A 144,179-nucleotide genomic window follows, 5' to 3' on the forward strand; every position below is an offset into this window, starting at 1 on the left:
CCTTAATTAATGCCTTTTGGGGCTTCGCCTCTCCGCGCCCCCATGATTAAATGCCGTCTAGGGCTTCGCCCCCACGTTCAGTTGCCTTTTAGGGCTTCGCCCCTCCACGTCCCCATGGTCAATTGCCGTCTAGGGCTTCGCCCCCATTATCAGTTGCCTTTTAGGGCTTCGCCCCTCCGCGCCCCCATTAATAAATGCCGTTTAGGGCTTCGCCCCCATGATCAGTTGCCGATCGAGGCCCCATGCAGCTAAGCTCCATAAGGCGGCGCCCCATAAGGCGGCGCCCCATAAGACAGCGCCCCATAAGGCTGCGCCCCATAAGGCGGCGCCCCATAAGGCGGCGCCCCATGAGGCTGCGCCCCCCTGCGCCCCCTTCGGGGCCCCATGGGGCTGCGCCCCCTTTGGGGCCCAACGAGGCTGCGCCCCCTTCGAAACCCCATGAGGCTGCGCCCCCTTTGGGGCCCCATAAGGCTATGCCCCATTAGGCTGCGCCCCCTTTGGGGCCCCATGGGGCTGCGCCCCCTTTGGGGCCTCATGGGGCTGCGCCCCCTTCGGGGCCCCATGCGGCTAAACTCCATAAGGCGGCGCCCCATAAGACTGCGCCCCATAAGACAGCGCCCCATAAGGCTGCGCCCCATAAGACTGCGCCCCATAAGGCTGCGGCCGATAAGGCTGTGCCCCATAAAGCTGCGCCCCCTTTTGAGCCCCATGGGGCTGCGCCCCATGAGGCTGCGCCCTCCGGGCCCCCTTCGGGGCCTCACGGGGCCGCGCCCCTTGTGGCGCCCCTGGCGGGGCCCCATGAAGCTACTCGCCTTGCGCCCCCGCGGGGGTGAATCCATTGAAACAAAAAAAACAAATCGGCGCCCATGGATCGAAAAAAAAAAAATCGAATCACGTGTTCGATGACGTCACCGATCTACGGACGACGACGACGACCAAGGATACATATTTACATACATACAAAGTCTCTTTCCAAATTATAGATTAGAAGATTAGAAAATTAGAATACTATTCAAAATAATCAAAATATTTCTTATACTGAATTTCAGTAATCGGCTTTTTTAACAGCGCCTCTGAAATGGTGTATGTTTTAAAACCCATTGCCTAAACGTAAAAGGCGGTGGGTTAAAGATTGGATGCTTCAGCGAAATCGATATTTACATTTGAATATTACTCAAGAAATGGTTTTCGGCGATGACTTGGACGATTTCAAGAACTATTTTAGAATGAGTGAAGATTCGTTCGAGACATTACTAAGCTTTAACTTCTAGATATGAAATTTCAAATCAATAGACTAAAAGATTTCTGAGAAAAACTTAAAAAAACCTCGATTCTCTAGAGTAGGGGTCCCTAACATTTTTGGGAAATGGGCCGGTTCAGAATTTTTAAATTTATGGAGGGCCGGACGAACAAAATCTTATTGGAATCCAACCCAAACAAATTTGCATTTTTTTTTATATACATACATAATTTAAAAAAAATAGTAAATTTTTTGTGCATATTTGTATTTACATAATGTAAACACGGATTTTATACCTACATGTTTATGTATGTATTTACCGTTCGGTGATTATTGGTCACAAAGCGCTTGCCCAAAAGTCACTAAAATCTCTACATATTATGGAGGATGAACGAATGAGACGACTGGCATGTTAATGCACGTGTTTATTATATGACAGCTGAAGACAGAGTGAGTAGCGGCTCTCCGAACCCAGCCGGGTTGGTCCCCACTCGCAGGAAGGCAACCAAACTCGACCATGTCGTATAAGCGAGCCGCCACATCACTCCCCCCCCAGCATCAGCGATACTAAAATTACAAAGAAACAAATTTTACAAAAGAAAAAAATTATTGTTACACAAAGAGAAAAAATTATTACGTGGGAGAAAAAAAAATATTACGTGGGTCATCCGCTGTGTACATAGGTGTACCGCCCTGAATGGTCGGTAGATTCGAGGGCGGTGACGTCGCGAGCAGGACGGTGGGTGGTCCGATGGTCGCGCCGATGCGATGCGATGCTGCGGCGGCGCCGCTCTTCCGAGGCTGATGTCGGTTGGTGGGGCGGCGGGGGCATCGATGTGGTTGATGATACTCCGAGCTGGACTGTGAGTCGTTGTGGCTCGTGGAGGTGTTGTAGCGCTACCGCCCGTCTCGGCGTGACGACGCTCGTGGGGACGGACGGGGCCTTGATGATGATGATGATGATGATGCTGAGGTGGTGTATGTCTTGTGGTGCTGGATGACCGTTCTATGTGTAGTGGATCGCGCATGACTCCACATCCAGCTGTCAAGATCGTCGTCTCATTCACTCCCCCATTTTTTTAAGCACCTGTCATCGACGTTGTGGCTGGACGTCGGTAGGTAGGTAGCCGTGTCTGCTCGTTTATTGTCACCCGCGGACCGCGGCGTGCTGTGTTGATGGCGATGGGGGCGCGGCGAGGCAGGGATGAGCGGCATGTTGAAATTGATCGAGGCTGCGTGACTCGATGTCGGGGGTCACCAGTATGGAGGATGAACGAATGAGACGACTGGCATGTTAATGCACGTGTTTATTATATGACAGCTGAAGACAGAGTGAGTAGCGGCTCTCCGAACCCAGCCGGGTTGGTCCCCACTCGCAGGAAGGCAACCAAACTCGACCATGTCGTATAAGCGAGCCGCCACAATATAATGGAACATCTGGCAGCTGGAAAGCCCAACATACTAACAAGATATCAAATATTCCGAAATTCAATAACCGATACTAAGTTTCAGTTCGATAGGACAAACGGTGTTTAAAAAATCCCCAAAATACACAGACTCACATTTTTTCTAGCATTTCTACACTCCCGAGTAGGGTTGCCAGATGATAATTTGATAAAGGAGGGCAGATGGGTCTAAAAAGGAGGACATTCAGAAATTAAACAAATTTTTTATTATATTTTAATCGTTATTAATTTTTAGCTGAGCTGTCAATTTTGGAAAGAAGTTCTTGGTTTTTTAACAAATAATTATAAAAATCTTCACATGTCATGTTTTTAAAGTTGTATTGAGTAAGAATTAAAGATTTAACTGTCTGCACACTTAGTCTATTCCTCTCTTTGCTCCATTGAGTATTAATCAGTGAAAAAACTCTTTCCACATTTGCGTTATGTGCGCTTATACAAAAATAAAACTCGCAGATCTTGAACAGTTCTGAGAAACATTCAATGTTTTTAACACTTTTGAAGTAGATTGTCCACTGCTCGTACAACTTCAAATCATAATATGCTTCATCTTCATCTGATTTTGATTTAAGAAATGAAATCAAGTTACAAAATTGATCGTGTAGCTTAACATCGTCAATCTCTACACCTCTGATGCTCAAGAACCCAATGCATGAAGCTAAATCATCATAAATAAGTCCCGACCGATGTTTAGCAAAAAGGAGGACATGTCCTCCTTTTGGATACCATCTGGCAACCCTACTCCCGAGGCACACCAGTTCGACCTGGTGATGCTGACGATACTTGGAGACGAGGTCCAATATTCGACCGGGTGTGAAGTGAGGAACCCTGATATCTCTTCGTCGAATTGAGATCAGTCACGTGTTGGGTTTGACATAACCTCAAACCCTAACGTGTTTGTTTGGGACGTGAAATTCCCAGCACCGCAATCCCGGTGCTGAAGTAACCTTCCAGGATTGGATGCACTAGTACTTAGTGACAATAGTTTTGTGATCATGCGAAAATTCGAACTCGAGATTTTGACTGATTCGAACTCCAAATCAATCACTAATCACGTTTTCATGATCTAGAAAAAATGTGAACTTTTTTCAAATTGAAAAAAAAATTGACACCTCCCCTTATAGGTGCCCTCTTTTTTTTACGAGCCTCTTTTCATTAAGTTTTTGAATTCAATTATCTCCTCAACCGCTAACTAAATCAGATTGAATTTTTTTTACATGTAATAGAAATTATAGATTTTATACCTTGAGGGCTGGACCCCAGCGCCTTGAATACAATGTCTAATACAAACGTATTAGACTTCTCCCTTCTTCAATTATGGTAATAGAGAAATAATTCTTTAATATGCTATGGATATCCACCATATGATTAATCAAAAATTCAATGGAAGTAGAAATTTTGTCTTGTGAAAATTTCCCCAGATTTGCGCTCAATTTGTATCGAGATTGCTCTCATAACCGGTATATATAAAACTGTATGTTTGTTAAATTATCGAATTTTATTTCGTGACCTTTTTATATTCCTCAAATACATAGATTAAGTCGTGGGTTGGTCACATCAGATTTTTTTGTATTCGGAATGTGTTTATTAAGGGAAAAAAGAATTTGAAAATGGGAGCATATGAAAAAGATTTTCTTTTATTATTATTGAGATATATAACATTATGTACAGTATAATGCATATTTTTGTAGATTCACGATAGCAATTTATAAATTAATAACTATGTTTGTATGTATTTATTTCATTTCATTTCATTAGTGTTTCCTATCCAATATTATGATTTTCGATTTTATATAAGGATTACATCATTTTCAACATTTGGCGAAGCTGCAAATGAATAAAGTTTGTTAACTCGATCATGAAAAACAATAACATACATTTATATAATATTATGCATAATATTTACATATATACATACCTACGGAAGCCTCATATTAAGGTATCAGTAATCATCTCCCCTGGAGACGATTTCTTTACACGTTGGCCTCAATATGATTGTATGCTCGTATTGAGCAGTGTAACATCCTTTTACATCGCACAATGGTGGATAAGCATTGACAATCTCTTTGTCGCACAGATCCTTGAGAGCCATTTGATATTTTGTGGCACCGGCACGATCCAACCAACGCTTGCAGAACGCCAAAGTGCCAAAGTTTTGGTTGATCAATTTCAATAGAGATTTTGATGACTGAAGCCTAAACAGTTAAACGATATAATAATTAACATGAAATTTTTGAACGAAACTATCGTTTTTAGGAGTGAATCACTACCTCAATGGAACATATTGCTTGTCAAAGTCTTTCATATAGTGACTGCAATCCATGTCATCGTGGACTTGACCCCTGCCGGTAGATCCAAAAGTCTCGATGGCATAAAACTCATCCTCCTCCATACGTGTAGTCTCTCCGCCCTTTACAATTGGTACGGTCTTTCCAGCGTGTATACCTGATGACATAATTCGATTGAAATTAATATTGGAACGGTTTATATTTAATAATGAGCATTTTAGTTACACTTACGATATGGACTGATGGAATGACCATTGAGATTTCGTATAGCTTTCACTTGGTATGTTTTGCCATCAAGTTCCACCTCGTACGATTCCATGACTTCTTGAACTGCTTCTCCGATGTCGCATAACCTGACATCAATGCCTGCACACTTGATGCCTGTATCGGTAGCTTCTTTTACAGCCTCCAAAAGCTTATCGTAACGTGGATTGAACGCAAGAGTGAATGCGCAATCGATTATGCGACCGTTGATGTGAGTTCCAAAGTCAATCTTCACAACATCATCATACTCCAAAACAGTAGGATCACCTAGAATGTGCATATTTTTTTTTACGACTACAAATTCTGGATTTGACAATACTTAAAAAACATGCTCACCTGCATTTGGTGTGTAGTGAGCAGCGCAGTGATTACGAGAGCAACCAGTTGGAAAAGCGAGACCTGCTGCTAATCCATTTTCACCAATTAACCTGCGAGCTGTGTTCTCCAATTCTTCACAGATTGAAATCATTGTCATGCCAGGTTTCACCCAATTTTTAATGTATTGCCTCGTCTAAGTATTGAATAAAAACAAAAATCAACCAACTTAACTACATACACTCATATTCATACAGATTGATGAGTTAACCTGTCTGTGAGCTTCAGCTGCATGTCTAACTTCGTTGTATATGTCGTTGTGTAAACGATCAATGGCACGTTTCTCTTCACTTGAGAAACGGTCACGTGCCGATCGTTCGTCAATTCCTTCAGCACGACCATGATCCATTATTTGACCAATGGGATAGACTCCTATTAGGAATATAACGATTTTTTTTACCATTATTAGAGAAATACTTTAGTATGGCATTAAAGAAAAGATTATTCACCATTTGGAAACTGCTCAGTTATTGACAACGCAGGTGGTCCATTAGGATCAACTTTTGTAACTGTCGCAGCGACAGCAGCTGCTGCTGCTTTGGCAGCTTTACTTTTGTGCTTCTTTTTCTTTTTCTTTCCATCACTGCTAGGTTCTGCGTTGTCATCATTATCTTCAGCTGCAGCACTCTCAACATTTTCCGCTACAACTGGTTTTTCAACAACAGCAATTGGTTTAGCTGTAAGATTATACATAAAATGTGTAATTATAAATGCATATATTAACGGAAACAACTTTGTGTATGTAATAATAACTAGGGGGTCCATTACTGGTAAATCGGTAAAAGGCTCGGTGATTTATTACTTTTACCAGTAAATTAACAAAACATATTCACTGCATTTTATTACACTCCTCTTTTATTTCGTCTTCTGGCAACACTGGTCTGACCCTGGCTACCATTACTTTAGTGCAGTAGTTCCATTTACGACTGAATGTGTTATTAGTAAAAGAACAGTTTCAGTTTATTAGAAATAAAGCCGAAGCTAGTTCGGAAAAGGAACCTTGGCAGAAGAAAGAAAAAGAAATTTAAGAGATTGTGATAAAAGAAATGACTTTTTTCTAATAAAAAATAAGAGGGAGATATATGTATAATAAAAAAGTCGTTTTAAAGTGATACGTAAAGGAGGTTTGTAAAAATGGCTTGATTATCTAATGATAATTCAATTCAACCAACAAGTGTTCGATCAGAAAGAGTTGCCTAAACATCCGAGTCATTTTGGACAAAAATTACATCATAACTATCAATACGATAGTCGGAATATATTGGTTTCTTCTTAAAAATATTTTTTTTTGGTCGTTTCGTAGGTGATCAGAGAAATGCACACAAGAATGCTGCACTCTCGAGACATCCAAACTATCAAAGGCGCTCAAGAAGAACTAAAGCAATAGAATTCCACAAAAAAGCATCAAAAGGTATTTATATATTATCGGAGGGAGCTGACCTTTTTTTGTGAAATTCTATTGCGAGAGTTCTTCTTGACTGCCTTTGAAAATTAGGATTTTTCAAGACTGCGCCACTATTGAGTGCATTTTTTCGGGAATCTTTTTGTTCAATATATCCTATGTATACAATAAATAACATTTCTTAGTGTTCAGGCATCTGGCAGGTAGCATAAATCCAGATGCCCATTGAAGACAGCAGAGGTAGGACGCATAGTATTGACCTGGTCTCGCTTTTGCAGTTGCATATAGCGCGTATGGATGCAAGGAGACCTTTATGCAGTTAACTAAAAGCGACCTTGTGTATATGGAACTTTTTTTTCCGCCGGACGTTGTATGCTCGGCATAAAAGATGGGTATTGGAAATGTGAGTGAAAACTATGACAGAGGTAGTCAATATAGTAGAGTGAAGAGACTGAAATGGCAATGGACGGGTCTCGTGGCGAGAAGAATGGATGAAAGAAGTACTCAAATACCACCCGAGAGAATGTAAAGTGTACGAGGAAGACCACAAAAGAGATAGGTGGATGAAAAGTGTGGAATGAGATGGATGAAATACGAATGAAAGCGAATTAGAGAGGCCTTCGTTCAGCATTGGTTGATGAATGGCTGTAAATGATTATCATGACATGCATGAAATTAATAAGATGTACACCAGTGTTCGTCAAGTGAGCTGTTTTTGGGCGTAGTTAATATTTTGGGTGTAAACCTTTTTTTCGACTAATAAAGGACGAATTAGAGTCAAGGAAATTGATATTTTTCTCGAATCTTTTGAAAGAAAATGACTGCAATGAATAGTTATGGTATTCGATTACCTGCTCCGCCCCTTCATTGAAACTATTTTTGTATGAAATTACCGTTAACTAAATACTTTTTTCTCTAAACAAGACAATATTTAGCTGCCAGCAGGGATGTTCATTTTATTTAAAAATAATACTCTCAAAGGAGCCTAATATTTAAAAACAGGAAATAGTGTTTATTACGGACAGACAGACTGATGTCCTTAAATATAAGTGCAAGCCTAAATACCAAAAAAGTGGGTATAAACCGCCCCAACAGATAAAAAGGAAACCACAGATCATATCTAAAATATTTAACACGAAAATATTTACATTGTTATTGATTTATTTTACTACAATACTTAATACTTGTTTAAGTATTGTAGTAAACTGCCAATAGGATAATCCTGGAAAAATGAACTAAGCCCAAAAACAGCTCACTTGGCGAACACTGATGGAACGGATTTGTCAAATATCGAGGCTCTCCTCAATCCGTCCTAAACACGAAAAAGTGACCAAGATAGAAACATTGTCTCAGAGCTGCATACATTGGGTATCGTAGGGTTGCCAGGCGTCCTGATAAATCGGGATTGTCACCGGTTTTAAGCTTCATGTCCCAGTCTCCTGAACGAATCTTTTGGGACGTCCAAAAGCCCCAGTTTTCAATTTATTTTACTATACATATGTACATACTTTTAAAGCTTTTTTGTCCGTTGTACATTTCTCATCCAAATTGGGATGGAAAAATGGGTATAAAGATTTATATCGCATGTACGAGTATATTTTCTCCATACCAGGGAATAATAGTAACGTGGAGAGAATATTCTCGTTAATGGAGATTCAATAGACTGGTGAAAGAAATAGACTTTCTATAGATGTAGTTGAAAGTGTTCTAGAGTGCATTGAAAACTATGATTTCAATTGTTGCCAAACGTATGATTATGTACTTAAATTAAAGTAGTCCTGCAGAAAGCCAAATCTAATGAAATTAATATATACAAATTAATGCTTAAAATTGTTTTTATTCATATTTCTATGATTTTTAATATAAATTGAAATGTAAGCAGAAACTATATGGCCCAAGCGAGCCAAAATCTCAGGGTGGAAAAAACCAAGTGGTTCGATATTGTTGATTTTTTCGGGTGGGGGTCTCAGTTTGACTTGTAAGAAATCTGGCAACCCTAGGTATTGTCGAGTCATTCTTAGTTAGTGAAAAATGAAGCTAATAAAGAGCCTTGTAAAAATAGCTGCGATTCAAACGTGAAATCGGAGTCGGAGTGATTTAATTTCTCCGAATTATAAATACCCAATTAGGCGGGCATGGCCGTGAAAGTGCGCGACCGCGAGCAACGTGACATAACCTGAAAATGAGAATTGCGCGTGCGTTATTAGCGGGAATCGCACCTGTGTGGGTGTGGGTGTGGGTCGCACCAGAGTCCGCTTTCGCTTCCGCTTCCGCTTTCGCTTCCGTTTCGGTCTCCGCCTCGCCGGCCTTCTTCTTCTTGCGACGTCGCTTCTTCTTGTCGGGGTTCGCGGCTTCGACCAGCTGCGGCGAATGCTCTGCCGCTGCCGCTCCCACTCCCTCGGCTTCCCTCTCGGCGGCGCCACACTCGCCCATCGCACCCGGCATGCTAATTGTTAATTGTTAATTGTTAATTGCTAATTGCTAATCGCTAATCGTCAACACCAGCGGCGACTGTTGAGCGTTGGGCGTTGAGTGTCGCCGGTCGCCGGTCGCCGGCCGCTAGTCGTCGCAGCCGTTCACCGGCGCACCGACAACGCAGGTGAACGCGCGCTCAGCAACACGACCCACTCTCCTCGGTAGCGCGCTCTGCAATATTTCGTGGCGTTTGTACGGTAATTGGACTATTCGTCACATTGGGGTGGTCACAAAGACAATTTTTGCCATGAAAATAAATCGCGAATACACAATATTTGGCACTCAAGTTCTCGTTACTATGATAGTTATCGTTAGTATGATGGACTTTTCGGCTGCCAGATGTTCCGTTGTAGAGATTTTAGTGACTTTGTGACGAGTAATTTGTGACCAGTAATCACCGAACCGTTTGTACATACCCCATTGGTTCGGTGATTACTAGTCAAATGTGAACCGGTCACAGGACACCCGGTCGCTCTAGATCGGTCACACGTGATCACCCGTCACACTAAAACTGGTCACACCCTAAAATTGGTCACGAGAAAACTGGTTGACCGATTTTAGGGTGTGACGGGTGATCACGTGTGACCGATCTAGAGAGACCGGTTGTCCTGTGACTGGTTTACATATGACCAGTAGTCCGTTTACCATCCCATTTGGTAATTGGATTATTAGTGGCGCCGTCCACACACACGATATCTACTATCGATATTTCCATATCCAGTTCCTAAATAGCAACCACGGGTTTGCTATTTAGAAAATCGCGAATACGAAATATTTGGCACTCGAGTTCTCGTTAGTATGACAGTTAAGGTGTGACCGCACTATGCGCCAACCGAACGATACGACCCGACACAACAGTGTGCGATAGTATTAAGTAAACCGCACTTGAACGACAGCGATGCGACACACTACGCAGTGAATTATGTAAATCATTCGTTCGGTTCCTCGGAGCAAGATGGACGAAACGGACGCTATTATAGTATTGTGGCGGCTCGCTTATACGACATGGTCGAGTTTGGTTGCCTTCCTGCGAGTGGGAACCAACTCGGCTGGGTTCGGAGAGCCACTACCACTCTGCCTTTAGCTGTCATATAATAAACACGTGCATTAACATGCCAGTCGTCTCATTCGTTCATCCTCCATAGTATCTTTGATATGCGAGGAAGAAGAACAGTCGAGAAAAACCAAAATATTATGGCTACATGCTATTTCAAAGTCACGATATGAAGAAGGAGAATACCATAAACTTTTGTGGGAATCTCGTCACATTCATCAAAACAGTTACTGCGACGCAGAATACATTCCCAAAACCAGACTTCGCACACCTGTAGCCATTATATTAAACTCAAGCAGAACGGTGCCAAAATCCTTCGAGAATGATCCACCCTTCACACTCGAGCGGAACGAAACCCAGACGAAACACACCTGCAGTCATTATATTAAACTCAGGCGGAACGGCGCCAAATCCAACTCAAGCGGAACGATGCCCAAATCCTTCGAGAATGATCCACCCTTCACACTCGAGCGGAACGAAACCCAGACGACACACACCTGCAGTCATTATATTAAACTCAGGCGGAACGGCGCCAAATCCAACTCAAGCGGAACGATGCCAAAATCCTTCGAGAATGATCCACCCTTCACACTCGAGCGGAACGAAACCCAGACGACACACACCTGCAGTCATTATATTAAACTCAAGCGGAACGCCCCTACCAGTCGAGTGGAACCAAAACGGTCGAAACACGCCGCCACCATTAAAATACATCGAGCGGAACGGCGCCAATCGTTCCAGAAAATTCTACCCCTCGACAAAAGAACATTCCTCGCTTACGCATCAACAAACCACCACCATGGGTCAGGCGATTCCAGAAACACTATAAAAGGAGGTACAACCCAAACAACGCCAGTCGACATCCAGCTCCTGACCAGCCACCACTTCACTACGCGGACTTGGAAGATCAACCAGCCGAACGAGCCAGCAACACACTGCCGTATCCCGAGACCTTCCGAACATAGCCGAATGCCGAGCCAGCGACACTCTACCATATCCAGCGACTTGCCGAACATAGCCGAACAACGAGCCAGCAACACACTGCCGTATCCAGAGACTTGCTGAACATAGCCGAATGCCGAGCCAGCGACACTCTACCGTATCCAGAGACTAGCCGAACATAGCCGAATGCCGAGCCAGCGACACTCTACCACATCCAGAGACCTCTGAACGACATACTTTTACCAACAATTAACCATACTTGTGTATACGTGTTACTACCAAATAAATACCATATTCAACATATAGCTGTATTAATACCGAACACAGACGAATCTGTCTACAATACATGGCGGACTGGTGGTGAAGAAGACCTTCACAACAAGACTAGTACCCACACTTTTGCCACGGCTTAAGTAAGCTTAATTTACTTTTGAACTTAATAATTGTCGCAAGGCATCCCGCACTCCGACGACACTGCGTCACATTACAAACGACACCTTGCGTCAAAGTTGGTCGCAAAGTCAACTTTTTCGCACGGTGTCGTTCTACGTCATGCGGCTGTCGCGTAGTGCGTTATGTTTCGTACAATTTCATACAAACAATATTTGGTCGCGTACTGTTGTGTCGGGTCGCATCGTTCGGTTGACGCATAGTGCGGTCAGACCATTATCGTTAGTATTGTATTCGTGGACCGGTGGTTTACGAGCGCTAATCATCTGATCTCTCGTTCACACCAAAAAGGCCCTCGGCGTATAGAGGGGTCGTATATGATGGTCGATAGGATTACGCGACTCACCGACCAATAGGATCTCGGGATTATATGTATGTGTATTGCACCCAATGAGTATAAATATTGGGCGCTCTCGAACTGGAAAGCATTCCGAGCTGGAGAGCCGAGGGGTGCGGACCTAATAAACCACTTCTATAGCACTACTGCGTCTTTCTCTCCGAATCTGGAAACCTCTCTTCACGTCCACGCAACAGTATGATGGACTTTTCGGCTGCCAGATGTTCCGTTATAGAAATTTTAGTGACTTTTGGACGAGCGCTTTGTGACCAATAATCACCGAACCATCCCATTTGTGGTAATTGGATTATTACGTACGTTGAGATCGCCCAAAACACAATTTTTGCCATGAAAACCGCGAATATGGAATATTTGGCACTCGCGTTCTTGTTAGTATAATGGACTTTTAGCCTGCCAGATGTTCCGTTATAGAGATTTCAGTGACTTTTGGGCGAGCGCTTTGTGGGCAATAATTACCGAACCATCATTTGTCTTTCTGCAAATTGGGGAATCATTCAGGTATTTTTAACACAGTCAATATTAGTGTGGCGGCTCGATATATGACATGGTCGAGTTCGGTCACCTTCGTGCGAGTTGGGACCAACTCGCCCGTGTTCAGAGTTGCTACCGCACTCCGTCTCTGGCTTCCACAATAAAAGCACGTGCATCAACACGCGCGAATACGTTGCCACCATTCCACTGAATACGTTGACGCAGACGTATCGCAACTGACGACCGCGACAGAACAGACGTCAACGCGACGTATGTGCATTCGTATGGGCAAAAACGATACGTCTGCTTCAACGTATTCGGTGGTAGAGCAACTTTAGACTGGTAGCCGCGGCTGCGCCGGGTAATAGTCGCTGTGTTGTATGGGTGGGTATACAATGTTTCACACGTCTGAAACGTGTGAAACATTGCATACTCATCTATACAACACTGAACTTAGTACCCGGCGCAGGCGCGGTGCCAGTCTAATCCATCCTTCCCGTGTAAAGGCGGGCTAACAGTATCGCCCGTATCATCTGGATGAGCTGGATACGGGTGATATTGACCACGCGCCATTAAAGACGAAATCAGATAGCGGTGAATGTGGCACGTGGTTTTTTTTAGATAGCTTTGTGGCGGCTCTACGACATGGTCGAGTTTCGGTTACCATCCTGCGAGTTAGGACAAACTCGGCCGCGTTCAAAAGTTGCTATACTACTTCTTCCTCGGCTGCCGGAATAAACACTTGTGTGCATTAACAAGCCACTTGTCTCTTTCGCCCTACCCCCATAGCTTTAAACATATAGAAAAAATGTGACGTTCATGGGACGCGTCCATGGGATAGTCCTTTCAAAACGAGACATTCGACCTATGTCGTTGAAATTGTATGGTAGTATTTATATATCTCGTTGAAATCGAATATGAGATACACCATTATCGATCACAGTCAAGCCAGGATACAATTTTACCGAAAATGGTCCAAACAGTCGTTTTGGTATAGATCACTCTCAAGCAAGGATAAATACTACTGTTCAGACCAATTGTCTGATGGTCGGCGTTCGTGGCCTTACGACCCATCAGGCGACTTTGTTTGTATTGGAAGCGGTGGTTTGCGCGCGTTTCCATCTGGCTATTCGTTTTCCGCTTCGGTCGAGTGAACATCTCGGTTCGCTCCCGACTTCGTTCCCACCACCGAGTCACCGGTCAGCTCGGCCTGATCGGCAGACGATACTGGGAGTTCAGCTTCAGTATACGTCCGGTGAGAAGTGAGGAACAGCCTGGTCTCTCTTCGTCGAAGTGAGACCAGCCACGTGTAGGGTTTGACATAACCTCAACCCTAGCGTGCGCGCTAATTTGTATACGTACTCTCCCCCCCCTTTCCCCCTGCTTGCTCTCTGTACATGTTAATATAAAATACAGTTGCGATACAAACAGAGTTACAATGTTTCATGGTTTATAATCTCCCGCCACTGTCCCGCATTACACTCATACATACGCACACTGTACGAGAGAGGGAGACAGAGAGCAGACCGGCCAGCAGCAGAGACCAGGACCACAGACGACGAAGGAACACACCGTGAGGAAAGCCGCCCACGCTTACCACGAGCTATACACACATCACGACATCAGGTGACATCTCGATTGAGAACCCCTGGCGTCCGTTCAACTACTATACAATTAAGGAGCATAAATACTATGATGCAACGACATAGGTTGAATGTGTCGTTTTAAAAGAACTATCATACCATATCCCATTCATGCGTCCCATGAATGCCACATTTTTTCTATATGTTTAAAACTATCTAAAATAAAACGTGCCACATTCACCGCTGTCTGATTTCGCTCTAAGGTCTATGGGGACTTATCTAGTTGTGAAGGTGTTCTTCACCACCCGTCCGCCATGTATTATAGACAGGTTCGTCTGTGTTTTAGTAGTTAATACTGCTATATGTATGGATAAAGTATTTATTTTGATATAACAATGTATACAAGTGTATAATTATTAGTTTATATAAGTATGTCGTTCAGATGTCTCTGGATATGGTAGAGTGTCGCTGGCTCGATATTCGGCTATGTTCAGCAAGTCTCTGGATACGGTAGAGTGTCGCTGGCTCGGCATTCGGCTATGTTCAGCAAGTCTCTGGATACGGCAGTGTGTTGCTGGCTCGTTCGTTGGTGTTCAGAAGGTCTCTGGATACGGTAGAGTGTTGCTGGCTCGGCGTTCGGCTATGTTCAGAAGGTCTCTGGATGCGGCAGTGTGTTGCTGGCTCGTTTGGCTGGTCCGCTGCTGTGTGTCGGCGCTTGTTGCTGTGGGTCGACTGAAGTTGTTTGGGGTGGACCTCCTTTTATATTGTTTTTGGGCATCACGTGACTCGTCGCAGATGGTGTTTATGCGTGTGCGAGGAATGTGTTTTTGTCGATTAGGGTGGACGTTTCTCGAACGTTTGGCGACGTTCCACTCGATTTAGTTTTTACTGGCTGCAGGTGTTCTTCGACTGGTGTCGTTCCGCTCGACTTGTAGGGGTGGAACTTGCTAGAATGTTTGGCACCGTTCCACTCGATTTAGTTTAATGGCTGCAGGTGTTCTTCGACTGGTGTCGTTCCGCTCGACTTGTAGGGGTGGAACTTGCTAGAATGTTTGGCACCGTTCCGCTCGATTTAGTTTAATGGCTGCAGGTGTTCTTCGACTTCGGGTGACGTCGATGGTTAAGCGTGGGAAATTTATTCTGCGTCGCAGTAAATGTCTTGATGATGGTGACGAGATTCCTACAGGTCTGACCGCACTATGCAACATTGCGTTGCTGCGACGCTACGCGGTCAAATATTGTTTGTCAAATTGTATGAGATAGAACGCACTACGAGTGGCGCGTCACCACGTACCAGAGTTGTCTTTTGTACTATGGGGGATGAACGAATGAGACGACTGGCATGTTGAATGCACGTGTTTTATTTATGACAGCTGAAGGCAGAGTGAGTAGCGGCTCTCCGAACCCAGCCGAGTTGGTCCCCACTCGCAGGAAGGCAACCAAACTCGACCATGTCGTATAAGCGAGCCGCCACAGTACCAACTTTGACGTGTCGTGTAGCGTTGCAGCAGTGCACTGTCGCCTAGTGCATTCGGACCTTTACAGCATTGTCCAATGGGCAGCGGTGGTTTATCATAGATTGAAAATAAGCGCGCGCTTGGGGGCTCCGAAAAGGGCCTTTGCTACTAAAATTTACAACTTAAAAATTACAGTAGAACCTCAATTATCCGGATTGTTAAAAACAAACATAAATCTTAAGATTTTACTGCTGAATGTGAATTGAAGTTGCCTTCAAATGTTAATTTTATCAGCTTCTACAAGAAAATAAATTTAAAAAACTGTTGCTAAATGGCAGCAGGAAGTTGGAATTCTTTAATATTCATCAAAATATAAAAACTTATCATCGTATGCATACCATCGTAGTTTTTTTTATCATCGATAGGGAAAACTATATTTCTTATGAACTTACATAGATTTAATAGAAGGTTGTATTTCAATTGGATTTTTGGTGTAGGCATCACAAGTAAAATTCGACTATGATGTAAGCACTGTCAATAGACCGTTAACCGTTTGGTGGTATGGGCTGTTCCTCTTCCCAGTGTGAAGTTCTGACTTTGCCTGTCTACTTTATCAAAGATATTGAGATTATTTCAGGTACATACTAAATATTAATGTTTATATTTGTAATGTGATGATTGTAATGACTGTTTGACGTTGGGCCAACTTCGTGACAAAAACTTTGTGCACAAAAATATGCGTTGGGGCTTTTGTAGTGACTCAGCCAATGTCAGGAGTTGGCTTTACATGTGGTTAAATAAATTCATGTTAGCGTGAAAGTCATTATGTATAAACGTATAGTATACACTGTTCTTATTAGCGAATTTAATTGACAACTGACTATAAGTTTTGCTGCAATCGAAAATGCGTTTGATATTAATTGAATTTTAATATTTTCCAGACAACTGTTTTCAATCATACTTGTTACTCTGAACAACTACAAACTCCAACGGAGAATATCGACCTGAATTGTTAAATCAATATTCAATGATTGATTTATGCAGTAAAACTTTTGTTATGTTGTATGTAATGGGAAGTAAACATACTAAATATAGAAGAATATGGATCGAACAACTTCAATTTAATAACCAACTATTTTAAAATGTAACTCTAATTAAAATTAATTAGTTCTATAATAAAAAAAATACGTTAAATACATTTTTTTTATTTGTTTGCGTATGATATTTAACCAGTTTTCAGTTTTTTTAAACATTTTTCATTAGGATTGGATATGTTGGAAGAGGGAAAAGGTAAAGTAAAAATGATTCTTATTTTAATATTTTAATTTCAACAAAATGCATAAAGAAAAATTGTTCCGTCGATGAATTCAATTAATTTTATAAATAAGTTTTTCTATGAAAGGTCTTCAATGAGCTTCAAAGTAAATGTTATATTTACAACACAAATATAAACAGTAAAAAAGAACACATGACACGCCCATAAACACGTGTAGTAAAAATATAAATAGATAGCTACTACGTACATATGTACAGAATATTTATATAAAAATTTAGGTATGTAGATAATACATGTGTTTTCATTCATACATAGTACAAATGATAAAACTTCACAAAAGTTCATCCAATAGTAAAAAAAATTACAATATCACATTGATGATATTAAAATTATCGATAATATTATTTAACAATATAAAAGAGGTTTGAGACATTTAAAAGTTGGGAAAATAGTAAGCACTTATGAGTATATAATAGGAAAGGGTCATTATTTTCATTCTGTTTTGAAATGAATTATTAAATTTAAAAATTGGATAAGTGATTATGAAATGAAATATTTTGGTCAAACATACAAATCAACCACACACACATACATACATACGTACAAGAGAGCCTTGTTAATTTGTCCTTAATTATTTGAGAACATAAAGTTGATTTAAGTGTAATAAAAAGGTTTATGATTTTAAAAAACAGTTTCACATACACTAATTTTTACTTTTAATTAAATTTCACAGTCATTTGGTTTATTAAAAGTACAGTTCGAAGTATTTTTGTTAAAATAAGTATCTAAATCACATATAAATACCATATCTAGCACTTGCAAAGAACTTTTTCCAGGTGTGCACATATGAAACGTCCTACAATTCGTTTTGTCAGGATAAAATTTATAATATTTTTTACCACTACACAAATGCTTCTCATTTAAATTCACTATATGTACGGTACTTAAGTTATACTTTTTTATTTCATGATGAACAGTGTTGCTTGTAGTAGACAATGAAAAACCGGCAGTGGTTGTTTCAATTTTCACAAAATCTAGTGTTGTTTTCGCTACATTATTTTCTGTTGTTAATTCTACCTTGTTGGAATAAATATTGTGTTTATCGACGTTTATATTCGCCCCACTTGGAATTTTTAATTTATTTGTTGTAAATGGCTCCAAAGAAACCGCAGAGGTGGTTTTTATTTCTGAAGATTCTGTAGATTGATTAAGCAATTCTTCCTCAGAACTGACTTCATGGTATACTAACGGTTCATAGTTATCATCTACGTAGTCTGGTGGAATCCAATGGCTGGGTTCACTTACAGTTTCAATAGATGAGCTTTTGTTGAAATTGTCATTAGGTAATTTTTCAATATTGCTAATTTTTTTTGGAGCCGGCTGGGTAACTGTTTTTAATAATGGAAGAGAAGTTTCTATATCAGTAGTTGGTTTTGTCATCGGTACTATTACTTCGGTTGATTTAGCTGCCACGTCATATTTGTAAACTTTTATTATTGTCTGTCTTTTTGGTCTTTTTGCAGCCTTTATTTTCCCTGTTTTGCTTCTTTTATTTCTTCCTTTTTTCAATTTTGGCACATCTAAGAAGAATGGGTCAAGCAAAACATCCGATTCTTTGTACTCATCATAATTTGTCGGAACTAGTGGCTTAACGTCATGGACGATATTACCCACTGAAAAGTTCAATTTCTTGCCATTGCTGTCACTCACAGAAGCACTGGCAGTTACGATGACTCTGGGTAAACTTTTCGTATAATTATTGTTTCTTGTAGCCCATGTGTTGTAGTATGGAGTTGGCGTTGTGACTTTTTCTTTCTCAAAGTTTGTTGATGTATCATTTGGTTCATATTTATTAGATTCTTGACTTCTTTTATGATCAAAATGATGAGACAAGTCGTGATGTATGAATGGATAATTTGGAGTTAGTTTATCAAACTCGTATTCATTTTCTAGTGATATTTCATGCCGTTCTGATGATTGGTAACTTTGAAAAGGTTTAGACATTTGATTAGTCGGTTTGACACTAAGTTGGGATTGGGTAGACTGTATTGGCTTGAATCCTTGTGGAGTTAAGGACGGTTTAGGAAAACTGAAATATAAGGGCTCTTTTTGTCGTTTTGGTGTTGAAAGTCCGGGATGACCTGTTGGAACTTGACTTTGCGTATTTGGTGGAATCAATGGGATTCTTTTTGGAGAGTTGAAAGATTGGTAGTTATTGAAATTGGACGACTTGTCCACATAAGACTTTGGTGTCGAACTTGATATGTATGATTTGTTAATGGGAGAGTTAACTTTTCTTGTGCCAGACGTTTTAGATATACCTCCACCGACATGTGTAGTAACAGTTACATGAGAATTTTGACCATCGTTTGAATATGACTGTTGCTGGAACGAAATTGCAGGAGTTTTATGGTTAAAATCTTGTTTATTATGATGATAAATAAAGTCTTCCGGGCTAAATATTTGTGAATTATCTTCTGTGTTGGTGGGTTTTGGATTATTGTTTACGTTACTTTGCGTGACATAGTTTACAAATTGATTATTTTTAGTGCCCAATGGTGGTGGTAGCGGTTTTTGAACTTGAGAATCATCATAATGTGTATGAACACCTTTGGATGAATCCTCTTTCATTTGATTTGATGTTTTATTTGGTTCGTCCACATGAAGGTTGTCATCTATTAGGTCGTATTCATCACCATCGTTCTCGTCTTCATGTAGTGAGTGATAGTCTTGAATCGTGGTCTGATAGAATGTTGGCTTTGATGTTGTGTAGTAAGTTTTGGTCGTCGTCGTTGTGGGACGTTTTGTGGTTGTGGTAGTTGTAGTGGTGGTAGTTGTGCTAGTTGTTGTTGTCTTTGGCGTTGTGGAGGTTTCTTCATAATTGTCATCTTCATAGTCATCTTCGCTACCATTTTCTACATCATCATCATCTGTGTTTAAAAGTTAAAATTACATCAATAAGATATTTAAATACTGATTGGATGTGTAATCAGACTTATTTTACCGTCAATTTCTGCCTTTATTAAGGGAGGTGCAGTGTTTCCATAAAGTTCTAAATTAAGACTATAGAAGTGTTCAGATTTGCTACAGTCGACTTCATCAACTCTCTCGCAAACTCTTGTTTCCTGATGAAATAAAAAAAAAATTAAAAAATAGTTGCATCTGAATGAGTAATTCTATTTTTATACATACTTGATCGAACACTGTGCCATTTAGGCATAGGAACTTAATATCCATAGGCTCTTCTAGTTGCCCTATGGTGCAAACATGGAACATTTGACAGTCCGTTTCCAGATCTGCATAATATCCGCCGATTACTTTTCCAGCACAGGAAAAGTTTGTCTCGGGAAGATTATCAAAGTCTAAGTACTGAAAAATGGTAGAATCATAAATATGAATATATTCTATTTTTTTCTATTATCGGGTCCTGTACCAAGCCTGGGCAGATTTTGACGATCGGGTGAATTTTCAATTTTAATAGAATCAAAAAGGTTACTTTATCTTCATTTCATATATATATATATATCTCGCATTACCGTGAATTAAATATTTGTGAATATTGCAGTGTAGTCAATGGTAACAAATAAAATATCGAAATAAACATTATTCAATGTGTACCAAAGGTCTATAAAAAGAAATAGTCAGTCATTGGTAAACCACGATCGACACATTGCCCATACTTTTTCTGGACAGTCCCATTCAATGCTATATATGTACAATACTAAAATAATAATACTTACCCCTGGTTCAGCAGCATAAGAGATACGAAATTCATTTTGAAAAATGAAAAGTAAAAGCCAGAGCCAGACTGAAATCAAGAAGAGACCACACATGTTATATAAATCCCATAAAACTTAAAGAAAATTTACAATTTTATTGTTCATTGTTCATAGATCGTGTTTGAAACAGATAATACAACAGGAAAGATGCGTATTGAATGTGAGTGCCATAACACACCACTAACACATATGTACAGTGAGGATACACCGAATAGGTCAAACAGCTTCACTTACTTTCGCTTCTGACATTTTGATTTCATGTTTGTTGTATCTATCGAGGTTGTGAACTTGTATGTAATTGCGGAATTATTTGATTCATTAAGTAAGAAATTTAACGCGATTTTCTCGCTGAACTTTAGAAAACATTTAACTTACGTCAGTTAATCAATCAGCACAGATAACAGATGATAATACATATATCCTGTACAGTATTGTATGTGTGTCTTCACAATAAGATTGTGTAACTATTACAGAATATAGTACGAATGGAATAGGGAAATTTTCACTTTCTCTGTAATGGGGCAGCGTTTGGTGCCAATTAAATTCATAAGCGAAAGGTTTTTAGATGACATTTTTGCCGTGATCATCTCTCTTTTGTGATGTATGGTGGTTGTGGAGTTATTGTATTGAGTGCTTTGGATTAACCGCCGTTTAAATTGGAGTCAGAACGAGGTCACGATCCGAACTCTGATCTCAGATTACGAAACTTTCTTTCTTGTGTAGGATCTTCGATCTAGGAAGTCGAGATTTAAATAGTACATGGTACCTATGTATGGGCCATTAGTACATTTTGTTTGTGCACAATGTGTCTGATCATACTTATATTAGTTTCTATTGGAAATATATTCTATAAAATTGGCACATACAGATGATATAAATATGTAGTATGATAAACATTTTAGTGTTCTAGCTAATGCTGAATTTGAATAAATATTGGCAGTGTGTAGTAATCAAATAACTATTGGGTATTTTTAAATACATACCTCATTGCATGTATATATGTACATATGAATGTACCCAATAGATTTTTTAAGTAATCAAGTTGATACAATTTATCTAAAAGGTAAGTAACAGACTTGTGGAGTATTTGGAGTAGAAAATTTTTAATAATAACTAACCTTGTAATGCTGACATTACACGAGGACCAAGCATTTTTACTTTTAATCCTACCCCTTTATGTCGCATCTGAAACAAGCAGAATTATAATTATTAGGTTATATTTAAAATGATAAAATTTGGAATATCAAAATTTCGGTTGATATTTATCTCTACATAAGATGTCTTTAAGAAGAACATATGTATGTATGTATGTATATGTTGGTTAACTTTTATTATTAACATATTTGAAACATTTCAAAATTTCTGCTGGTATTACAGTTTAAAAGTTGAATAACCGTGTATGGTGATTAGTTTATGAGGAATGCAATTGTGGGTGGATGGCAATCTTTCAACATGGCAATTGCATTTAATGCTTATGGAAGATTGTAAGTCATGCATTGGAATTTTGATTGTGTCTTGTTATCTCAAATTACAAGTTTTTTTGTACATATATACATACATAGAGTAGTAGTATCTTTTTATTTTTGAGTCGAATATTTGAATTATTTGATTAGAATAGTTTTCCAATAGAACTATTATAATCAAAGTTCAGTTATTCTATTAAAAAATTTATAAAACTAAATAAGACTCGACTAAATCAACTCTGTGAGTTGTAACTTTAAACACCCCTTTGAATTGAAATTAAATTAAACGTCTTATTCCAAAAACCAATCATCTTACTTTGAGCAAACAACTGTTATTTCAATAATCATATATATAATATCGCTATTCTGTGTGTCTGTGTATTAGATAATGCTTGCCGTACTATAATAGTCGTTTCGGTTCGACATACATATGTACATATGTATGTCATAGCTAAAATAATGGCAACAAAACGTACGAATAATAATAACAAAATAAAAAAAACTTCTATATATACTGTTTTCTACCAATGTTTCCTGTAGGCTAATAGACGGTGTTAAGTCTCTGATCATTTACCGCCATCTATTTAAAAATGACAGATTTTGAGACATCGACCGAACGACACCAAGATATAGAAAAATCGCGCGATTCAAAAAACACATACATATATGTATCTCCGAATCTCGAGCCAATCAACATTTTTTATTACCAGATTCGTGTTCTCTGGGCATAGATCTATGTATAAAAAAGTCATATCTCGTCTCTGAACCATTTTTCATGTCGAACAGTGTAATCGGTTTCTGGAATTAAACATTCACTCCATCGACATAACGATTTCATTTGTAATAATTTTTCATATTATGATCTTGTTTACATATATGAAAATATCTTAATTTTTTTTTTACGGGCATATTGTTTTTAAAATATTATAAAAATGGTGGTTGAGACCAGGACTGCGTCTACCATATGTACAAATGTGGAACGCACACAGGCGGCCGAAATATAAAGGCGGCCAAAAGCAATGAGAGTCAAAAAAATTATATTCCATAAAAAATATTGTACTTTTTAAAATGCATTTAGGTTGTCTTGTTTTATATTTGTGGATTGCTGAAACAAGTTACAACTGGTAACACACCCGAACTATAATTCGGGGTAATAACGGGATAGCAGGTATAAATTCGGTCCGTATACAGCTAGGTCTTTTATGTCCTATTATCTTTGCGACTGCCAGATGTATTTCTTCAAGGATGTTAAGTATTGGTTGGTCATCATTAAAGAGCGGACCCAGAGCGCGCTGTTCATTGTTCACATTATGTAAATGCATTGTTAAAGGTTTGCCGAACCTTTTTTACAAAGCATTTACAATAATGGAACAATAGACGGCGCGCTTCCGGTCCTACCTCTAGTCATCAGAACAAAGATGTGGAATTGGGGGGTCAAAATACTATATTTTCATGAATGAACTTGAAATCGTTCAGTCTCTCTTGTCGTCTGGTCCTGTTCATAACTAAAAATTTTGGTTTTGTGTGTTTTTCTGGTTAATTTTTATTGTGATTACAATTTTCAACACTATATTAATCACAGTGATCGATTCTGAGTTCGAATCAGTCAAAATATGCTACAAATATCATTGCAGTTGAGCACAAAATCTGCCACACAATACAGGCCTTTCATACCATTTCGTAGGAACGGCAAGCCGGCGTCAAAACGGTCAGAGAAAACAAATGGACTATGACTGTCATTGACTCATTGCTCATCCCACCATTGTTCATTATATAATGTTGTGTTATGTTTTTCTTTATTATTTTTGTAAAAATAATATTTTGAAAGAAATTTTGCCAGCACCGTAATCCCGGTATTCAGACTAGTTTCAGCACCGGGATTTACGGTACCAGAAGACACCGGGATCCCGGGATTGGAAGCCTTAGTACAAACTATTTGTAAAAAAACGAATCAATCTATCAAAGTGATGGTTTTTACTTTATTTGATTACATTAAAGGATGTATTTTATCTAATCTTAGAAATCTAGAAATGGATGCAAACCGAAAATTAAAAGAATGTAGCCAAACTCTCAAACCAAGAACGCCAAAATATTTTTTGCGTGAAATATCAGGAGAGTTTGCAAAATGCAATTGAAAGATTTTGAAATATGAAAATATGCAATTGAATATATATATATATATATATATATATATATATATATATATTTTTTTTTTTTTTGTTATACATTTGATTTTCCGGTGCTAGCACTGGGATCTCGGGATTGGGAATTCCTAGCACCGCAATACCGGTGCTGAAGTAATCTTTCGGGATTGGAAGCACTATTATATGTATATACACAGTGGCGGACTGGGACTGAAATCAGTGCATGCCAGCAGTCAAAGGGGGCCCACCCAGGGTTAAAAAAATTTGTCCCCCCCCTCCATATAACATTTTCTTCTTTCCATCATGCTAAAAAATAAATAAAATTAAAAAAAATGGGAATAAACAAATTTAGGTACAAGAAAAATGGCAAAAGCAAAATAGATCCATAAATTACATTGTATATTTCGTTTTAACCCTTGTCCTAGGTAAGAATGCAAAATTGAATATTTTTAAAAAAAATCTTTTTTATCATATATCAGAATAAAAATGGAAAATATTCTTTGCATACACCTTATTATAAAAAATAAACTTATTTTTGAAAAAATAATTATAAAAAAATATTATGTAAAAACCGAAAAAAGCGCCGCAGGCGAAAAATTTTTTCCAAAAATCTTCACATGGTCAACAAAAATCGAGCATCAAACTGTGTCACTAAAAAACTATCAATTAACTTAATTTCTACCGACTGTCTTTTCACTTTATCTATGTACGTAATAACAATAGATAAAGTTTTGCGATAATGCGAAAATTCGAACTCAGAATGAATTACTGATCACGTTTACATAATATAGAAAAATGTGTGCGGCTCTGTGTGTCTGAGTGTGTGTTTCTGTGTGTCTTTTTTTATTTTATATATGTATGTATATGTATATATAAAATTATTTTTATCTCAACCGGAAGTAGTACTTTTACCCTATAAGATCGAGGAATTTTTTTTTTCTCGGAAACTTTTCGACGTATTGAACTTACATTTCATATCTATAATTATAAACCTAATGCCAAGTTATATATAAAATTTCGGAAACACCCGTTAACCGAAAGTGACAGTTTACTCCTGTTGGAGTTTACCGGATTTTTCTTTCAATATTTTAATCGACCCTTTAAATATGTCTGCTCTTTACGATTTTATGTATAATTCCTTGTATCAATGTGATAAAATATAATAAAAAAAAAATCATTAAATTTAATTAACCAGAAATGGGATTTTTTCCTCTTAAAAAAGTCAAAATTTTTTTTTACCACATCCCCTGAACGTATCAAGCTAAAAATTTATATTTGTATTCTTTATGTACTAAATTTGATAAGGTTTTGGTCAGAAAGCAATTTTTTGGACCGAATTCGTTACATTAAATCCATCTCATTCGTTGTTTTGTGAGAGAATGGACGTCTGCAAATACATAAAATAAAAATACGAGAAATAAAATCATTTGTGATTGAACCGATTCAGTAAAATATTAATTTAAAATCTTTCTTGAAAATAAAAATATACGAACTTTCGGAAAAATAATCGTTACACATCTGTTTTTGAGACAAAATAAAGTAAAGGGGACCTTTCTAACGATTCACTCCTTAGGATGAACAATTTCTAAGAATTTTACCCAAGGCATACCACTTAAAAACGAAAATACACTTGCTTTGAAATAATAATTTTGTTTTTTTCAAAGCACATAGCAGCGATTATTTTATTAGTTACCCAAAAGTAACATATGTACATAAGAAATAAACGTAGCATTCATAGATCCATAGTATCTCATTAATCATTAAATTCATAATATTTTCTAAATTCACACTATTCCTTAATTTAGGGGGGCGAGTGCCCCCCTATGCCCCCCCCAAATTACATCCCTGAAAAAAATGCATAATATTTTCAATTAATGTTAATCGAAAATCGGGATTTTGGGGAGGGGGCCCCTATCCTATATTACTATATACATGGATGTGTCTAGATTAGGAATAGATTTTATATTCGGAAACTGTTTAAAATTGTGTATTAAATCTTACTATATCGTCGAAGTATAATTAAATGTTATTTTGAAAGTATGAAGTAAATTTAAATCGCTGGTTGATGATGAATCGTCCTATCAAAATTGTTGTAAGCAATTCAGTTTATATTATTCACGGAAATAATATATCGACGATATAGTAAGATTTAATACACAATTTTAAACAGTTTCCGAATATAAAATCTATACCTAATCTAGACACATCCATGTATATAGTAATATAGGATAGGGGAAATTTTATATGTATTTATATATATATATATATATATATATATATATATATATATATATATATATATATATATATATATATATATATATATATATATATATATATATATACATATGTAATTAATGTAAGTACATAAGTTCTAATGCCGCATATTTGTGGCACGCCGCGCATTCGAGTATTGGACGTACCATAATCGGTTCGATGTCCGGTCGAAATAGTTTTATTTGTGAGGGAAAACGTATCGCCAAATGAACCGTTTCTCCATATGGAAATGTGTCAGGATATATGTACACATATGTATACTACTTATAGTCGGCAAGCATATTATGCCACCGGTGAATTTAACGGTAATTCCATATCCGAGTCACGGTTCACTTGACTGTCTGCTAAGTGAATTATATTGACAGTCTCTTACATCACAATAATTCGTCATTGGCATGCTCGCATAAACAGGATCCAAGGTGCAATGCAATAAATAATAGAGCGTTCGAAAGTGTAAATTTAATGCAATGTGTATTTTTTTGTAAATTATATTATCATTTTGATGGTGTTCGATGAATGCTAGAGCATTGTGCAATTGTGAGTGTTGCATTTCTGTAATGTGTACTGTGCGATTAACATTTGTGTGATATTAGACGCGTGAAGTAACTAGCTGCTAATGAGTGTTTATACAATTTTTTTTAAGATGTAATTTAACGTTTTTATTTGTAAATCGTTATGATGAAGATCCAACAAATTTTGCAACATCAATTTAAGATTTAACAAGAGACTAAAATTTTTACTGAAGAACTACACACATACATACATATGCACATAAATCTATCTATTTTATCTTATGAAGGCTTCATTTATTTCACGATTCGTACTAGAAAAAGGGTTGTCTATCTCTTTCATCTTAATGTAACCTTGGCACATGGTAAAGATCTTTCAAATCTCTAACCCCGACCTACGAGTCGACGAATCGATTTAATTTTTCCATCTTTCGACTTTCCATCAAGTCACTTTGCAGTGCAGTGACCCAGACCCATCGTGCATTTATCGAGCCAGTTATACATATATTTATTTCACTACGTTTTACAGAGGTTGGTTTGCAATCTCAATATTTTTTATTTTATCTGAACGCACTTATGTACATTAGTTTTGTCGTGACCTATTAAATACCTACACATACTACTAAAATTACGAATACAGTTCGCTTTTTACAAGCTTTTTATTATTATTCAAACAACTTCTGTCTTCATGGATCAATTTCTGTAATATAATTAAAATTAGTAAATAGTAATATAAAAAAATAGAGATATAATTAAAATTCAAGACAGATTAAATATGAGAAAAGTGCTTACAATACTCAAGAACTCCACCAAAAAAATCTCAGTAGACTGCTTACCCGACACATTAGCATATACATATTTCAATGCAATTTCAGTGCTCCACATAGCATGAATACCAGACTCAAACCTAGCCTTACGGTTTCCTCTACATTCTAAATTATTTAAAAGAACAATGCATTCGAATTGAAATCGATACTGGATATTTGACCTAGAGTCAGATCAGTTTCGAAACGGAATCCATGACCTTACGAACTCCCATTTGCTTCAATGTAGAGGCGTTATTTTTTTTTTGAATTACACATTAGTTGAGGTAACACTTGTCTAGATAAGGACGTGGACGTGCCCAGGAGATGTGATTTATCCTCGTTATTGTGACTGGGGCAAACGCCCATGTGGCACAATCAGTCATGGCTCAAAACTGACGGCTCGACCTTGCCTGGATTAAATTCAACGGCAAAACAATGGAAAACGTTGTGGAGATTCGATTCGATCTAGCGTACTTATAAGTGGTATCTGTGTGTATATATATTTTTAATCGCCCATTGAATCGTATATTATGTCGGATGACTGGATGTTTCGTTCCGTTTTGGCGTGGGTCGGTGTGACGAAACCGACAATTCGGATAAGTGCCGGTTGTCAAGATCGTTATGTATGTGAGTGTAATAAGGTTGGTGGTGATGGAAAATCACGACTTTTTCAACAAACCCAAGATTCTTATTATTATTTAAATTGAAGCGTAGTTGGTATGCTCTACATATTGCAGAGATACATAGAAGAATTGGCGAAATCAAATTCATTTTGGACTGTTTATATCAGAAAGGATAGAGTAAAGAGATTGAAGACAATGAAGAAATTGAAATGGCAATGGATGGGCCACGTGGCTTGAAGAATGGACAAATTAAATTCTATAATGGTACCCGAGAGAATGCGAAAGGGTAAAAGAAAGACCGCAGGAAAGATGGGTAGACGAAATTAGGTAAATGTGTGGAGTGAGATGGATGAGAGTTGCGCAAAAAAGAAACGAGTGGAAGCGTGTTAGAGAAGCCTTCATCCAGCAGTGGATGGTGAGCGGCTGTAGATGATGGTGATGATATCAGAAAATTATGTCACACTACAGTGTAAACGTATACATGTATACATACGTAGGCATGTGTGTATGAATCTGACATGAAAATGCATCAGATAACACTTGAGAATGGTCAGATAAACTTTTTCCAGTATGGTTTATTACACAGAAGACTTTATAATAGATTTTTATGAAGGTTGTATCTGGAATTCCACTATTTAAGTCCTATTCAGAATATACATATACATATGAGGAGAGCTATTCTTCATCTTAAAGAAAAATAAAGCAAATGCTTGGTTAGTATACAAAAGGATACAATAAACCACGATATGACCTATTCTAAAGGATTAATCAAAGGATCTATTAATTTATCCAATTTTCTTTCATATATCGATTCAAAATATTTAAGTATGGTAATTAGTTGTACAATTAAGAGATGACTAACCAATTTATAGACATTTGGGTAAGTATGCAATATTAATTCAAGACACTCTCTTATTTTTGTTAGTCAACAGAATGACAGTTTTGGAGATGAAAATTAAAATCTTAGTCGTGTTTTTTTTAAAGCAAACCCAATGCGAGAAGTCATGAATAATTAATCGATATGCAAATATGGTTGCGAACGTAATGTCGGAAAATCTATTTCACTATTTCGTAAAAGTGAAAGTTTCACCACCGAATGTACAATAGTCATAATAAAAAATTTCGTCGATAACAAAGGACAGTGTTTGGCTTATAGTCAACCGTTTTGATATTAAAAATTCGATTTCAGCAATGTAAAATCATCTCTGCCAGGTACTTTCCATTTTTTCCTTCCTCTTTCTTCTCCTTCGGAACACACACACACACACACACACACATGAATATACGAGGTAAATTCATAAAAGGCAATATGTAAATTGGGATGTTGCATACGACCGATCGCGTGTGTGCAATAACTAACGAGTGCTAAAAACAGTACGATTTGCAATACTATCACTGAGCAATGCCAACAATGATAATTTCCTCTCCATTTGTTTTGCATGCTTTCACTGCAATATTACCTCACAGACAATGCTTGTTAAGAAGCCGATGAATAATAAATACGCATTTACGATCTTACTCGAGATGTTTTAATTTCAATTATTTTATTCCGGGTAGTCGAGAGGATTTAATCGGGGCAATTTGATTGGTTATGGTTTCTTTGTTCGCTTCATTTGCTTGAAGTACTTCTTCAAGGTTTAGAAGATTAAATATATTAAGTTATATAAAAGTATATAGTTTTATTAAAAACAATATACATAAGTAATAAAATTCACTATCGGTTTGAAACCGTACTTAATATTGAGAACATAGTTGGTACACGAAGAAGCAGCATTTTGAACATGTAGAAGGAGGCTTCCTACGGACATAATTTTTTCAAAAGCAGAATGAGACGAGGGGAAAATACGTGGAAAGCTCGTGTAAAACCTTTTACTGTGTGCCGAAATTGGTGCCTTAGTATGTATAGGGTTTTAGAAATTAAGTCAGAATTAGGTTGACTATCTGGTTGTCTTTAGGTTTTGTTAAATATTATTTATGTTTGTCATAGTATCTCGCGAAGCATACTATCAAATTTTTATCGTTAGATCTTGAAGACGACGTTAAAAAAACAAGAGAAATGGATATTTAAAAAAAATCGGCAGTGATTGTAACTTAGTAGCCTATTTTTGGACTTTTTGATTGTATGTATGAGTTTAAGGGAGTGACAAAAATTACGAATGAGGTACAAAAAGGAAAAAAAAAATCGAAGCCAAGAATACATTGTGAAGAGCGCAGCTCTGTTAAATTATTGTTCCATTTATGATAGCAATAAAATATAGATAAAGTAAAATAAAAGTTGCAGCATAATAAACTAATCCAAAGGTCACCAACAGCACAGTGCATTTCATAGGTCAAAAGTCATCATTACATTTTGATAGAAGACTGTATTTTTATATTACATTTTCAAAACATATTAAATTGTTAATGTATTAAAAGAAGAATAAAATAATTAATATTTATACATGAAGTTTTATATTTTAAATATATTACGTTACATTATTGTCGACATTAAATTTACACGAGAAATGTCTTCGACAGTAGATAATTTTTCACCTAGCATTTTCTGGCATGTAACGCTCACTTCAAGACTCAAACATTAATTATTCCCGACTTTTGCAACGGTCATACATTGAAACGTTTGCAGTTAACAGCTTTCACAGTTATTGTGTCTCTAAAGTTGGATTTACAGTGGACAAAACGAACACACTAACTCAGGTAGCCGATGGCAGTCACTAGCAATTGCAAAATTTTGTAATTGAGCTAATTGGTCTCTCTGTGTCTGTCTCTCTGAAAGAAACAACGGTCGGTTAGCAAACTGGTGTAATTTTGCGCATTTTACTACTATCGAACGGTTATTTCACAATCGGTTGTTACCGTGAAGTCGTGTCATTATATATGATTTATAATGGCGAAACTTTGAGATCGATCAGCGTGCAAGTCTTTTATATGCAAATCAATCGATCGTTACTCTTTATCTGGGCGCATAGTTTAATATAAAGTTTTAAAGTGTCCCAGTGATGCATTCAAGTACAAAATTGAGTGATGGCTGTTTGATCACATCGAATTCATAAGCTGTTATGCGGTTGCAAAATTTGATAATAGTTTTTTAAATGAAATTAATTAAAAGAACATAAAGAAAATGTTATGCAAAAAGAAACATCTGTATACGACTATGGTGCGATTGCGCAGTGTTCAAATGTGAAAAAATTATAATATATATAGCGTTTTATTTATTTATTAAATATATAGCGTTTTATTTATTTATTTGTTTCCGTGTGGAATATCTCATTGTTATAAGAGCAATAAGTTTTTAACACGGTTTATGTAATTTTATGTCTGTAATAACGTATGTATAAACGACATCTAAATGGAATGTCTTGCATAAATGTGGGCGTTTCATTTAATTAAAAATAAATACAAATATATGAATCTATAACGTATGAATTTTGTTTTTGAATGAATTTGGACGAATGAATGTTGTTTTTAAATCAAAAATGCCACTCTGCCAATATGGATGACGTATGGATGTGAAAATTGGACATTGAACACCAAGATGCTACTCAAAGTCCAATGCACTCAAATAAGTATGGAACGCCTTATGCTCGGCATAACGAAGAAAGACAGGAAGCGAAACACGTGGGTGAAAAGTATGACAAGGGTAGTGGACATAGTGGATAGAGTAGAGAGATTGAAATGGCAATGGGCGGGCCACGTGGCTAGAAGAATGGACGAAAGGTGGACAAAACAAGTGCTAGAATGGTACCCGAGAAAATGTAAAAGGGTAAAAGGAAGACCGCAGGGAAGATGGGTAGACGAAATTAGGAAAATGTGTGGTGTGAAATGGATGAGAGTTGCGCAAAACAGAGATGAGTGGAGGCGTGTTGGAGAGGCTTTCATCTAGCAGTGGATAGTGAGTACCTATAGAATATATGTAGATGACGATGATGATAACGCATTAATTTAATTTTAGACAACTATGTATTGTATGTGTACTAAACTAACTATGTATTGTACATATGTGTACATATCTGCATATGTGGTGTTATTTTTACAGACAATTTACACGAGTTTTCAATAGTTCTGACAAGAGATCCAAAATTGAATATATAAAGTCGATTACACCTATAAACAAAGTAAGGTGAATAAACAAAGTAACGTTCTATTTGATAGACTACAACGGAGAGTATGGACACAAACGTACTTGATGGGAAATGTAACGTTGCCAGTAAAAAAATACCGTGTGATGTAGTAATTTTAAAGTGAAAATAAATAATTTCCAGTGATAATACTTTTTTCATGTGCAATATACATATTTGTTTAATGTTGGAATAATTTATTTATTGTTGAAAATACTTAATTAAAGTTGAATAATTTGATTTTCGTGCGATATATAAGGTACATTATATTTATGATAGTGAATATCTTCGAAATTTAAGTTCAATTAATTAACACCCTAATAAATAATATTGTAGGTAAAATTGCATGTGCTTCAATATAAATTTTTACAACACAATCTTTCCCTATTAAAATCTTAACTCACCATTTGACCATTGCAGTCGCATCTGGTTATAATGCACGTCTATTAGATTAGTTCTTTATATTGAGTATTCGCTATAAGTAAATTAATTACGAAGCGGCTGTTAAGTAATTTGTTTGGAATCGCTAAAATAATTCTTTATACCGGAAATCTCGCTATTCGATTTATTCGTTATAGTGGAATTCAACTTTATATACATATGTAGAACCTACAAGTATGTATGTACATATATGTATATGTAAGCAGCTTCAGTCAATTGTCCATAACTCATGCTCATAATGCGACAAGAGTCAAAACAAGAAATCAATAGAGTCACTTAGCTGACACCGTAGACCTACAATAGTCAAACTGGAATATCCACATTAAATGACAATATTATATAATGGATAAATGGGCTATAATCCGATCGTAATAGCAGTTCAAAGTTGTCGTTGCTGTCGGTACTATGTCGCGTGTTTTGGCGCCAATAGTCCAGAATGATGGAAGACCGATATCAGCTCGTTATGCAAGACAATGGTTCTCACAATGGATGCCGTGTATACGTGTAAATTTCTTTCGACTGTCGGAATTAATATTTCGAACATATTATAATGATTATAATGGCGGGTGAAAGTGTATTTGTCGTGTCAAGGGGTTTTGTATTATAAAACGCCAATGAAATACCGTTTCCGGTGCGATAAAGACCCTGAGAAAATAAATTGGTACTTATTTTTGACAACGATTGAGATAGTTAGTTGTGGATTTAAGCGAAATTGAAAGCTGTATGTGATGGAGCCAAATCCGCTCTGGATGCAGTCAGTTTTTTGGCCCAGTTGTATTTGACTTTCCTCAGATAATGTTTTTCCAGGAAGTCAGTAGTTTTACCTGAGGTAGATGCCTAGTTGAAAACATTCTTATTTAATATTTTTAAAGAATAATTTCAGGGTTTTCCGTGCCTGACGCAGAAAAGTATCTACTAAAAGATATATAATTTTCGGAACCGTTAAAATTTTTTGTGGAATTTTTGTTTGCATAGTAAATATGTTTGTTATTTTATTTCAATCAAACATGTACATTCGCCACTACAGATCGCTCCAAAGTGACGAGTGTATTAATACAGATAAAATATGATCAATACAATCAATACAAGCATTTATACAATGCGAATTCATACAAACATCATCCACAGTGATATCTATGGAGACATTTTTGCAGAATTTTATCATACAAATTGGCGAACCTCAAGACGCTTAATAACTTGATATTTGCGAGAAAGATTGGAAAGGAGATGCCAATTTTACAGGAACCGTTTCAAAGAAAATCAGAAAAATTGTCACGATCGACCTGGAGTCACAAACCAAGCAGCTAATAGTGGGAATCCAACCGTGACCACTCTGCTCGAAAGCATAACATGCTAACCACTAGTCCACGCTGCTGGTGGAAAACTAATATCGCTTAGCTTGACAGTCGGAAGAAATACATACATATACGAAATTCCTATTAATCAGTTGAGATGTTCTGACCAGTAGGAACAGTGTATGTACTTATTGTACATATTTATAAGTTTGCATACGCTAAAGGTGCAAAACAAAGCTCCACCAGCCAACATTTTAGAGTTTGCTGAGTTTGAGTTTGAGTTTGTGATAAACTTTCTCACGTAATACTTTCGTCTCGATGTTGAACTGGATTAATACTAGGAAAATCTGAGGTTCGTTGAGTTACATTGATGCCATTACGCTGTCATCACTTTATATATATCAATTATATAGTAATGCAAAAAGCAAATTCTCACACAAATACATTCATATATGCATTTACATATGTATATATGTAGATAACGATCGGATTTTTGCACTACGTGAGCGAATGTCGATCTCGTGATCGGTGAAAATAAATAATTGTGGCTATTCGTGATGCGGGTATGTAAGCGCGTACCATTAAATTCGCCAAAATAGTCGGTTTGCACTCGCATTTTTCCCACAAATAAAAATAAATAAATATGTAATGAAACAAAAAACAGAAAACGTTTCAAAGTGATTCGTTTTGCGTTAAATGTAACGGCTCTCAAAGCGTCGTTATGCAACCGATTAAATTTCGCGTTTAACCGCGCAAAGGTTACCGATTTATGACCGCATTACATTGTTACAGTTAAAATGCAGTTTTCGGTTTAGTATGATTGGCGTTTCTCAATGCGTAATAATCGTGGATGAAATGTCGATTTTAAACGGCGCTGAATTAACGCGTTCAATTATACGTTTTTTTTTGCAGTTTAATTTTAGCGACGCTTGTGCAATTCCAAGTGTCATTAGTTTATTACCAGTGTTGTCGACGATAACGAAACAAACGCCTCCATAAATGGGGTATGATAAATCTCTGAAACAGGTTAAGCTTTCAGAAATATATAGAAACAAACTCGACTAGAATCATAAAAGAATTATAAATGTACAGATATAAAATAGGTACTCAAGAGGGATTTCAATACCGGTATACCGGTTTACCGGCAAATCGTCAAAATTTCGCCATCGGTAAATACCGGTAAATTACGGTTAGCTATTTTATTGCGAATTAAGTACATACATATACAGGCATATTATTGCATAATATTACATCAAAAATCGTTGCAAATGGCGTATTGTGAATTAGGTTGTCTGGAATTCGTTTTTTTTCCAGTATTAAACATGGAAATTTCAAATTGATAAATGTACTGGCAACACAGACTAACCAAATCGGAATAAATGCGATCAGACGGTTATTTCAATTATGATCGAAACTTTCAAATGGTCCAAAATTTAAATAAATAAATATGATTCGTTAAAAATTAAAAATAAAATTTATTTAATTTAATGCATTTATGTCATTATTCACTAGAGATTTATTTTTAATAATGAAATATTAACGTTTTGAGGAAAAGCAACCACATAAAGTTATCTAATCCTCGATTCTTTTTCATTTACTGGTAAATATCGATATACCGGTAGTAGGAGAAATAATTGACCGTTAACCGATTTATGAAATTTGACGGTAAATTGCAATCCCTAATCTCCAATCTATTTCTTACTGTTAAAAAAATGTTTTACTAGTGTTTAAATTTTTGTTGGAAATAGGGTAGCTGTTTTGTCATAAAATTTCGAAAGCCCCGTTGGTTTTCTGAAGATATGTACATGGGCCGGAGTGAGAAACGCGAATTTTCGATATTCATTGATGGACTTTTTGTTGTATCAAGGGAGCGTTAGATAAAAATAAAAAAATGAATTTAAACAATGTTCTTTGCCTCCAACTAATCGATTTATCTCGACGAAAATTTAAAAGTAGGTTTTTTTCATGTACATATGTACATATTTCTTATTTGAGAATGGTTTTAATTTTTTTGTATATAAAAAAAATAAACGCTTAATGTTCATTTGGATCGATTATGATAAATTTTGATTGATTATCGAGAAGTTAAAGAATCCGTTTGTGGGTGTTATTTTCAGAAAATCGTCATTTTTTAATGTTCCCGTGATTATTTTATAAAGAAATAAAAGCCACTGAGAGCTTGTATATATACCTTTTCGGTTCCGTGATAAAATAACACTTCAACGTTATATATACATACATACATACATATATACGGTGATGCACCCAAGAGTGCTGCACTCTCGGGACATCCAAACTTTCAAAGGTGCTCAAGAAGAACTAACGTAATAGAATTCCACAAAAAAGCGTCAGGGGATATTTGTATGTTATATGAGGGTGCTGTCACTTTTCTGTGGAATTCTATCGCGTGATTTCTTCTCGAGAGCCTTTGAAAGTTTGGATGTTGTGGATTTCTCGTGACTGCGCTACTTATCAAGTGCATTTGGGTTCATTCTTCCGGAAATCTACATATGTATGTATGTACGTTTCTTGATTTACGCGGAATTTTTTTTAGCATGGTTTCGATATAAAACGGCTTTGGGAATCCATTTCAAATATGTATTTATTTATTTATTTATTTATTTAATATACAAGTATACCACAGTGTCTTTACAGGTCACCCCAATATGATACTGTAGCCAGACAATACATAAAAGATCAAAAACATAAGAAAAAATAAAACAACAATAATAGAAAAACAAATAAAATAAAACATTAAAAAAATTGTACATAAAAATTAAAAATTGAAAAATTGAGAATTAAAAAAAAAATTGAAAAATCAAAAATTAAAAAAAAAATTAAAAATTACAAATTGAAAATAATAAACAAAAATCACATATATATAAATATATAAATATTTTAAATTGAATTAAAAGTAAATTAAAAAGCTTGCACATATGCGACAGTTCCATGCTTACATTCTTCAAAGTAACAGTGTTAAAGTCCCCTACAAATGAAATATTTTTACTCTTTAAAAAGTTAAATTCCTCTTGTAACTTATTAAAAAAAAAAAAAAAACTTCAGAGATCTTATCGTTTTGATTTGGAGGAAAATATACTACACAAATATAGATGGAACACCGCGGAAGATCAACTCGAACCCAAAGATGTTCACCAACTGATTGAAGACGGTGAATTTGTTGAGCAGACCGCACACGATCGGCACGAACAGCCAGTAAAACTTTTCTAAAAACTAAGTATCTATCATCGAATATCTCGAAGTCGCAAACAGATTCATTTAGCCAAGTCTCCGTAAGTGCAATGAAGTCATGATGCTGTGCCAGAACAGAAGAAAGGCAATCAACAGTTTTGGAATTAAGGCCCCTAACATTCTGGTACAGCATTGTCATCTTGCGAATCTTGCGAACCCTATTGGTTATAGGGTGCCGGGCTCAATTCATTTAAAGAATTTATGAAATTCTTTAAATGAAAAAGGGCCAGTTCAATTAGGAATGGCTATTTTATTTGGAATGTTAATAAGAATACAAAAATACATATATTTAAAATGTACGTACACACATATTTATGCACATATGCAGATACATACATATGTACATTGTACATACAAACGTTTGTAAATTTTCAGAATATGTTTGCAGGTTAGAAATTATTAATAAGTATTATCGGCAATTAAAATAGATACGTAGTATGTACGTATTTAGATTGCGTAAATATTGTTTTTAATACATACCTACATACACGTTGAGTGATGTCGAATAGAAAGGTATGGCGCAACTTACGAAACGTACGAATGCGAGACATTTGTCATAAAAATAAATGCAATCGACTTTAGCAATAAATCGGCCATTGTTCGTGTGATGGGAGATTTTTTGCGATAAGAGAAGATCACCTTTTCACTTTCACCGAGGGATTTTGGGCCATTTTATATTATTTTTCATTCGCATTATTTATATTTATTGTATACTTGTGCGATAGATACGCCTTTTCGCGCGCTTATGAATATTCAGATCTCTTGACGAAATTGCGTATTCAATTTCTCATGATCGCTCGGAGTTCGAGTATAAATTATGAAGGTAATTAAGAAAACGATTCGAATTTCGGCGTTTTGTTTTCGGGACGAGCGAAAAATTTCATCTCGAAAATAATGGTCCGTTTTCTTTTTATTAAGTGGTATTTTCCTTCATTTTTCTGCTTTGTTTTTTGTGCCTTTCTCTCGTTTTGATTTATTGACACATCTCAAGGCGATTGAAAGGGACTTTCAGATTATGCATATTTTTTTCGATCGAAACGAAATAGCATCGTCAAATTTTTTTGATATCAAAAGACGACCACACATTTCTTTGTTTTATGCTTATGAATGTTTTCACCTTTCACTATTGCGTTTAGTCAAATTGTTCGTTTGAGATACAATATGCGAGATAAGCACTAAACTACAATTGCTCCTGCGATTTTTCGAATGTTATATCGCTATTGCGACACTGAAGATATGGCCACAATAAGACAAAAATTCAATGTTGTAACGGGGGCGGTGTTAGATAACGATTTTGTCACATTTTATTTATATTTATATCTTTTTTTATCTTTAGAATGTCCGTAATGGACTCGAACAAAAAGTGGTCTTTGAATGATTGAGTTATTAAGGCTGTTTACTTTTGATGTCCCATATAGATCTGCATAATTAAAATGCATAGTTTCCAACGCTTTCAGGTATTAAGTTATAATATAAAATTGATTTGAATGCAATTATGCTATTATAAAATTGAGTCAGTAATTTGTATCATTAAAAGCTTTCGATTTTTAAAAATTATTGTTGAATATATGTACATATTTATGACCTGCAAGTAATCAATATGTGAGTTTGCTTTCTTCAATAAATTACTAAAACTAAACTGTCTAAAATAATATAAAGTTCTTATGTTGAATAATTATGAAATTAACTATAATTGTCGTTCATATGCTATTTTATGATACTATTGACTCAAAAATTGAGGCTAGATAAATTTGAACGTGACATTTTCAGACGAAATTTTATTTTTCGAGTTATTTTCTTAATAAAAGAGTTCTTTTCATTCGTAATTGGAAAAAGTTTCATCATAATTGAAAACGCTGAAAACAAAATGGTGAACTAGATTGTAATGAATAAGAAATACGTTGAACAAAATATGTTGAAAACTTAAAAATTGAACAATTTCATAATATTTTTCAATTTAAATATTTAATTTTGATTAAACAGCAATAATCGTCAAAATAAATTGTTCTGTTATATTATGTGTATTAAAAAATTGCAGACATTTTTTTATACAAGGAAATGAATTGTATTTGATTGATTGATGAGATGATATTATATGATAGTTATATTAATTAAAACAGATTTGAGTCCATTATTAATTAAGACAGTTTCCGTTTAAAAATGCTGAAACATAAATATTAAAATATCAAAAATCCTTGAACGAACACTTGAGCTTAGGTACAACGAATTCGTTCTGTCGGTAATTTTTCAAGGTGTTGCAATCAAGGTGAAGATGAGACGAATTTTAAATGTTACGCTTGAAATTATTCATTTTTATTATGGTTCTGATATTTAAGAATACGTTTCAATCATTCGAGTTGCGGATTTCGATTGAGAAAATAAAAAAAAATCGGTCATAATTATTTGTGACGAGAATCTCTCCAGTATAGAGACACGCTGGTATGGCGGATGTGTTACGAAATCTTCGAGAATATAATTAATTAATAATTTTGGCTATGGCCTGGGATGAATGTTCGCGGGAAATGTGTAACCTATACGAACACATTTCGCAATAGAACCGATCAGACCGACGAAAATATATCGTACAAGGCGAATGCGAACATAGAATCAAGAGAATGCTACTTCTAGCAGTGCTATCAAATGACTAAACCGATATGTTCACACTGACCCTTAAGTACATATTATTTAATATAATAAAAAAATCAATCACCATTATTAACACCGGGGAAATGTTGAAAAGATTGATCGCACAATGTTTCAAAACATTTTTCAATTTATAAAAGTCAAATTTGCATGCGTTGATCTATTCTCGCCATATAAGGATCTGATTGACATTTCCTTTGCGTTTGATATGAAATAACTAGTTTTCAAAAGTATAAATTAATAAAACGTTAATTATGAAATTACCGAACCCGAATTTTGGGAACCACTTTATATGTATGATAAATTACACGTCGTCACGTTAATATTTTATGGGGTTATTTATTACATTTACGCACTCTTACATACACACGATGAATTACATGTCGAAATGTATATTATCTAATTTTATTACAATAATTATTATATGTACATATGACGAGTCTATTTTTCAATAGCGTATTATTACGATGATTGCGTTTATTTGTTTATTGCACCTACATATACATACATATGTATACATATGCTTATTAAATAAATATATGTTGTATAATATAAGAATCAATCGTCAAATTTTGTAATGAAATAACATGTTATTTTCTTGGTTATTATGTATTTGACATCATTATATTTGAGTTATAATAATAAAGTATTGCAATTTGGATTAATTAAAATCAGGAAGTTTTGACTAATGAGATTACTCAAAAAAAATGATAGCATGCTATTATCAAAAATATATTAACCGAATTGGTCATTAACTTAAGAATGTCAGTTAATTCAATGATTTCTGGTATGAGCACTTCTACAAAAAATTTTAATGCAAACACTTTTTAAAGTAATTATAAATACTTGTATGTGGTTATAATTTACCCATCCTGTCATACAGTAATATATAATTTCAGCAATGAAAAGATTATAGACTGTTTAAGTTATTATTTCTGGAATTGGCATTTTATATTTGACTTCATTTTTCTTAGTATTGTATACATATGTATATAAATATTTGTACATATATGAATTGGTGATCCAATATAATGACCTTATTATTATACAAATGCCGATATGCATATACATACATAAATATATAATATTTTTTTTTAAATATACATTGAATTGCGAAAAACGAATCAGTGAACTTAATTATGCAAAGGATTAGATTTAGACGAAGTTGTAGGTTTGAAATTAATTCGTATTAAATTTTGATAAAAAGTCATATACATATTATTGAGTTGAGTTATTTTATTTTATTTTAATCGAACATGAATACTCGCATTTACGGATCGCTTCAAAGTGAACTAATACAGAATGATACAGATACAATACATTTATACAATGCGAATTCATACAAAAATCATCCACAATGACATGTATGGAGTAATTTTTTCAGCATTTCATTATACAAATTGGCGAACATCAAGAAGCTGTATAACTTGATATTTACAAGAAAGATTGGAAAGAAGATACCAATTTTACAGAAATCGTTTTAATGAAAATTAGAAAAATTGGCAAACTCTGATAGGAAACGATCGACCTGGAGTCACAAACCATGGTCTGGCTAGCAACTACTAGTGGGAATCGAACCGTGACCACTCAAAGCATAATATGCTTACCAGTAGTGAACGGATTAGCTCTCATTATATTAACATTTTCGAGTTATTGAATGTTTATAATCTAAACTGTAGTTTAAATATGATAGAATTACCAAAATTTGACTATTATTCTTACACACATCCAAATGTGTACGTAAGAAATAATTTGTTTAAAAATTTAAACGGCCGTTTATAAGCAATAACCTTAAAATGCAGATCCGGCTCCGAGCAATATTTTATATTTAAACGTATAAAATATTGCCTACCGCAAATTACAACGAAATCAAAAATATATTTTACACTTACATATATTCGGATGAATATTCAATTAACGAGAACTTTGCAGAGATTTATTTCGTTTTTAAGTATCTTTTTCAAAATTAATTGATTACATTTAATAATTGCGTCAAATATTTTAAGACGTACGAAAATCAACTTCTCTTCACGCACTGATATAATATACTAACTAATATATAGAAATATTGCAGAAAATTATTGTTACAATTCGATACTGTACTATAAAAAAATTTTCTCCCAATCTGCGATCACAATAAACGACGTTTATTGAACACTTATGATTCCGTGATAAATTGTCTCGAACGATGCGAGTGCATAATTGATAACAGTGCAAAAAAAATAAAAGTGGCGCGAAACGGTTAAAATGGAACGGCCAGTTTAACCTGTTAAAGTCGTGACTCGTTCAAGACACTTTTTAATATTATATTAATTTTTATGCCACAGTTTAATTTTCAATTTGACCGGTGGGAGTCGCGTCAAAGGTCGTCCAACGCAATATGACCGGTGAAATGTACATATACGTAATGGGAAATGATTAATTAATGTCAAACTGGAGAAAAAAAAAAAATATATATAACGAATAATAAAATTGATTTAAGATCGTGTTCGATTAGTCCGAATATAGGCCCCGATTGGAACGTTTTAATTTTCGATCGTTTTAATTGCACGCATAATAATAAATCGGTAACCTTTTGCGCGTGAGCTCAGTCACGAAAGAAAGGTGAAATGTAATCAATATTACAGAATGTGTTCGTGATACCAGCTAGATTATTTGACGTGTGTACAAATAGTGTATGTATGTGATCATTTGGTAATATTATGAAACGATTTTCTCACGACCGGACGATTTGCAAGATGACACAGATGATGCGATTCGACATATTTTTCGGGTCAATTGTATATATTATTTTATTTTAATCATAATTATAAATTTACAGGCGATAGGTCAGTCGGTTGTATATAGAAACAGAAATATGTACATGGGTCTACATGACGAGCCAGAATGTTAAATTACAGAAACGCAAAGATCGAAAAATCTTAAGTCGAAAGATCAAAAGAAAAGGGTGCATGGTAAACTTTACATACTCACGTACATACTCACTTAATTTGCGCGCGCAGAATACGGGAGGAAAAACCTTGTATCCTGCTCGCGCAAATTAAGTGAGTATGTACCGTTTACCATGCACCCTTTTTTTATCTTTCGACTTAAGATCATTCGATTTTCGATCTTTGCCTTCCGATATTTGCGTTTTCTGTAATTTAACATTCTGGTTGGTCACGGAGACCGATTTTTTATATATTCTCTTAATTTTATAAACAAAACATAGAAGATGCTAGTTTTTAAAACCTTTTTTTTATTATAACTACCATACTACAAGCATATTATGTTTATATATATATATATATATATATATATATATATATATATATATATATATATATATATATATTAATATACATAAATATGTATATACATATGTTCATATGTATATAAATATGGCAGTCAATGTCTCAATTTCCCTTTCTAAGATAATTTGAATTAAGTAATATTTCTTCTTTAATTACATTTTAGTTTATAGTCTGACCTATCTTAACCCCAAATTTGACTTGCATAACTTAACCTGACCCGAAAACTTTGAATCCCAAAGATCCTATAACGACGATGTCTTTGAGTGGGACAAACGTTTCCCAAGTAACAACCAAATCTAATATTAAATAAAAATATAAATAGGGCGTAATAGTAATTTATATATATATATATATATATATATATATATATATATATATATATATATATATATATATATATATAAATTATTATTACGCCCTTAATTTAATTTAATTTAATTATAATTCAAGTGTAAAAATAAACAGCAGATCGGTCGTTAAAAGCGTTTTTATATCAGTGATTTCGTAAAATTTTGTCATGTTAGTTTTTTTTGTGTCTAAAATCTGTGCAAAGTGAATACGGCCGGGGTGTATACTCGTAATATCTCCCTACCTGAATACAAAAAAAAGGTCCTTGCTCGTCAGTCAATAGTCGGTCAGTCAATAGAAGCAATAAATAATTGCTTCCAGCCAAATTTTTAACGAACTTTACTTAATAACTAGAGACCGGAATCTGAAGGGGCTGTTTATTGTTCAAAGATTGTAAATGCATTGTTAAAGGTTTGCCGAACCTTTTTTACAAAGGATTTACAACAATGGAACAATAGGCGACTACCATGGGCAGACATCGTTTATGGCCCGTGCGAATTCTTCCCTATCATGGGCAAGCCGAAATAGCTTTTCGAGACCGAGTCCCATCCATGACCTGATGTTCCGGAGCCAAGATAGCTTCTTTCTCCCAAGCCACCGTTTGCCTTCTATTTTCTCTTCTATGATTGTTTGTAGAAGGCGATATTTGGGGCCGCGAATAATGTGGCCAAAGTATTCCATCTTACGGCGCTTCACCATGTCAAGAAGCTCTCTCTTTTTATAAAGAAGCTGGAGGACTGTTTCGTTTCTTACATGCTCCTTCCACGAGATCTTTAGTATCCTCCGGTAACACCACATTTCAAAGGACTCTATCCTATTCATGGATGCCACTAACAGTGTCCACGTTTCGCATCCGTACAGCAACACCGACCAAACATAGGAGTGCAGGACTCTTAAACGCAATTTCATAGACAACCTTCGACAACATAAAACATTGTTCATGCTGCCGAAGGCATTTCTTGCTATTTCGATCCTTCTTCTTATCTCCATTTCGGAACTGACGTCCGTATTGATCATTGCTCCTAGGTATTTGTATTGTTCGACCTGTTCAATCATTTGTCCGCGCACTCAGGTTTAATGGATCCGTCTTTTCTTTACATATTACCATTGATTTTGTCTTGTTGATATTAATAGACAGACCCCATTTTTGACATGAATGATCAATTGTGATCAATAACGATTGTAGGTCTTCGGCACTCTCAGTCAATATTGCCGTGTCATCAGCGAAACGGATATTATTTATTTACAATCCTCCCCAAAAACGATTATTGGCATCCGATCTTAACAAAATATTTAACATTGGTAGTTCGGTAGTGGTAGCTGGTGACTTTAATGCCAAACATCTGTTATGGAGTTGCGTAAACACTGACCAACAAGGCACAACTGTTTTTAAATACACTCAACTAACAGATACAATCTTACTACATCCGGATACATACACACATTATCCCACAAATAACTCACAACCATCCACACTAGATCTTGTCCTCGTCAAGAACTGCCCAAAAATATCGACACCAAATGCCCTTCAAACCCTGTCGTCTGATCATCTCCCGATAATCTTCTCAATCGACGGGAAACCCGAGGAAATCATCAAGCATGGTTGGGATTACGGGAGAGCTAACTGGCGAGAGTTCAAGTCGTACATAAACGACCAAACTATTCTAACTTCTACCACACTCACAAACAAAACAGAAATCGACAGCTCCATAATACACCTGACGGAATCAATAGCTCGATCCAAACACCTTCACATACCTAAGACACAATACATTGAACACAAACTAGAGATAACTGACTTTGTTGCAAATCTAATTAAAAGTAAAAATAAACTCCGTAAAATTTGGCAAACATCAAAAAATCCAGCATTGAAAATATTAATTAATAAGCTCACATATCAAATTAAAATTAGAATCAAAGAAATCAAAAATGAAGCTTGGTCTAAAAAATTAGAAAAATTGAGCTCAGTTGATGGCTCTCTATGGAAATTAGCTAAAGTGATTCGCAGGACAAAAAACTCGATTCCTCCATTAGATGATGCAGGAATCTCAGTGACGCGTGATTGCGACAAAGCAGAACTATTATCAAAATCCTTCCAAAAACATCACACACTCACACAACATTACAATCACATACCAACGCATAATAAAGTCAACCGGTCCATTAAAATCATCACAAAAACTCCCACTAACAGTACTAAAAATATAAAACTGGTGCATCCGTGTGAAATCCAAAAAATAAAAAGGCACCTGAGCGAGATTCAATAGATAACATCATAATCAAACAACTTCCATTTAAAGCTTTAGTCTCACTATCTAAAATATTCAACGCATGTTTACTTACCGGGTATTTCCCAGAATACTGGAAAACAGCCAACGTAATTCCCATACTTAAGCCCGATAAAAGCTCAAAAAACCCGGCCAATTATCGACCCATTAGCTTACTATGCACGCTTTCAAAAATTCTGGAAAAAATAATCTACACTCGTTTACTTAAAGTCGTAAATAAGAAATTAATAAATGAACAATTTGGATTTCGCACTGGACATTCCACGACCCAATAACTAACAAGACTAACTGAACACGTGACGAAGAACTTTAATATGAAGAGAAGTACCGGAATGGTATGTCTCGACATAGAAAAGGCCTTCGACACGGTCTGGCACGATGGACTCATTCATAAGCTCCTTATTAACAAAATACCAAACTACCTAATTCTCATCATCAAATCGTATCTAACTCGTAGAAAGCTAGTGGTTAGCGTAAATAATGAATTATCGTCTCCAAAAATAATCGCAGCTGGCGTTCCGCAGGGGAGCTTGCTTGGCCCACTCTTGTTCTCCATATATATAAATGACATACCTATTCCAAAAAACTGTCATATAGCTCTATATGCAGATGATACCGCTTGCTTCACAAGTAGCAAAAAACCAGACACTATTCTTAAAAATCTTGAATTTGCAATTAAAACAATGACTGAACACTTCACCAAGTGGAAAATTCAAATTAATTAAACCAAAACAGACGCCATATTCTTTAGTGTTAGAAAGCATAAGCCAAGTTCAGATCTGAAAATCCCCTCTGGAGAAAGTCTGAAATGGCAGTCAGTAATAAAATATTTAGGAGTAACGTTTGATAAAAGAATGAGATGGGCACCTCACATTGAGGCAGCGAAATGCAAGGCGATGCGGGGTATATCCTCAATATATCCAATATTTAATCGCCATAGTTCTTTATCAACGCTAAATAAAATAAAATTATATCGCGCGCTCATATTACCATTATTAACCTATGCTTCACCTGTATGGAATAACGCCTCGAATACTAACCTTTCCAAGCTCCAAGTAATACAAAATAAATCCCTAAAAATAATTTATAATACACCCATATATACTAACCTGAAAAAACTGCATGCCATATATTATATTCCGTTTGTTACAGACATTACTAACAAACTAACCAGTAGATTCTATGACAGAATTACTAATAACCATACTAACACACTTGTGAAGAGTCTCGGTGATTACAACAAAATGTCTATACCCTTCAGGTATAAACATAGATTACCTAAACACAATCTGCTTTAGGTCATCGACTTTAGAGAGTCTTTAATTAATATTATGTATTAGATGTATTATGAACATTTATAAGGATTGTAAATAGGTTTTTGAGCTCTTTTTCCTATTATGCTTTAGATTAACATTAGAATAATATAATACTGTGACTAATAACCAAATTAAATTAAATTGTAAAATAGAAAATGATCAGTAGATCAGTAGCTATTAAAATAGATATAAGATGTATTGTGAAAATAATTTCGTAATAATAAAAAGCATTTAAAAATCAAAAATATTATTTATAATTTTGCCACCTATTTTTACTCTTATTCGACTATCGACTGCCTGGTTGAACACCATTTCCGAATACAGATTGAAGAACATGGGCGAAAATACACATCCCTGCCGTACCCCTCGACTTATTTCTACTTTTTCGGTTTCCAAGTCTTCAACCTTCACGACAGCAGATTGGTTCCAATATAGGTTCTTCAAAAGGGCGATATCTTTTGCATCTATACCGGTTTGGTTTAGTGCATGGATTAATTTATTACATATGTTCCACTCTATCAAATGCTTTTTCAAAGTCGATGAAACAGACGTATATCCTCTTTTTGAAATCCCTACACTTTTGTAGGAGTACGTTCATGCAGAACAACGCTTCCCTTGTTCCCAATCCTACTCTGAATCCAAATTGCGAATCGCTTATCATACTTTCGCACTTACGCCTTATTCTCTCTTGGATGATTTTGAAAAGTATTTTAAGGGTGTGGCTCATTAAACTTATCAATCTATAGTCATTGCAGCCGGTTGGCTTATTTTTTTTTGGTAAGGGAATAAACGTTGACTGCAACCATTCTTGAGGGATTTTACCAGTTTCATATACATATTTGATTGAAAAGTTTCGTCAGTATTCGAATGCCTTCTTCATCCAATAATTTTAATAATTCTAATTTTAATAATAAAACAGGAATAGAATCCTTTCCTGGAGCTTTTTTATTTTTGGCCTTTTTGATTGCATTTTCAACCTCAGATTGTAATATACTCAGACTTGATGTTTGAAATCCTTCCCTTAATTCTGGTTCAGTACGTTGTGTTTGAAAATTTTCTTCTATATATTCCTTCCAAATATTGCATTTTTCAGCCGTATTGCTTGCAAATTTTCCATCTTTGTTTTTCAAATAGATTGATTTGTTGTTGTTTTTATTAATGACACCACAAACACTCTTTATTTTTTTGTGCATGTTGAAATGATCATGTATTTTTCCATTGTCTCTATTTCATGGCATTTTTCTTCCAAGTTCTTCTCTTTCGCTTCTTTTATATTTTTGCGAATCAAGCGGCGGATATCTTTATATCGAGCGTTGTCCGTATTTTTAAATGTTCTTCGGTGGTCCATTAAGTCTAGAATTTCTTTCTTCATCCATTCATGTTTTTTTGTTAAATTGGTATCTTTGACTAATATTTCCTTACTAGGTTCATCGATGGCCTTTTTAATTTTATATTTTCAATTGTCATCTACTGTATATAAACACCCAGCGCAAAGCGAAGCTTATCAGTTGCATCACATGCAAATAACGATATATTTTAAAAGGAAAGGAATTTAAAATAACAGTTTTCGTATTACTTTCTACAACTCCTCTTCATCAATATGCAGTAAAAAAAGCGATTTCGTCAAGAGATAACATTATGAGGGGAATCATTGTAAATTTGGACTAAAAATGAACTTTTTTTTTATACCTGGAGTAGATTTCATAAATTAAAAAATCGATAAAAACGGATTTTTTTTTCTTCTTCAAGCTTTTCAACATATTAAGGGGACTTTAAATAATAGTAGGGAATACAAATAAAAATGTTTTTATATTAATATTTAATGGGACCCCCTTTGTTTTTAATAAATAGTTTTATTCGTTTAAGTAGTGATTCTTATTATTTTTTTAATAATTCATCACTAATTTCATTGTAGCATACATCATAAATAATGTATTTTAATTATTTTATGGTTTTTGGTTTCTTATCTCTAATTTTTTTGCCTATTTTGCTTACATATTTTCGATTATATTTAGATCCGAGCTGTTTCCTGGCCATTCAATGGAGTTTATTCCTAAACTATCTTTATCTTGATCGATATTTAAAAAAAAAACAAATGGTGATATACAAATGCATTAAAAATAATTCAAATTAATTGTGAAAACAATTTGAATACTCTGAAATTTTGAACGATGCGTCGGTGCTGAATCATCGTGAAAGACAAGATCCTTAACCATTTCCGGTAAGCCTTCTAATGTAGGAATAACGCTTTTGTCGATGATTTTTTTATACTCCTGTGAGTTGACTATCCCATCTAGTTTAATGATTGACCCAACACCATACCGTGTGATGGCCTCCAATACCATACCATGGCGAATGTTAAACAGTCAGCGCTTAGCACGATTCTTTATAGCGTTCGCCTGATTTTCGTCGTACTAGCGCAATCCCATCTGATCCAATCAGGTTGAATTTGGATTCATCTGAAAAAGTAATCATCTCCCAATCTTGAACTGTCCAATTTTTCTTCTCTTTGGCCCACCAAAGACGAGTATCCTTCATTTTCTTCGTGAGGAGGGTTTTTTTTTTCACGGCCCGTTAAAATAGACCAAGTTCATTTAGTTTATATTGAACTGTTCTAAGGCTAACTGTTTTTTCCAACTTCAATGAACTTAGACCTAATTTCTGACGCAGTTTTGAGACTGTTTTGAAGTAAAATTCTCTTTAAAATCCGTTCGTCTCGAGAAGTCAGTTTTTTTGCCATATTTCCTCTTTCGACAGGTGTTATGTCCATTGTTTTTTATACGTCTTTAAAAATACAGTTATTGTAGGTAGAATGTTTCCCCGTTCGTCGATAAATTTCCGCAAAAGAATAATTTTCCTCACAGAAAGTGACATTTTTTTATTTCTCGGATGGACAAAAATTCATATTTTACGTTCAACGCTCACAACACTAAAAAAAAACACGCACTACTTGAAAGTCTGTGGGAAACTGACTTTAAAACTTTTTGGCAACAATACGTTGAGGTATGCTGAAAACAACTGTAAAAGTATAAAAACAAAATTGCCAGAAAGTGAGACCCAATAGGGCAAAAAATGGGCCATTCCGGTAAAATTTGTGACTCATAAGCTTCGCTTTGCGCTGGGTGTATATATATATATACATACATATATATATATATATATATATATATATATATATATATATATATATATATATATATATATATATATATATACATATATATATTTATTTGGATTATTTGTTGAATTTTATTAATTTATTTTCTTTTAAAAAGCATCATAATGTTGAAATGAAATTATTACCGGGTAAAATTCGTCATAATACTTGATTAATTACTAAATTAATATTGTATAAATAATGGAATGAATTATGTGCTATTTTTTTTGGAAAAATTTGACACAAGACGAAAGTTTTGACACGGTTTTTCTTTTCTAATTTTTTTCTACAAATTAATGCGATACTCGGTATAATTCTAGACACATTGTGTGTGTTTTTTCATTTTAATGGGTGACTGGCGGTAACGAGGTAATTATTTTAAATTTACGACCTCTCAAATAACACACGCTGTAATTTTGACGCGTCGTTACTAATTTTAAAAATTTTATGAATTTACAATAACCGATGAGTGAGAAAAAAACGGGCAATTTTCGGGAGACCATTGCATTGCATTTGATTTATAATACGAGAAAAAATTAGCTTGACCGATAGCGAAATAAATTATAGGCATTGAAAGGTTACACGCTTGTAAGTATCTGTAAGTGTAAAATTTAGTGTATTGTTTTCAATTTTTTTTTACAAACTAGTATATATTAATATATTATACTTTGTGTATATATGTATCAATCTTCCTACTTCTAATGAAAACGTATGGATTGGTTGAATATATATATATATATATATATATATATATATATATATATATATATATATATATATATGTACGTTTATTTAATTTTGAATAATTGTTTTTTTTTATGATAATTAGTATTTTTTGTATTTTCTGTATTAATTTTATGTGGTCGTCATTTTTCATAATTTTATGTGGTCGTCATTTTTCATAATTTTATGTGGTAATCAGTAGAGACCGGAATCTGAAGGGGCTGTTTATTGTTCAAAGATTGTAAATGCATTGTAAAGGTTTGCCGAACCTTTTTTACAAAGGATTTACAACAATGGAACAATAGGCGGCACGTTTCCGGCCCCTTCAGATTCCGACCTCTAGTCATCAGTCATCATTTTTATTTGATTAAATTTTCATTCAATATCATTTAGAATTTCGTTATCCATTTGAAATATATAAACAAATACAACAATAAAAATGAACTATTCAATCAATCTATTAAACTATAGTGTTTGCATGTAGTTAAAAATATAACACGTGCACAACCGCGATTTCGTAAACCGCATTCATTTTTTTTTGGGAAATCAAATTAATTGATTCTATTAAATTATATACCGATTAAAATGTTGGGTCGAGATACACGATAGCGTTAAAGTGGCTTAATTGCGCTCTCATTGTGTTACCCAGGTTTGAATTGCGAGTTATTAACGATGCACTGCACAAGCTGGTTCAGAAATTGTACACTGACATGCAAAGGTCAATGAGGAGTCATAAATCTGAACCGACGGTGGATGCTGGATCATTTTGTGCAGATTTATATTTTTAATTTCATAAAATAATATTACATACCAAAAATTTATATTTATCGTTAAAAAAAAAAAATTCTTCAATGAAAATTATATGTGTGCATAGATATTTATAAAATAATATTCTTTAATTTTTCGTGGGGTGTATTTTTATAAAAGAATATTGTAAAAATCGATTTCAAAAAGTTGAATCGACAACTTTTTGTGTTCATTTGCTCTGTCATCTTGACACAAAAAAATTAAAGAATTGTTATTTATGTTCAAAATTGTCGCAATCGTTAATTTTTCCATACGGAATGGAATGCAGATGTTTTTCTAGTTTGATTGGCGAGTTTTTTACATTCTTATAAAATTAATTTTCAAATAACATAGTATAAGCAGCTAGATTTTTTTCCTGATGATGATATTTTGTTTGACAATTTTATTAACTTTTTGAGTTGTATTAGTTGTAAATATATTGGATATTAAGAAAAGTATAATATCGTTGATATATACCTATAATACAACGTAAATCCACTAATTTAACCATTATTATGACTCGGTATGACGTCACCCAATCTCCTTGTATCCTGCTCGCGCACACGTACGTACAGCGGTGCGACAAAAACAGGGAGAATTTCACGTCATGCCACTGGTATATATTCTGCGCGCGCACATTAATACGGGAGGAAAAGCATGTTCCTCTTTTTCCTGTTGTATCCTGCTCGCGCAAATTAAGTGAGTATGTACCGTTTACCATGCACCATTTTTTTTTGATCTTTCGAATTAAGATCTTTCGATTTTCAATCTTCGCCTTCAGATATTTGCGTTTTCTGTAATTTAACATTCTGTCTCGTCACGGAGACCGATGTATATATATATATATATATATATATATATATATATATATATATATATATATATATATATATATATATATATATATATATATATATTGTATTTAACTGAAATTACTCTTTACATAATGAAGTGGTGTGAAATGAACGTTAAGAATTTTAGCGCCTCGATTCTAGAAGGCGCCTCTGGCGACATTATAGAATGTAAATTATGTTGTCTTATCGATACCGTCATATATTTTAAATGGCACCTTTCGGGTGTCGTAAAAGGTCCCGATTATGACTTAATTTTCTCTGGGGCTCTATTAAAGTCGAATTGAACTATCGGATGGTGGCACTTGACCTCGATATTAAAAAAAAAGGCGCCCATCGGCGATTTTCCGAGGTGATATCACAGCCGCGAATACGAACAAAACGAACCAGATTGTGCACGTTGATAAATGAATTCATCGCCGTGAATTATTCATAGGATCGCAAATATCTTATTTCAGGGTAGGGTAACCTTTTTAACAGAAGGCCAATGCACTGGAAATCGTACTCAATAAAATCGATCTTTTTTTTAACATTGCTGCCCCGATTCCATGCCTAGGAAGTAGCACTTTTTATGTTTCATGTTTATTTTAGAAAGAACATTATACTTGACGTTTTTAGAAAGGTACCAATTTTGAGTGGATATGTTTTACACGAAAACGGAGATATGTTTATGTATTTCGATAAATAAGGAACGGTCAATCTAAATCCAAATACTAATGTACATAATATGGTAATAATTGGGAAAAGCTTTTATCTTTCAGAGATAAAAGTTGAAGCAATCAGCCATAAATAAAATAATTCGAATGTGACCAACCCATGACATTATCTACATATATATTAAGGGAATATAACCAGTGTCAATAACAAAATTCGATGACGCATAATTCACGCATGGGTCACGACGTAGAGAAAAATTCGGTGGAAATTTTTTTGTAAATTAATGGATGGTTTGGTAAGCAATCCTCAAATTCTTGCAAAATTCAGCTTTAATGTTCCCAGCCAACTCAGATACATTAGATGCCGCAATTTATTCTCTTCTTCTGGGGCACGTTCCAATTTGATGGTTTCGTCGCCTGTTGTCAGGGGAATCAAGCTCCTCAATTAGATTTATGTTAACTTAGATTTGTTTAATCCAAAATATGCTGATCTAGTTGACGTATTGTTACCTTTGAGATCGTAACGTGTTCTATTATAGTATTTATTTCGTATGTGTTTTATAATTATGCTAATTTTGTTTTTTGTATTATGTTCAACGGCTATTAGAACGTTCTCGTTTAAGCGCTACTGTAGGGAATCAGACATTTTGGATTTTCAGTAAGACAAGTACTATGTACTTCCGGTGGTCGGCTTTTGTTCAAAATATTTTTATTACTTAATATTATATACATACATATATTATATTATAAGCATTAAATATCAAGAAGATAAAAATAATTTGAAAAATCAAAATAAAATAATGAAATATTATTTAAAAAAAAAACATTAAATACTTCCGGCTTAGGAATTTTGACCAAAACCTTATCAACTCAAAGTTTATACATAAAAAACACAAATGTAAATTTTCAGCCCAATGCGTTCAGTAGTGTGGAAAAAATCATGTGGTCTAACATTTTTGATTTTTTTAAGAAAAAAAAATCCCAATTGGTTTATGAAATTCATAATTTTTTTTTGTATTTACACGATTTTGATACAAAAATCATACTGGTTTTTTTCGTGAAGAGCGCACATATTTCAAGGGTTGACAAAATAGATGAAAAAGCGAATAAGAGTAAACTTATAAGGCCACTTTCGTGTGATAGAACTTCACTAAATTTTAGATATTCTTGATAAAAAATTCTTAATTTGAATAAAAATTCTTTATATGAAATTTTAGTTCGATAAATTAAAAGGTTTCGGAGAAAAACTCAAATAACCTGGAAACTCTTTCGGTTGAGATAAAAATATTTATTTATGAAATTTTTTAAACCTGGCTTAGGATATAATTGAATCGAAAAACTTGAAACAATGGGACACCTTTAAGTGGAGGTACCACTTCGAGTCAATTTAAAAATTTGAAAAAAAAAATAGATCGTATCGATAAGCATTTTAGTAATTAACGGCGTTCAAACTAACTCCAAAATACACAGACACTCATACTAACATACTGAGATACTAAGACACATTTTGTCTAAACCATGAAAACGCGATCAGTGATTGATTCCGTGTTCAAATCAGTCAAAATCTCGAGTTCGAATTTTCATGTACAATATACATATATGGAGATAAAGTAATTAATAATCTAAATTAATCAATAGAAGTCAAATTATGTATGTATGTATGTACATATGAGATAAGCAATTTATTGTTACACGAGTTTTAAATTTTATTTAGGGATGAAAAAAAATGTAAATAAACTCAAAATTCAGAAATCATATTTGGCGAATATTTAGTTTTAAAATAAAATTTTTATCAGTTTTCTTTAAATTCCAAAGATTTTAATAAAAAATATTTTGATAAATATATTATATTTTTATTTATATATTTTATATATTTAATAAAATTTTTATTTTATTATTATAACAATTGTTTAAGAATATAGTAAATTTTAGTGCATGTACGATAATTATAATATGACTAGTAGTAAAATTGCATGAAGGGCTCGAGTGTCTTCTACGCTGGAATTTATGGATTTAAGGTACTAAGTTTACGATCCCTGTCTTAAGGACTTTAACCAAATTAAGATAACAGAAACGCCTAGAGCGAAATTCGTAGAATTGTTTAAACATGCGTAGTAAATATTTGAATACCAATTAATTTGATCCCATTTATTTATTTATAACTCCTGAGTAAGCGGCAAAGCCGATTAACCCATGACAATAATTTTTATCAATTTGATCTGTAGCATTGTTTAAAAATATTTAACTCAAGCCTCTTAAAACGTATTAATGTAAATGCTCCGATATTGGATATTAACATTGAGGTTTTCGTAATGCGATATATGTATGTATAATATAAAGTGAACGCGAGTATACGTTAAATCACTTTGCACGTATCGAATAAGCGAATTTTCCGATCTATTTAACACGTTGAATATGTACGTATTATATTTGTAGTTTTGTATATGTATGTTTGTAGGTACATGTTATGTGAATGAGATGGGTTTGCAATGTAATGCCCACAAGGAGAACGATAATATAATTGTTCAATACAGTTTTCCTTTCACGTAATTTGCATGATATTATACAAAACATTGGTAATATTCATAAGACATTTAGTTGCATATCTATGTATGTACATAACATTGAAAAATCATTACGATTGTTACGCTGGCATTTTTCTTATGAATTTCCGGCCGAGACACGATTGGAAAATCGTCGAAAGCGATCTGCAAGCATGACTAGTATCTAACATAGATTACTTTGAAAAGTTTCTAGCCGATAATTTCTAGTTTTCGCAAATGGTCAATCAGTGAGTTAATCGGATTTTATTATTTTAGAGAGCGGTCGTTTGTGATTTGAAAATGTTGTCAGGAGATGCGAGATGATGTTGCAAAATTTCATCGTTGACATTTACGTGCTGTATGTCGTACACTTTGCAAGCGGATTCCTCGTGGGAAAATACCACTTATCGTAAACTTGAGAATGTCTATGCGTGGATATATCAAAGAAATATAAGTATATAAGTAGATAGCTTTTCTCATAGTAAAATGAAAAAAAAACAACAACAGCGCAATTTCATACATAATTAATACACGAAATAAAAAAGTGGGTGAATGTGATACGATATTTGTAATACGATATGTCTTCGTGTTAAGTAGTGATGAAATTTTAATATCATTTAAAATACTTTCTATTGACCGTTTTAAGTGAATTGTTTATAAACTGAGAATTTATTAATTTACAATTTTTGGACACTAAATATATCTGTGACATGAAATGAAAACGTGCTCAATTCATTGAAAGCATTATGTAGTACAAATGTACATATTATCGCATATTATTAAATTTAGAATTTTATGTGGCTGTTAATATTTGATAGTTTCGATAGGAGAAATAAATCTGGTTTCGTAAATAATATTTTTTACTTATTTAATATTTTACTGTAAAACGATACATTTTATTATACATACATACCTATATGTATGCTGAGTTATAATTTGTTTACCGAGAGTAACAATAATTGTTAATAACTAAATAATAATTCCATCCCTACTCCAATTCCAGATTTCTCCACAATGATAGTTTTATTCTTACATTCTAGGAGGAAAATTTATGATTTATGTTTCTTATTTATGCATTTGAATTATAATATTTAATTGAAAATCCTTATTTATTAAGTAAGATCCTATTTCTATTGTTAAATCAGATCACTCCGTAATCCTTCATTATTTCACATAAACTCGCGTTCTATCAACTATTCCTTTAATTCCTTTTTATAGATGTGTATATACATACATATATCTCGCTCTTATTTTAACAATGTTCCCCCTCATATTTATCCTTTTTGTTGTTCTTTTTCTTGCTTTAAATTTCTATTGTTTGATAATTTTTTTAGTATTATACCTATCCAATATCTACCACTATTCAATGCTTTTCTTATTTTTATTCATGGTTGTTATTAATTTTTAGAATTTTTTTTGGTGTCAAACACGTTGTAATGCTGGTTTCTGATTTTTTTAATAAATAAATATTTACACCCAAAGAATGAAAATATATTTAAAATTGTTTGGAAGGGAACAATATAAATATTTTTCTAGAAAGGGTCACATGCATATAATATAAATCAATAAAAACATTGTAAATATAAAATCATACAATAAATGAAAAAAAAACGTTTAATATTAATTTATTAAAAAAATAAATAAATTGTAATTTGAGTCGCCATATTTTTTGTTTTGCGTTTAAAAATATTTAAAAACACTGGTGGCTTGTAATACGTTTATTCTGCTTTTCCGAGATTCTGGACATATCGAATTAAAATAAGTGAATTAAGTCAAACAGTGTTTTTGGAAACGAAAATTAGACTTCCGCCACTTTCAAATATAATGGCTCATTTATTTTATTTTTATATCATATTGGGTCATATTGACTTCTTTACATCGATTTTTTGGCATTGATAAGTTGTAAGAAGGATATTTTTTTGCAGCTTTCTGATAATATAAATCATACTACCGTTCAATAACATAATTTTACAATATTATTAAATTTTTGGCAGAAATGTGATCAATAAATTAATTTTTAGTATAAGATAAAAATATAATTGGGTGAATACCGTCTACGGTCCATGTTACGGTACCAAGGATTCTAAATTTAAAACTGCAGATTTCCATAGTGGACATTATGTAGTAGATATATGTATGTATGTACATACATATGTAGGTACATACATACATATGTATGAACGTACAAGGAAACGTATTAGAAAAAATAAACTAAAAATAAAAATAGATATAAAAAATTTAAAAATTCCAAGTAAAAGTGAAAGGTAAAATCGGAAAATCTATCCAGATTAATTATTTAAAATCATTTATGCAGATAAGGAGCAAATTTTAAACGAAGCGAACGAGCGTGATCGTGTTAATGTTAATTAGCGCATCAGAAGCTTCCATTAGCGAAGCGTGATCAAGCCGACTCGTGACGTGGCACTGGAAGACGATTCATTCACTTTTTATTATTATTTTATACACACATAGACACGTATGTATATCGGTTATACAATCTAAAATGTTTATTAGTTGGACGGGTCGCATCTGACATTTGGGTTAACCGGCTCGCTCAACAGCCTCGCATTCCATCGGTTAAAATGCTCGTTATCGGTTGCCATCGAAAGTGAATCCTTACTGAATACGTACTTACATATGTTTATTTGCGGTTGTATTTACGTATTGAATAATTTAATATATTTTATTTTATTTATTGAAAAATCAACAGACAACAGGATGTACATAGATATGTATAAAAAACAAATAGTAAATATATAGTATATGTTCCAATAACAGATTTTTACAAAGATTATAAAAAAAATGAAAAAGATAAATATAAGGAAAACAAATGAAAAAGAAAAGAATAAAGGCCAAAACATGACAAAATATGTAGAACATTGCATAATTAAACAATAGTATTAAAATATTGGAAAACGGTTATAAAATAGAATATAAGAAGAAATTGAAATTTACAAATATAAAACAAATGAAAAAGGTAAATACAAAATAAACAAATGAAAAGGAAAAGAATGAAAGCTATAACATGATTAAATATCACATTAAATAACTAAACTAAAGTATAAAAATATTGGAAATATTGGAAAAAGGTTATAAAATAGAATAGGAGAAGAAATGAATCAATCGGTCAAGATTCTCTTGATGTTAGACCTGAATTGATGTAGGGAAATACCAAATAGATCAACCTCATTCAGCTCTCCGTTAAACATACGATAAACGCGCTGCAGATAAGAATATTTTTGTGAATTACATAGTATTGAAAGGATCAAGTGAAAAGAGTACCACGTGTCTAGAGTACCGAACTGGGATTCTGAAATTAGCCTTATTCAGTAAATCAGAACAATCAATATATGTATGTATACTAGGTGATAATAATTTATATTTACGATCTCCGTGCATCTATTATGTCAATGCTTTTCTCGAGGAAGCTTCTCAGGAAATGGGTTCGAAACGAGACTTCCTGTCGTTCACAAGGAGCGTGTCTAAAGGCTTGTACAGTAAAGCAATTAGTGCGAATTTACTGGAGGTATTGTGATGAGAACAATGATAAATTACCGTTGAGAGTGTCTGATGAAGTGACGAAGTTTCCTTTCTTTCAGAATTTGCATTTAGATTTTACGGGAAAACAAACAGCTTCATGCTTTGAAAAGAGATTAAATTTCTAAAATTTTCAGATTTATCTATCGACCAGGATTGACCGTTTAGATTCTAGAAAGTGTTTAAAATATGAAAGTAAAAAAATATAGCTTCTTTATACATATATATATAATGTAAGGAAAATGAAACCTATTTAATAAAAAATACGGTTATATATTTAAATTTGAGTTTATTCAATAAGAATGTCTCAGTAATAATTGGTTTTTTTATCGACCGTATCGAATTGAAATAGCACTTCCAAACCGTTTTTTTTTTTAAATTTTTTTATATGATTGAAATAGTGTTAGGAGTAGACTTCGATATTATTATATCATGGGTAATATTTCAATCATATGATATTTCTAATATTATTCATAAATACTGACTAGTTTAATTCGAGACATTTTAATGTACACACACACACACACACACACACATATATATATATTTTTTTGTATTATTTTAGTTAGATGCCAGGAAGGCCTAACAGGAAGACCCCAATGCGCCTTCCTAGACAATTAATTATAAAAATTGCAGCATTTTTATTACATAAATCACTGTATTTAAAGAGGTTGAAGAACACGAAATTAACAATTAATTAATGAATGAATCAAATCCATAGGGACATCTATTCATTTAGACTTGTACATACATTTTTACATATTGTACATAAATCAAATTCAGATATTTGTGAAAGCGGGCAGGATGGTTTTTGTCAATTTGATGGAGGAATCGTTTCAACAATGAAATCAGATAAATTGGCAAACTCTGATAAGAAACGACTTGGACTTGGAGTCACAAATCTCCAAATTAGACCAGCAGTATTAAATAATAGCGAGGGATCGAACCCGGTAGCCTCTCGGTACTAAACATAAACGCAACCACCGATCCATACTGCTGGCATATGTAAATATAATATGCTAAAAAAATTTAAGTATACATATACCGTAAAATATACGAATAAATTAGAAATTTAGTAAATTGTTTAAACGATCTAAAATTGATTTATAGATGTATCATATATTATTGTGCATTTTATGTAAATGCCTCAGGCGAATGATTATACACAAACAATTTTCAATGAAATATAGCATAAATACATACATTTTTCCAATGCGGAATCACCACAAGAGAGTGCTTAACTTTATAATATGTATAACAGTCGAGAATTATCTGATAGAGAGCGAGAGAACGGAAGTACATATAATAAGAACGAGAGTACTGCAGAGACGGACGACGATACTGATCTCGCGGTTCCGCTTGTGCAAACAACAATACCAGTGCATCAGTGCACCGGGAAATGCGTGTGCAATTGCACTGATAATGCTCCACAATTAGGAATGTGCAGGAAATGCGCAGGCGAGCCCCTCAAGTGCATGGGTAAAGAAGTGCCACATTGTTGTTTCATCAGAGAAAGGAAAAGAATGGCGTTAGTTAAGGAGACGACCCACAGCATCCAATTATCACCGAGACGACTGCCGTTCTCAAATTACAGTAATGAGTCGGCTGGTGAGTGATCGTTTGCTATGCACACACCTCGTGCTATTGCAATTTGTGTGCTCTATGCAAATGGTGATGCTGTCTAATGTGGGTCTAACCCCTTAACCGTGTTGTGAATATGCGTGTGTGGAAATGCATAGTTATCCTATAAGTAACGCTATGTTTAGTATTATATGTATGTACATACATACATATGTACATATGTAGTAGAGGGAAAACTTCAGAAAGAAACTGCAAGAAACTCAACGTGTAAGCATAATAGTATGTATTAAATTGTTACGTTCTATTGCTATGTAAACGATACATAGATCTATTATAGTATATATTTATTATTTATTTATATATACGGCTGCAAGGACCATTAAACCATAATACAATAGAACATTAATAAAAAAAACAATATTAATATAATAATAGAAAAATAGGAGTTTTAAACAATGAATATACCCGAAGTTAATAAATAAATGAAATGAAAACAGTAAAATAAAATGCATTTAGCCTTTGTACATACATATTAGAGAAATGATAATGTAACAATTTTGTATACACTTAGTGAGTGCAAATATGCATGTACGTAGCGAGTGATTATGTCGTGTGTGGACTTTTGGCCGAATGGACACTTGGCCGATGGACGTTAGGCCGACGGACTTTTAGCCGAACGAACATTTGACCAATTGTGTATCATAATTACTCAAAACTCACTGAAAACGGATACATTCTATAATATAACGTGGACTAGTGATTAGCATATTATGCTTGAGCAGAGTGGTCACTGGTTCGAGTCACATTAGAGTCTCGCTGCTGGCCAGACGTTGACTCTTGGTCGATCGTTTCTTATCAGAGTTTGCCAATTTTTCTGATTTTCATTTAAATGGATCCTCTAAAATTGGCATCTTCTTTCCACTCTGTCTTGAGGCTTGCCAATTTGATTATAAAATTTGTATAAATGTATGTCAAGGTTCTTGGGTCTATCGGCTTTGCCACCTCCCAAAGTATGTTAAATAAATTATTCAGAAATGTCCGTCTGGCCAAGTGGCCGTTCAGCCAAATGTCCATTCGGCCAAGCGTCTATCAGTCAAATGTCTATTTGGCAATAGTCCGTCATCCGATTATGTTTGTAAACAGGACGAATAATCAATAAGAAAAAATATTCGATACATTAAACTATTCAGATATAAAATAGTAATATAAACTTTAACTTCCGGTTGACGGATCTTCACTAAAATTTACATACATGCATATTATACATATACGTATGTTGTTTGTATTAATCTACAACTAATAGAGTATATATGTATGTATATGTACATACAAAAATTTCAGTTCAAAACGCCGAAAATTTTCTGATAAAAACAGAAAAAACCTCGATTTTCTAGATTCTCTAGTGGTTCTTAACGATGCACTTTTGACCGTGAGAAAAAATGGCGGTGCGCCAGAATTAAACGGTAAAAAAAAATACATATATGCGGGTATTATTTATATTACATATTAAACAAATTTAAATAAAAACAGTTAAAGAAAAAAATAATTAAAGAAAAGATCCTAAGAAAGAAAAGAACATATGCGAAAAAACTATAACTAAAATTACTCTTAAATAAAAATGGAATTTATTTGATGTAAAAATCAATTAATGCGATACCTGAGCTTGTCGGATTTTGAAAATTTCAGAAATATTAGGTTGAATATTTGATTTAGCTACCCTCAATTCTTCCTCTAAATTCGTAAGTCTTTCTCGTATTTTAGTTTTTATATTAGTTATTGTTAAAAAACCGAGCTCACACAAATAGGATTAATTTTCAGTAGATAACTGGATATTCCTCTTGTACAAAAATCCCATTTGGGAAAATTGAATTTTTTGAGTATGATCCGTCCACAAGGAGACCAATTCTTCTTCTGGGTACGAAAATCCTCTACTCAATGTATCAATCATAGAAAATGGATTTCGTATCCAGTCATTATTTTTTACATTTAAGAAAATAAAATAATGTGCAATATTTTCTTCCAATAAAGTTAAACGTTCCGATACAGCGGAAGTAATTCCCTCAGCAATGTTTTTTTTTCTTGTGGCTAATTATAATAATTGGTCGGTAAATAAAATTAAACTGACCGTTTAATTTAAAAGCGTCTGATGAACTGTAACCAACAACTGACAATTTTACAACGATATTAATTCTTTGTTTACATTGTGCAATTTTTGGATAGCTGAATTTCGTCACACAAAATATTTACAAACACCGTCTGAACAGTTTAAATAGCAAAGAGACGAGCAATGAATACTTAAAATAAGAGGATACATACATTGTAGTTCGTATTGAGGTTTTACTGTGTTTTGTTATTCATATATGTACATACATATGTATGTACACATTTGAGCTTCTTGTAAATAAGTTTTTTTCAATAAGAAATATGAGATGAAAATATGTACATACATACATTTGTATGCTGGAATTAGAAATGAAAAAAACAGTAAATTATGTACATACATATATAAAATTTGCATAAGTTCGTTATTACAGTTCGTTACCTAGAATATTATCGTAGTATCTGTTTCGGTCGTCTGTTATTCGGGTTAAATTGACGACGTTCGAATCATCTAGAAGTGTCTGTGTTTCGCAAAATGTAAAGCGATATTAACGTGCTATAATAATTGTTGAAAAAAATCATTTATTCAGTGACTGACTGATTAAATCGGTCCTTGAAAATAAGAACGGAATTCTCGTTATCGAAACAACAACAAAAATGCTGTCATTTTTTCATTTGCAAATAATTTCGAATTTTAGTTTGCGATATAAAAATAAATATATAATTTAGGTAATAAACGTGATCTGTTGTTAAAATGTTATAGTTTTTGTGTTGTGTTTACGATCATACGCCAAGAGTCCGTGAGTGCAGTTCCAAATCGAGACAATAAGAAGAGTACATCATATCTGAGGTTTTTCTCATACCATTTTTAAATCAATGGCTTTGTTTTATTTTCGCATTTTTTATATTTAAATCCAATGCGGAATAATTTAAAATCACAACGACACAACAGATAATATGAAAACATTGTTTCACATTACGCTACCATTTTTTTTTCGGTTCTCACTCTAATAAAACCGGTCTCTTATTACATATGTACACATAAAGTATGCGTTTACGAACAGGTAGCGATCGTTAAAAGAGTCATGGCTACTTTTATCGTTGCATAATTACTATTTGTAATAATCGGCGATCGTAATTGAATCAATGGTGTTATAAAAGAGCTCCGCAATATACTAGAGAATAATTGAGCTTTGTATTATAAATATTATGTACGTATTGTAGTTCGCGGTGTGAGGACGATGATTCAATTTCGTGAACTAGAAAGAAAGTCGCACAATGGCCCTATATACAAACATGACGGTTCAAAGGAGAGCTTTTTGCCGACAAAGTGTTATTGTGTAATGGCGAACAAACGAGCCGCTCCGAAATCAGGTGATGATGATGACCATAATCGCGGAGATGACGGACAATGGTCTCCTTTCATTGATGCGCCTCACAAAGACTGCTCCTTATACAATTTTCTATAGCAACGTTATTTAAAATTTTCTAGTCTCGTTTTATGTATGTATGTACATGCATATGTATACATATGTATATGTATGTTACTGACGAAGTGTATTTTCAGTTGTAATATGTTCCAACTGGCGTTTTGGGTCATTCATATTCGAATACAAATATTAAAATAAAATAAATAAAAATAAAATAAAACTAGTAAATAATATCTCTATGTAGAAGCGCAAATACGCTTTCAACAATGTGCGCCAGTTGTAATATAACAGTTAAGTTTTAACAGCTTTGATATTTTTTCGAATGCTTTAGAATTCAATAATGCGTTAATATTTGCCAGATATTACGAATAAAGGTCATGAGTTCTGTATTAAGATAACTCTAAAAAAAATATGATTTTCCAACTCAATTTACTATCGAGTGATGTTTTCACGAAAACCTAACCTCTCCATCTTACCTGGTACCAACTTATAGGTGAACTGTATTTTCAGTTGTAATATATTTTGACTAGTTGGAATGTAATTCGTCAACTTGCGTGGGTTTGACGGAATTTATTCCAACTAGTAAAAACCATAACGACTTAATGAATATATAAAATTCCTTCCTTTTGGGTATGCTTGGGTATAATTCCCTTGAACTTCGGAGAAACTTCTCATTAATTCGTTTCGTTCTCCTGCTCTTACGTGGTAATACGTCATGCCCGTTGTTGCTGGAGCAGTTGGGACTTTATGTCCCTAATCACTATGTGCGTAGTAGACATCATCTTTTGCTGGCTGTACCTCCTGCCCGCACAGTCCTTTTTCGAATGGCTCCTATTCCAAGAGCTATTCGACTTCTTAATGAAATCGTTGCTGCCGAGACTGAATGTGATATTTTCCACCTTAGTGAGCGTAAATTGTCGGAAATTACTCTAACCCATTTATCTGGTAGTCTGCGCTCATCATTGTTTTCATGATTGATTGTGATTTATGAGTGAAATTTTGATTAACTCTCTTCCATTTGGGCCTTACAGGGATGTTTTGTATTTGTAATTATTTCTTACATATTTATTGAAGCTGGGTGTAGGTGCAAGGCATTCCTTATGCTATATTTAATTTGATATTTTTACTTTATCTGTTATTATTAAATGCTATTTTTTATGTTTATGTATGGATGTATTTATGTTTATGTTCAAATGTATTTTTTTTATGTATAATTGATGAGTATATTATTTTCGTTATGTATTAATTTATGTTTAATTGTTATTTTGTTTTTTTTTTTTGTTTTATATTTTTTGACCATTGTGGCGCTTTAGTAATTCCTGTTATGCCACAATGGTCTGTTTAGAATAAAATAAATAAATAAATAAAATTAATGGAATACATGGGTGGGAAGTATGTCAAGTTTAGTTGATATAGTGAAGAGATTGAAATTACAGTGGATGGGCCACGAAGCTAGAAGAATGGACGAAAGATGTGTTCGACAGGTACCCGAGAGAATGTAAAAGGGTGCAAGAAAGCGACAGGGGAAATGTGTGGATGAAATTTGAAAAATGTGTCTAATGAGATGGAAGACAGTTGCTTAAAACAGAGATGAATGGCTTTAAATGATGATGATGAAGATCATATAAAACTAGATAAACGAAGGTTACTTTATTATTCATTGGTACTTCATGATGATTATCCATTGATCGTTCGGAATAAATTTAATTAGTCTTTCGAAGTGTTTATATGCTTAGAATATACTATTTGGTACATACAATGTATGTATATGTACATATGTATATTTAAAAATTTTAACCACTTAATTAAAAAAAAAAAAGCGAAACCCAAAAGTATTTGTAAGTATTCTTTTAGCAATCTATGTAAGTGTGACTTCGTATTTTCATTAAATGTTTAAATAGATTTTCCATTTGACATGTATGTATGTAAATGCCTTCCAAAATCACGTTTCAATCTAGTAGTTGAGAGCTTCCTCGAGTATAAAACTTTAATTTGAATACAAAAAATTACGAATTTGAAAGGATTTAAGGAGGCAAAAATGACTTGCTTTGACGTGGAACATGACAGTTTGCATCAAAATAGGTCATGTGTATATTTTTTAATGCAAAATAAACGCGAATTTTTTTTTATAATATTATTGTTAAAATCACATTATGAATAAATGTATTGTGCCCTGTTAAAATCGTCAAAACAATTACAATAAACATGTCCATTTTTGAAAGTTTTATGAAAATGGATTAATCTCAGTGTATTCTGTAATTATTTATAGAATTATTTGAAGCTTCACTTTTACATATACCACAATATTTTACTTCTATTAAAATATGTATGGATAGGAACTTCGGCAATGACTTATTTGAAGAAGGTTTTTAATGATATGATTAGTTAGCATGAATATTGTTCTCGAGTTGAATACAGTCTCGAACAGATGGAAATGTATTTTTTTAAACAAATCTTCAAAATCCAGACGCCCGTCGCCACAATGGACTGCAGTTTGGGAAGCGGTAGAAGGAGTTTCTTTGGATAGCGGGGTCCGTTTTTGGGTCGGGTGTTTTGTCGCAAATGCCTTTGTTAATTAATTCGTTCCTGTCCCCTTACCGGACACGAGCGTTTCGGTATTCAGAACTTGCGGTCTCGTCTCTCGCATACTGATTTCCTCGTTACGTCTATTCTCAGAACCGTAGCATAATACGTATATAATATGTACTATGTAGTACTACGTACATATGTATGCATGTGAATAATACGTTCGTATGTATGAATGTACTGTGCCAAGAACATTTCGGGAATGTGTCTGTAGCGTTGTAACTAGTAGGTTTGTTTCATATTATACAATTTTATATCCGAATGCGAATTAGATTTGATAGGTCAAGTTTGCGTGGGTGGTTTGTGGTGTGATAAAATTTGTGTCGTCGTTTAAAAATTAAAATATAACAGATATTGACGAGTGTGGTTGCGTTTTGTGTGAAATTAATTAATTAAATTAAATGTTTCAAGGATGGGAATTTACGTTAGTTTGCTTATAAATGTTTCCGTGTATGTGAAAATTGTTATACTAGTGTGGTGCCCGTTGGTATTTCAACGGGTGGTTTCGGAAAAGGAATTGATACAGGAATTAAAATAAAGTTATACGGTATTGAAATGGTAACATGACACCAATTCTTTAGATTTTTAGTCATGTCTATCACTTAAGCCCGATGAAATATCATCGTATGGGTTATGGCGTATAAAGTTATTCAATAAAAAAAATATGTCGGTCATGTGCTCCGTTCGCATCGCGGTCGTATTTTTACTTTATTTTATATATCTTTAAAATATAATTAATTTAATATTTATATTTAATTGCTTAATATGTAAAAATGGTTCAAAACCTCGCTAAATCAAATTACCGTTATGTATTGTTTATATGGCATGACGTAAGCAATTTCTATTATAGGTCTGTTACCGAGGTTGACGCGAACAAATGCGCTTGTGTAGTGTCTGTGAATAGGTGCATAGCATGCTGTCACACTGAATTCAATAATAATAATAAGAGCCTTGTAAAAAGACGCTCTCTCTCTTTGCGCGCATATGCGTAAGTATGAGAACGCGCCAACTCTCGGTAACAGATTAATATAATATAGACATGATGAATATTTCAAGGTGCAATAAGTAAAAACTACCTAACTATCTAGATATAAACAATATAAAACACTAATAGATAAATTAAGAATTAAAATAATAATTAAAATAATAAAAAAGAATTAAAATAATTTTCAATAGATGGCGCTAAATGCTCATGAGACTATTTTCCTAGACAAAATATTGGTAGCAAACAGTATATAAATATACAGGTTTTTTCTTGATTCGTTATTATATGCGTACATTTTGTTGGCAGTGTTTTAACTGTGACGTATGTACTATGTCGAATCGTAACGAGTCGTTACTAACGACTATTATACTACGGAAAGCGTTATCGCAGATACACAGATACACACACAGCCACACGGAATAGTGCTATTATATGTATGTATGTATATATGACAGGGGATTTGTTACGCCAGATGTTTGTAATATTGTGTCTTTATAAGCGTTCCCCAATATTCTGAGCTATTTGTATACGTATTTAATATGCAGGAGTTAATGATAACTACACGCTGGTTTTAGTTGATTTGCAATAGTAATTGTTCAAAAAACATTTATCGCAGGGAATTAATTCAACTTAATACATATGTATGTATGTATATTAGCCAGAAGCGTGGCTCGGTCGTTAAGCTTCTGCTTAACACTGAGAGGCGCCGAGTTCGATCCCTTGAGCTGACCTCGATTGAAAAAGAATTTTTCTGAGTATATCTGTAATGCTGCTGGTCAGACCAGGATTTGTGACTCCTGGTTGATCGTTTCCTATCAGAGTTTGCCAATTTTCTCTGATTTCATTGTTGAAACGATTCCCGATTAAAAATTGGCTAAAAATCCTTCCTACCTACTATGTCACCACTATTTGAGTATGCTTAATGTAAATATTACAATAAAAATGTATGTACAATTCATAGATGTCTCGTTAATTGTCGAGTTTGTCAGTGTCTCGTAATTTAGCGACTTATGTAAATAATAAAAAATGCTGTATTGTTTGTAATTTGGCCAGGAAGGCGCATTGGGGTTTACCTGTAATGCCTTCCTGGTATGAAATAAAATAAAATAAATAAAATAAAAATAAATATTAATAATAACAGTGCAATCTTTGTACAATTATGAATTATTTGAAGAAATAAGATGGGCGTTGAAGGATCTATGTACATTCAAGTATCTACATACATATATGCATATAAATGTTGGTAAATTCAGATATAAATTGATTAAATTAGTTTTAATATATTATACATATATCAGTAAATAACAGCTCAATTTGTAAACGGTCGTTGTTTAGTTTGATTTTATCGCAATTTTCTCGCCAAATATTTGCGCCAATCTATAAACGTATTGATTGACCAATGTGGTGGTTTTATATTGTATTTATTTTTATAAAGAAAATGTGTGTTTTCTTGCAGCGGTAAAAGAAAGCGCATTATAACACAGAAAATAAAAACGATTTCACTTACAACTTCGCGTCGCTTGAATGATTATAAAAATTTTATTATGAATAGGAGATTTCTCGTTAAATATTATACGGTTTATGTATTTCAGGGATTGCTTACAGTCCGGCTAATTGGGAAATATTCCAAAGGTTATTAAAATTTCACGCTTTGCCCATTGTTTATTAATTATTATTATCAAAAAGTTTATATGTTAACTGTGCAATGAAATGTTTACGAACAGACGTTTGCTTGACTGACTATCTATTTTGTTAATTATGCTTTTGGAATTGTTTAATTTATTCCATTGTATGATTGCGACCTTAACATGTTATTAAAAAAAGTAAAAGTTGAACAATACACGGTCTTAGTGTAAAAAAGTTAACATACATTCATACGGTCTAGAGATAATTAAATATGTTTTTATGCGACTTACGGTCTCGCGGTTTAAATATATGTACATACATACATATGTACATACATAATATGAAAAATATTTTTTATTTTATTTTCAATAGCAAATATATTATATAGGAGGTTGTGTAATATGAACAAATTATAAATTGTGGAATTGAACTAAATATGTGTGTAATTATAATACAAACATTGTATAATTTAATTGATGTAATTCGCAGGTGCAAGTGTCAACACGCGATGCAATTGAAAAAAATAATCTTGGCCAAATGGTTTGTATTTTCACGAGGGTTTATTTTGATTTTATTGAATATTAATTTTGGCGAACGTTTCACTTATATAATATAACTTTATATATATAATATAGTAAAATATCATATTACAGTCTCGTAATTCGATACCAACAGTTTTTTAAACATACATATAGATATTTTACCCGCTCAGTTAGAAAGTTACAATACCTGTCGAGTTTCCATCATCGGTTATACATTTTTTTCTCAAACGAGAAAACGCAGGCAAACAGGTAGATTGTTTTTCGAATCGAAAATTTTTCACTCGTTGGCGCACTCAGTTTTTCCAACCCCTGGAAATCACGCGAGAGATTCTGCAGAGTGGGTTTGTGTGTGAATCTCTACCGTTGCACATTTATTATATTTCGAGGCATTGCATCTCGTTCGTTGCACATTATTTTATCTGCGTTCACAATTGTGATGCAACGGCGACGGAGCCGTGATTTCCTCGTTTTGTGAATATTATTCTAAGTGAATCGACCTACCTTAGAGCGACGACGAAGTTTTCACAATTTTCGCCTTTTGTTTTCACTGTCGTCGACTTTTTATTTTTGCCCTCGGTTATAATAACACAAATTTAATTATGTTAATATTTAAAAATAAAGTGCATATTCCTAGTCGGGTGAATTAAATGAAAAAAATAATAGATTTATTTGAACTACATATGTATGTAAGTCGGCATTATTTTTTTTTGTAGAGGGATAGAGATGTGATTGCTTATTATTTCTTATTTATTTATTTATTTAATATACTTGGGGGAGGAGGCAAAGCCGTTAGACCCAAAGAGTTTGATTTATACATATAGGTAAATTAGATGAGAAACAAAGTAAAATACATTCAAAATGACAATATTACAATAAAAATAAGAGAGAAAAAAAGTAAACAAGAAACAGAAAAAAGAAATTGGGAGAGAAAAATTACAGAAATCTTTTAAGTTTAAGAAATGCATCAAGCTCATTCTTAAAAATAATAAGGTTATCAGAAATTACAATTTCATTGGGAAGACTATTCCAAACTGAAACCACTCTGTTTGAAAAGAAGTAATCTCTGATCAGTTTATTAGATTTTTCTTTTTGGAGTCTAAGCGAGTAACTTCTGAGGTGAGTGTTTTCGTTGAATGTAAAAAGATTGGACATATGGCATTTATAATGATTATTTAGTATTTTAAAGACTTCGATTAAGTGGCCTCTTATTCTTCTCGTCTCCAGTGTAGTGAGATTCATTCTTTTCAATCTTTCGTTATAAGAAAGTGACTTAAGTTGATAAGGAATCTTTGTAATTCTCCTTTGTACCCTTTCGATACATGTAACATATTTTTCGAAATGAGGATTACGTATGCTAAAAGCGTATTCTAGTTTAGGTCTGATAAAAGTATTGTATATTTTTGATAATATAGTTAAGTTCAGAAAATTTTTCCAATTTTACACATACAAAAATGAGTAACAATTATTGACAGTATGGTTAATATGAGAAGAGCATTTTAGGTCGCAAGTTGATACCTACATACATACATATGTAGGTCTAATTGATGTTGGATGCAATTGATGAAATGATTGTTTGTTTTGTAGGAAAGACTTGGGTTATTTTTGCCTAGGTGTAGTACAGAGCATTTCTTAACATTTAAAGTTTGAAGCCAAGTTTTTGACCACGTGTCAATTTTGTCCAAATCGCTTTGTAGAGAGTTGTTATTTAAATCGGTATTGTTTTTCAATATAAATTGGCCGACTCATTTTTAAAATTTATGAAAAAAATTGCAAATTTTAAAATAGGTATTATATTTTCAAATTTTTATTATTGAATTTATATAAAGATTTTTATTAAATGTCAAGTTATTCAATGTAGTACTCGAGGAAGTTTTCAGGAACTTGGAATGGAACACGGCAGGAGTAAACATGAACGGTTACTTCTTGAGTCATCTTTGATTGCTCCTGATCCAGCTGACTTATGTACTTAATAGACTAACATAGCTGGACAGAGAAAGTAGGAAAGTAGGATTACAAATTAGCGTAGATAATACCAAACTAATCTTCAATTGCTATTGCATGCCCGATAGCATTTCAATATTATAAAATAGTAGAAGTAGTCAATAGTTATTTATATTTAGGTCAAATAATTCACATGTCCGGTAGTAAAGACGAAGAAATAAAGATGGAGTGCATTTGGATGAATGAATATTGTTTTTAAATCAAAAATTTCACTCTGCCTGAAGAAAAAGATTTTCGATCAATGCGTTTTGGCAGTGATGACGTGTGGATGCGAAAATTGGACATTGAACGCCAAGATTCTACACAAAGTCCAATGCACTTAGATAAGTATGAAACACTGTTCATACTTCTTATGCTTGGCATAACGAGGAAAGACAGGAAACGGAATACGTGGATGAGAAGTATGAAAAGGGTAGTGAAGAGATTGAAATGGTAATGGTCGGGCCACGTGGCTAGTAGAATGGACGAAAGGTGGACAACATATGTGCTAGAATGGTACCCGAGAGGATGCAAAAGGGTAAAAGGAAGATCGCAGGGAAGATGGCTAGACGACATTAGGAAAATGTGTGGGGTGACATGGATGAGAGTTGCGCAAAACAGAGAGGAGTGGAAGCGTGTTGGAGAGGCCTTCATCCAGAATTGGATCGTGAATGGCTTTAGATGATGATGATGATACATATTTTAATATGATATTATTTTATATTAAAGATAACGTTTATTTCATTAGTAGTAGCTTATTTTAAGCATGTTTATTTCGTTAATTTAGGTTTTAATAGACTGGTCCATATTACAGTTTATTCTAGAATAATTCTATAAAAAAATTGTTTATAACAAATTTTCTCATAACTGTGATTCATATGATAGTTGCTTAATCGGACCAAAGTGCGTCTCAAATGATCAGAATTTGTCGAAGATAAAGTTGGGTAGATTTGAACATCAAACGATCTCATTATTTCGGGAGACCGAAAAACCGCCCACGCCTGTATGTGAAATAAAATATTTGTTACTCCACATACCAACAGATTAAACAGGAATGGTAATATTAATTGGGAATATTCATTTATGAAGTTGGGCTATCATAACTTCAAAAGTTGAAAAAATATAATAAAAAAAGATAATAATTTTCACTCTCGTTGTTGCGTTCGAATATTATCGATTAAAGAATGTCGTTTGCTATCATCATCATTTGCGACGGATCCGAAATGGGCTATTCTTGGATATCAAATAAGCTACTTTTTTCACGGTGTTTTAAGTGAATGTGAACCGGTATTAATCGATAATTGGTATTGCACAAAACTGGTTTTCTAGGTCCTCGCTCTCCCGTTTCGCTGAATGCAATCGCGGTCGACCTTCTCGCGGCCTTCCTTTTCCTGGGCAAAATCACCACCTCTAACACACAGTATCGTCAATATATGTACATATGTTCGTAATCAACAATGTCGATCGGATACGTCAGCAGTGAATTTTTGTCGCTTGGCATTTTGGTGGAGTTCTCCGTATCCGCTGAAAACTCGTCAGACTGGTCCACGACGTCGTCGTACGATCACATTATCTATTATTATCTGCGTTAGAATCGCAACGTTGAATAATTAACCTTTTTTTTTTGACTTAGGAAGTTGATTCATACATTGTGTAATATGAGTTTTGATATTTTATGGTAATTGCGTTATTTGTATGAAAATCCGACTTGATATTACTACATTATATGGTCGGAATTGAAAATTATCTTATGAAGCAGTGAAACGTTTCGAAATATCGGTGAAATGTTGAAAATTAGCACCTCGTTATCCTTACGATTGCTCATCATTTATTAATTATGTTTTTTGAACGCAGCTTGTGTATTGTCATAGCAACACATTTTTTTATGTTTGTGAGATTCTACATGTTTTCATCGCGTTGAAGTTCAAATATTGACAATTTCTGTTATTATGTGTTTCGGGCAGGGCTGCGTAGTCGGAATCGGAGTACGAGTTGTAACAATATAAAAAAATATTAAAGGTTTGTAAAATATCGCAGTTCGGAAGAGACGATTTCAGTCCAAAATCGAGCCAGCAGCATGGCTCGGTGGTTGGGCTTTTGCTAGGCAAAAGAGAGGCGCCAGGTTCGATACAGTGAGCTGACCGCGATTCAAAATAATTTATTCTGAGTATATCTGTAATGCTGCTGGTCAGACTTGGATATTTGTGATCCAGGTCGATCGTTTCCTATCAGAGTTTGCCAATTTATCCAGGTCGATCGTTTCCTCGATTAAATTGGCTAAAAACCTTCCTACCTACTATGTCACCACTATTTGAGTATGATTTATGTACAAGTTTAAATTTATAGATGTCTCGGTAATTTCGAGTTCTGGTGTCTCATAATTCAGCGACTTATATTATAAAAATGGGCATGGAGGTTTACCTGTTAGGCATTCCTGGTATATACATATGTATGTATATAATAATCCAAAAAGTTGAAAACAGAGAAAGATACATAGATGAGATCGAAAAGAGAATCGCGAGAATGTCTTGGCCAAAAAATGATCACGTTATCTGCCATTTCAATTTGATAAAAACATTTTTATCATTTATTATATAACCTATTAGTGAAGTAAAAATATAAAATAGAGATAATGAGAGCTTATAATGCAAATTTTATAAGTTATAGTGTGAAAATGGTGCAGTTATTGGCGTTTAACCCTTTGACTGCTACAACAACGATAAATCGTTGTTTTGAAATTGGCGAAGATTGCTACGACGATCGTTGTTGTCGTCATTAATTGTCGTATTTCAATACTTTCTTTGCCAGCGCATCAGTGGCACGAAACATTTTTTTTTATATACGTATTTATATTTATTTTTCAATCAAGCTTTATAAATATTTATCAATTTTTAAAAGCTCTTCAATTTCGGGTTCATCATCAAAGTAAATTTCGGGTTCGTTGTCAAAGTCATATAAGGAGTTATTACTTGGGAATTGATTATTGTCGATAAATTCATTTTCAGTATCAGTAGAGCTGCTGATTTGTCGAGTTCCTCGGCGAGGAGCTATTATTTCGCTTTTGTCACTTTCACTGTCCGATAACATTTTGCAGAGTTAAAATAAATGGCAAAAAACAATAGAAATCCGCTTTCAATTATATAGGTCACGAGACGTCACGAATTCGTGCAATCAATCAAATGCAACTGAAATGCATACAAAATGTTTATGATACATGTTGAAAAATTATTTGATTATTAGAAACTTCGCATCCTTGTGTGTCTCGCTCACACGTACACAATTAAAACCAAGAAAGAAAGAGAGAAAGACCGTTACCTGTTTCAAATGTATCGCATGTTTTAACAACGACAAATACATCGATGTCTAAAAATAGATTATTGAAAAAAATAATGCGTCGGAAACAATCGTCAAAACTTATTTAGTGTATATATGTAGGTATCTCTTTCGCACGCACGCATGTAAAAGCAAGACAGAAAGAGAGAGCGCGAGTCCACAACTGCTTCTTAAAAATGTATATAAAGTATTAAATAAATTACGCGCGTTCGGCGAAGTAAGTATGTAAAAAAATATATTATATTTATTTTTTTATAAAGTAATTACAAATGTTAGCATTTTTCGCTTGGACATTGAAAAACCTCGTAGCAGCCAAAGGGTTAAACAAACAATTAAAGTTAGAGATGGGCACCTCACATTGAGGCAGCGAAATGCAAGGCGATGCGGGGTATATCCTCAATATATCCAATATTTAATCGCCATAGTTCTTTATCAACTCAAAATAAAATAAAATTATATCGCGCGCTCATATTACCATTATTAACCTATGCTTCACCTGTATGGAATAACGCCTGGAATACTAATCTTTCCAAGCTCCAAGTAATACAAAATAAATCCCTAAAAATAATTTATAATACACCCATATATACTAACTTGAAAAAACTGCATGCCGTATATAATATTCCGTTTGTTACAGACATTACTAACAAACTAACCAGTAGATTCTATAACAGAATCACTAATAACCATACTAACACACTTGTGAAGAGTCTCGGCGATTTCAAAAAAATATCTATGCCCTTCAGGTGTAAACACAGATTACCTAAACACAATCTGATTTAAGTCATCGACTTTAGAGAGTCTTTAATTAATATTATGTATTAGATGTATTATGAACATTTATAAGGATTGTAAATAGGTTTTTGAGCTCTCTTTCCTATTATGCTGTAGATTAACCTTAGAATAATATAATACTATGATTACTAACCAAATTAAATTAAATTGTAAAATAGAAAATGATGAGTAGATCAGTAGCTATTAAAATAGATATAAGATGTATTGTGAACATAATTTCGTAATAATAAAAAGCATTTAAAAATCAAAATCAAACAATTAAAGTCTGACAAAACAAGTGCGAAAGAACGAAAAAAAGGCTGGTTAGCCTAATCAAAAATTTATTTTGTTTTAAATTATTGCAATAATTTATAACATTAAGACGATGGGAATATTTTTATATTTTTTCTCGCTTAAAAAAATTTGCTGTACAAAAAAAGGTTAGTTATCTACTCCTGTCCACGGAAATCACAATAGGAAAGCATGGACTCAAACGGAGATCACAGTCTTCCGCTGTCAAGCAACAAGACGTTAAATACTGTGATCTCCGTTTCCCACATATAATGTGATATTATAGTTAATTTTAGAACTGGAACGACTTTCGTCACCTATATATACATAATATATAAATGTGTATACAAACATACATTCATATCTATGTACATATGTATGTTTGTATGTACATATTGTACATTATTTTGGACATTTTATTAATGCTACCTTCTATGTACTTTGTGTATAATGTTCAAGTGCTTTGTACATATTTAAATTTCATTCAATCCTTTTAACAACCCCCTGTGTAAGTTTCGAGGACTCATATGGAATCGTCTAGCCATTAAATGCTCCAACCTTGAGTTTATTTTAATCAAATCGAACTCAACTGGCCCGCTTGCAATAACACAATGAATTAATCCTTCCCATTTACATATACATACATACATATATTCGAACATGCAATTTTTCACACTTCTCTGCATAAATTGCAGAAATCTGGTCCTTCAAAAAGATTGAAAAACTATCTAAAAGTTCACATATTAGACCTACCGTGTCCGAGCGTTTCATGGTCGTGGCTTTTAATCGCAAGGGCAACTCATTGAAAGATTTCATGCAAATATGTTTTATCCACAATATTAATCTTTAATTGATATTAGTAAATGTGTCAAATTCTATAATACAAATAAAAAAATCCATTACTAGAGTTATTCGTGTGACATCCGATATTGCAGTTTGTCTGATGGGTTGCCCTATATTTTATGTACAAATGTATGTACATATGTATAATATTGTACTGCAAACACATTTCGAACGCGTAGGATTCGCCAGAATATTGTGCAATGATTGAAAAGTGTTACACGCACATAATAATTAACGTACGTACACCACGCGCCTTGTAATTAGGAGAGCACACTGATTATGAATTGACTGATAATGACTGCAAGCGCCGCTTTATGTGATCGAGTCACGAAAAATTCGTTATGTAAGACCCACGGCCAAATGCGCCTTGGAAGAGTAAACTCGATTAATTTCAGCGACGCAACTCTCGCCAATTACATATACATACATAATCAGAAATCAGAAGTTGTATGCTGAATTTGAGCTGCCGGTTATTCATGTATAATATTACGGTTATTGCATAAATAGTGGACCGTAACCTTCAAGTGAATCTTGACTGTTTCGGAAAAATTCCGACTCACCTTGTAAGTGCTCGAAGCGAGATCTTCTCGGGTGGATGATTAACGTTGGTAATTAATCAAAGTTGCCATTCAAAAATATTCAAAACAAAACATTTCATCATGGTTGGCGCGCTTTTTGCCTTTGATGCGTCGTTTTGAAATGTTTTAACGCACTTTCATCTTTTCACTAGTGCCTTCAAGTCATTACGCGTCGAACTGGATGGACGTTTGGTGCGGACCTCACGCGTACCAAATCATGCTGATTCTCTGTGAACAATAATGAAAAGTTTAACGAGAATAAATTTGTATTCGTAAATATTACAACTATACACACGTACATATATTTGAGAAATGAAATAAATTGCGTTTATCGGTTCAATAAATATATGTATCAGCTGATATCATCAGGTATTATTTTAAATAATTTCTAAATATAATGAAAATGTGTGGATGAATTTTCAATTCTATTAATTTCTATGAAGAAGGCAATAAGCTCGTAACATGCTCGCGAGCAGAAATTTTAAAATACATATAATACATATGTATTCAGTTTGTCTCTAAATCTTAAATTTCACCAGCGCACACACACATAAATGTGTCACTAGCCACACACACGCACACATATACATATACAGTGTACTTTCGATTATCCGGTCTAATTCTGGGGAGTACATGACCGGATAATTGTAAAATACGAATAATCCGAAATATCGATTTGTTATATTGTTTCTATTGTTTGAGTGACAATATAAACGATATCTGCATTGAAATCGTGAATCATTCGAATCGCGATCAAACTGCTTCTCGATGTTTTCCCGATCCAACATTTTCAAATCATTTTAAATTTTACATTTATCTGTTTATTTCCGATATATCACTTGCCTCCATTTCTTCAGAATCCGATGAATCTATTTCCACCTTAGAAATAATCTTTCTCCATGATTAAACTAGTGTTATTGGTTTTCCTTCGGCCAAGATTTTGCTATTCCGTGTATAACATTCAATATTTTCATTTTTTTCGAGAAATTGAAAAAGGCATCATCTTCCTCAGCAAGAGTTTTGAGAAGGTCACTACGGTTAAAGGTTTGTTCATACCTAGTCAGCACGTACCGACTTCAGCAGGTATCCGGTCGTACGAAAAGTATTCTTTGGTACATTTTGTATGGGTATATTCATACCAACCGTCACGTTTACGCCACGGCAGGCTTACAGCAGTACCCGACATTTCCTGTTCATACCTTACAGCAACATCCGTCAACGTATCGTATCCGTTTTTTTGGCCATCGTGGAAATATACACGCGAATTACGTGCCATGAGTCTGCCGCTTTGCTGTTTTGGACCAATTATCGATAGTGACAGTTGACAGCTGTTTAATCTTTCGACATGGTTTTGGCGCAAATATTTAAAAAATATTTAAAAAAATTTTGTCCATCATCCACAAGCTCCTTATACAGTGTCCAAAACTCTCCTTCGGTTTTTCTATTTTTTAACATGGGATGCACATCAAAACGCCTCCATGTTTTTTTATTGCCTTCTTGAGCTTCTTCTTCCAACAACAGCGCGATTATACATAATTTTTCGTTCGATAAACGTCGAAACATTTTTGCTGACTTGTATTCTGACGCGTAGCTACGAATGCACGTGTATGCATTCATATTGCAAGTACTCGACAATACGACTTAAGCAATATTGCGCCGTATCGTCATGGCCTCTAATGTATAAGTAATCCGATTTTGCCTTGCACTCGGCCAAATTGCTGTAAACGTGATGTGACCGCGACGTGTAAGTAGATATGAATAGAAATGTAATAAAATGACATATTTGAAACGGAGTCGTGCAGTGCTGAAGCCGTGCAGTGTTGTTAAGTATGAACAGACCTTAAGCCGTTTCATTGATGATATGACACCTTGGTCCATAGGATGAATTAGGCGGTAAAATTTTGGCTATCGTAAGACCGTCATTTGTTTTTAATTTAGATTAATTTGGAGAAAAGCAGCATTATATACAGTATTATATACAATTCTGCTTTATGTGGTCACCCTTTATTTTTTGATAATCTCTCACTTCAAGAACCCATTTAATTTTGAATCAATCTTCGAAGATCTATCCATCTAGATTTTTTATATTAAAATTGTATTCACTATAAAAAAAATCTTACGTAAATTGAGAGGTTAAAAAATATGGAATCCTCAATAAAGCTCGCCGAAGAATATGGAATATAAAATTGTTAGAGATATAGTATAACAAAAAAAAAAAACACTATGAAAATGTCATCATACGAAGATTCTGATTCAGATTAAGAAAAGCAAAAAACCAAGATCATTTAAGGGTTCAAATGTATAAGAAAAAAAAGTTCAATTGCATGTTTTAATATTTCAAAAACCGCTTTTAGATCATCACATACATACCAAGGCGGCCCATACCTCTTAGTAATATATTTAATTACATTAGTTTAAGCCGGGATCATAATTTTGATTGAAACCCCAATCATTGAAATCTTTTTGATTGAAACCCCAATCATTGAAATAATTTTGATTGAAATTTTAATCCCACACATTTGTACATTTGTTGTTGAAATATTGTTTAAATTGCCTTTTTATTTTAATAAATTAATTTAATTTAATTTATTATATATTTATTTAATTATGTATTATATTTTAGTACATTATTTGTTTATATACATTTATTTTACTTGAGTTTTTTTTAATATAGTTTTTTTACTAAAGTTTTTTATATACATTTATTTTTTATATTTTAGTAGATTATTTTTTATATACATTTATTTTGTTACTTGAATTTTTTTACTAAAGTTTTTTATATACATTTTTTTTTTACTTGAGTTTTTTTTTCATTATTATACATACATAACTTGGTAAAATTTCAGTTCAATAAATTAAAGGATTTCTTCGAAACACATAAAAAACCTTCTCTAAATTAAAAGTACTACTTTCGATTTAGGAAAAAATATTGGGGTATAATATTAATAATTTCTATTACAAGTAAGAAATTCCAGTCCAATTCAATTCCAGTCCGATTCATTTCCGGTCAACTTTAAAATTACGGTGTATCGATAAAAATTTCAGTAACCAATACTAAGTTTCAGTTCGATAGGACAAACATTGTTCAAAAAATCCCCAAAATACACTCACACAAAAACATATATAGACATACATACATTTTTTCTAGATGTGATCAGTGGTCGATTCTGAGTTCGAATCAGTTAAAATATGCTTCAAATATCATTGCGGTTTTAAAGACATATTTTTAAAGAAATTTCTGTCAGCACCGTAATTCCGGTATTCAGACTAGTTTCAGCACCGGGATTCACGGTACCAGAAAACACCGGGATCCCGGGATTGGAACCCTTACACTTGATATATTATTTCTATGCAACTGCTTGGTCAAAAAAGTTGAACTTGCGGTAACCAGTTGTATAATTATTTTGTAATAGATACACAATTTGGTAATATGGAGATTTTAGATCAATATTGAATTTGTGTCAGAACAGAAATAATACCATTTCTGGTCATACATTTTTAGTACTCATTTGTAAATGTTGATTTTTTTAAATGAACTTGAATTTTAAATAAAACTCATTTATGATATTTTGCGGTCAAATTTTTGGATGAAAACATAATTTAAATTTTACACAATACCTGCTAAAGTGTATTAAAATTAAATGTAATTTTTTTTAGAGTCAATTCCTCATTCGCCTCATTTTGGTATTTGTACGCAGATATTTGATGAAATTAGCCAGGGTCAACGTGCCAAATTTCACGACGCGGTACGTCAACAATCAACCGTCAAATATCCGTCAATCATAATTATTTGTTAAATGGCCATTATCAGTCTATTACAGTCGATTATGTATGTAAATTATTGCCGATGAAACATGAATTTTCATCAAATGTACGCCACTTGGTACTCTTCAGCGACCTTTACCTTTACAGAAAATGTATTTTTTTCACTGATTGACCACCATGGCCGTCTCGCTAGAGATCTGCATCTACCTACCGACGATGATGAAGAAGTCGAATGAAAAAAAATTCAGTAAAAAAACGACGGAAAAGTTGTGAAATCATTTTAGTGGTTCGCCTCGTCGAAATAGACGACACTAATGGATGCATCCAATTCATTTTCTGTGGTTACGAAATCGGAATGATTGCGTTCAACGATTTAGTGATTCGGCACGGAATTGAAGTTCAATTATAGAGTGGAAAAAAAGTGTGGAATTCCTCAGCATGCATGCATGCATTTTATTCAGTATATATCGGTACCTCATATGTATGTATGTTATATTCGAAGTGTATTTTCAGTTGTAATATACATATTCCAACTGGCGTTTTAGGTAATTTATTTTCGGATACAATTCAATTAGTAAATTATATCTCTAGTAGTGCAAAATGTCAATTTCAACAATGTCCGCCAGTTGAAATATAACAGTTGAGTTTTGACAGCTCTGATGTTTTGACGAATGCTTCAGAATTCAACAATGCGTTAATATTTGCTAGATATTACGAATTAAGGTAATGAGTACCGTAATACGATGACTCTAAGAATGTGTTCAAAACAAAAATGTGACTTTAAACTAAATTTACTAGTTGAATGACGTTTTCACGAAAACTTAAGCTCTTCATCTTACTTATAGTTGAACTGTATTTTCAGTTGTAATATATTTTGACCATTTGGAACGTAATTCGCCGTATGAATCAACTTAAGTTGGTTAGACGGAATATGTTCCAACTAGTCAAAATATATAACAACTGAAGATACACTTCAACTAAAACGGTAGTTGGTACTAGGTTACATGGGATATATTCCAACTAGTCAAAATATATTGCAACTAGAAGATACACTTCAACTGCAACATATACAATTGTGTGGGCATATCTACATACATACATAAATATGTACTACATTTTGTCTCAAAGACATTGGGATATTAAAATTATGTGATTTCCAGTTACATTCTAGGTTTATCAGAATATAAATATAGATAATATATTGACAAATTCGAAAAGTTTAATATACGAACTACTTGTCTATATGAGCCGTTATATTTGAAATTGGCCAAAGGCCAATTTTCAGTTCCAAAAACACTATTTATGTTTGACTTAATTTTAAAATTTTTCTTCACTTCTTTTAATTTGATATTTCCTGAATCTCAAAAAACAGAATAAATGTATTACAGGCCACCAGTATTTTTAAATATTGTTGAACGCAAAACAATATATTTAAAGTTTTTCGAAATGAAGAAAAGTGGACTTAGGTTACTTTTAAAAATAACGGTTCATATGTACATAAATACACTGTAGATATACACTTTGTAGATAAATTTGGTAGATTTCATGTTAATTCATATATTGCGACATTTTGAACGTTATGATATTGCATATCGAATAGACAGATTTCAACTATTCATCTACATATGTTTGTTTTTTTTTTGCGTATATACAGATATATTACATTTTGGTATTTGATGGATTAAATTAACGCATCTTAACGCGTTGGCACGAACTTGGTATGGATGCCAATTTTCTGTTTTCTCAACGCAGCAACAACTCGACTCGTTTTCACGCCTCTCAAGCTAACTAGATATCGTGCCAGAATGGTCTACCATTTATTCTAATGTATGAAATATTTCAAACGTTCATTCTCTATCGAGAAAGTTAAGGAGATGCGAAACGCTTTGCGTGTGAGGTGAAAAACACACGACACATTAACATACCCATACACATACACATAATGTACTCATGAAAGATTCATGCGATTTTGTAAGATGGTAATACATAAAGGCTTTAGGTGTCTTTTCAATTTCTGTTGTACGCATATCTATCGCCGGTGTAATTTACTTTCATCGGCTGCAACGCCAATTAAAAATAAAGCGTTACAATCGAGCGAAATGCGACTCGCAACGTGTTAATTACTCAATCTTGACCATCACATACATATGTATATTTGGTTAAACTATCATTTATAATCAGCTCTTTACAATTTTTTGTAATTTTTAATTTACAATTTTTAAATCACTGCCAATCAAAAATACTGGCAGAATTAGAATTTCTTTCAAAAGAGGAAGATTCTCCTTGAACGTATGAATTTATAATAAAATTATTACTTCTTAAAAAATCTAAAATTATTACTTAATTTTCTTAAAATTATTACTTCTTTTTATTAAATTTATACTTTAGTTTTAAATTTTTTCAGCTTGTAAGATATAAATTTCTTACAGTTGTTACACTTTCTTTGTGTATTATATATTTTTCATTGATTTTTGCTGGTATATACATATGTAGCTGGTATATAGTATGTAGGATATACATATGTAGCATTTTTTATGGAAATTTTGTTTCAAGTTGTCAACATTTTTATTTCATTCCGTACAATGATTTTGAAAGAGTTTACGCACTTTGTGAATTAAATTTTGCTCGCTTGTCGTTTACAGTTTTGTCACATTTTATAAATTGGCACAAAAAATCGCTCATACTTATCTACATAGAAATAATTTTCGCAAGATTCTACAATTCCTTTATGAGCTGTTAAAAATTCAAAAACCTAGTGTCTGATTTGAATTACATATTACATATGTATGACGTATCCCGTTATATACATATATTACATATACATCGGTGTTTTTTTTTTAGATTCTGGGTGTATCGTACCTAAAAACCAGTCACCAGCATATAACAATGCAGGAAATTCCATCAATTGTCATGGTAAAAAATTATTAGGTATACCTATTTATAAAAAAAAATCGATGAATGCCGTTGCATAAGCAAACAATTTTCGATTTCTCCTCGTGTGAAGTGAGCACGTCACTGTTGTATAAACATTGAACGATTGCTAGACTGTCGATAATGCCAAGGTTATATCTAAGATCGAAACTTTCTTTCAGTGATTGTCATTTGAATGAAAGTCATTGTGAAAGAAAAATGTAGCAAAGCATTTCTGCAAAAAAAAAATTTTTTTCCCACAGTTTTTCAACTGAATTTTATTTATTTATCCATAGTTCACGAAAGTTATTTAAAATGTGACATTGAGTTACTCTGCAATAATATTTATCAACTTTTTGAGTTACAGCTTTGAATGAGATAATTTAAGTAATATATACATACATATGTATATGTATATATCAAAATATATTTTTTGCATTAATTCGAATAAAATAAAAACACAACTAATTTCATCGATTGGTAAATCTGATAAGCGGAAGTTTTTTGATTTTGTATGTATTATGATATATTACATGTTTGGTTTTTAATATTTCAGTGTTTTTGTAAGAAAACATCTCAAGCAAATATTTAATATTTATTCACCGTATTTGAAATACAGCATACTCTCGATTATCCGGATGCGGATTATCCGTGCTTAAAAAATATTAATTCTTTTTTTAAATTATTTTTTTGTTGTTGTATAATTAAGAGACGCACCGATTGATTGCGACCGTAAAAACGCGTTTTATTTGAAACAAATGATATCACACGGAAATGTTTTTCGTTCCCTTTTTAAATGTCTATTACGAAGTAGTAAAGAGTGCCTTTATTCAGAGCAGATTTTATCGTAACATACGTATATTTAATTATTTTCAATTGATGATGAATTCTGCATCGACTTTCGAGAATATTTTCAAAGAGAAAATTTGCAACCCGATCAAATCTATAATGCAGATGAAATAGGCCTGTACTGGAAGTGCTTACTGACAAAAACGCTGGCTTCAATGAGAGAAAAGTCTGCTCCTGGACATAAATCGTCCAAAGTAAGGATAACTGTCATGTGAAATGAAACTTTTGATGATTGAGAAAGCACAGAAACCTCGGTCTTTTAATGGAACTGAAATTAAAATTCTTCCCGTCGATTATTATAGGGAGATTTTTTAAAAAAGAAATGGGTTTCAGGAGTGCAAGATTTTTAAAAAAATAGTATATATATATATACAATATATATATATATATATATACAATATATATATATATATATATATATATATATATATATATATATATATATATATATATATATATATATATATATATATATATATATATATATATATATATATATATATATATATCAGTGGCGGGCGGTGACTTTTCAAACAAGGGATGCTGTCCCTTGTTTGAAAAAAAAAACCGACCAATTTATTTTTTAAAATTTAATTTTATTCTTCGTTCCTTTTTACAAAATTCATCGATAACCGCATCATAGAATTTTTTATTGTTTTTTAAATTTGACATTATTTTCTTTTCGATTGCAATTAAAGCAAGACCAGAGAGTCTTTCTTCACTTTGACTACTTCTGGTGAACGTTTTAATTCTTTTCATAGTCGAAAATGATCGTTCAGCCGATGCGCTCGTGGAAGGTATCGTACAAATTAATTGTATTAAACTAAATACTTGTTCCAAAACGTCTATTAGATCATCTTTCACAATTAATTCCTTTACGTCATTTATAGATTTCAAATGAAAATCTTGCGTTGAGTACATGTAAATTAATTCGCTTTTTAATTTCATAAAATCAAAGTATTTTCCATAAGTTAGGTGGAGTGATTTAAATAGGAAATCTGGAAAATTATTTTCATATTCTTTAAATTTTTTGACGTTAAAAAATTCGAGAAATTTTAAATTTTCGATATCTCGAAATCGATTGGTTGTATTTACTGAAAGAGTTTCTAAAATTTCAGAATAGTGAAGTTTATACGTTGTTTTCACATCTTCTTCACATTCAGCATATTTTCTTTTTCTATTAAAATTTTTAGTTATTACTTTGTTCCACAATGAATCAAAATCGTCTTTTTTGTTATCTAAATATTTTACAAATTTTTTAATTTCACTTACGCAATACGATATGTCAAAGGTTTTTTTTTGTAAAATTTCAAATAAAAAATCTGCCGAATTAAATATTTCAGAAAATAAATGCAAATTGAAATTGAATTCAAACTCTTTTAAATAACGATGAAGGACTTCAGCATTTATGACAGCATCAGTATCCCATTCGTCTTCGTCATTAATTATTTGATTAAATATTTCCATTAATTCTGTTTGATATTCTAATATCATATTTAAAATTTTGCTATTGTAGTTCCATCGTGTAGGGGCAGCAGTGAGAAATCGTTTTTTTATTTGACAATCGAGAAGGGAAATTCTTCTTGAAGACTTACAAAAAAAAGTTGAAAATGACAACATACGGCTGAAAAAACGTTTGCATCCGGATATATGTTTAACAGATTGCGACAAAACTAAATTCAATCTGTGAGCGTAACAATGGACAAATAAAGAATTAGGACAAATATCTCGAATTTTTCGTTGCACTCCATTATGCTCCCCGGACATTACAGCCGCTCCATCGTACGTTTGTGCAATTAATTTGTCCAAACAACCAAATTCTTCCAAGGTCTCACGTATGTGCTGAAAAAGAGCATTAGCTGTTCTATTGGGACTAACATCGACAAATCCAACAAATCTCTCCTGAATTTCATTGTTTTCATCTACATATCTAAAAATAGTAGATAGCTGAGCTTTGCGACTGATATCTGTAGATTCGTCCACAATTATGGAAACAAATTTTGATGCACGTATATCAGTTTTAATCTCATCTAGCAAGACTTTTGATATTGCGGATACCAAGTCATTTTGTATATGGTTCGATAGTCCAGTAAACACCGTAGAGTTATCTAAATGAGTTTTCAATTTTATGTCTGATTCACTCAACAGATACAGCAATTCAATATAATTCCCTCTATTTTCCGATTCCTGGTGTTCAAAATGTCCTCGTAAAGGTTGTTCTTGTTTTGCTAAAAAACAGATCGCGCTTATTAATTTCGACAAAATGTATCTATTTGCAGTAACTTCTTTGTTGTGCATTTCAATATTTGCTTTAAATTGAGCACTTAAAAAATTTTCTATACGAGGTCCCTTTCCAAATTTTTTAAATTGAGCAGCAGAACATATGTGAGCTTGAGAACATTCATGTCTCTTGCGCGATTTACTTAAATTGTTTAGGTCAGAAAATCCAAATTTACTCCAGACATTCACTTCTTGAGAAAATAAAATACATGGCCAACAGAATAATTTCGTTAAGTGAGCACATCCACAAATCCATGAAATTTTTTCGTATGTTTCTGTGTTAAAATACCTTTTAAATGTTTTTGTTTTAGACTGAATATTTAATATTGGTGTGGGTTTGGGGCTCTTAACAATAATCTCCTTTTCATTAAATGGGAGAGAAGCAAATCTTCTTTTCAGCACATTTTCAATTAAACAATTGCAATTATTATTGATCTCGACGACAAGTCCACTCTCATTGTTATTTTCGATATCCATATTAAAGGCAATAATGAAAACTCGTAAGTAGTGGAACAGTAAACTAAAAATAAAGTTAGACGAAACTAATTTAAATGAAAACTTAATTCAAAAGTAAAAAATAACCAACTTACAGTATAAATGATTAACTTCGTCTAAAGAAATGAATCGGCTAGCTTTTTGATAAATAACTTGGGGCGTAGCGTGCGGAAATATCGATCAACAGCGGCTTCCAAGTGAAACTCAATAGATAAGCAAACAGAGAAACCGAATCCACCGTAGAGGTTAAACAAGTGTCAACGCGTCCGCGCGAATAAGACAGCCTCATAGTGCGCATGCGCAAATGGGATCGGTCGCGACTCCGAATCCATGACGCGCGCGCACTTCACTCAGCGTCTACTCGCCAGCGTCACTCGCCTGTGGCCGGCCTATGCGAATGCGGCCTATGCGAATCCTTAATAAAAATTATCAAAAGATCCTATATAATGCATCATGTAACAAAAAACACGTGATATGTGAAATATATATCATATACTACATCATAATCACGTACATCACTAAGAATACATCGAAGCGAAATTCAAATATTTATTAAAAATACTCTTGGCTTTTTAAAGTTATAGGGGATGCGCCGCATCCACCGCATCCATGGACCGCACGCCACTGATATATATATATATATATATATATATATATATATATATATATATATATATATATATATATATATATATATATATATATTAAATATGTATATATATATATATATATATATATATACATATATATATACATATTTAATATATATATATATATATATATATATATATATATATATATATATATATATATATATATATATATATATATTTTTTTTTTTTTTTTTTTTAAATATGAATAATAGTACTATGCATGTATTTGGTTACATATGTACATAGCTGGTTAATCTGATAGGTTGAAATTAAAATATGGTTTTCACCCAGTTGCTTAGTTAAGTAGTATTGTACGTATTACAACAAAAACCTCCTCACAGTATCCTCATTAAACCATATTCTCCAAGAAATTTCTCTATTTTTTTTTTCGATACGAAAGTTTCGTAGAAGTTACAATCGCGGTTTTTTGACGAAATTTTTGATTTAATTTTAACACGCCGAAGGTTTACGCTAAACTAATCACCAATTTGATTTGTGTCTTTTTGTACCAAGTATTCATAGAACCATTTTATGAAAAAAAAAATTTTTGTTTTCTTTGAATTTCAGCAGGTAGGAAGGTTTTTCGCGCGAAGTTTGCTCAAAAATCTTCGTGTGTAGGTTTTTATGTCGCTCACTAAACACAATATTCGATATATTTTATGTATTATATATGTAGATGTAAAGAAGTTAAGTAATGATCAAAAACCTTCGAATCAAAATTCAGTAAATTTATAAAACCAAGCAGCTGTTTCATGTTCCTAAAACATAATTTTCTTTTTCACTTTGACTATTTCCTAAGAAAAAACGAAATTGATGATTGAAAGTTAGTTTCAACGATGAAAGTATTCAATACAAGTTTTGGGATGCAACAATTTAAATGCACCTAAAAGGTTAAAACTCGATTTATCCTTGACAAGACCAAATAAAATTCCACTTATCCCAACTACATACATAGTTACAGTAACAGATTCACAGATGCGTATCAAATGCCATCACGTTTCGTCATTACCCCGTTAAAATTGCACGTTACAAATCATCCGATTTGAGCGTACGGTATGAACGGATGAGTACATATATAATACACATATTTTATATATATATATATATACATATAGATGTATATATATATATAGGTATATACATATATACAATATTTAATTTTTTCACGCAGGTAAGTGAACAGCAAGGTCGTTCATGGGTTTTTCGTTCACTTTCTAAAGGCCGCGTACGAATTCTTGATATTCGGCCGACTATGAACGATCACCCACAACTTGATGATGCTTCCGATTTTTTCCCCCATTGATTTATTTGCGTGTGTGTTAATGTGTTGACCTTTGAAGGTCAGAGTTCGGTGTGTGTTTGTGTGTGCATTTTTTTTTAACAAAAGCCACCTTTGGCTGTTAATAACCTCGTTTTCGGTGCAAATGAGAAATGTGCCTTTGCGAATGTGCCTCGGGACTTATCAAACTGGTTTCGATTAGGTACCCGATTTTGTGCGATAAAATAGTTTTAAAAAAGACGATTACATGTACACATACATACATACATACATACATACATACATATCAGAGCCGATAGTAATTTCGAATATTACGTGTTATGTTATGTCGTGTGTGTGTTAAAAGTTCACCGGTGAAACATTTTGATAGTAATTAATAGTGGTGTTTTTTATAAACGTGACTTTATAGGTTGGAAATAATATTTCATAATTGTGTGTCTAGTATAATTTATACGATTTTATTGACGTATTTTGATGGTTATTTATTTATTTATTATTGTTAAATACCAAATTGCTAATGATTTATTTCACAATTAACAATTTAAAACTAAAACTAACAACTATAATATAACATAGTTAACAAAATTAACAAAACTATAATTAGTAATCCTAAAATAATATAACATAATTCCATACATAGCATTTTAATAAACTTACATATATAATTACGTCATCTTCCACAGAGGTATCCATTAACAACCCTCAAGAAAGCACCAATGTTACTATCACCTCTAATGCTCTCAAGAAGGGCATTGTATATTTGAACACCTCTGTGGAAAACACCTCCTGCAGTTTTTGCTTTCTTAGCTCTACCTACATATATATATTAGGTTGAGGAAGGCGTTTTGAGTTCAGATATACATTGGAGAATATTACATACAACATCAAAGTAAATTTTGACGAATATATTGTTAGAATTTAAAGTTATTTTATATTATTTTTAGTAATTAATACAATTTATATAAAAGTATTGAAATAATTTTAGATTTGTACAAAATATTTTACATACATACAAATGTCTGTATGTGTGTAATCCTAAAACAACTTGAATGATGGCTTTAAAATTAAAATTAGTATAAAATGATTCATGTAAAACAGAAAGGTATTAATATATCGGTGGGACGAATGGCCTCTATGACAAATTTTCAAAAAAATTTGTTGAGAGTTAAATAAAATGAAACTTTAATATTTTGTAGGTGAAATTTTAAATCGTCATGAATTGAAATATGTAAATAAGATTGTGTAAGACATATTTTGAAATATGTAAATAAATAAGGCTTATGTTTTTATTTTTATTTATTTGTATACTAGTCATATTACATTTCAGATAAAACCGGAAGATTTAGACCGGATCTAGATCCAAATACTGTCTGTCAGGTGAATATATGTATGTATGTACATGAATATAAATGTGCACACTTTATAAATGTATGCATGTACATATTATACATGAATATAAATGTATTTTCTAAGGGAATTGTCATTGGTAGATAACAATCGAAATTAACTCTCTAAAAACTTCACCCGTTGGATTTCAACTGGATTTTAATCAGTAGCTTCAGATGTTCTATCAATCTCTGTAGTGTTGAGGTATAATATACTAATCTTAATTTGTGTATTTAAAACTGTTGCCAAATTGGTATTATGGTGAAACGTTTTATTTGCAAAATGCCACTGCAGTACATTGTATCTCGATTCTAATATTTATGAATGTTTGTATATTAATAGTTAATGTATAATATATTAAGTTTTGATAGACAAATTATACGGAAATGTCAATAAATTTTCAATGAAATCTTTTATTGTTTTTGAGCAGAGGATTGAAACGTTCAAGTAATTTATGACGATGTACATTATGCTGATGATGTATGCCCACGTTAGCATTTGAGTGTTGGCGCCATATATATGTATGTAGGTAACATACATACATACATAAATATACTCGTATATGTACATACGCCTATGATGTGTCAGTTTCCACCATGAGAGATGGTACCGCGAGCAAATTGCAAATCAATGGGAACATTTTCCGCATACCGTCGACGATGCCCATAGATCAGAGAGGATGCTGCCTCTTCGAAGACTTCCAAAGGACCTTGACATTTCGTGCAAATCCTCAACGGGCAAATCGAAATTGTTATTGTAGCGATCCGATCTCGTGGAAAGTTGTTCTGAGCAGACCATGTAATAATAAAGTCAGCCGAGTCGACATAGACTCGCGATCTTTCAAATGTTTATTCAATATTACACTATAATACATTATATTCGGCAACATAAATTATGTCAAATTAGAGGTTTTTTTCTGCGCATAAATTAATGATGAGTTTATTAGATCGATCCGAGTGTAAATTTGTCTTAAAAAAAACACAGCTGATAAATTATCGACGTACATACGTTTTCATTTAAATAAATTAATAAAATTGACACGTATTTACAATGTACACGTATTTATATGTATTCAACCAGTTGATGAGGCGTTGTAATGTATCAATTAATGGAGAAAATGGTGTTACTAAAAGAAACTCTTAGAACAATTCGAATTTTCCGATGACGCATGTTGATAATGCAATTGTCATTCATTAATTGTTGCAAATAGAAATTTCGATAGTGCCATATCAATGTAAACACTCATATAATTACTATACCAATACGTGTCAGCCTAAGGGGATAAATAAGTATTTTGTTTCAATTGTGTCAGATGGATTACCTTCGAATTGCGTTCGCCAATGTCAAATATTACACGACAAAATTAAGTCCGAATCGAATTTCTTTGTACAACCGAGTTTTGTAATCGATTAAAATGCTATTATATTAATTAATCGATATTTTTTTTCATGTTCTAATTAGGCGCATTAAAATATGTGATCATTTGGATTAATAACACGTACGTTAAATTTCATATTTTAATTTGTAAACGTATGCATTATTTGGAAATTGTTGTAAATCGCTGAAGCGCTATTTTGTATTAACTACGAACGCTTTTTGTGATCTGAAACGTGATTTTTTAGTACTGTCATGGCCAAATGCCGGTATCGCTCTCCCACAATGTCGTTCCGAAAGAATTGCAACGAAAAATATTTCGAACGCAAAAGTGAAACTGATTTCAGAGTCTGGATTCGCCGTTGTAGTTTTATATATTTTTATTTTTACATATACATACGTATACAGATTAAGGCAAATAAAAAAATCGACCGGTTTTGCAATTGTAGTAAATTTAAATACGTTGTCCTTGTAGGTTCGAAAGGGTGAACGTCGAAACGTATCCTGCTATCGTGATCGTCTACTTCTGAAAATTTGTTGTGCAATCTTTGATTTATCGTTTTTTGCAATGTTTTACTCAACGATTTGATCTTCGGCTTTGACCTGCAAACGCTTTGAATGTGTGGTCTGTACGTTAATCTTAATCTTTATAACCATACTTAAGGATAAACATTGATTTTGTCTCTATATTATTATGTATAGGTACAATATAATACAATTGATATTATAATTTTGAATTATCAGTCGTAGAATATCTTTAAAATATTATATTAAATAAGAGTACAGTATTATGGTTTAATATGAAAATTTTATTGTTTTTGAATAAACCTGATGGCAGTAAAAATGTGAAAGTGGCAAAGATAACTATTATTTTAGGACAATCATCGTACAGATATACATATATATATATATATATATATATATATATATATATATATATATATATATATATATATATATATACATATATATATATATATATATATATATACATATATATATATATATATATATATATATATATATATATATATATATATATATATATATATATATATATATATATATATATATATATATATATATATATATATATATATATATATATATATAGATATATACATATATATAATATTTTGGGTAATTTAGAGGTCGATTCATTAAAATAATTAATCATTTGATCTTTGGTAGTATGAGTGGAAATATTATTATCATTATTTCGACTTAAAGAAGTTACGGAAATATCAATGTAATCGGTGCGCTTCGTTCTACCAACCCACAATATCTCAAGACTCGTTTTCTCAACTTTTCATCCACTTTCGTTTTAAAATACGACACATATTGTGATCATTCATAGATTTTAATCTATTAACACACTTTTAAAATATTAAAAAAAATGTTTAAGAGTGAATTCTTACTATATTTTTTCAATAGTTAAGGTTTATCTCGTAAAATAAGTATATTACTATGTAAAAAAAATCGTATACGTGTTTTGAATATATGTACTCGACGATGAAATACACTGAAAAAGTTGGGAAAACGAGTCTTGAGATATTGCAAGTTGTTGGAATGAGGTAGACCCCAGTTTAATGGGGTCGAGAAAGATCATTAATATTTTTGTTATTTATTTATTTATAAGTATCTATTGGTTATAAGAATCATGAAATCGTCTTTTGATCATACCAGTAATATGTCCATAAATAAGTTCATTTAAAGAAACAAAATAAATAATACTTAATTTTGAATAATTCTATCAATAAGACAAGACAATGGATTGTAAATTGATATGCCATAAATTGTAGCAGCAACGTTATCAATCAGAGAGATAAATTTGAAACCAGCTTCTAGAATCGAAATTTCCATAGCAACACTGTTGATATTCTCGCGAAAAAAAATAGTCCAACAAGGCAGAGTTTGTGCAACAGTCGATAAAAACGACTTTTACGACATGCGACTGTCACATAAACTGCATCAAACTGGACTCATTACCAATCCGCGGTGACATTTCTAAATTTCTTTTTTACCATCGCAAAGTAAATCACCGTTTTAAAAGCATCGCCAATTCGAAATCACCCACGTAGTATTAACAGTAAGTGTAGCACGCTAGTGACATGCAAATTAGCGTGACAGGTACATATGTATATACATACCTACATCGTTTTAAATTCTACATGTACCTATGTGTATATTATATGTAGACATACATCTAATTTAATCTCCATTCGCGGTTTCACTCCACTTTACAATCTTGACATAAGAGCGTCGGAGCCAACAGGAGCAGGTTTTTAAACCGTCATTAATTGTAGACGTAATTTTATTGACTTGGATTTACCGCGTCACAGGTTTCTAGCTTCAAGAGTAATTTATGAGGGCACTTGCGTGTTAATGATGTCTATATTAAACGTTGACACTTAGACTTAGACTTTGATTTGCTAATTATGTATTATTTAAATGTAAAATATTTCGTTGAAAAACATAAGGGATATTTACTTGTCACACATAAAAGCATCATACTTAAAGTAGATTATGTATGTATGTACATGATTTGAACATAGTGAAAAATGAAAAAGTCAGACATCCTGATATGATTCAGGGTACCTATGTATATATGTACATATATACTCATGTTAATTTGACTTAATTTGGTTATCGAAATGTAGGGATTGTGAACAATTAGGATCTTTACGAGATGTAAGGATTAGAACAATTAGGATATAATGTACATATGTATGTATGTATATATTTATATACATATATAATTTAGGGTTTCTGATATCCTGGACTTTTTCAATTCCGGGACACGGGACGGAGTTTAAGATCGTTCCCGGGATTTTTTTTTATTTAAATTTATTTTTTATGTAAAATTTATTTATTTATTTACAAAATATAAAAAAAACTGAAAAAAATGTAATTTTATTTGAAATAGCTTTCTAAGAATACTAAAATATTTAAACGAGAATACTTAGCCTATTTCTAGATTTGTTACAAATATTTCTAGCAATGGAAAAAATATTTTCATTCATTTGAAGTCATTTTTTTTATATTTACGTTATTTTGTAGATTTGTCTTTGATAATTCCTCATTTAATTGTTAACTTATTTAATTGTCTGATCTTCATCAGATCTTCAAAGAGAGTTTCTTCCATTGTGGAATCATCATTGTGTATCGTTCTTGGAATGATACACTCGCTTTATAATAGTTTAATCGTATGATATACATTCGACTTTATTATAATATACTAAAAGATCGTTTTAAATTGAAATATTGCCGGGATTCGAGATAAAAATTCCCAGGACACGGTATATCAAAAATACTGTGAATTCTCAGGAATATCTGTCCCGGGTAGACCTGAGCAGAAGCCCTAGTACATATGTATGCATAGATCAATTTTCGGGATTTAACTACATAATTTAAATATAAATTGTTTTCTTGAATATTATTTTTAATTTAGTCTACAATGGCTTTTGTTCTACAGGGAAACTCTTTTGTGAAAAGTATAATATTTTAGAATCAGTAAATATTAAATAGGTTATGATGTCTCTGTATAAAATCCAAATCAATATTCGTCAATTTTGACTGGATTTCATTTATGTATGTATGTATGTACATTAGTCATACTTGCAGCTGTTGGCATTGCAAGTAATTAATAAACGTTTCACGTGTTATTTGTAACAAGTGTACACGTGATTGATTGGAAATACCCAAAGTTTCCGGGTAGCAATATGAATCTATGTACATACATATGTATGTAGCTTTGAAATCACTAATGAACTCATTAACCGCAAATTTAACGCAATAAAACGTTTAACATTCGGAATTCCTCACGGTTTTCTATTACCTTGAAGTAATTTTTCTCGTTTTATAAACGATATATACAGATGTATGTATTATATCGGTGTAGACATACATAATAGGTGCGTAGGAATTGTCTTCGTCGAAGGTCGATCAGGAATCAGAACGGGCGTTACCGGATGTTAAATAACAATATATGTAGCAAATATTACACACTCATGGGTCAAGAAAACAATAATGTAATACAATAAATTAATATTATACAAAATTTATCGACAGGTTGCGTCAGTGAAATGGTATTCGAATGAATTAGTGCGGATTTAGCTCATCGAATTTGCAATTGATGACATTTTGAAAATGTTCTGCTGTTACAATCAATTAATGATTGCCGGATGGTAACGAATGTATGTATGTACATATATACCATTGTTAGTTAAATGCTTATCTAGTATTACAAAATTATATTGCATTGTCATTTTTTTGTACGTTGTCGTAGTTCATACCGAGAGGAAGACGAATATATGGGTTGTGAAATTTTTCGAAAAATTTTTCATCTCAGGTGGAAAATGACCGTAATAGTGACAGTTAGGTTTTGGTATACAGCTACCGGGTGTGTTGCGAGTTTTTCAATAATTTTAGAAAGTGTAATTGCTTACAAAAACCGACTTTTTTATGATTTGGTGTAATTGAACGTAACAATCGATATTTTTCGATCGATACTCTTTTTACAGTGCGATAAAATGTGGGGAAAAAATAAGTACATATTTTCGTGTAACGCAAGCGTAATTATTATACCCTTTTTTAATGAGAGAAAATTCGGTTAAGTTATGCAACAAAAATCAAATGGAAAATTCTTCCAATTCCAATGTATTCCATGTATTTGTTAAATTTAGTTCACCGATCAATTTTACAAGACAATGTAGAGTAGGGCTAAGCTATGGAGAACACAGTATTGATGGTATAAAACTATGTAAATACATATAATACATCTTACATACATAACATAAAATAAAATAATCAAATACAATAAACTTCAGAAATATGTGTTTTGAAAAAGCAGCCTTAAAAAATATTATGAAATCGAGGTCATTTAAGGATCGTAAATTTTAATAACTTGTATGTAATATATTTTATTTCCTTTAGTGCTAGTGTAGTGACATAAAAGATATCTGTGAAACAAAATGCTTCATCATTTATGGTCCATTTGTGGTGAGATATATTAAAAGTATTTTTCTATTGATTTTTAAAATTAAATCTAATGATTTTCTTTAAAGTTTAATTTAAATTATCCTAAAATTATGGCTTCCCGCTATCCAAACAACTATGATTATTATATATGTATGTACATATGTATGTATGTAATATATGACGTAAAATAATGATATTATTTATACCCACTTATATATACATATGTATATGTATGCATATCTTTAGGATAAAAGTAAGGTAACGAAAATAACAAGATGAAGTACCTAATATGATTATATATTATATTATATGTAGATATTTAGCATATGGTTATTATTTTAAATTTATAATATACATAAAAGTATTTAATTTACATAATTGAATACAAAGTGATAATTTGACATTAAGTGTATATTTTACCCACATACGTATATGTATAAACTGAAATACTTAATATACGTAATAGAATGCATCGCGTCATTTCAACAAATCGACTTTCGATTACAGAAATAACTCATTATTAGATCAACGCATTAATTAATGCGAAAACGAAAACGCGAATTACATAAAGAGTGCAAGTGAAAATTGTATATCATTTTTTTTTATAATGTGCGACGAAAGCGAGCACGTGAAACTCAAACGTCAATTAGCATGTTATTATTGCGCTCAATTCGGTATGACTTAACGCATTTGAAATTATTCAATATTATAATATAAACGCACATCGCATATACTTTTTTAGTATTAATCTGCTTGTTTATGGAAATTTTTCCAGTGAAAGTATTCTAACCGATTTTTTATTCTTAGGCATTATTTAGTAAACATGCCCACCTACATACGATCATTACTTTCACACGCTAATGTGTATTTTTTCCGTTTGTTTTCGTTTGCAATTTTCATTAGAGTCGTCGAGTGGACACCGTTTTGAAATTAATATGGTAAAAAGTCAGTACGAACCTTCCTTTCTTCGGCGGCCAAATGTCAACTGGTGTAATCAGCGAGCGTTATCCATTATTCATTAAACTGCATACCGTTGACACTCACACAAAGATACGTATATTTCGAAACCGGGAAAGCTAGATTCAGACGATGCACTTGGTTTTTATTCGAATTCGCTATTCGTTATTGGAGATATGAACGCGTCACGTATGACAGGTAAGCGCGAAACCCGCGCGGCGCGTCTCACTCGTACCGCGAGTATGACAAAACTGAACCAGCCGCCTTATTAAAAAGTTACTTTTACTCGGCAATGTAAGTAGGTAAGTCGCCTGCGCAAGTCTCCCCCGCTTCTCAGTCTCCACTTGCTTATGATTCGACGGCGAAATTTGCACAAGGGACTGACACTCGGTAGTATAAATTCGAGTGTCTGATTATACGGTCTGTACTATGTACTACGATGAGATTCGGATTTATGTCCCCGAATTCACGTAACAACTTTGTTGTGCACTTAATCGCGACACATTTATTGTATTTAGTTTTTATTTTTTACGTTTTACTGTATTTAGTATTGGAGAATCGTTTGGTTTTTGGTCTTCGTTTTTGGTACTTCCGCTTTGAACGGATGTTGTCCGTGTGCATGACGAGACGGTTTCTTTGGTGTGAAAACTGAATGCAATTGTGGATAGCTTGGTGCAATAGTGAATCAAGTCTGTTTTTGTGATGGTTATTTTACTCGTTGACCTTGTGTGATATAACCGATTTTCGGTTCGGATCATCTTGCAAGATTTGTTATGGTGTGAAGGAAGAATGTCAATTTGGTGTGTATCATACATACATACATGTACACATTACTAAAAGTTTAAAATATATACATACGAACGTGGTGGGGTTAATGAGACGGATAGCAAATTCGGATATTCTATTTAAGGGTTAACATATTTTTTGTTCCAAAATCTATTTCTATTGTTGTTGCTACACTAAAATAAACATTTTTCTATGTACATATGTATGTACATACATACAGGGTCGCCGAGAGGAATTCTGGGCCCTGGGAAAAATATCCCTATGACAAACTAAGAAAAAAATATCTTATAGATATATTTTTAATATGCGAAAAGTATGTATATCAGAACTATAAGAAAAATGTCTACGTATATGTTGGTTGCTATTTTTTTAAATAAATGAATAAGAAAGAATTAGAGGTTGTGATTTCTCGACTTTTTTTGATTCTCGAGATTCGAGAATCTCCTTTTCTCGGAATATTTGAACTTCGAGATTTGAGAATCTTATTTTCTCGAAATATTTGAATCTCGAGAATTCGAGATTTTCTTTTTTTGTTTCTCGAGATTCTCGAGAAAGTATAATTTTTTTTTTAATATAGTGAATTGATTTTTTTAGCATATAAACTTGACAACATACAAAAATCAAAAGGACACAATCACTACATATATATATTAAATCAGGGGTTTACAACTTTATTAAAGACATGACGAAAGAAAGATATAGAGAGATACAATAGAACATTGTAAAAGTAAAATTATTTTAAAAAAATATTTTAAAAGAAGGCATGAAAAGAAAATAAAAACATACAAAAGTAATTTAAAATAGTAAAAATAACAATATGTAAAAAATAATTTTATAAAATTCCCAGTGTTACTACCTGGCTTTGCCCGTGTTATTGTGACCGGACAAATAATAAAAATACTGACAATCTATGCATATTAAAATACTGACTATAAATTGATTAATATCTAAGGAATAAATAAATAATAAATCAGAAATCTTTGTTTTATGTGTGTTAAGTGGGGTTATATTGTCAGTGAAAATATATTTTCACTAGCGTTTTAGTGATATCATAACCGAATACCTTCGCACTAGTGACTAGTACCTACATGCACATACATATGTATATGTAACTTAAAAATGGTGTGATTTCGTTGTAACATGTGTATATGTACTTATTTGATGACCGAATAATAACTTACCGGACAAATAATAAAAATACTGACCATCTATACATATTACAATACTTCACAAAATTATTTACGAGTTAACAAGTATACAAATCAGTCAGTTTATTGAACAAAAACATGTAGTGATAAATTAAGAATATTCTCGATATTTTCGAGATTTTAATAAACAATTTCTCGAGATACGAGAATCTCGAATTTTCATAATAAAATATTCTCGAGAAATGAGAATCTCGAAATTTTACAATAAAATATTCTCGAGAAACGAGAATCAAAATTTCTCGAGAAATCTCGAGACAAGATTTCTCGATCACAACCTCTAGAAAGAATGATATAACAGTGGAGCCCCTCGAGTAGTCCGGGTCCTGGAACTTTACCCCAGCTCCCCCCCTTCTCATCGGCCCTGCATTCATACATACATATGTATATGTACATATTAGGTAGTCCAATTTACTGTAATTTCCGTTTACTGGTAATCCGATTTTTTTTAGCAATTAGCGGTAAATTACTGGATTTATCAATCTAAAAAAATCTTTTTTTTTTAATAATTAACAAAAAAAGGTAGGAGTTTTTTATAAATTCATATTTTATGAAATAATATTTATTTTTTATTTCATCGTTTATGAAAATACCAACAAGAAAACATATTTTGTGTATGTTTTGTAATAAAATATGAAGAAAATATATTTTGTATATTTCATCAAAAAAAATCATTTCCTTATTTTTTTCTTCTTGATTGAACCGGTGTTGCCAGAAGACAAAATAAAGGGGAGGAATGTAAAATATGTGTTATATTAAAAAAAAGCATATATATTTATTCCTTGACTTTTTACTGGATTGAGCGATTCCAATTTCAAATAAAAGAATTGGAATGGACAAATATTTCTTTGAGGATACTTGAGTTTGAGATTTTTTGAGGATTTTTGAGTGACTTTTCAATAAAGAATGATCCCAATAAATTATAATAAACTATAATTACTATAAACATTCCAAGTAATCAGAATACAAATATCCGGTGGAATATCAACATTTATTTATATAAATTATTTTTGAATGTTATATTTTGTAGTAGGAAACATTTATAATCGATAACTTGACGAAATGTTTGTGCATGTTTTATATATAAAAAATTGTTTTAATATATGTGCAAATAATTTTATAATATGCGGTAATTTTATATCTCAATAAACAATGTTATTTTAATTTCAAATTTAATGATTCGGTTATTAGATTAATTATAATAATCGAGAAATATGTACAAGATACATATTGCATTTTTTAATTTAATGTACATAAATATTACATAAAAAATTCGTCTGCAGAATAAATTCAATATGTAATATAATAGTATGTACTAGTGTATTGACTTGAATTAAACATTACTAGGATATTTTATTTTATATGCATTTAATAATGAAAAAATTGTAGATACGAATGTAAATTTCCATTTTTGACTATATGAGAATTGAAATGGACCAAATTATCTTCAGAATCGTTGTTAGAGATTATTAAATGTTTTCTGAGAGAACCGAGAGAGAAAGCATTTTGAAATCGTGATGAGAGATGTCTGTTGAAGAACATCTCATCCCCGCAACGAGGAAGTCACGGCCACACTTCTATATTATTTATATTCGTGTCTTTGTTATCTCGAGGACTTTTGAAGTGAAGATTTAACGTACAAATATGTGCACATACACTAGTAGATACCTGACAACAAAGAACTTGTGTTGATAACTTTCAGCTGTTGCAACAGGCTAAAACATCTACCGCTTGTCTGAACCTTTATATGTATGTACATTGTATGTATCTACAAGTGTCAATATTTCTTCTCATAAAATTATGCGTGTTTCTGTTTTGAGCGGTAGATACCAAAAGGAAAGTAAATATGTCAGAAAGCTGTAGCGTCCGTCAAATTAATAGATCAGACACAATATGACCATAAACTTTACTGTTGATTTTGCAACCCTTTATTGGGTTTTTCTTTCATAGCAACACGGTTGACAGATTATTGGCCGAATGGAAATTTGGCTGAACGGACACTTGGCCGAATGGACATTAGGCCGAACGGACACTTGGCCGACCGGGCGTTAGAGCGACGGAAATTTTTAATTGCTTAAATTTATCAAAAGTATCAATTTTCTATGATACGTCAAAGTGTTTCCTTAATAATTTGTCTATTTTTAGTGAGTTTTGAATAATTTCGATACAGAATTTAATTTTTTTTATCGTTTTATATAAAAAACAGCGGTTTTTTCAAACATCGATCTAAATACCAAAGTATTTGAAAATAATATTTTTATTTAGTAAATAGTAAACGATAAAAAACGATTGTATGTTTTTTAACTAGAAATTTGTTTTTTAAATAAATAGTTTTTTTTTTTTTTGGAAAATTTATAAATGAATCAAAATTATTGTGTATATTTTTTTATACGATAGAACCAATGAATGTTACTATGTATTTACACATATGCTGAACGGGTCTACGTGACGAGCCAGAATGTTAAATTACAGAAAACACAAATATCGGAAGGCAAAGATCGAAAATCGAAAGATCTCAAGTCGAAAGATCAAAAAAAAGGGTGCATGGTAAACGGTACAAGATCTTTCGATTTTCGATCTCTGCCTTCCGATATTTGCGTTTTCTGTAATTTAACATTCTGGCTCGTCACGGAGACCGATGCTGAACACGTTGTTTTTGTGGAAATGATACTTCAAGTTTTAAGACTACGAGTGGAATAGGTGATTCATTAATCTAATATATAATTTCGAAAGAAACTTTGTAAGTATGTAAGAAAATATCTAATGTTGGTTGGGAACTTCGTAAACAAGACAAAGTTTCTATGACGACAATTCAATTGGTTGAATATTATATTTTTTCGATTCAAATAAATTTAATAAAAAATCAAATGAATATTTACTATTAGATTCTGAGCCGGGTAAAACAACTAGTTTCATATATTCGAGAAAGTAGTTCGATGTCATTATGTCTTAATTTTTGTTAAATAAAAGTTAGGCCATTAACTATGGAGAGTAGTTTTAAAGATTGGCGATTGATGGAATCAAACTTGTTACTGATATTGACATAGTTCGACTGGTTAAGTGCAGCAGTCGCTGATAGCAAGGTTCTTGGGAGAACGTGGGTCAGTGGTGCGCCATGCTGCATGCATCGAATCGATTGGTTTCGAGATATACATATATGTATGTATATATGTACATATATAAATAATATTGGGTACTTAAAAGAGTTTTGCAACTTGTGGCGACCACGCCCTGGTCATTATACTCAAGTCGACCTTCGCTCAGTTCTCGCATTGTCACTAAAAGTATTCTATTAATGTTCATAGAGAGAGAGACCGTACGAGCAGACATTTTTGCGGAGGCTGTGCCGAATCTCGACCCTGTGTCGCCGAATTTCAGCCGGTCGCAAACTTTCAAACTGTCCGTCTGTCCGTTCCTAAAGAGACGTCAAAAGTTTTGACGTGAAGTGGAGCGATTTTGATCGGTCGCGTGAGAACTCGATTGCGGCAGGTCGCTCTCAACAACAATAATAATTTAAATCGGTGTCGTTTGTTAATGGGTGAGCGTCACGCAACTTTCGTTGGTTGGGAATTGCGAGTGAAAGGTTTGTGAGTATAACCAGTGGTGTAGTCGGGCCAGGTCGCCTCCCTGCTACTTATTTTTGAGCCAGGTTGCCGCCCTGGCACTTTCATTGATGTAAACATTGTTTTTCGAGCACAATTAAAAAATATTTTGACTAAAATTTCACATAATTTTTTTTTTAACGCTCATATCTCTTAAACGATCACTAACGAACAAAAATCAATATCATATTCGAATTCAGTGGGTCAAACTTAGATTGGTTAGTCTCCGCTCTGGTATTTTTTTTGTTGCTCAGTGTTATTATTTGATTTTTGTTATAAATATTTTGACTACTTTTATAAATATTTGGAAACAACTTTTTTTTAGAAAAGAAAAAAGCAAGGGGGGGGGTCGTAAAAATTAAACACTGACCTGGTTCTTTTTATTTATTTAGCACTACACCACTGGGTCTAACGGCTTATTTGAAATGTGGAGTTCTATTGAGATATGTGTTTTATTATATTTGGATCAGCTGTGAAGCAATTGGCGGAGGTGGTACCGGCTGGTCACTCGTAGTAAATGGAATAAGGAATTAATTAATGGTGGATGAAATATATACATACATACATACATATTTCCGTTATCCAATTTTGAATTTAATTGGTGAGGGTTTGATTTTTTTTACTAGTAGTAAATATTCTGTTAATAGTTTTCGTACGTAGTACATATCGATGGCTTGGTGCACAGATATTGTATGTCCATTTTTGAATTTGTATCGAATTTTAAGTTTGTATCAAATTTCAAGTTTATAGATGCTGGAATAATTCACGTATTTCCTTTCATGTACACCACATAAATTACCTTGAAAGGAAAAACCTGAATTATTCCAACATCTACCTGTACAAAATTAAAATTCGATACAAATTCGAAAATGGACATACAATATCTGTGCACCAAGATATTTTTTTAAAATTAAGTTATTAATTGCACATATAATAGTATGTATGTACATAAAGTTCTCTAATAAAGTCTATAAAAATAATTACTTTGAAAATACAAACATATATGAATACATTTGGTGATTCCTGTATTATTCAAGTCAAATTGATATTTAAACAATCCTAAACTGTTCCACTGATTTGAGCCAAATCTTGTAGTTACATTTTAGGACCAATGCTACCACACACTACGCCTATTGCTAAATTTCATCTCATTGGTCCATGATACATATAAATACATACATATGTATGATATTTAGGATCATATAAAAGTAGTTTCAGTTGTAATTATGTTACTGTCAAATTTCATAAACCGGTTAACGGTAAATGATTTTCATAAAAAGTTTGTTTGGGGATTAGATAACTGTATGTCGTCACTTTTCCTAAATTGAATCATAAATAATTAAAAATAAATTTCAGGTGAATAATGTCATTCAACAAAGTCATTTAAATTTAAAAAATCAAACAAATTTGTAATAGTAAATATTTTTTTTATTTTTACCAATAACATTTATTTATTTCAAGTGTGGACCAATAAAGTTTTGATCACAATAAAACAACTGTCTGATCACATTTATTACGATTTGGTTGGTCTGTGTTGCCAATGAATTTATCAATTTGAAATAGTCACATTTAATACTGAAAAATAAACGAAACGAATTCAGGCAACCTAATCCAGAATACGCCATTTACATCGAGTTTTAATGCTAATTTTTAATGGTTAACATTTTGAGTAAAAGTAACCACATATTAGATCTAATCCACGATTTTTTTTTCATTTACGCAGTAAAAACCGATATACCGGTAGTAGGAAAAATAATTTATCGTTTACCGGTTTATGAAATTTGACGGTAAATTGCAACCCCTAGTAATATAATAATATAATATGCCTATCTATCTACTGAATTCGCGATAAAATAGTTTCCGGTAATTACCGGTAAATTATTTACCGATTTACTGGTAAACCGGTATACCGCTATGGCATCCCTAGTTACAATGTCTCAATTACAGTCAGCAATGTCTAATGTTTACTCCAAACGAGAATAGACAAATGTAGGGATGATTCCAAAGATAAACGAGGACGAGGACGATCAACCGCACTTTTTCACACTTAACGTTTTCGCAATGTCGAAATATTTTCAGAAGAAAATGAATTTTAGTTGACCTTATAACTATAATATGTCAGTTTTATGAACAAAAAGATACCTCGTTAGCATTGTTTTAATGATATGTTCGTGCGTCACTCTCTCTCTCTCTCTCTCTCGCTGTTTTCAATGAATTATTCAGAAATATTTGACTTAATTTAACTAAGGTCGCTTCGAAGGTCACTGTCGTTCGTAATAAACGATTTGATCTTTGTTAATGAAATGTAGTGACTGATCCTATTCTAGTTCGACACACAGCCTCAATGTTAGTTGCATTGTATGCGCGCGGCAAGTCACACATATAGGTACATGTACATATGTATTTCCAAGATATAATGGTCACGTAATAGAGACATTGGTTTGATCTCTTTGCATTGTTTGATTTTGTTCGATACGAAAACAAAAGGGTGCGGTGAGATAATTAGATGCATTGTTTTGTCCGGTGGCTTAGTATCATGTAACCTGACCCACATAACGAGGAGACTGCTCAACTACTACTTTAAACTGTCAATTTTGAGGCACCCACTATCAAATCGACTGATCTCTTTCGGATGTGTGATAAATAAATGTATCATAAATTGGAGCTATGTAGTTATCTTATAAATTGTATCCATAACTAATGATATGTTCTTTTTAACTGTTCTTTCACTTTCATAAGTTGTTTTGAAGTAATTTTATGATGACGGTTTTAGTTACTCTGTTATGATGGGTTTGATCTCCGATTTTTGTGGAATGTGAAGAAGGTGTTTGGCTAGGTATACACGAAAGTTACTTTGAATCGGTTTATAGGGTATATTTTTATGGATGAATGAACGTTGGTTTATAATAAAATTTTATCAGTTGCGCCATAATGGAACAAGGTCAGTAAAGTCATAATTTTAAGGCCTCTCGATTGGAGAATTTTGTTGGTTGTATCAAAGAGTGGTGTCTGAAATCGATCAGTTGATGAAAATGTTTATGATCCCATTGAATGAAAATCTAGAAGTGAGGTAAGGCAGGATTTATTTATTGAAACAATACGAAGCATTGATATCTATCTCAATCTGAATAGATTTCAGGGTAAAGAGTGAATTAAAATAAACACAGATATTCTAATATTTAAAAAAAAATTACTTTTTCCTAAATCAGACTTTCATATCTTTTTTATTTTCATATATTTCTTTATTTTAGGAGTAACGTTCGATAAAAGAATGAGATGGGCACCTCACATTGAGGGAGCGAAATGCAAGGCCATGTGGGGTATATCGTCAATATATCCAATATTTAATCGCCATAGTTCTTTATCAACTCAAAATAAATAAAAATATTATCGCGCGCTTATATTACCATTACTAACCTATGCTTCACCTGTATGGAATAACGCCTCGAATACTAACCTTTCCAAGCTCCAAGTAATACAAAATAAATCCCTTAAAATAATTTATAATACACCCATATATGTATACTAACCTGAAAAAACTGCATGCCATATATAATATTCCGTTTGTTACAGACATTACTAACAAACTAACCAGTAGATTTTATGACAGAATCACTAATAACCATACTAACATACTTGTCTCGGTGATTACAACAAAATGTCTATACCCTTCAGGTATAAACACAGATTACCTAAACACAATCTGCTTTAGGTCATCGACTTTAGAGAGTCTTTAATTAATATTATGGATTAGATGTATTATGAGCATTTATAAGAATTGAAAATAGGTTTTTGAGCTCTTTTTCCTATTATGCTGTACATTAACATTATAATAATATAATACTATGATTCCTAAAAAAATTTAATTAAAATTGTAAAATAGAAAATGATCAGTAGATTAGTAGCTATTACAATAGATATAAGATGTATTGTGGACATGATTTCGTAATAATAAAAAGCATTTAAAAATCAAAATTATCTTTCTTTATTCAAATTTTCCACAATTACAAAAGGATGTTGTATTGTTGAGATCTTTGCAGAAAATTTACAAATTCGGATTCGAATGCTATATACTACATTGTCCATATGTACATTGTAACGAACGGATTTACGGGCGCTTATCTGATCTCGCGAGTTGATGCAGAGGGCGTTTACGTCGTTCTTCCAAGGGTCGGGTTCTATGGAAACGTGGACTAACCTTGGGATAGTGATATATATATATATATATATATATATATATATATGTATATATATATATATATATATATATATATATATATATATATATATATATATATATATATATATATATATATATATATATATATATATATATATATATATATATATATATATATATATATATATATATATATATAGTCGGGGAGGTTCGACGGGCGATCGCGGGTGAGAGAGCTCGCTCTACATGCCTATAAGGCTTTTTTCTGGGTGGCCACTCGAAATAAAGGGCGAGTGTTGCCCTATGGGACGATGGGGAGAACGTCGCGTTACAACATACATATATAATACTACAGATATATATATATGTAGATACTAGACTCTTTTGAGATGTGGTGTTGGTTGCAACAGATAAATCAATCAAGTTTTGGGGAACTATGGATAAAGGAGAAGAAGAGACTGATTCACAATTCTCCATCGCAATCTCAGGATAGCATTATCTCAGAAAATGATAGGTAATATCATAACAACATGACATCATCCCCTTGAAAGCATTCATGAGTACCAAGTATTATACATATGTACATACATTCACTGCATTTTTAAATCATACCTCTTACTAGATTTGATTTAAAAGAATATTAGTAGTACGTGACTTAATCGGGCCAGCTGTTGTTGTATTGACAAGTCGAATAGGTCACACTGGTCACGAACCCGACACAGTGTCCACTGGTTGACCATTCGGAGTCTGCAAAACGAACCACACTCTACTTGCGCAATTTTTCTCAACATTACAATAATAATTATTATTATTTAGTTCGGTTGCATGGCCATTTGTTTTATCAACATATCAATCGAGTAACAAACGGATTTCGCTATCGGGGTGATCAATTCACTTGCGTAATAGTACGTCAAGTAAAGTATCTGTAGGTATATACATACATATATGTATATGTATGTAAAGTACATGTTCAGCCTTTTGACCACCTGTGTACTTAATCTTAAGCTAGAGTGTTCCCTTAGTAGATTATAGATTTTATTAGTGATATATATTTGGATATATGTATGTACATATGTACATACACATATGTGTGGGCTTTTAAGCTTTATTTGGAGAATTTACTCTCACATTTTGGAAGCGATGTCATATGCAGAACTGTGTGTGCTGGAGCCGGCTCGATCGAGCTAATTTGTAAGATCTCTTAAAATCGGAGAGCCGATTATAAATTCACTCGAGTGCAGAAAAGTTATGAAACTAGACAGTTTAATTGGTAAAATTGGCGATAAAAGTGATATTAATGAGTTTTCGTGATTCTGTTGACGCTAATATACGATCCAAAAATTTTCAGAAGTGTGATTCAATTTTAAAAGCAGACAAGAATGTAATTAGTAGTTTGGAAAACCATTTTTAATACAATAACAACAAAAGAAAACAACATCAATAGATAAAAGTAATAAAAAAAAATAATAAGCCGTTAATTATATGTACATATGTATATGACAAAAAAATATTAAAATCATAATAGATAAGATAAAAGAAGAGGACACTAATAAAATTAAGGAAAAATAATATTCCGAATAGATCTAATAAACTGACAATAAGTCACACCAAATATGTCGATGTCGGTATGATTAGCTATGTATGTATATGGTTAAATAATCCTATGGCTGTGCATATCGGATAATTGAAAAGAATGCAAAATTCCGCAATAATAGGCGAAAATGTTTACGTATTCTAAAATATTTTTAAGGAAGGTACATAAAAACTGAATTCACTGAGAATCGTTTGATTATAAATAATTCCACGAATAATAAAGAAGATGTGTCGTAATAATAAAATACGACGACAGAAATTAAACCTGTCATTCCCCAAATAAATTTGCTAGGATATAACCAAGGGTAATTTTTTTTCTGGACTTTTTCCAATAATAAATTAATGTAAAATGTTTTGCTAGTTAACAAAATATGCAGCCAAACTGTAATATGGATACAATATCCAATACTAACATAAGAATTGTAGAGGCAAATCATCGAATTGAATTTAGACAACAGATATGAATGTCTTATTACAAGGAATTTAGGAATGATAAAGATTGGTTAGACTTATTGACATCATTTAAAATTTGGTTACTAAACGTCAATTTTGTGTCAAAAATTACATCAAGATCAAGAATCATGTAAACTCGATTTAGAACAATCTCATCCATTGAATATTGAAAACATGAAAAGTTTCGCGATCTATTGATCGTTTTGTATTTGTTTAAGGAATAAATTTTGTGTTTAAAAAACTCTTTTTTACCAGTTTTTTTTATTTATTTAATACTAAAAACAATTCAGCACTAAAAACTAATAGCTGGTCCAACGCAGCATGTAAATATGTTGGAGAAAATTGAAACTGTAGAAATGGGTCGATTTAAAAATTTGAGGTTATGTTCGCCGATGACAATATATGGCATCTCGCTTTGCCCAAAATGCCTTTGGTGATATAAATGAATCTAAGGAAGTAATTTTGTTAAGATATTAAGTTATTATTTTGTTATGATATAAATTTTGACCCAGATTATAAAAAGGTCCTCGTTTGCAAAGGCGTCCTATATGCAAAGTCCAAAACATAGATAAATATGTAGGTGAAATCGGAAAGAGAAACGTCAAACTAGAATCGCGGGTCTTGGCCGAAGAACAAACACCGCATGGGCCATATCAATTTTGTAAAAACATATTTTTACTATACATTACATAACCTATTAGTGAAGTAAATATATATGAGATAATGAGAGCCTTTAATGCAAATTTTATAAGATATAGTGAGAAAAAAATAAAGTTATAGGCGTTTAAACAATTAAAATCTGACAAAACGAGTGGGGGGCGAAAAACCGAACATGCATAGGCCGAACGTAGTCGATAGCTGTCATCGAGTCTTGAATTTTTAAACATGTTTAATACGAATATATTGATTGATCGATAGATTGACTTAATACGAATATTAGACTAACGATTAGCGGACAGTATTAAAAACCCTATCGGGGGCCAAACCTCGCAAAATGGCAAAGTTTCAAACCGATCGGAAGAATGTAGGAATAATTAAAGACTGATTGCCGAAGTAAGCCTAATATAAACTTTTGAATAATAAAATAAAAATACTATTGTATGAATTATTTGAATTTAATACATGCAATTCATTTGTTATATTTTATTTTATTTCAGTAAAGGAATATCGGACGAACCTTACACTAGATAAAAATTGATCGCGAATATTTAACGTTTCATTTAATTATTAATCAAAATATTGATATCGTTCGCGAATGAAGATGAAGATTTTCAAGGAAGTTTATTACAATTCATGTGTCGACTATAGTTTTATTGAATATTATCGTCTGCGATATTATTCGTACTTCGTACGCAACATCCGCGTTTTTTGTTCAGATAAATCTTCATTTGCATCGTTTACTAGTGACTATTGGCTACATGTTGTGATACAAAGTGATTTCAGTGTTTGTTAAAAAAATAATAAAAATCTTTTACTTGTGTTAAAATTTTCATTCGCATACGAAAATAAATTCATTTGTTTTTGTATAAAAAAAATTTAAATTTAAAAGATAATTAATTAAATTCTATATAGTACCAAAAATAAATATCAGTGTTTGTAAAATTACATGCAATATTTTGAAATGTAGATTGTAGAAGATTATTGAAGATGACAAAGGCGCTATTAACTATTGTTATGGATATACAAAGCTGGTAAATTTTTACGTTTTTTTTATATTGCTCTGAAAATGAATTAAGCATTTAAGCCTGTATGTTGATTTTACATATTGTATTACACTTTTTAGGTTGCAGTGAAGGTATGATATTTAATTTAACTTACGGATATAACTGACTGTAAGTCCATTTTATTCAATATTATACATACAAAAAAATTTTAAATCATCTTTCAATTTCGTTGTAGCTTAGTGTACCAATATATAAGAGATATTTAAGCTATTTTTAAAATTAAAATTTTTAAGATATTGTCAAAAATATAACAGGTATAATCGGACCGAATCATAACTGCATACAGTTATCTAATCCACGAAAATTGTTTTTCAATTACCGGTAAATACCGGTATACTGATAGTAGGAAAAATGATTTACCGTTTACCGGTTTATGAAATTTGACGGTAAATTGCAATCAATAGTGCACACGCGGTCGACCCCATTTGTTTGTATGTACATACATTCACAGAGCATTTCCTTCATGTGCTAATCTTCATGTGATTGTCCCAATAGTCTTGTTTAAGTACGCCTCAAAAATGTGTTCAAATAACGAGATAAATATTGAGGGGCTTTTCAGAATCAGCTCAAACGGTCAGAATCGAACAAAATTGATTGTGTTTGAAATTCAGCGGATGTTGCGTAAAAAGGTGCCGTTTTTAAATCATTTCCTAGAGTAATAGTAGCACTGTAGCTGTTATGCAAAGCGTGAACCGGTTCCTTTAAGTCTCATTGGAACGATAAGCTTATCGAGTCGCCGCTTAAATGCCCCCCAACTCGGCTAAACTCATATATACATGTACTTAAATGTGTAACAGGGAGTTTTTTCCACTTTTTTCTGTCCGTAATACCTGTTTATGGTTGCAGTCGTACAGCTCGGTCCTGTCGGTTGCCCAACCGGACAGAAAAGCTAAAATACTGGCCGGTTTCAATCTTCGATACATGTGGTCGGGTTCGAATTGATCTTTAGTTAAATTTATCTGTTTTTCAAACAATTTATGTAAGATTCTAAGGCCAAAGAGTCTGCACAATCGAGCGGTGCATATCTATTTTTGAATATATTTATGTACATATATGTATATATGTATGTATGTATGAATATATGAACATATTCAAACATTTCGATGCGACTACGGTGAATGGGTGTGATGGTCCAATTGTTGAATAAATTTGATATGTCCGCATTCTTTGCTACATATTGTATTTTATATCGCGCATGAATGAAAATCAAGTTTCTTGCGAATGTGATGTGATTCTGATGTGCTCGGCGCGGTGATGGAAAAGTCCAGGATTTGGATGATCCAGGAATTTTTAATTGGATTTTTTTTTTGATTATTTTTATAGAGTATAATATAATGTATAATGTACTCTTATACGAAAATAATTTAAAAAATATAAATAAGATAAAATAGTGACATCTTTGAATGAAAATTTAAAATATCAAAAATTGTCTCTACGGATTTCTTCCATTGTATGAAAAATTGTTAGTATTTTTCTCATCGTTAGATGTCTCGCGTATTCAAATAATTACATATGTATATTGTTTTTCAATATGTATTATGTAATAGATTTATGCACCGATTGAAGATATTCAGTTGAAAAAGAAAAAAAATGACCAATCATAAAACCGTAACAAAAAAATTAAAAATATATCTTTAGAGTTTTAGTCCTATTTTTAATCGTAAAGTGGTATCAAATGAATATCTGCACATACATATGTACATATGTATGTAATTGCAATAGACCGGAACGAAAAACGCGAATGTTGGACCTATTGAAAAACTTTCGTCGTATAAAGGAAACGTTAAATAAAAAAAATCATTGTGTTAAACTATGTATGTTCTGTGCCACCAATCGATTTATCACGACAAAAATTTCGAAAAAGTGGTTTTTCATATATGTACATATTTCTTTTTCGAGAATACTTTTGATTGTTTTACTATTTTTAAAGAAGAGGAACTCGCAATATTCACTCTTTGAATTTTATTTATTTGGGTCGATTATGATAAGTTTCGACTGATTAACGAGAATTCAAAGTTGCCGTTTCGCAAAAAACAAAGCGCACCGCGCTCGCAGTGGGCTTCCCCATACCCATCGACATAAATCGATTGATTGTTGGCACAGGAGATTGTTTAAAATCAATGAATTTTATATTTAACGTTACCTTGATTCGAAAAAGTTTTCCACTATGTCCATCGATGAAAATCCGGGCTTTTTGCTCAAGTCTGACCATTAGTACATATGCACGTATCCATGTGAATAAAAAGACAAAACGTTGAAATGAAAAGTAATAATCTAATTTGCTTATAATTTCAAACGATTATCATATTAATTTAATATAAAAGTTTCATATTAAATTACAGGGCAAAGGCTCAGGGTAACTACAGGGTAAGGCTTGAGGGGTGCCGAGGGCGAAGCCCTACAAGGCAAAGACTTGAGGGGAGCCGAGGGCAAAGTTCTACAGGGTAAAGGCTCGAGGGGCGCCGAGGGCGAAGCCCTACAGGGTAAAGGCTCGAGGGGCACCGAGGACGAAGCCCTACAGGTCAAAGGCTTGAGGGTCGTCGAGGGCGAAGCCCTACAGGTCAAAGGTTCAGGGGGGTGCCGAGGGCGAAGCCTTACAGGGCAAAGGTTCGGGGGGTGACTTGGGCGAAGCCCTATAGGACAAAGGCTCGAAGGACGCCGAGGGCAAAGGCTCGGGGGGCGCCGAGGGCGAAGCCCTACAAGGCAAAGGCTCGAAGGGCGCTGAGGGCGAAGCCCTACAGGGCAAAGTCTCAAGGGGCGTCGAGGGCGAAGCCCTACAAGGCAAAGGCTCGAGGGGTGCCGAGGGCGAAGTTCTACAGGGCAAAGGCTCAAGGGGGCGCCAAGGGCGAAGCCCTACAGGGCTAGGGCTTGAGGGGCGCTGAGGGCGAAGCCCTACACGGCAAAGACTAGGGTGGGCACCGAGGGCGAATTCCTATAAGGCAAAGGCTCAGGGGGGCACCAAGGTTGAAGCCCTACAGGGCAAAGGCTCGTAGGGCGCCTTGGGCGAAGCCCTACAGGGCAAAGGCTTGGGGAGCGCCTTCGGCAAAGTCCTATAGGGTAAAGGTTCAGGGGGCGCCGAGGGCGAAGCCCTACAAGGCAAAGACTCGAAGGGCGCCTTGGGTGACACCCTACAGGGCAAAGGCTCGAGGGGTGCCGAGGGCGACGCCCTACAGGGCAAAGGCTCGTAGGGGTGCCGTGGGCGAAGCCCTACAGGGCAAAGGCTCGAGGGGTGCCGAGGGCGAAGCACTACAGGGCAAAGGCTTGGGGGGCGCCTTCGGCAAAGTCCTATAGGGCAAAGGTTCAGGGGGCGCCAAGGACGAAGCCCTACAAGGCAAAGACTCGAAGGGCGCCGAGGGCGAAGCCCTACAGGGCAAAGGCTCGGGGGTTGACTTAGGCGAAGCCCTATAGGACAAAGGCTCGAAGGATGCCGAGGGCAAAGGCTCGGGGGGCGCCGAGGGCGAAGCCCTACAAGGCAAAGGCTCGAAGGACGCCGAGGGCGAAGCCCTACAGGGCAAACGCTCTAGGGGCGTCGAGGGCGAAGCCCTACAAGGCAAAGGCTCGAAGGGCGCAGAGGGCGAAGCCCTACAGAGCAAAGGCTCAAGGGGCGTCGAGGGCGAAGCCCTACAAGGCAAAGGCTCGACGGGCGCCGAGGGCGAAGCCCTACAGGGCAAAGGCTCGAGGGGTGCCGAGGGCGACGCCCCTAACGGGCAAAGGCTTGGGGAGCGCCTTCGGCAAAGTCCTATAGGGTAAAGGTTCAGGGGGCGCCGAGGGCGAAGCCCTACAAGGCAAAGGCTCGAAGGGCGCCGAGGGCGAAGCCCTACAGGACAAAGGCTCGTAGGGCGCCTTGGGCGAAGCCCTACTGGGCAAAGGCTCGAGGGGTGCCGAGGGCGAAGCCCTACAGGGCAAAGGCTAGGGGGGCGCCTTCGGCAAAGTTCTATAAGGCAAAGGTTCAGGGGGCGCCAAGGACGAAGCCCTACAAGGCAAAGGCTCGAAGGGCGCTGAGGGCGAAGCCCTACAGGGCAAATGCTCGAGGGGTTCCGCGGGCGAAGCCCTACAAGGCAAAGGCTCGGGGGGTGCCTTGGGCTAAGTCCTATACGGTAAAGGTTCAGGGGGGCGCCAAGGGTGAAGCCCTACAGGTCAAAGGCTCGGGGGGGGCGCCGTGGGCAAAGCCCTACAGGACAATGGCTCAGGGGGGCGCCAAGGGCGAAGCCCTACAGGGAAAAGGCTCGGGGGGCGCCGAGGGGGAAGCCCTATAGGGCAAAGTCAAAGCCGACAATTATGAATAAAATGAAATATATAATGGGGATAATTGTGATAAAAATGAAGATAATGAAGAGGATGAAATGTCGACATGTGAAGAAACAGATTTGTATTCATTAAATACGGAAATGTTTGAAACCTTCCGATTGATAATAATCTCTACGAAATTTTAGAAAACATTAGAAAAATAATAAGATTATTTAAGAAGTCAACCGCGAAATATACATTTTTACAAGAAATCATAATGAATAAAGAAATTAAAAAATTGGTAAATTATTATTGGCTGTAAAAACGAGGTGGAATTCAATTGCAACATTAATTAAGACGATTAATTCAACAATAATCAAATTGATTAACATTAAGACGATTAATTCAAATTTATCCTTGGTACATACGTATGTGATTACCTTTTTTTTAATTTTCGAATATATTCGAATATTCGAATAGCTCTTGATTTACTATTCGATATTCGAATAGTTGAAGTCGACGAATATTAGAGCTGCTAAGGTTTTGGTCAGAATTCGTAAACCAAAAGTAGTATTTTTTTTTAAAACAATATTTCATTATTTTATTTTGACCTTTTAAATTATTTTTATTTTTTGGTATTTAATATGTATAATACTGATAGTGATTTCAAGTATTATAAAAAATTTGAACAAAATTCGACAACCGGAAATAGAACTTTTGTTTTGTGCAAGTTTCCATACATTTGCGCTCAATTTCTATCGCTGTCATTGTTATTAGTAGGGGTAGGACCGGAAGCGTACCGTTCATTGTTAATTTTTCACCGTTCTTTGTTAATTTTTTTGATGAACCTTCTTTTTTTCACTCTAGCTTTGTAAATAATAAACGCTCTGATTCCTGGAAAAAGCACGCTTCCGGTCCTACCTCTAGTTATTAGTATTTCAAAATCTGTCTGTACTCTTCAATATCGAATTTTGTGTTGTAACTTTCTTATATTCCTCAACTACATAGACAAAGTAATGGGTTGATCACACCCGAATTTTTTTAAATGAATTTTACATTTTTATTGTGATATTTATATTTTTACTGTGATATTTAGTTTTATATTTTAACTGTGATATTTTTCAAAAAAAAATATTTTTATATATTTATATTATAATAATAGACTTTATTTTTACAGCTGTCGAATTATTTTTTTAACATGCATAAACATTCAGTAATATTTTAAACTAGGTACATATTTTATAATATATGTAAAAACCAATGAAAATTTTACATGAAATTGTGAATATGGGAAGAGTATAAGTTCATTCTTATTATTTAAATCAAATACATGCATTTCATATACATATTTTTCATGTATAGCACTTCAATGCCACTGATAAGAAATTATGAAATATTGGTTCTCTCTACATTTACTATTGTTGACATGGGCTAATCCACTAATGTTCATTATCCAATAATATTGCTTCTAACATACTGATCTGACTTCCAAACTCAAGATTACAAAATAGTATTACTTTGTTTTTCATATATAGAGGGTATTTTTCCTACTGTATTTATAATATGTGCACATATTTTAATTAATCATTTTCATTTTTTTCTTTTTAGTATTTAGACTTTCTCCTGTCACTATCCCATAACATTTCAACCTTATATTATGAAATTCCTTTTTTTTCATTTAAGAATAAGGGAATACTATTAGTTTATTTGATTTAATTTTATTTGATTTAATTAATCTTTGATATCACATTTACATTTTTTTTATTCTTTATAGCAATTGTATATCTACAACACTGAAACTACTTCCAAATTTAACTAGAAAATATGTGATAAAAAGAAAATACAACTTGAACTTGAAATTTACATAAAGGATCAAAAGTTTTGGGAATTTTTAGTTTTTAATTTAATTTAAAAAATATAAAATATGTTTTATTATTATTTTTAGTGTTTGAATTACCCAATAAGACGAGTAAAGATTATTAATTCTTCCTTCCGGTGTCTGGTTGGCTGATGACTTTATACTACAATACATTGCCTGAAGATCTATCATTATATTATCTTTTAATATCTGCTAAAAAATCGAAATTTTTGTTTATCTTCTTGACGATATTGTTACTTTTATGTTATTTAGTCTACTATTATTTTTATCGGTTCATATTATTATGTTACATACATACATATATTATATTATAAATTTTCGTCACCTTTTAATGTACATATGTATGTATATATATTATTTAAAATGTTTTTTCTTAAATACATGTACATATTTTAAAATTTTTTGTGTTTTACATAATCTTATAAATAAATATTTCCCTTTAACATGGAGCTCAAACAAATGACTGTTTACTATTAGATTACCTATATTTAAGTGGTTTATATCATAAATACCGATCGAAGCCGGGTAAAACCACTAGTTTAATATAAAAGTTTCCCATTAAATTATTTATTAAACAAAAAGGAGATTAAATTTTAGTCGAAAATATTATATTGCTTCACTCAGTATTTGTAATATAAACAGCGTAAACATGGCGAATCTATTAGTAAATATTCATTTGTTTTTTTATTAAATTTATTTGAATCGAAAAAAATCTAAGTTTCAACTAATTGAATTTTCGTCATAGAAACTTTCTATTGTTTACGTAGTTATCAATCAACATTACATACTTTCTTACATACTTACAAAGTCACTTTATATATTAGATGCATTCATTCATAAAATATTAAAAGTCTTCGATATAAAATTTATATTTCAGCCAATCTATTGATATCCTGGAAACGTTCGTTGAAATCTGTCAAGTTACAATCCGATAGATAGTTCTACGGAGGTGAACGATTTTATCCGGCTTTTTGTAATCTTTCAACGCTTCATATAAATAGAATGAATAAAAATTAAGAATGGAAATGTGAGCCATTTTGGTTTACATAAACTGTGAATATTGAAATGAAATTTATAACGCTCAGATTATTTAATGTTATGAATGATACATATATATGCATGTACATATATACGTGCTTTCAACAATTAAATGCGAATTACAACTGAATTAAATATTGAGAAAAACATTAAATTATATTTATTTGAATTTTTAATTATATACATGAAATTTATATTTATATAATTTAATTCCTTTGTACGAATTACGGAAAATGGATCGGAAAATTCTTATTTTTATATATGTACATATATGTATACTTGTAAACGTATCGAGTATATCATTAAATGTTTTATTATGTTGTTATTTTTGTTAAAATTTTTTAGATTAAGTGATTATGAGGTACATACATATGTATGTATGAGTGAATGTGTATAAAATCGTTTCGGAAGGGATGAAAACTTTTGTTTCGGTGTTTACCAAATTTAATTAACTTGTACGCACACTTTCACAGTCAACGATTCTCAAAGCGATTCGTTTGAAATATTTTGTAATATATGTAATGTATTTATCATATCATATTTGTAATCTAATAAATATAATCTTTTTACGTGTATTTTACTTATTATTTTGTTCGGACGAAAACATATTCCTTTTTATCTATGTATGTATGTGTGTGTACTTCTTTCCGCATTATACCTTTGTATTGTATTTATATCGTATGTATGTATGTATGTGAAATATTTAAGTGTTGTGTTTGCTATTCATAGGCACATCAGTCAAATGAGAAATAATCTTTTACGCGGTATGAAGTGTATAAACGGTAGGGAATGCTAAGCAATTTGGTCTGAAATTTCATGGAAACGTTCGTTTCAGTCTCGAAACTTGAACGTGAATAATTACCGTCAAAATTTATGGTATTTAATTTATTATGACGTTTATTCATAAATGTAAAAACGGGCCGATAATTTTCATTTTCGCAATGAAAATTTTATCTGTGATAATATTATATACTAGTTGTTTTACCCGGCTTCGCTCAACATTTGTAATATAAACAGCTTAAACTTGGCGAATCTAATAGTAAATTTTCATTTGTTTTTTATTAAATTCATTTGAATCGAAAAAAAATTTATAAATTAAATAGTCGTCATAGAAACTTTCTTTTTTTTGATATTATCAACCAAAATTACATACCTACAAAGTCTCTTTCGAAATTATATATTAGATTATACACATATTACATATATTTAAACGAAAAATATTTTAATAAATTTAAATTAAATCGTATACATATTTAAATATTATATTTTGGAAACTTTGGATTTTGGATACATAGATACAATCATACGAAGTACAAACTACCTATGATGCTCCTATGAGACATACATTTGTATGTACATATATGTATTTACGTACAAAGATAAACTTGATGGGAAATATCAAGGTGTAAATTTATGAATTTCCCGACCAATGAACAGACAATTATTTGAAATTGTACTACTTTGAATATTGTAATCTGAATTTTACACTTAGTTAAAATTTGAATCATAAATAATATTAATTTTGTGAATATAATATTTGGAAAACTATTCAGAATTTTAAGTTAATTCAAGTTTTGAATAAACGTGAATAAATCGACAATGTATTAATTAAATAACATAAACATTTTAGTAATTTTATTACATAAAAATACCCTTAACTGATTACAACTTAACTTAACTTAACTGATTACAACTGATTAGTAGTCGGATTGGTATAATATTAAAATATAGACCAAAAGTACACATATGTATCTATGTATGTAGATATACATAGATACATACATATATACATACATCATAAACGATTCATATAAACGATAGTGCACACAGGCAAGATGCAAAAGTAAAATTCACTAATGGTTATTGAATGGCTTATTGTTATTGGATCTTTGGGAAGCGTTGTAACCCAAGTTTATATTATACCATAAAAATGTCACGAGCATTCTTAGAAAAACGTCTATCTACCAACGCCCACAAAAGGTCCACCATTCGGATGGAGAAGTTTCCAATAAGATATTTATCGAGAGTATTAGTATTAATTAACGGATGACATAAGGTTGTTCAACACGAAACTATTTAAAAATGTTGTCTTTTAGTTTGATTCGTTCTTATTTTGTAAGCATATTTGTAAGCCTCGTATCAGTGGCGTAACGTGAATTCCAGACGCCCCCCCCGTAAAATATTTTAAGGCGCCCCCCCCCCCTATTACTTCCTTACACATATTATTTCCTTACAGTTATAAAAAAATAATCTTCATATTCAGTTGAAAAGTTTTATTGGTTTTCACGCTTCATTTAATTTTGTTTCATTGTTTTTACACTATAAAAGTATATACATACATATATGTACAAGAATAAGAGAGAATTCTCAGCTATATGTATATACATAAAAAAAGCTAGATGCAAATAGGTTGTAAAATAAGAGAGGTTTTTAAAAATATTGTCACAAAAAAATTTACAGAACAAGTTAAAAAAGAAAGCTAATAAGAGGCTTGTTAAAATAGTGAAAAAGGCGCGCCACTTTGCGGCGCCCCCCCCCCCGCATTGCGGTAGGTTACGCCACTGCCTCGTGTGTTTATATTGTAATACTTATTTATGAAATTCTTTGAATTCGTCGAAGCACGATCTCATTTGAAAATGTTATATTTTTTAAAAAATATTTTCCCTTTGATAATACATAAGCAAGATTGATACAAGATCTGGAATTATAAATCTCCTAATAAAATCTTCTGCTGTATTTTTCACGTTGAAACCTCTTGTAAATATGTACATATGTATGTAGTTTACTTGAACAGGAGTTTGTATATTGTATACAAAAATGTTTTTGTATACAAGTACATAAGTAATATCTTTGATCATTCATAGATTTTTAAGGTATTAAAACACCTTTAAAATATAAAAAAACGCTTAAAAGTTAATTCTTACTATATATTTTAATAATTAATATTTATCTCGTTAAACAAGTATTTCATTATGTAAAAAAATTTCGTATACATATGTACATATATACATATGTTACAATGCAATTATATCAGCAGTGAAATTGTAATTACACTGACTTTTCAGTGAAATCATATCCAACTGGCTAAGGTTCCAAAAAATTGGCAACCTTAGCCATTTTATCGCAAAATCTCGAGTTTTCATCAATCTCGAATTTTACTGAATTCTATAAAATGCTGCATATTTACAAATTTGACCATATGTAGATGCTACTGTGGATATTGATTATGTACTATGTACTATGTATAATATTAATAATATTTGTATCAAATGTACACTGTTTTTGGTCAGGAAAGCGCATTGAGGTTACCTGTTAGGCCTTCCCGGTATAAATTAAAAAAAAAATGCATCTGCATTTATTATATTATATGTCTAGGAGGCCTGGACCAAGACTATTACATATATTATTTAAAAATGAATCGAAGGCCAACACTTGTTCACTACTTTTACTAAATGAAATGTGGAGAGATGCGTGGGTTGAGGGGGAAACACAACTTTAGCTGAAAATTTGATTATAATCGAATTGTTGCGATTTGCAGCTGTGTCTTTATTACATATGAATCGTGTATATACATATACATACATACACAGTGAAATTTTGTATTAGACTGAGCATATGTACATACATATATCATATGTATGTAGTTCGAATACCTACATATGTAGTGATTTATGTGATCGTTACGGTTAGAGATGATGTTCGAATTTTATTTTGTCGAGATAAGCGTTTCTTTCGTCCACGTACACATGAACATAGTACCATATGTATATACATACATATGTATGTATGTATGTATACCTACATACATATGTACTTTTCTTCTGGCATTTATATCGATGATACGTATAGGTGACGCTGTAATGATAAGCGTTGTGTCCAAAGGCCGTGCTACACGATTTTTATGACATGTCACTTTACGAAATAACCTTTTCGCGGCACGTTTCCGTTTTTCCTTTTTTCATCCCTTGCCCATCGCATCCTCGACCCTTTCGTGCCCCTCTGAATATTTACGGCCACCGCTAAATTCGCGTCCAGGGCCGGCGTCACACTTTTACCGTCGCTTATTTGCATTTTTAACCCTTATAAATCACGTGTCTATTTAATGCGATGCGAATATTGGACGATCAGGTTGATGTGTGGCTTCCTGTGGGAGAGTAAAAAAATATGTACATGTAAATACATTCATTGACTTTGCAACGATATCGACATTATATGTACATATTATGTGAATGTAGAATGGAAAATTTTTGGGGCCGTAATCGGATAGTGTATATGAATAGCCAAATTGAAACAATAAAAAAACACTGAAGGTATCATTCGTAATATTTATATTTTGATTTTTATTCTCAATACAAGAACGTTTGATGGAAATTATATATGTATGTATGGACATATGAAAAAAGACAGTAATATTGAAAAAAAATTACGAATAGAACAAAAATAAATTATGTGTAAACAGATACTTAATTAGGGTGATTATATTTCTCAGGACCCATAAGCGGACGCTCCGTAAAAGTTGTCCCCCCCTATGTAAAATAATATTTTGTACGTCCAAATTTTTTATAAATTGTTCTCTCAAATAATCATTGATATTGTCAAAGAATTATATTTTTTTCAAAATGTGCGATTATTGTATGCAAGTAAAATAGAATGGAGATAAAAAAATTATATATTCTCGATGCTCATGCATCGTAGGTAGGGTTTCTGGACTCGACTCGACCCGGACCCGAACCCGTCGGGTAATGGACCTAAAACCCGGACCCGAGACCCGGGACTAAAAACCATCGGGTCCGGGTAACAAGAAATATTTTTTTTTAATTAAAAATATTTTTTTAAAATCAAAATGCGTTATAAAATTTAATTTTTTAACAAAATATAGGCGAAAAACAGAAATGGAATAAGCAATTCGAAATATTTGAACTTTAAATTTTCGTGCCTTTTAAAGTACATACATATATATGTAAAACGTTATTTTCGTACGCAAATAATTTCTTCTCAGAATATCGCTAAGGATAATAAAATTCAATGGGGCTTATATTTTTTGATTTTTAAATGCATTTTATTATTACGAAATTATGTTCACAATACATCTTATATCTATTTTAATAGCTAATGATCTACTGATCATTTTCTATTTTACAATTTCATTTAATTTGGTTAGTAATCACAGTATTATATTATTCTAATGTTAATCTAAAGCATAATAGGAAAAATAACTCAAAAACCTATTTACAATCCTTATAAATGTTCATAATACATCTAATACATAATATTAATTAAAGACTCTCTAAAGTCGATGACCTAAAGCAGATTGTGTTTAGGTAATCTGTGTTTATACCTGAAGGGTATAGACATTTTGTTGTAATCACCGAGACTCTTCACAAGTGTGTTAGTATGGTTATTAGTGATTCTGTCATAGAATCTACTGGTTAGTTTGTTAGTAATGTCTGTAACAAACGGAATATTATATATGGCATGCAGTTTTTTCAGGTTAGTATATATGGGTGTATTATAAATTATTTTTAGGGATTTATTTTGTATTACTTGGAGCTTGGAAAGGTTAGTATTCGAGGCGTTATTCCATAAAGGTGAAGCATAGGTTAATAATTGTAATATGAGCGCGCGATATAATTTTATTTCATTTAGCGTTGATAAAGAACTATGGCGATTAAATATTGGATATATTGAGGATATACCCCGCATCGCCTTGCATTTCGCTGCCTCAATGTGAGGTGCCCATCTCATTCTTTTATCAAACGTTACTCCTAAATATTTTATTACTGACTGCCATTTCAGACTTTCTCCAGAGGGGATTTTCAGATCTGAACTTGGCTTATGCTTTCTAACACTAAAGAATATGGCGTCTGTTTTGGTTTGATTAATTTGAATTTTCCACTTGGTGAAGTGTTCAGTCATTGTTTTAATTGCAAATTCAAGATTTTTAAGAATAGTGTCTGGTTTTTTGCTACTTGTGAAGCAAGCTGTATCATCTGCATATAGGGCTATGTGACAGTTTTTTGGAATAGGTATGTCATTTATATATATGGAGAACAAGAGTGGGCCAAGCAAGCTCCCCTGCGGAACGCCAGCTGCGATTATTTTTGGAGACGATAATTCATTATTTACGCTAACCACTAGCTTTCTACGAGTTAAGTACGATTTGATGATGAGAATTAGGTAGTTTGGTATTTTGTTAATAAGGAGCTTATGAATGAGTCCATCGTGCCAAACCGTGTCGAAGGCCTTTTCTATGTCGAGACATACCATTCCGGTACTTCTCTTCATATTAAAGTTCTTCGTCACGTGTTCAGTTAGTCTTGTTAGTTGTTGGGTCGTGGAATGTCCAGTGCGAAATCCAAATTGTTCATTTATTAATTTCTTATTTACGACTTTAAGTAAACGAGTGTAGATTATTTTTTCCAGAATTTTTGAAAGCGTGCATAGTAAGCTAATGGGTCGATAATTGGCCGGGTTTTTTGAGCTTTTATCGGGCTTAAGTATGGGAATTACGTTGGCTGTTTTCCAGTATTCTGGGAAATACCCGGTGAGTAAACATGCGTTGAATATTTTAGATAGTGAGACTAAAGCTTTAAACGGAAGTTGTTTGATTATGATGTTATCTATTGAATCTCGCCCACGTAACTTTTTATTTTTTAAATTACGTATTATTTAATAGTTTTTTTTATTTAATGGTTTTGGACCATTGTGGCATTACAGGAAGAACCTAATGCGCCACAATGGCCTACATTTGAAAAAGATATAAAAACATGATATAAAAACAAGTAAACTGTAAATAAAGGAAAAAAGCAAAAGCAGAAAACATGGTAAAATAAAATAATAAAAAAAAGTAACAAAAGGAAAATAATACATCATTCAGAGAGAAAAAAAAATAACAAAAGTGTAAAAATTAAAAATAAAATCCATAAATCCCATTCTTTGTTTACACTGAGCAAAATTAAAATAGTATATAAAAATGTACAAAAGAGAAAGAAAAAATAAAATAAAATAAAACAAAATATGAATAAAAAATAAAATCACAGCGAGGCCCAAATGGAAGAGAGTAGATTAAGATTCCACTCATTCATCACATTCAAATTAAGAAAGTAATGATGAGCGCAGGTTACCAGATAAATATGTTAAGATAATATCCGACAATCTACGCTCCCCAAGGTGGAAAATATCACATTCAGGGACAGCAGCAATGATTTCATTGAGAAGTCGAATAGCTCTTGGAATAGGAGCCATTCGAAAAAGAACTGTGCGAGCAGCAGGTACAACCATTAAATGATGATGTCTACCACGCACATAATTATTAGGGACATAAAGTCCCAACTGTTCCAGCAACAACGGGCATGACGTATTACCACGCAATAGCTGGAGAACGAAACGAATTAACGAGAAGTTTCTCCGAAGTTCAAGGGAATTATACCCAAGCATGCCCAAAAGGAAAGGAGTAGGATAGAGATATGGGTAGTACCCATACTCTTTCTTATAAAGAAAACGAAGAAATGCTTTTTGCACTTTTTCTATAATAAGAGAGTAGTTTGCTTCATGCGGATTCCACACAATTGCATTATACTCTAGCTTACTTCTAACAAGCGAGTTGAAAAGCAAGCGAGAAGACAAGGGGTTGGAAAATAATCTAGCATATCTCAAGACAAATCCAAGTCGACGAAAGGAAACGTCAGCGATTGTCTTGATGTGGTTGTGAAAGGTGAATTGAGGATCAAAAGTGATACCCAAGTCGACCATTGATTCCACGCGCTTCAACAATACGGATCCAATGGAATATCCGTGACAATAGAGCGAATTCGCACGTCCATAACTCATAATAGCACATTTACTAGTATTCAGTTCAAGCCCTAAACTGGAACTGAACTCTAAAACTGCGTTAATATCAGCTTGAAGGAGAGAGGCTTGCCTCTCATCCTTAATAGCAAAGAATAGTTTAACGTCGTCAGCAAACAAGAGACATGAAGCATTGCGTAGTACTTTTGGGAGGTTATTAATGACTATTGTAAATAGTAAAGGGCCTAAGGTGGACCCCTGTGTTACACCAGATCGCGTAAAAAATGAAGGAGATTCATAAATACCATATCTAACAAATTGCTTCCTATCACTAAGATAAGAAGCAAAGAGTTTAAGAAGACGTGGAGAAAAGCCCACTTCAGCTAATCTGATCATAAGAGCGTCATTGTTGACAAGATCAAATGCTTTTCGAAAGTCAAAGTAGGCTACATCAACTTGTTGTCCACGGTCAACTTTAGACATGGTATAATATGAAAAGCAGGCAAGATTAGTGGTAGTGGAACGACATGGTGAAAAACCATGCTGCTCATCACACAACAATCTTTTGAACTGCAAAAGAATCAAACGGTGAAGGATATTATCGAAAATTTTGGGAATAGCCGAGATGATAGCAATAGGTCTGTAATTTTCAACCTCATTTTTAGAGCCACTTTTATGAATGGGAATGACTCTAGATAATTTCCATTTTTCAGGATAATTACCAGAATCCAGAATAAGGTTAAAAATAAACTGCAGAGGCTCTAAGAGCGAATTACAGCATGCCTTTAATACGTCAGGGGGCACACCGTCAGGCCCAACAGACCCATTCAGCTTCAAAATTGCTATCCTAACATCTCCAAGCGAGACCCGCGGAATGTCTATAACAACACCTTCAGTACCAATTTGGGAAGCCAAATTAGCATCAAGGGATGGTGATCTCTGATCAAATACAGAGCTAAAAAAACTAGCAAAAGCTTTAGCGATCTCAGGACCGACACAACTTTTATTATTAAATGAGAACGAATGCTCAAGGCCATGTGAAATATGCTTACTCTTAATAAATCTGAAAAAGTGGTGAGGATTACTTGCGATAGCACTCTCCATCTCTTTGAGATAGAGGGTATAACGCTCACTCACACCACGTTTCACGATCTTCCTAAGAATCCGAAATTTCTCATAGTCACGAAATGATTGGCTACGTTTCCATCTTCTATGAGACAACCATTTTGCACGAACATCAGTTATAAGTTTGGACCCAAACCACGGTGGAAAAACCCGACGATGTAGTTCTAAATTAGGATAACTGATGAACCGAGGAACATAACTGTCAAAGATATTATATAGTGTGTTATACAAAAATTCAACAGCATCACCAGTATTCATGAGGTACATTTGGCGCCAGTCCATAGAACGAACCTCATTATAAACCAATTCAGAATCAACGCGAGCAAAATTCCATCGTGATGAAGGAACCCCAACAGATGAACAAGCTGAAACAGGTCTCACAGAAGACAAAAACAGAAGCTCAATTTGTAATGCATCATGATATAGGTCCTCAGGGATGATCGCAGTTCCTTTTGGGCATAGGATCATCGTTGCTGACACATTGGATTCATTCACCAACATAATATCAAGCTTACTTGGACTAATGAGTGAACCAACCTGTACTAGGTCGCAATAGGAAATTACAAAATTAAATTTATTGCGGACATGAATATTGGCACTAGGCATATTAAAATCTCCCATTATTAATAATATGTCACGTTCATTAATGAAATCACGTACATTCATCATATTTGCAAACAATAACTCATATACATCGTCTTTCGCAGCGGGCGGAATGTAAACAACACAAATAAAAACTCTCGCAAATACAAAATCAACTCTCACCCATAAGTCCTCGCCAGAAGGAGTTTCAAAGTTCTTCAACCTGACAGACCGCAACCAGACACGAGAAGCAAATAAAACACCCCCACCACGTCGTTGCTCTCTGTCCCGACGATGCACTGTCCACGAAGAATCAAAGAACTCCGAATTAAAAAATGATGACGTTAACCATGTTTCAGTTAACGCCACCATATCATCGACAATAGAATAAATCGCCGTATTAAACGCGGCCACCTTGGTCCTGAGACCGCGTACGTTTTGGTAGTAGATTGTTATTTTTCGATCTCTCAGTCTGGCGCGTGAGTCTTTTTGGAACAAGAAATGACTGATTTGAAGTCGCAAGACTTGCCAGCGGAGATAAAACGGAAGAAGAAGAAGAAGGCAATACGGTCACTGTAGAATCACGACACTGAGGAACAGATGAAATAGTCGATGATGCGACAGTAGACATAGTTGTATCACTACTCTTAGCATTTGTAGTCGAAAGAGTATTAACAGTTGGTGTCATGCTCCCAGCAGCTCCGGAACAAACATCAGCAAACGTAACGTTTGGAGATACAGCAACCGATGGATTAAGTTGAGAAACAGACGGAGAGGAGGTAGTGTTACTAGTAGTGGAAGTAGAGTTAATATTACTCTTAGTATTATTTCTCCAGTCCCTAAATCTGCCGAAGTGGACCCCAGCAGGCCAAGAATCAGCAGAAAAAAGCAGGCCAGCCACAGAAGCAGGGGCAGAGATCTTAAAAGATCCATAGTCTCCACGTGCTTTTAGTGATAACACCTCTATGTCATCCACGCCTCCACAGATGGCTCGAACATGAGTTCGTACAGCATCACAGGAAGTACCCAAGGAGAGCTTCCATACATGAATGTGGATGAGTCTTCTAGCTGCAGTGATACTACCGGAAACAGCCGTCCCAACTTCAAAATTCCGCCGATGTAGTGGTAGTTGCTTATTCGATGGTGTGGCAGCCAAAAGTCCGGATACAGACTTTCCACCGTCCCGAGACAGGGATAAGCGGCGCATATTGACTCTAGGTGCAGAGGGGACAAAAGGAGGATTGGTAGCACCATCAGATTTGCGTCCCTTCCTCTTCCTCTTCTTCTGACTGGAGCCACCGTTCACCGTAGCTGCATTAGCAACAGGGGAAACAGAAAGATGAGGGACATCACCTCTTGAGGCTGAACTTTGAAGTAACAACTCCAAAGCAGCAAATCTCTTTTCGATACGGTTTATCGCATCGAAAAAAAGATCGCGCCACATGCGACAACAATCGCCCATCACGTAAACGCAACAATACGTATATCGTTCGCAGTACAACGGCGTACACCTTTAGATACGAAATACAATGTTGATACGGACGCTGCGATATACCAAGAGCTCCTCCTAGCTCCTTGTTGTTATTCCTGGCTTCTATTAGTGGTTCTAAAGTGTAGAGACAGCTGGCGTTAGTAATAACCGAGAGCGCGCACAAACACGTCCACTCACTATAGCCCGGCCGCGGGATGTGATTATATTTTGTATTTCACACGGATGCACCAATTTTATAATTTTAGTACTATTAGTGGGAGTTTTTATGATGATTTTAATGGACCGGTTGACTTTATTATGCGTTGGTATGTGATTGTAATGTTGTGTGAGTGTGTGATGTTTTTGGAAAGATTTTGATAATAGTTCTGCTTTGTCGCAATCACGCGTCACTGAGATTCCTGCATCATCTAATGGAGGAATCGAGTTTTTTGTCCTGCGAATCGCTTTAGCTAATTTCCATAGAGAGCCATCAACTGAGCTTAATTTTTCTAATTTTTTAGACCAAGCTTCATTTTTGATTTCTTTGATTCTAATTTTAATTTGATATGTGAGCTTATTAATTAATGTTTTCAATGCTGGATCTTTGATGTTTGCCAAATTTTACGGAGTTTATTTTTACTTTTAATTAGATTTGCAACAAAGTCAGTTATCTCTAGTTTGTGTTCAATGTATTGTGTCTTAGGTATGTGAAGGTGTTAAGATCGAGTTATTAATTCCGTCAGGTGTACTATGGAGCTGTTGATTTCTGTTTTGTTTGTGAGTGTGGTAGAAGTTAGAATAGTTTGGTCATTTATGTACGACTTGAACTCTTGCCAGTTAGCTCTCCCGTAATACCAACTATGCTTGATGATTTCCTCGGGTTTCCCGTCGATTGAGAAGATTATCGGGAGATGATCAGATGACAGGGTTTGAAGGGCATTTGGTGTCGATATTTTTGGGCAGTTCTTGACGAGGACAAGATTTAGTGTGGATGGTTGTGAGTTATTTGTGGGATAGTGTGTGTATGTATCCGGATGAAGTAAGATTGTATCTGTTAGTTGAATGTATTTAAAAAGAGTTGTGCCTTGTTGGTCAGTGTTTACGCAACTCTATAACGGATGTTTGGCATTAAAGTCACCAGCTACCACTACCGAACTACCAATGTTAAATATTTTGTTAAGATCGGATGCCAATAATCGTTTTTGGGGAGGATTGTAAGCGGATGCTACTATGTGACGGGTGTTGTTAATTGTTAGTTCGATGGCGGTTAGTTCTAATTTTTTTAGTGGCGGAGTTATTACGCGACAATGTTTATTTGAGGATTTTATAAAAATGGCAACTCCCCCTCCATGTTGTTTTCGGTCTTCGCGATAGCAGTTAAAGTTAGGTAGGTTAATACGGATATGAGGTTTTAAGAAGGTCTCGGAGATTAAAACTATGTCAACACGGTACTCACCGATCGCCGACTCTAGTTCGTCAATCTTATTCTTAAGTCCACGAGCATTCCAAGCTAGAATGTTCAGGCGCCTCCCGTTAATCAAAGACATCGAGATATTCGACAAGCATGAGTGCCAGCTCTAGTTTGTTGATGCAACCGCTGGCCTTGGCACGAATCTCCTGGAGGATCTTCAACATCTTCGCCATAGACGCCATGGAAGTTAGGTCTGTTGTTGGTTGAATGTTGGGATTGGTTGGTTGTTGGGGTTTTGTAGGGATATTTGGGATATTTGTTGAAAGAGTTTTAATGGTCGGTAGCTTGGGGAAGTTATGATCGTTAACGACCGGGATATTTTGTGACTGCACCACTGGGAGTTTCCAAGGGTTGGCTTTGACAATTGATGCTCGATTCTTCTTCGATTCCAGCATTTTCAGATAGCTCTGTCTTTTTGGACAGTCTTTGAAGCTAGCGGGGTGAGATCCTGAACAGCCTGAGCAGACAGCAGGGGTAACTATCCCTTGATTGCATTGTGCGGTGAGGTGAGCGCCGGCACATTTGACGCACTTGGCCTGCCGATTGCAGTTTTTCGCAGCGTGTCCATATTCTTGGCATCTGAAACATTGAGTAATATTTTGAGATTTACTAGTATATTTAACGACACTGACCTTTGTGTAACAGATGTACCGGATTTCTTTAATCTTCTTTGCCGATACCGATGGCTCGAAGAACACCAAGTATAGCTTGGTGGCGTTGCTCCTAGGCTCCCTCGTCTTCATCTGTATGAATTTGGTAACTGGGAATCCCTGTCTGATGATGTCATCTTTAATATCAGCTTCCGGCAATTTCCGCAAGCCACGTACGACACTTTTTATTTCCTTTTCCTCCTTCCTGGAAAAGGTATGGAATTGTCGGTCCGGTGTCAATCCATCCCGAAGTTTTTTAAAATAAAATATTGAAAGTTAAAACAGAACATGCCCAATTTAAATAAATTTTCGAGATTGACCTAAAATTAGATCATCAACAATCACATACAGGTAATCCTCGACTTTTGTTTGTCGAAGATGTTTTGACTTACGAAGATACGCACTAAGATCGAAAAAAAATCAAAGAATTATTATTTTTACTTCCCCGTAATGCGCAGTTACTGAGAATATCTCATGTATTAGTATGGGTGACCGAGCGATCGTCGCAATCCGGTCCGTTGTCGGTATATCAATCGAAATTTTTTTAGTCTTCAATTATTTCTCTCGTCAAAATAAATCAAATAATTAAATCCATCTCAGAGGTAAAATTTATCGGATTATGTGTGATTATTAATTTTATTTCGACGAAAGAAAAAAAAACCCTTTAACAAATCACCGACAGTTTTTTTGTTAAATGTTTCATCGACGGCGGAAACACAGTAGTATATCGTGACGACTTTTAATAAGAAATAACAACAAGGTTTTTTTCGCTCGTAATCAGAGAAATTATAATATTTCTCTGGTTGTAATGCGTATCGTATCGTCGTAATTCAAAACATTGTTGTAATTCAAAACATCAACGATGATCTAATTTTAGTTCAATCTCGCTCTTAAGCTTAATTTTAATATTTAATTTCAATTTTTTAATTTAATTTTTATTTCGATATTTTGTACGCTACTGGTTTTAAAAGTTGGCCCAAAATCTCGTTGGTTTGGTGCGTACGGACCATAAGGCGTCACAACGACTGTGATAAATAAAAAAATTATGTAAAAAAATCAGTGAAAACAAATCATAAGCTGAAAATAAATCAATAAGATTCAAAACCAGTAACAAATTAACAAGAAATTATAAGTAATATATAATAAAATAAATTACATAAATCAATAAGAAGTACAATCAATAACAAAACATCGATTGATTGTAAATCGCAAATAATAAATTCAACTCACACAATTTATCATAAATTAAGTAATTAACAATTATATAAAACAAAATATACCAATTCATTAGAAATAATAGTAAACAGATCAAGACGTCACATTTAAAAATCGGATAGCACTATACTGACTATATATCGAATGTTTTTAAAACATTTTATTTTGAACCCGGACTCGTCGGGTATCTAAAATATTGGACCCGGACCCGACGGGTTTCGAAAACCCGAGTTTTCAGAAACCCTAATCGTAGTCTGATTTTTTTCTTCTGAAACGTATTAAATTAACGAATTAAATAACTAAAAATTTTCCTTATATTGTACTCTCGCTTTCTTTTGATTGGAAAAATTATATGCAACTGAAAATTTTGATTTCATCAATTTTATTAATATAATTTAAGTAATATAATTTTTTACTAAAACTTACATTTATTTAAAAAAGAAACTGAAACAATATAAATAAAGTAAAAATAAATACAGTATAATATTGTATAATAATAATTAATATAATATTAATAATAATATAATATTATTAACAATATAATAGTGTATAATAATAATTAATATAATAGTAATAATAATAATAGCGATTGGTTACAATCCATATTTATCCCATTGCCCAAAAAGAGTAACGCGAGGACGTGTAGCGACTTCAGAATAATTAGCCTAATGAGTCACACATTGAAGATCCTACTAAAGATAATACAGGGCAGAATTTGCTCACGGTGTGAAGAGGCGATTAGCAGAGAGCAGTTTGGGTTCAGACAAGGCTTGGGTACCCGAGAGGCCCTTTTCTGTATGAAAACACTACTCCAAAGATGCAGAGAAGTCCGTAAACCTGTGTACATCTGCTTTATAGACTTTGAAAAGGCCTTTGACCGTGTCCAACACGCTCGCCTGATGGAAACATTAAAAAATATTGGCCTGGATGACAGAAATGTCAGATTGCTACGAAATATTTATTGGAATCAGACTGCAGTAGTACGTGTCGATGATCAATTCACTGATTAGATTCCTATAGAACGGGGCGTCAGGCAAGGATGCATCCTATCACCTACTCTTTTTAACACCTACACCGAATCCATCTTCCACGATGCTCTCCAAGAGGCGGACGGCATCAAGGTGGGCGGCGAGACGATCACCAATATAAGATATGCTGATGACACGGCACTAGTCGCTGAAAATTTAGCAGACCTGCAAAGATCTCTAGACCGTGTACATCAAGAAAGCAATCGAAGAGGTCTGCGCATAAATCTAAAGAAGACAAAATTTATGATAGTAGATAGAATGCAAACAGACACCGGGAATCTAACCTTGGATGGAGAGGTGATAGAAAGAGTAAAAAGATTCAAATACCTGGGTACCTGGCTGAATGAAGAGATGGACCCAGATGAAGATTTAAGAATCCGCATCGAGATGGCTTGAACAGCATTTGTAAAAATGAAGGCGGCGCTTACAAACAAGCATCTCAATCTTCATACGCGGTTGAGATTCGCGAAGAGCTACGTCTGGACAGTATTACTACACGGATGTGAGACGTGGACTCTGAAAACCAAGATGATCAGCCGCATTGAAGCTTTTGAGATGTGGGTCTATAGGCGTATGCTGAAGATTCCGTGGACCAAAAAGATATCAAACGAAGCTGTCCTCGGCATGATGGGGAGAGGCAGGGAACTTGTTTCTGTCATTAAGCGGAGAAAGATGGAGTACCTCGGACACATGATACGGGGTCCAAAATACGAATTTCTCCGTTTGATAACCATGGGGAAAATAGAAGGAAAAAAATGGATTGGCAGGAAAAAGTTATCTTGGCTTCGAAACATGCGCATGTGGACCGATATGAGCGCCGAAGACCTGTTCCGAGCCGCTGAAGACCGATGCGGATATATTCAAATAATCGACGAGGTGGTCGCCAACGTCCGGATGCGGACAAGGCATTAACAAGAAGAAGAATAATAATATAATATTCATAGCAACAATATAATATTGTATAATAATTATATTAGATACGAATCTATTACCTAAATATTTTGAAAAACGGGACAAGTCTAACAATTTTACGAAAACGACGGGACGAACACAAAAGCTGTAAAACACGGGACTGTCCTGGTCAAAACAGGAGGTATGGTCACCATATTATATGGATCTTTGATTTTTTTAGAGTCAGAGCAAGGATCATTTTTTAATCATAAATCATGATAGGTACCCTTTCAAAATCAAAGATCTTTATGTGAATTTCCGATTGTCGGGTATTTTCGAGGACATTTATTGTTCTGGAAGTGTGTCAGCGTGAAAAACGATCGTATGAATTATAATAGTGGCACAATTTGGCGCACTGACAACCACTATTCATGTACCTGGTTAAGGGTTGAAACTGCGTTGTTTCGGGGATGTTTGTGGACAAACACCGAACGGAGTCGAAAATTGGTCGTTTTCGATGCAAGTCCATATTTGCGCGAATAAATCTAGTCAGTTTGAATTATTGGCGTATTTATTTTCCGCTTTCATTCGACGCTCCTTGGCATTTCTTTCAGGCCCGATTTGCCGGATGAAATATAGGGCGTGTGTCAGGCTGGACAAATATTGGTATAATGGCGAACACTTACGATGTGAAAAATACTCGAAGAACACCCTGTTTCGAGTCGGGTATTATTTACTCGAACCGAATACGTTTTTCCATCGGAAAGTGGCGTTATGTGTATAATAAATACATTTATTCTTTTCATATTTGTCATCGGTGGAAAATTAAAATGGCTACATACATACATACATATGTACATACATTGATAGCTCAGTCTGGAGTGCTGGATAGAGTTTTCGCTAAGAATAATTTATTATGTGTATATTTTAACGGGAGTAAAATATATGTGAAAAATTCGATAGGTTTTAAATGTTATTGAAAAATTATATCATGCCAATCTTATATATAAATTCGAAACGGCATCTGTAATTCGTTTCTGATTGGTTGTCGTCAAAGTCGTTTCTGATTGGCTGGATTGGTCAAAGACGTTTGTGATTGGTCGGTCGTTAAATAAAATTATTTTTTTTCGATTCGGATCGGAACTGAAACAGGAATCGGGAATCGGAACTGAAAAAGGAACCAGGAATTGAAATTGAAGCAGGAATCGGGAATCATAACTGAAACAGAAATCGGGAGTCAGAACTGAAATAGGGATTGGGAATCGGAACATACACAGGAATCGGGAATTGGAACTGAAACAGGAATCGATAATCGGAAATGAAACAGGATTCTGGATCTGGAACTGAAAAAGGAATCGGGAACCGGAATTGAAAAAGGAATCCGGAACCGGAACTGAAAATGGAATCCGGATCAGCAACTGAAAAAGGAATCGAAATCGGTAGTGAAATCGGAATCAAAATCGAAATCGATATAATAATATTTTTTTGAAATCTCCATACTTATCCACGCCTACAAATATATGTACATACATCGCGTTCGTATATATATGTATATTATATTTATTTATATATATATTTTTTTTAAACATATGTACATACATACATACATATTTAATCTATATACAAAGTTTGCTTTGATGTTTTCTATAAATTCTGTAGTTTTAAATTTAAGTTATTGTGAAGCCTGAAGATCCTTAAATATCTTATTATTCCATGATCTATAATACATATGTACATATGTATATATTAGAAATAATATGAAATGAAAATTACAAAGGCCATCGATCATTACGTGCTGTTAGCGACTTACAAATTGGCTAAGAAATAATATTAAATATCGGTTTGGTTTCATTTATTCGTTTATACATTCAAAGGTTTCCAAGTGAACATTCAAACGATGCTACGAGAAGGATTGTTCCGACGATAATCGGATTGGGAAAATGTACGCACTACTGGGCTCCGATTCGACATACGCGCCCCACAGTTTCGGATTTTGCAACCAGACCAGTGGGGATTACGGGCATGAAAGTATTCTATTTTTTGGTCTTTCGGTTTTTAAGGGAGAGTTTCAATCGTGAATTTATTCGTGGTTTGAGCAGCTTACCGTCACTAGTTCTCGTGCACCCCTTTCGTACCCGTACACACCGTGTTCATTACGCCATATTACCCGGTGATTTCCTTCCCGGTATTCACCTCACTCGGATGCTTTATGTGCTGAAAATTTCTCATACACCCTTTGATCTTCAAAATATGACGTCTTTATGTGTACGTCTCAAAGGTAATGCCCGCCGCGCCATTTTAGTCAGACATATTTATATTTCAGCTTAAATATCCGCTCATAAATATTAATGTGTCATGGTATGCAATTCCTTGTCCAAAATATGTATAGCAAGTTGAAAATAAAAAAAATGAAACGAACTTACGGAAGCTTTAGACTACGTAGTGGAGTCGTTGATCCGAGTGTGATGAGAATTTTCCACGTGTTATTTGAAGAGCAGGAAAGTTCGACTTTTTTATTTTATCCATCGGGGTTGAATATCTTGTTTTATTCGTTCGAGGCTTCCAGTTTTCGTTAACGCTTAGCCGCACTTTTCTTTCAAATTAAATAATGTACCGTGAAAATGTGAATCCCAAGCACCGCTTGTATTTTATAATGTGATGAAATTACACACGTTGTGTTAAAGCGAACCCTACGAAGCAATTAGTTTCGGATAATATCCTTTATTAGTTTATATTAATTGGACGTGTACATACGAAAAATAATGTCATTCGATGAATTATATTATTTCGATCGTAAAAAATCTCGAGATTGTACTGTTATATCTACATAAGTCTTTATTTGTTTTATGTTAGCTGTATTCTATTCCCACGACCTTTAAATCAATCTGCGAGACGAATTATGTTTCCCCCAAAAATATCAAAGCCCTTCTTAAGCCTGCACAACAAATTGCGTGCATCTACTCAGCCATTTCTCGATACATTCAAGACACATATGTTAACACTAAAAATATCGTTTTTCAACTAACTTTATCGCTTTTCTGCATTATTCCCACGACTCTTAATCCGCACAACGAATTGCGTGAAATCTACCCTCAAGGGATACATATGCAAACACTAAAAATATTGTCTTTAATTAGTTTACCAGCATTTTTCACACGACTCGACTCGAATCGTATTCCCTCAAAAACCCTTTTAAAGCTGCGTAACTAATTGTGTGAAAACCATTTCTCGATACATTCAAGGGTCAAAGTATTAAAGTCTTAAGATATTGTTTTACTTAACTCGAGTTCCCCCCTATTTTATCACGAACTATGATTGGTCCAAATTGTTACGTCTATTAAATATATACTGATGTTAAACATATGGAAGGTCACTTGCGATCGAGCCGTCTCTTACTTATCACTTGCGATCGAACCGTCTGACTTACAACCGAACCGTCTCTTACTAATCACTGACTTACAATTGAACCGTCTAACTAGTGACTCGCGATTAGACGACTTAACTAGTAAACTACTAACTAGTAACGTGTAATACTAACTAATCTCGTGTATACTTACTACTATTAAAGAAGATAATCATCTTATAAAATAAAGTGAGTTTTATTTACGGAGTAGCGTTCCGCAAAAACGCTTGGTGGCAGCGGAAATATTAATAACAACAAAATACACATCACCCACGAATGTAACAGTACTCAGTATCGATCAATGATCTTGTTTTTTGGTTTTATGGTTAAAAAATTGTGTGTTAGTGTGATTTCGAACACCGTTAATGCTATCAAACTGAAACTTTGTATTATTTAGTGAAATTGTAGGTATATTGTTTTGCATTTAACAAATCAATCGTGTTTTTTCATCAATAAAAATTAAATGTCTTAAAAATATAGTATATAAAAGGGCGGAGTGGGACTACGCAAAGGTATTACTTTGTTCTACAATGTCATCATTTATTTATTGATTTAAAAAATTGAAATTAGACCATATTAACATTACAGATTGTCTCGAAGCGCTACTATGGAAAAATGAAAACGAAATTCAATATAAAAAATAATACACTAATATATAATATGTAATTAAAAATTGAAATTTAGACAATTCTTGATGCGAGATGGAGAACAATTTTAATAACTTAATTTCAGGGTAAAGAGTGAATTAAAATAAACACAGATATTCTAATATTTAAAATAAAATGACTTTTTCCTAAATCAGACTTTCATATATATTTTTTTATGAGTAACGTTCGATAAAAGAATGAGATGGGCACCTCACATTGAGGGAGCGAAATGCAAAGCGATGCGGGGAATATCCTCAATATACCCAATATTTAATCACCATAGTTCTTTATCATCTCAAAATAAAATAAAATACCATTATTGACCTATGCTTCACTTGCATGGAATAACACCTCGAATACTAACCTTTCCAAGCTCCAAGTAATTATTTATAATACACCCATATATACTAACTTGAAAAAACTGCATGCCATATACAGGGTCTTTCATTAAGCGCTTCCTATCTTTAAATTTAAATAAAACAAAGTGTGTTTGAGATATCATCGAATTTTTTTATTCGTTTGAAAGGCCTATCAATACCTTTTATATATTTCTATATATATATATATATATATATATATATATATATATATATATATATATATATATATATATATATACATATATATCTTCTCTATATATATCTTATATAGATATCTTCTCTGGGTGGCGCGCATCTGAAATGTTCAATTTTCCATGACTCTGGCGCATTAATCAGGTTGAATTTGACCAATAGCATGGGTTATGTTGGCTTTGAGGACCTCTGTGGTTTATGGCTTATTCGCATAGACCTGCGACTTAAGAAAACCCTACAAGAAAAAGTCTAACGGGGTCATATCGCACGATCTCGGTGGCCAATTCACATCACATCCACGTGAGATGACCAGGCCCTCAAATCGCTCGTGCAGAATTTCCAATGTGGCATGAGCTGTGTGGCCGTCCTGTTGAAACCACATGTTGCTGGTGTCCATATCATCCAATTCATGCCAAAATAAGTTGGTAATCATCACCTATAGCGCTCGCCGTTGACAACGCCTGGACAACGTCGTTCTCAAAGAAACGATGACGCCGCCAGCCCAAAATTCACACCCAACAGTGACTTTTTCGGGATGCATTGGACGCTCTTGGCTCTCATGTGGATTGGTATCGTCAATTTTGTTTGAGGACGTACCCATTCATCCAGAAATAAGCCTCGACCGTAAAATGAGCGAAGCGCGCGGAACGTTGCCCGAACAGAACACCCATTTTGATAAAACAATTTTAACATTTGCACGTGTTGTTGAACGCTATATCCATCCATGGTGATTTGGTAAAACAGACTGAATAAATGACAGCCAATTTGACAGATGTCGCTTCAACAATATGACCGCTATCAACTGTCAAAGTTCGGAAGTCCCTATTGGAAGACCTTATATAATATTCCGTTTGTTACAGACATTACTAACAAACTAACCAGTAGATTTTATGACAGAATCACTAATAACCATATTAACATACTTGTGAAGAGTCTCGGTGATTACAACAAAATGTCTATACCCTTCAGGTATAAACACAGATTACCTAAACACAATCTGCTTTAGGTCATCGACTTTAGAGAGTCTTTAATTAATATTATGTATTAGATGTATTATGAACATTTATAAGGATTGTAAATAGGTTTTTGAGTTATTTTTCCTATTATGCTTTAGATTAACATTAGAATAATATAATACTGTGATTACTAACCAAATTAAATTAAATTGTAAAATAGAAAATGATCAGTAGATCAGTAGCTATTAAAATAGATATAAGATGTATTGTGAACATAATTTCGTAATAATAAAAAGCATTTGAAAATCAAAAAATCAAAATCAAGCAAGCTATTATAGAAAACATATTTTTTATGAATGAGTTCGTACTATGTACATTTATTAAATTATTCATGTAAACATATAATATATACATGAATATACATACATATATAAAATATAAATATTTGAATAGATTTAATCATAATTAATATATGAGCGGTTATTATTTGAAAGTGGAAAAAGTTTACTTTTCCTCATTTTACATCAACATTAAATATAATGTTTTACGTTTAATAATATTTAAAAATACAGGTGGCCTATAATACGTTTATTCTGCTTTTCCGAGATTATTGACATATCGAATTAAAAGATATAGCCAGTAGTATGGATCGGTGGTTGGGCTTTTGCCTATCATCGAAAGGTTACCGGGTTTGATCCCGTAAGTTGACCTCGATTGAAAGGAATTTATTCTGAGTATATTATAAATATGTAGTGCTGCTGGTCAGACTTGGATATTTGTGACTCCGGTTGATCGTTTCCTACCAGAGTTTGCGAATTTATCAGTTTTCATTGTTGAAGCGGTTCCTCCATTAAAATGGCTTAAAACCATCCTACCTACTAAGTCACCACTATTTGAGTATGATTTATGTTTGTACAGTAAAAAATTATATACAAGTTTAAATTCAGAGATGTTTCGTTAATTTTGAGTTACAGTGTCACGTAATTCAGCGAATTGTGTTATATAAATAATTGGCCAAAAAGGCGCATTGGGTTTTACCTGTTAGGTCTTTCTGGTGTATACGTATATATGTACATATGTAAAAATAAATAAATAAAATAAGTGATAACAATTTGTGAATTAAGTCAAACAAATACTGTTTTTGGAACTAAAACCGATCAACCGATAAAAACCGATCGGATAAGAACCTAAATTTTGTCAGACGAAAAAATTGAAAGCGAGCTAATAAGAGGCTAGTAAAAATCAATGTTTGTCTGTTTGTCTGTCACGTATGCGTTCCTATACCATTCAACTGATTGCGATGAAATTTACAAGAGTTATTGTGTGCATGTCCGCAATGGTTTCTGTAAAAAAATCCCACAAAATTGGGAACGGAAACGGGAAAAACGAGAATGAGTGTCATTGCATGGCAAATAATTTCAAATCAGTTTGCAACCTACATACGTTGTTAGGGTAAAATAAACAAACAATTGAATAATTGAAAAAGTGTTAGCCGCCTTTTATTGTTTTTTTTTAGTCAAATCAAGCCAAGTTCAGCGCGTTTTTCCGACAAATAGGAACGGGAACGAGAACGGGAACGGGAACGGGAACGGGAACGGGAACGGGAATTGCATGCGTTATTGTGGCATTGCAACGCATGCCAGGCTCAGCTAGTATAAAATAATTATAGTACTTAAGTATGTACCTATATATTCATACAACAATAACACTGTTCGACAAATGACGACTTTTTTTTGTTTCAGAGACGAGATATTTTTTTTTATAGATCTATCTCTAGTAAACACGAATCTGGTAATAAAAAAATGTTGATTGGCTCGATGTCTTAGTGTTGTTCAGTCGATGTCTCAAAATCTGTCAATTTCCTGTTTAAAATGAATATTGGAATCTATAGTCCGGTATTTTATCTTTCATTTGTAGTACTTTTCAGCTAATTCTCTCTAAGTAGTCGTCCAGGTCAAAAGTACGTATTTTCACTTGGGATTTTTTCCCACTGTTAATACTATTTTATACTGAGTATTTTCTATTGAAATATGTTTATTGAGATAGTGTTCTGGCCACACTATTTTTTTTTCGTTTAAAAGGGTTAATTGGAGGTTTGCTGAATTTTAAATCGGTAAAATTGCGAGCTAAAAACTCGTACTAGTGGAGCACGATTTTGTGTTGTGTACGCTGTATT

General features: G+C 33.5%; 2 protein-coding genes and 1 long non-coding RNA gene across 4 annotated transcripts; 1 reads left to right on the forward strand and 2 right to left on the reverse strand.

Annotated features, from left to right (window-relative positions):
- Nucleotides 1–4,320: 4,320 nt before the first annotated feature.
- On the reverse strand, nt 4,321–9,723 carry und (methionyl aminopeptidase und). 2 transcript variants are annotated; one of them, XM_077434193.1, is made up of 8 exons: nt 9,252–9,723; nt 6,080–6,307; nt 5,842–6,002; nt 5,592–5,766; nt 5,223–5,522; nt 4,974–5,148; nt 4,626–4,898; nt 4,321–4,530 (listed from the first exon to the last, which is right to left on the reverse strand). In XM_077434193.1, exons 1-7 carry the CDS (start codon nt 9,475–9,477, stop codon nt 4,646–4,648), a joined length of 1,518 nt encoding a protein of 505 aa, XP_077290319.1. In that variant the 5' UTR covers nt 9,478–9,723; the 3' UTR covers nt 4,321–4,530; nt 4,626–4,645. The 2 variants fall into 2 exon arrangements, with proteins under 2 accessions (XP_077290319.1, XP_077290313.1); XM_077434187.1 differs by having other exon boundaries at nt 4,622–4,898.
- LOC143914107 (uncharacterized) lies at nt 9,219–17,013 on the forward strand. The gene is made up of 3 exons (XR_013260792.1): nt 9,219–12,588; nt 16,320–16,459; nt 16,764–17,013. It is a non-coding gene; the product is annotated as an uncharacterized LOC143914107 (long non-coding RNA).
- A 124-nt stretch (nt 17,014–17,137) lies between these two features.
- LOC143915429 (uncharacterized) lies at nt 17,138–99,771 on the reverse strand. Its single transcript, XM_077436081.1, has 7 exons — nt 99,518–99,771; nt 78,572–78,817; nt 21,996–22,062; nt 20,839–20,906; nt 20,291–20,467; nt 20,103–20,223; nt 17,138–20,028 (listed from the first exon to the last, which is right to left on the reverse strand). The coding sequence occupies exons 3-7, from the start codon at nt 22,060–22,062 to the stop codon at nt 17,819–17,821; spliced, it is 2,643 nt and encodes an 880-aa protein (XP_077292207.1). The 5' UTR covers nt 78,572–78,817; nt 99,518–99,771; the 3' UTR covers nt 17,138–17,818.
- Nucleotides 99,772–144,179: the final 44,408 nt, after the last annotated feature.

This window comes from Arctopsyche grandis, chromosome 1 (assembly GCF_051622035.1).
Source record: "Arctopsyche grandis isolate Sample6627 chromosome 1, ASM5162203v2, whole genome shotgun sequence".
Taxonomy (NCBI): Eukaryota; Metazoa; Arthropoda; class Insecta; order Trichoptera; family Hydropsychidae; genus Arctopsyche; species Arctopsyche grandis.

Coding starts and splice junctions, on each gene's coding strand:
- LOC143915429 (XM_077436081.1), bottom strand. CDS start 22,062: ATGCGACATAAAGGGGTAGGATTAAAAGTAAAAATGCTTGGTCCTCGT. Junction 20,224..20,290: donor ATGGCACAGTGTTCGATCAA/GTATGTATAAAA, acceptor TTATTTCATCAG/GAAACAAGAGTTTGCGAGAG. Junction 20,029..20,102: donor AATAAAGGCAGAAATTGACG/GTAAAATAAGTC, acceptor TTTTAAACACAG/ATGATGATGATGTAGAAAAT.
- und (XM_077434193.1), bottom strand. CDS start 9,477: ATGCCGGGTGCGATGGGCGAGTGTGGCGCCGCCGAGAGGGAAGCCGAG. Junction 5,523..5,591: donor TCACTACACACCAAATGCAG/GTGAGCATGTTT, acceptor TGCACATTCTAG/GTGATCCTACTGTTTTGGAG. Junction 5,149..5,222: donor TCATTCCATCAGTCCATATC/GTAAGTGTAACT, acceptor TTATGTCATCAG/GTATACACGCTGGAAAGACC.